A 132,965-nucleotide genomic window follows, 5' to 3' on the forward strand; every position below is an offset into this window, starting at 1 on the left:
TCACACACACACTTACACACTTACACACTCACACACACACTTACACACTCACACACACACTTACACATACACTCACTTACACACTTACACACTCACACACTTACACACTTACACACTCACACACACACACACTTAAAGACTCACACACTCACTCACACGTACACACTCACACACACACTTACACACTTACACACTCACACACACACTTACACACTCACACACACACTTACACACTCACACACACACACACTTACACACTTACACACACACACACTTACACACTTACACACTCACACACACACTTACACACTCACACACACTTACACATACACTCACTTACACACTTACACACTCACACACACACTTACACTCTTACACACTCACACACACACTTACACACTCACACACACACTTACACATACACTCACTTACACACTTACACACTCACACACTTACACACTTACACACTCACACACACACACACTTAAAGACTCACACACTCACTCACACGTACACACTCACACACTCACTTACACACTTACACACTCACACACTCATTTACACACTTAAAAACTCACACACTTACACACACACTCACTTACACACTTACACACTCACACACACACTTAAAGACTCACACACTCACACACTTACACACTTACACACTCACACACACACTTACACACTCACACACACACTTACACACTCACACACACCTAAAGACTCACACACTCACACACTTACACACTCACACACTCACACACTTACACACTCACACACTCATTTACACACTTAAAGACTCACACACTTACACACTTACACACACACTTACACATACACTCACTTACACACTTACACACTCACACACACACTTAAAGACTCACACACTCACACACTCACTTACACACTCACACACCTACACACTTACACACTCACTTACACTCTCACACACTCATTTACACACTTAAAGACTCACACTACTCACCCACTTACACACTCACACACTTACTTACACATTCACACATTAACACACACACTCACACACTTACACACTCATACACTCACACACTCACACACTTACTTACACACTCACTCAATTACACACTCACTCACTTACACACTCATACATTCACTCACTAATTTACCCTTACACACTCACTTAACAGACTCACTCACACACTCACACACATACTAGCTAACTTGCACACTCACTCACTTACACACGTATTCAATTACACACTCACACACATACTCACTCACACAATCAATCACTCACTCTTACACACTCGCACTCACTTGCACACACGCACAAAGACAAAGATCCCCCGTGTAGCCTGTAACAGCCTGCAGGGGCAAGTGCTGTCAGCGAGCAGAACATATGAAGGCCGGCACGGCACACGAGGGGGTGGGTGGCCAGCACCACACCCGGCCGCCTTTGTCTCCCCAGTGGCGATGTTTACTACACACCGCACCGGGTACCCATTTGAGGCTGAGTCGACCTAGGGGAGGCCCAGGACCGGAGCGGGAATCGAACTCGGGTGGCCGGGTTCGTGACGCAGCACAGCGCGCTAACCGCTGCGCCACCGCTCTCCAACTCGCCACGTGCGTTTACGACAACGACAACAACAACCACAACATGCTTAGCCCGTTCGGGCGCACGGACATTCGACGTTCCCATGGACGGGGCCGCGTCTGTCGTAGGGGTCTCGCGTGCGAGGAGGAGGAGGCTTCGATGACGGGGGGAGGGGGTGAGGAGGAGGCGGGGGGGGGCAGTGGCTTCTAGAGATGGAGGGAGATACAAAGACGGCGAGTAGGAGGAGGAGGAGGGCGGAGCGCTGCGTGGCCGTGACTGAGCAGGAAATACGCGGGGGAGAGAGAGAGAGGGTGAGAGAGAGGGTGTGTGAGTGTGAGTGAGTGTGAGTGAGTGTGAGTGAGTGTGAGAGAGTGTGAGAGTGAGTGTGAGAGAGTGAGTGTTAGAGTGAGTGTGTGTGAGTGTGAGAGAGGGTGAGTGGGTGAGTGAGTGTGAGAGAGTGTGAGAGTGAGTGTGAGAGAGAGTGTGAGAGAGAGGGTGAGTGTTAGAGTGAGTGTTTGAGAGAGAGGGTGTGAGAGAGGGTGTGTGAGTGTGAGTGAGTGTGAGAGAGTGTGAGAGTGAGTGTGAGAAAGAGTGTGAGAGAGAAGGTGAGTGTTAGAGTGAGTGTTTGAGAGAGAGGGTGAGTGGGTGAGTGAGTGTGAGAGAGTGTGAGAGTGAGTGTGAGAGAGTGAGTGTCAGAGTGAGTGTGTGTGAGTGTGAGAGAGAGGGTGAGTGAGTGTGAGAGAGAGGGTGAGTGGGTGAGTGAGTGAGTGTGAGAGAGTGTGAGAGTGAGTGTGAGAGAGAGGGTGAGTGGGTGTGTGAGTGTGAGTGAGTGGGTGAGTGAGTGTGAGTGAGTGTGAGAGTGAGTGTGAGAGAGTGAGTGTTAGAGTGAGTGTGTGTGAGTGTGAGAGAGAGGGTGAGTTGGTGAGTGAGTGTGAGAGAGTGTGAGAGTGAGTGTGAGAGAGAGGGTGAGTGGGTGAGTGAGTGTGAGAGAGTGTGAGAGTGAGTGTGTGAGTGTAAGAGAGGGTGAGTGAGTGTTAGAGTGAGTGTGAGAGAGAGGGTGACTGGGTGAGTGAGAGTGAGAGAGTGTGAGTGAGAGAGAGGGTGAGTGAGTGTGAGAGAAAGGGTGAGTGGGTGAGAGAGTGTGTATGAGTGTGAGTGAGTGTTTGAGAGAGAGTGTGAGTGAGTGTGAGTGAGTGTGAGAGAGAGGGTGAGTGGGTGTGAGTGAGTGTGAGTGAGTGTTTGAGAGAGAGGGTGAGTGGGTGTGAGTGAGTGTGAGAGAGAGGGTGAGTGGGTGTGAGTGAGTGTGAGTGAGTGTGAGTGAGTGTTTGAGAGAGAGGGTGAGTGAGTGTGAGTGAGTGTGAGAGAGAGGGTGAGTGGGTGTGAGTGAGTGTGAGTGAGTGTGAGTGAGTGTTTGAGAGAGAGTGTGAGTGAGTGTGAGTGAGTGTGAGAGAGAGGGTGAGTGGGTGTGAGTGAGTGTGAGTGAGTGTGAGTGAGTGTTTGAGAGAGAGTGTGAGTGAGTGTGAGTGAGTGTGAGAGAGAGGGTGAGTGAGTGTGAGTGAGTGTGAGTGAGTGTGAGTGAGTGTTTGAGAGTGTGAGTGAGTGTGAGTGAGTGTGAGAGAGAGGGTGAGTGGGTGTGAGTGAGTGTGAGTGAGTGTGAGAGAGAGGGTGAGTGGGTGTGAGTGAGTGTGAGTGATTGTGAGAGAGAGGGTGAGTGGGTGTGAGTGAGTGTGAGTGAGTGTGAGAGAGAGGGTGAGTGGGTGTGAGTGAGTGTGAGTGAGTGTGAGTGAGTGTTTGAGAGAGAGGGTGAGTGGGTGATTGAGTGTGAGTGAGTGTGGGAGAGAGGGTGAGTGAGTGTGTATGAGTGAGAGAGTGAGTGTGAGTGAGTCAGGGAGAGGGTGAGTGGGTGAGTGAGTGTGTATGTGTGTGAGTGAGTGTTTGAGAGACAGGGTGAGTGAGTGTGAGTGAGAGGGTGAGTGAGAGAGTGTGAGTGAGTGAGAGAGAGAGGGTAAGAGTGAGTGTGTGAGTGAGTGTGAGAGAGAGGGTGAGTGGGTGAGTGAGTGTGAGTGAGTGGGTGAGTGAGTGTGAGAGAGTGTGAGTGGGTGAGTGAGTGTGAGTGAGTGTGAGAGAGAGGGTGAGTGGGTGAGTGAGAGTGTGAGAGAGAGGGTGAGTGAGTGTGTGAGTGAGTGTGAGAGAGAGGGTGAGTGAGTGTGTGAGAGAGGGTGAGAGAGAGGGTGAGTGAGTGAGTGTGAATGAGTGTGAGACAGTGTGTGAGTGTGAGAGAGAGTTTGAGTGAGAGTGAGTGTAAGAGAGAGTGTATGAGTGTGATAGGGAGTGTGATTGAGTGTGTGATAGAGTGTGAGTGTTTTAGAGAGTGTGAGTGTGTCAAAGAGAGTGTGAGTGAGTGTGAGAGAGAGAGCGGTGTGTAGTAAACATCGCCACCGGGGAGACAAAGGCGGCCGGGCGTGGTGCTGGCCACCCACCCCCTCGTGTGCCGTGGCTGTCTTTATCGTCGTGATGGTGGTGGTGGTTGTGATGATGGTGGTGGTGATGATGGTGGTGGTGATGGTGGTGATGATGATTGTGGTGGTGATGGTGGTGATGATGGTGGTGGTGATAATGGTGGTGATGATGATGGTGATGATGATGGTGGTGGTGATGGTGGTGATGATGGTGGTGGTGATGATGGTGGTGGTGATGGTGGTGATGATGATTGTGGTGGTGATGGTGGTGATGATGGTGGTGGTGATAATGGTGGTGATGATGATGGTGATGATGATGGTGGTGGTGATGGTGGTGATGATGGTGGTGGTGATGATGGTGGTGGTGATGATGGTGGTGGTGATGGTGGTGATGATGGTGGTGATGATGGTGGTGGTGATGATGGTGGTGGTGATGATGGTGGTGGTGATGGTGGTGATGATGGTGGTGATGATGGTGGTGGTGATGATGGTGGTGGTGATGATGGTGGTGGTGATGGTGGTGATGATGATTGTGGTGGTGATGGTGGTGATGATGGTGGTGGTGATAATGGTGGTGATGATGATGGTGATGATGATGGTGGTGGTGGTTGTGATGATGGTGGTGGTGATGATGGTGGTGGTGATGGTGGTGATGATGATTGTGGTGGTGATGGTGGTGATGATGGTGGTGGTGATAATGGTGGTGATGATGATGGTGATGATGATGGTGGTGGTGATGGTGGTGATGATGGTGGTGGTGATGATGGTGGTGGTGATGATGGTGGTGGTGATGGTGGTGATGATGGTGGTGATGATGGTGGTGGTGATGATGGTGGTGGTGATGATGGTGGTGGTGATGGTGGTGATGATGGTGGTGATGATGGTGGTGGTGATGATGGTGGTGGTGATGATGGTGGTGGTGATGGTGGTGGTGATGGTGGTGGTGATGATGGTGGTGGTGATGGTGGTGGTGGTGGTGATAGTGGTGTGGGTGATGGTGGTGGTGATGGTGGTGGTGATGGTGGTGGTGGTGATGGTGGTGATGATGGTGGTGGTGATGATGGTGGTGGTGATGATGGTGGTGGTGATGGTGGTGGTGATGGTGGTGATGATGGTGGTGATGATGGTGGTGGTGATGATGGTGGTGGTGGTGATGATGGTGGTGGTGATGGTGGTGATGATGGTGGTGATGATGGTGGTGGTGATGATGGTGGTGGTGATGATGGTGGTGGTGATGGTGGTGGTGGTGATGGTGGTGGTGATGATGGTGGTGGTGATGGTGGTGGTGATGGTGGTGGTGATAGTGGTGGTGGTGATGGTGGTGTTGGTGATGGTGGTGGTGATGGTGGTGATGATGATGGTGGTGGTGGTGATGGTGGTGATGATGGTGGTGGTGATGATGGTGGTGGTGATGATGGTGGTGGTGATGGTGGTGATGATGGTGGTGGTGATGATGGTGGTGGTGATGATGGTGGTGGTGATGGTGGTGGTGATGATGGTGGTGGTGATGGTGGTGGTGATGGTGGTTGTGATGATGGTGGTGGTGATGGTGGTGGTGATGGTGGTGGTGATAGTGGTGGTGGTGATGGTGGTGTTGGTGATGGTGGTGGTGATGATGGTGATGGTGGTGGTGATGGTGGTGGTAGAGATGCTGGTGATGGTGGTGATGGTGGTGATGGTGGTTGTGATAATGGTGGTGATGATGGTGGTGATGATGGTGGTATGATGGGGGTGGTGATGGTGGTGATGATGGTGATGATGGTGATGGTGGTGATGGTGATGATGGTGATGATGGTGGTTGTGATGATGGTGGTGATGAGGGTGATGGTGCTGATGATGGTGATGATGGTGATGATGGTGGTTGTGATGATGATGGTGATGGTGGTGGTGATGATGGTGGTGATGATGGTTGTGATGATGGTTGTGATGATGGTGGTGATGGGAGGAAGGAATTCAATCTCGGAGCGGCAAGACGGAAGAAGCAGAGAGAGGAGTCGTGAGTGGGTTGGAGGGTGGGTGGGTGAGTGATAAAGATGGGTGAGTGGGTTTGTGAGTGGGTGAGTAGGTGGTTGAGCGAATGAGTGGGTGAATGACTGGTTCAGTGGGTGAGCGAGTGGGTGGGTGATTGGGTGGGTGAATGAGTGGGTGAATGAGTGAGTGATAAGAATGGGTGAGTTGGGGGGTGGGTGAGTGGGTGAGTGGGTAAGTGAGTTGGTGACTGAGTGATTTGGTGAATAAGTGAGTGGGTGGGTGAGTGGCTGAATGAGTGGTTGAGTGAGTGGCTGAGTGAGTGGCTGAGTGGGTGAGTGGCTGAGTGAGTGGCTGAATGGGTGAGTGGCTTAGGTAGTGTGTGGCTGAGTAAGTGAGTGGCTGAGTTAGTGAGTCGCTGATTGAATGAGTCACTGAGTGGCTGGTTGAGTGACTGAATGGGTGAGTTGTGGCGGTAGTGATTGTGGTGGTGGTTGTTGTGGTTGTGGTGGTTGCGGTGGTGGTGGCGGTGGTGGTGGTGGCAGTGGTGGTGTTTGTGGTGGTTGTGGTGGTGGTGGTTGTTGTGGTGGTGGTTGTGGTGGTTGTGGCGGTGGTGGTTGTGGTGGTGGTTGTGGTGGTCGTGGCAGTGGTGGTGATGGTGGTTGTGGTGGTGGCAGTGGTTGTGGTGGTTGTGGTGGTGGTGGCAGTGGTGGTGATGGTGGTTGTGGTGGTGGCAGTGGTTGTGGTGGTTGTGGTGGTGGTTGTGGTGGTGGTGGCAGTGGTTGTGGTGGTTGTGGTGGTGGTGGTTGTTGTGTTTGTGGTGGTAGTTGTGGTGGTGGTGGCAGTGGTGGTGATGGTGGTTGTGGTGGTGGTGGCAGTGGTTGTGGTGGTTGTGGTGGTGGTGGTTGTGGTGTTGGTGGTTGTGGTGGTGGCCTCCACCTGTCCCGTCTGCACGGTATCGCGCGTTTCCCCCTCGCTCGCGTGGAGCTTCTCCGCATCGTCCGGCGTCCTCCTCCCACGTGTCTGCACACTCGTGGACGACTTTCCGAGTCGTCCTCTCTCTCTGAGTCGCCCTCTATCTCTCTCTGAGTCGTCCTCTCTCTCTCTGAGTCGTCCTCTCTCTCTCTGAGTCGTCCTCTCTCTCTCTGAGTCGTCCTCTCTCTCTCTGAGTCGTCCTCTCTCTCTGAGTCGTCCTCTCTCTCTCTGAGTCGTCCTCTCTCTCTGAGTCGTCCTCCCTCTCTCTGAGTCGCCCTCTCTCTTTCTGAGTCGTCCTCTCTCTGAGTCGCCCTCTCTCTCTCTGAGTCGTCCTCTCTCTCTCTCTGAGTCGCCCTCTCTCTTTCTGAGTCGTCCTCTCTCTGAGTCGCCCTCTCTCTCTCTGAGTCGTCCTCTCTCTCTCTGAGTCGCCCTCTCTCTCTGAGTCGTCCTCTCTCTCTCTGAGTCATCCTCTCTCTCTCTGAGTCATCCTCTCTCTCTTTCTGAGTCGTTGTCTCTCTCTCTGAGTCGTCCTCTCTCTCTGAGTCGTCCTTTCTCTCGCTCTCTCTCTGAGTCGTCCTCTCTATCTCTGAGTCGCCCTCTCTCTCCCAGTCGTCCTCTCTCTCTCTGAGTCGTCCTTTCTCTCTCTCTGAGTCGTCCTTTCTCTCGCTCTCTCTCTCTGAGTCGTCCTTTCTCTCGCTCTCTCTCTGAGTCGTCCTTTCTCTCGCTCTCTCTCTGAGTCGTCCTTTCTCTCGCTCTCTCTCTGAGTCGTCCTTTCTCTCGCTCTCTCTCTGAGTCGTCCTTTCTCTCGCTCTCTCTCTCTCTCTGGATATGTGCGTGGTGGCGACTGCGCGTCACGATTTGGCATCCTGATTAAGATTCACTGCGTTGGACGCGCAGAGACTCGGTCTGTGTGCGAGAGTTCTGAACTGAACTCCATTAAGGTCTTGACATTGCGTGAGTGGGTGGGTGAGCGAGTGTTTGGCTGGGCGAGGGAGTGGCTGAGTGAGTGGCTGGGTGAGTGAGTGACTGAGTGAGTTGCTGAGGGAGTGAGTGGCTGAGTGAGTACGTTTCTGAGTGAGTGGCTGAGTGACTGGCTGAGTGAGTTGCTGAGGGAGTGAGTGGCTTAGTGAGTGGCTTAGTGAGTGGCTTAGTGAGTGGCTGAGTGAGTGGCTGAGTGAGTGGCTGAGTGAGTGAGTGTCTCAGTGAGTGAGTGGCTGAGTGAGTGGGTGGCTGAGTGAGTGAGTGGCTGAGTGAGTGGCTGAGTGAGTGAGTGACTGAGTGAGTTGCTGAGGGAGTGAGTGGCTGATTGAGTACGTTTCTGAGTGAGTGGCTGAGTGACTGGCTGAGTGAGTGAGTGGTTGAGTGAGTGGCTTAGTGAGTGGCTGAGTGAGTGGCTGAGTGAGTGTCTCAGTGAGTGAGTGGCTGAGTGAGTGGGTGGCTGAGTGAGTGAGTGGCTGAGTGAGTGAGTGTCTCAGTGAGTGAGTGGCTGAGTGAGTGATTGGGTCGGTGGGTGGGTGAGTGGTTTGGTGGGTGGGTGAGTGGTTGGGTGAATGGTTGGGTGAGTAAGTAGGTAGGTGGATGGGTTAGAGTATGAGTGAGTTACTGGGTGAGTCCATGAGTGGGTGAGTGAGTGATGGGGTAGGTGGGTGGGTGAGTGGTTGGGTGGGTGAGTGGTAGGGTGAGTGATTTGGTAGATGGGTGGTTTAGTGGGTGAGTGAGTGATTGGTTGGGTGGGTGAGTGGTTGGGTGAATAGTTGGTGAGTGAGTGGGTAGGTGGATGGGTTAGTGGATGAGTTATTGGGTGGGTGGTTGAGTGAGTGGGTGAGTGAGTGGGTGACTGAGTGATTGGGTAGGTAGGTGGGTGAGTGGTTAGGTGGGTGAATGGTTGGGTGAATGGCTGGGTGAGTGAATGGGTAGGTGTATGGGTTAGTGGATGAGTGAGTTATTGGGTGGTTGAGTGAGTGGGTGAGTGAGTGGGTGAGTGATTGGGTGACTGAGTTATTGGGTAGGTGGGTGGGTGAGTGGTTGGATGGGTGAGTGGTTGGGTGAGTGAGTTGGTCGATGGGTGGTTTAGTGGGTGAGTGAGTGATTGGGTGAGTCCATGAGTGGGTGAGTGAGTGATGGGGTAGGTGAGTGGGTGGTTGGGTGGGTGAGTGGTTGGGTGAATGGGTGGGTGAGTGAGTGGGTAGGTGGATGGGTTAGAGTATGTGTGAGTTATTGGGTGAGTGGGTGACTGAGTGATTGGGTGGGTGGGTGGGTGAGTGGTTGGGTGGGTGAGTGGTTGGGTGCATGGTTGGGTGAGTGAGTGGGTAGGTGGATCGGTTAGAGTATGAGTGAGTTATTGGATGGGTGGGTGACTGAGTGGGTGAGTGAGTGGGTGACTGAGTGATTGGATAGGTGGGTGGGTGTTTGATTGGGTGGGGGAGAGGTAGGGTGAGTGATTTGGTAGATGGGTCGTTTAGTGGGTTAGTGAGTGATTGGGTGAGTCCACGAGTGGGTGAGTGAGTGATTGGGTCGGTGGGTGGGTGAGTGGTTTGGTGGGTGGGTGAGTGGTTGGGTGAATGGTTGGGTGAGTAAGTAGGTAGGTGGAAGGGTTAGAGTATGAGTGAGTTACTGGGTGAGTCCATGAGTGGGTGAGTGAGTGATGGGGTAGGTGGGTGGGGGAGTGGTTGGGTGGGTGAGAGGTAGGGTGAGTGATTTGGTAGATGGGTGGTTTAGTGGGTGAGTGAGTGATTGGGTGAATCCACGAGTGGGTGAGTGAGTGATTGGGTTGGTGGGTGGGTGAGTGGTTTGGTGGGTGGGTGAGTGGTTGGGTGAATGGTTGGGTGAGTAAGTAGGTAGGTGGATGGGTTAGAGTATGAGTGAGTTACTGGGTGAGTCCACGAGTGGGTGAGTGAGTGATTGGGTCGGTGGGTGGGTGAGTGGTTTGGTGGGTGGGTGAGTGGTTGGGTGAATGGTTGGGTGAGTAAGTAGGTAGGTGGATGGGTTAGAGTATGAGTGAGTTACTGGGTGAGTCCATGAGTGGGTGAGTGAGTGACGGGGTAGGTGGGTGGGTGAGTGGTTGGGTGGGTGAGAGGTAGGGTGAGTGATTTGGTAGATGGGTGGTTTAGTGGGTGAGTGAGTGATTGGGTGAGTCCACGAGTGGGTGAGTGAGTGATTGGTTGGGTGGGTGAGTGGTTGGGTGAGTGGTTGGGTAAATAGCTGGTGAGTGAGTGGGTAGGTGGATGGGTTAGTGGATGAGTTATTGGATGGGTGGTTGAGTGAGTGGGTGAGTGAGTGGGTGACTGAGTGATTGGGTAGGTAGGTGGGTGAGTGGTTGGGTGGGTGAGTGAGTGATTGGGTGAATGGCTGGGTGAGTGAATGGGTAGGTGTATGGGTTAGTGGATGAGTGAGTTATTGAGTGGGTGTGTGAGTGAGTGGGTGGGTGAGTGGGTAGGTGAGTGGTCGGGTGAGTGGGTGGATAAGTCAGCGAGTCATTGAGTGAGCCGTGAGTGAGCCAGAGATATCCGGCGGGAGCCATCCCGGCTCTGCACGTGTAAGGATGACTGTGTGATAAATATTGTTATGATTATTAAATTATTAATAATAACACGTGTCCATGTGTCACGGTGAGTGTGGGTGTGTGTGTCACAGTGAGCGTGCCTTATTGTGAACCTGGGCAAGCAACAACAATCCCACCAGCAAAGACAAAGACCCCCCGTATATCCTCAATAGACTGTAGGGGCAAGTGCTGTTAGCGATTCGCAGCACCCATGGAAGTCGGCACGGCTCACGAGGGAGTGGGTGGACAGGACCACGCCCGGCCGTCTTTGTCTCCCCAGTGGAGATGTTTATTACACACCGCACCAGTTACTCATTTGAAGCTGAGTCGACCTAGGGGAGGCCCAGGACCGGTTCAGATAATTATCGCCACTGGTGTTGGCCGTGAGCGGGAATGGAACTCGGGTTGCCGGGTTCGCAGCGCTGCGCTACCACTAACATCACCACTACCACCATCACCATCACCACTATCATCACCACTATCACCACTACCACCATCACCATCACCACCATCACTATCACTACCACTATCACCACTATCATCACCACTACCACCATCACCACTATCACTACCACCATCACCACTATCATCACCACCACCACCACCACCATCACCACCACCATTATCACCACCACCATCACCACCACCATCACCACTATCACTACCACCATCACCACTATCATCACCACTATCATCACCACCACCACCACCATCACCACCACCATCATCACCACCACCATCACCACCACCATCACCACTATCACTATCACCATCACCACTATCATCACCACTATCATCACCACTATCATCACCACTATCACAATCACCATCACCACCATCATCACCACTATCATCACCACTATCATCACCACTATCATCACCACTATCACTATCACCATCACCACCATCATCACCACTATCATCACCACTATCATCACCACCATCACCACTATCATCGCCACTATCACTATCACCATCACCACTATCATCACCACTATCATCACCACCATCACCACTATCATCACCACTATCATCACCACTATCATCACCACCATCACCACCACCATCATCACCACCACTATCACCACCATCACCACCACCACCACCAATCACCACCACCATCACCACCATCACTACCACTATCACCACCATCACCCCCACCACTATCATCACCACCACTATCATCATCGTACTCTCACCACTATCACCACCGCACCACCACCACCACTATCACCACCATCATAACCACCATAATCACCACCACTATCATCACCGCACTATCACATCATTGATAATTGGTTCTTTACCCTTCTATCTTGCCAGATAGAAGGGTAAAGAACCAATTATCATATTTTTACTGGCAAATGAGGTTCCCATAGTATCACATCATTATTACCACCATCACCACCACCATCACCACCATCACCCCCACCACTATCATCACCACTATCACCATCATCACCACCATCACCACCACCACCATCACAATCACCATCACAATCACCATCACCATCACCACCATCACCCCCACCACTATCATCACCACTATCACCATCACCATCACCACCACCATCATCACCACCACCACCATCACCACCACCATCACAATCACCATCACAATCACCATCACCATCACCACCACCATCATCACCACCACCACCATCACCACCACCATCACAATCACCATCACCATCACCACCACCATCATCTAACAGGTACACCACAAACGTATCGCCAGCTGGTGTCTATCGATGCTGCTGGTGCCGCTCCCTTCGCAGCTTTCTTCTGTTCCTGTGTCGCGAGCAGAGGTCGCAAACGGGTTTTGATTCCTTACCCGTACCCGGCCGCATCAGGGTCGCAAACGGGTACCCGTACCCGGCCGTACCCGTACCCTTCCCGTACCCGGCCGGGTACGGGTAGGGTACGGGTATCGGGTACCCGATTGCGACCTCTGGGATGAAGCCATGTTGCAGGCGCGGGTGGGTTGATTCTAGGAACTTGAACTGTGAGAAGAGACAAGACGGTGGGAAATGAGTGACAAACGGTGACTCACCAGTGACTCACGGCCTACCCGTACCCGTACCCGGCCGCATCAGGGTCGCAAACGGGTACCCGTACCCGGCTGTGTACGGGTAGCCGGGTATCGGGTAGGGTACGGGTATCGGGTACCCGGTTGCGACCTCTGGTAGCGAGTGGTGGCTCAGTGGAGATTGGGCAAAACTCAGCCCCAACTTTTCACCCAGCCTTCTTGAGTCTCTCTGTGAGTCTCTCTGTGAGTCTCTCTGTGAGTGTCTATGTCTCTTTGTGAGTCTCTATGTATCTCTGTGGGTCTCTATGTGTCTCTATGAATCTCTATGAGTATCTATGCATCTATATGTGTCTCTATGTATCTCTATGAGTCTCCATGTATCTCTGTGAGTCTCTATGCATCTATATGCATATCTCTGTGAATCTCTGTGTATCTCTATGAGTCTCTATGTATCTCTATGGGTCTCCGTGTATCTCTGTGAGTCTCTCTGTGAGTCTTTATGTATCTCTATGGGTCTCTATGTATCTCTATGGGTCTCCGTGTATCTCTGTGAGTCTCTCTGTGAGTCTTTATGTATCTCTATGGGTCTCTATGTATCTCTATGGGTCTCCGTGTATCTCTATGAGTCTCTCTGTGAGTCTTTATGTATCTCTATGGGTCTCTATGTATCTCTATGGGTCTCCGTGTATCTCTGTGAGTCTCTCTGTGAGTCTTTATGTATCTCTATGGGTCTCTATGTATCTCTATGGGTCTCCGTGTATCTCTATGGGTCTCTCTGTGAGTCTTTATGTATCTCTATGGGTCTCTATGTATCTCTATGGGTCTCTATGTATCTATATGGGTCTCTATGTATCTCTATGGGTCTCTATGTATCTCTATGGGTCTCTATGTATCTCTGTGAGTCTCTATGTATCTCTATGGGTCTCTATTTATCTCTATGGGTCTCTATGTATCTCTATGGGTCTCTATGTATCTCTATGGGTCTCTATGTATCTCTGTGAGTCTCTATGTATCTCTATGGGTCTCTATGTATCTCTGTGAGTCTCTATGTATCTCTATGGGTCTCTATGTATCTATATGGGTCTCTATGTATCTCTATGGGTCTCTATTTATCTCTATGGGTCTCTATGTATCTCTATGGGTCTCTATGTATCTCTATGGGTCTCTATGTATCTCTGTGAGTCTCTATGTATCTCTATGGGTCTCTATGTATCTCTGTGAGTCTCTATGTATCTCTATGGGTCTCTATGTATCTCTGTGAGTCTCTATGTATCTCTATGGGTCTCTATGTATCTCTGTGAGTCTCTATGTATCTCTATGGGTCTCTATGTATCTCTGTGAGTCTCCATGTATCTCTGTGAGTCTCTATGTATCTCTATGGGTCTCTATGGGTCTCTATGTATCTCTATGTATATCGATGTATCTCTATGTATCTCGATGTATCTCTATGGCTCTCTATGTATCTCTATGGGTCTATGTGTATCTCTATGATTCTCTGTGTATCTCTATGAGTCTCTAAGTATCTCTAGGTGTCTAGAGTTGACCAAGCTGGCACCGGTGGTGAGAAGAAGCCACGAGAAATGCCTCCTCTCGTACAGCCCAATCAGTTTCAAAGACAACGTGTAGCAACATCATCACAGGGGTGTTGTTTGCACGCTATTATCACAAGTACGTGTGCTTAATGCAGACGCGATGCCTTGCAAAGAAAGGAATCTAATTGGTGTCTGTACAATTTAACACCTCCTAGATAATTGCCGCAAAGGGTGAAGCCTATTCTTATTGTGTCATCAGGTGGAGATGAGCCCACACACATTTTGCTGTAGCGACATCTCCTGGCAGAGCCGGGGGGCACGCCCCCCCCCCCCCCCTGGAGACCCACCCACGGGTAGAAGGGAGGGAGTGTGGAACAGATGGGGATTAGTCCACACGTGTAGAAGGGAGGGAATGTGGAACAGATGGGGATTAGTCCACACGGGTAGAAGGGATGGAGTGTGGAACAGATGGGGATTAGTCCACACGGGTAGAAGGGAGTCAGTGTGGAACAGATGGAGATTAGTCCACACGGGTAGAAGGGAGGGAGTGTGGAACAGATGGGGATTAGTCCACACGGGTAGAGGGGAGGGAGTGTGGAACAGATGGGGATTAGTCCACACGGGTAGAAGGGAGGGAGGGTGGAACAGATGGAGATTAGTCCACACGGGTAGAAGGGAGGGAGGGTGGAACAGATGGGGATTAGTCCACACGTGTAGAAGGGAGGAAGGGTGGAACAGATGGGGATTAGTCCACTTCGTGTAGAAGGGAGGGAGTGTGGAACAGATGGGGATTAGTCCACACGGGTAGAAGGGAGGGAAGGTGGAACAGATGGGGATTAGTCCACACGTGTAGAAGGGAGGGAGTGTGGAACAGATGGGGATTAGTCCACACGGGTAGAAGGGAGGGAATGTGGAACAGATGGAGATTAGTCCACACGGGTAGAAGGGAGGGAGGGTGGAACAGATGGAGATTAGTCCACTTCGTGTAGAAGGGAGGAAGGGTGGAACAGATGGAGATTAGTCCACACGGGTAGAAGGGAGGGAGTGTGGAACAGATGGGGATTAGTCCACACGTGTAGAGGGGAGGGAGGGTGGAACAGATGGGGATTAGTCCACACGGGTAGAGGGGAGGGAGGGTGGAACAGATGGAGATTAGTCCACTTCGTGTAGAAGGGAGGAAGGGTGGAACAGATGGAGATTAGTCCACTTCGTGTAGAAGGGAGGAAGGGTGGAACAGATGGAGATTAGTCCACACGGGTAGAAGGGAGGGAGGGTGGAACAGATGGAGATTAGTCCACACGGGTAGAAGGGAGGGAGGGTGGAACAGATGGAGATTAGTCCACACGGGTAGAAGGGAGGGAGGGTGGAACAGATGGAGATTAGTCCACACGGGTAGAAGGGAGGGAAGGTGGAACAGATGGAGATTAGTCCACACGGGTAGAAGGGAGGAAGGGTGGAACAGATGGGGATTAGTCCACACGGGTAGAAGGGAGGGAGTGTGGAACAGATGGGGATTAGTCCACACGGGTAGAAGGGAGGGAAGGTGGAACAGATGGGGATTAGTCCACACGGGTAGAAGGGAGGGAAGGTGGAACAGATGGAGATTAGTCCACACGTGTAGAAGGGAGGGAATGTGGAACAGATGGGGATTAGTCCACACGGGTAGAAGGGAGGGAATGTGGAACAGATGGAGATTAGTCCCCACGGGTAGAAGGGAGGGAAGGTGGAACAGATGGGGATTAGTCCACACGGGTAGAAGGGAGGGTGGAACAGATGGGGATTAGTCCACACGTGTAGAGGGGAGGGAATGTGGAACAGATGGGGATTAGTCCCCACGGGTAGAAGGGAGGGAAGGTGGAACAGATGGGGATTAGTCCACACGGGTAGAGGGGAGGGAGGGTGGAACAGATGGAGATTAGTCCACACGGGTAGAAGGGAGGGAATGTGGAACAGATGGGGATTAGTCCCCACGGGTAGAAGGGAGGGAAGGTGGAACAGATGGGGATTAGTCCACACGGGTAGAAGGGAGGGAGGGTGGAACAGATGGGGATTAGTCCCCACGGGTAGAAGGGATGGAGTGTGGAACAGATGGAGATTAGTCCACACGTGTAGAAGGGAGGGAATGTGGAACAGATGGAGATTAGTCCACACGGGTAGAAGGGAGGGAGGGTGGAACAGATGGGGATTAGTCCACACGTGTAGAGGGGAGGGAGGGTGGAACAGATGGGGATTAGTCCACACGGGTAGAAGGGAGGGAGGGTGGAACAGATGGGGATTAGTCCACACGGGTAGAAGGGAGGGAATGTGGAACAGATGGAGATTAGTCCACACGGGTAGAAGGGAGGGAGGGTGGAACAGATGGAGATTAGTCCACACGGGTAGAAGGGAGGGAGGGTGGAACAGATGGAGATTAGTCCACACGGGTAGAGGGGAGGGAGGGTGGAACAGATGGAGATTAGTCCACACGGGTAGAAGGGAGGGAGGGTGGAACAGATGGGGATTAGTCCACACGGGTAGAAGGGAGGGAGGGTGGAACAGATGGGGATTAGTCCACACGGGTAGAAGGGAGGGAGGGTGGAACAGATGGGGATCATCATGTGACCTCCTTTGACAGTACCAAAATATGAGAATAGGTTTTCCACTTTTTTCTGTGTTTTGAGTTGTGCGCCTTTTGGCGTCATCTGGTCCAACCCATATGAGACTATGCTCTAAGGAAAGCTGTCTCGGGTGTGGACCAATCAACTTCAAGGACAGTGCATACATTATCGGAGTTATGTTTTTTGTTTGCATTATGACTGCAGGTATTGTGGTCTATGCAAACATGACTCCTTGTAAAAAAGGTGTCAGTTTTGTTGCCAGATAGAAGGGTAAAAACCAATTATCATATTTTTTACTGGCAAATGAGGTTCCAATGGTGTAAATGCTTAACCCCGAGCTCTCATACTCTGATGGTGCATTGTCTTTGAGTTGTGCGCCTTTTGGCGTCATCTGGTCCAACCCATGTGAGACTAGGCTCTAAGAAAAGCTGTCTCGGGTGTGGACCAATCAACTTCAAGGACAGTGCATACATTATCAGAGTTATGCTTGCGTTGTGGCCGAAACGTTGTGAGAATTGTATTTTGTTATGTTTCATTTTCATTATTTTATTATTTCCCTTCTTCGTGACTTTACCGAAAGAACCAAGAAGAAGAGCAATGTTTGTTTTTACGTTGTGTGTGGTTACTGCAGTATTTGATTGCTTGCAAAGAGGCATCTCAGTAGCCTTTGAACATCTGAACACAACTCCTGTTTCATTTCCAGACACGGGTAAAACCTACGCTTAGTTTTCATAATTTTTGAAACTGGCAAAGGATGTTCCCCATAATGTCTATAAGTTGCTCACATGTTTGCATGTTTTCCCACGAGAAATCTGTTGTTAATGCAGACTTGACGCCTTGCAAAAAACAGGTATCTAATTGGTGTTTGAAAATCTTAACACCTCCTCTGTTATTGACACAAAGGGTGAAGCCGATTTGTGTTGTTTCATCGGACGGAGATGAGCCCACAAACTTTTGCTGTGTCGCCATCTCGTGGCAGAGCCGTGGGGTACGCACCTAGTTTACACAACAAAGGCTCATTCATCTTCTTGGTTCTTTCGGTATAGTCACGTAGAAGGGAAGTAAAAAAATAATAAAAATAAAACATAAAAAAACATAATAAAATAATAAAAATAAAACATAATAAAATAATAAAAAATAAACATAATAAAATAATAAAAATAAAACATAATAAAATTTGGATTTAAAGCTTCTTTCGTGACTGCAGGGATTCATCTTCTTGGTTCTTTCGGTAAAGTCACGTAGAAGGGAAGTAATAAAATAATAAAAATTTAACATAATAAAATAATTCTCACGACGTTTCGGCCACAACGCAAGCAGCCGTTCTCAGGTGAAAACCAGGTCTGTCTAGGCGACAGCGTCTGAATGAGGCTCATTCCCCACAAAAATTAACCCGTAAAAACAAAGTTTTTCACTATAAATCCTTTATATGCGTGTTCAATGGGCCACAACCCAGCACACATTGGTCTTTGAAACGGGCGGCTAGAGTCCTCTCGTCCTCTGGCTTGAGATGGCTGCCACCTATGGGTCAGATGATTGTCTGCCACCACTAAGCAATTGTACAATATTATATTTCCTAAAAAGTGGAACATTTTTGAAAACAGTTTTCACGAAAATACATTGTCACGCACAACGAGTCTGTGTGCACAATGTCAGCTCGATTGGATCACGGGAAGTGGGTTAAAAAACGACCGAACAATTTGCACGGTCCTAAGCAAGCAAGCAAGTGAACTTAATATAAAGGATTTAAAAATAAAAATAATATTCAGGGCCTACCTTGGCTCCTCCCACCCTAAACCAATACGGTTTTCTTCGAATGTGTCTCTCACTTGATACAGCTATCGTGCTGTGACTGTTCCACCTGCAGACGGAAGCTTGTGTTGCCTCCGAAACGTCGTGATTTTTATTTTCTTTTTCTTTTATTAATTTTAATTTTTTACCTACGTGACTTTACCGAAAAAAACCTGATGAATATGAGAACGGCTGCTCCTTCACACCCACCCACGGGTAGGAGGGAGATCGATATCATCCACAATGAAGGGTTTAGTTGTGTCGTTAAGCACGCCACCACCCGACACGGCCCATTAGTAAAATGGTTCGTCGCGTAAACAGAACGTGGCCAATTCGTCACTAGTACAACACTAGTGTGTAGTGTATAGTGTAGTGTGTAGTGTAGTGTGTAGTGTAGTGTATAGTGTAGTGTATAGTGTAGTGTATAGTGGTGTGTATAGTGGTGTGTATAGTAGTGTATAGTGTAGTGTATAGTGTAGTGTGTAGTGTATAGTGTTGTGTACAGTAATGTAGTGTATAGTGTAGTGTATAGTAGTGTATAGTGTAGTGTATAGTAGTGTAGTATATAGTAGTGTAGTGTATAGTAGTGTATAGTAGTGTGTAGTGTAGTGTATAGTGTAGTGTATAGTGGAGTGTATAGTGTAGTGTATAGTGTAGTGTATGGTAGTGTAGTGTATAGTAGTGTATAGTAGTGTAGTGTATAGTAGTGTATAGTAGTGTAGTGTATAGTGTTGTCTATAGTAGTGTAGTGTATAGTAGTGTAGTGTATAGTGTAGTGTATAGTAGTGTATAGTAGTGTATAGTGTAGTGTATAGTAGTGTATAGTGTAGTGTATAGTAGTGTATAGTATAGTGTATAGTAGTGTATAGTGCAGTGTAGAGTAGTGTATAGTACAAAACACACCGGCTGTGTGTTGGAGAGCCAAGCCACAACATTCACAATCTGAGTTACGACGTTTCGTCAGTAATTACAGCAGCCAGATTTGTGGAGAAATCCTCCTGTGTCATTCTTCCCTGAAATAGAGGGGTACATCGATTTTGCTTAACCCCGCATGACACCAACATGTTAAGCTAAATCGATATATTTACGTTACTTCAGTTGCACCCATAGTATTGGCCGTTCGAGGCAGACAACAGTCTCTATATCTAAGGGTAGGTATAAATCAGGGCCTGATTAAGATTCTGTAGGCTGCAGTAATACTTTAAAAAGGAAAAGAAAGTTAAAGAAAATTTTAAATTGTATTTTTACAAGGCTAACAACAAATAAAAATCGGCATTCACAAGCGAAATTACTTTTCACTTTTCGATTTAAAGCTTTCGTGACTGCAGGGATTCATCTTCTTGGTTCTTTCGGTAAAGTCACGTAGAAGGGAAATAATAAAATAACAAAATAAAACATAATGAAATAAATGCTCACGACGTTTCGGCCACAACGCAAGCAGCCGTCCTCAGGTGGAGAACAGGTCTGTCGAGAAGATGTATCATTCAGACGCTGTCTTCTCGACAGACCTGTTCTCCACCTGAGGACGGCTGCTTGCGTTGTGGCCGAAATGTCGTGAGAATTTATTTTATTATGTTTTATTTTTATTATTTTATTATTTCCCTTCTACGTGACTTTACCGAAAGAACCAAGAAGATGAATCCCTGCAGTCACGAAAGAAGCTTTAAATCGAAATTCTCACGACGTTTCGGCCACAACGCAAGCAGCAGCCGTCCCCGGGTCTGTCGGAAAGACCACGTCCGAACTTGTCCCGAATGAACTTCGCTTTCAGTAGTCCTTGCGCGCATACACGTTGTTGCTCTCTCTCTCTCGCAGGCGTGCGGATGAAGCGGTCAATTGATTCACCTTCCTCTTGCTTGCAGATGCTCAACATGAATCTTTAATGTATCACATTTTTCTTGCAGGCTTCCATGGTGGCTATCACGCCTCCTTGCCGTGAGGTTTAGATCGTCTGTGCACATCATTCCTGTCAACCCCTTACCAGTGCCTCCTACCTTATTACAGACCAATTCAGACCGTGTTGGTCACCCCGTGATCCTTATAAATCTCAACGCTCAATCCTACAAAGTTCTAGATGTGAAGCTTTCGTGACTGCAAGGATTCCTACTCTTAGGTTCTTTCGGTAAAGTCACGTATAGGTAAAAATAAAAGAAAAAAAGAAAATTTTTATTTTATTTTATTTCCATTATTACTTTTATTAACTTTTAATTTTATTTTTTACCTACGTGACTTTACCGAAAGAACCTAAGAGTAGGAATCCTACAAAGGTCCATCACATGGGAGAAACACAGCCATATTTTGTGTTGCCCGTATTGAAACGGATGTATGCCGTATGGACCTGAAAACTCAATATCCCTGTACAATCTTCCTGGTCTTCACCTGAGGACGGCTGCTTGCGTTGTGGGCGAAACGTCGTGAGAATTATTTTATGATGTTTTATTTTATCATTTTATTATTTCCATTCTACGTGACTTTACCCAAAAGAACCAAGAAGATGAATCCCTGCAGTCACGAAAGCTTTAAATCGAAATCCCTGTACAAGATTATGGGCTAAACCGTATGGGTTGATGGGTATGGTACACGTGGTTGCTTGAGCTCACTGCCCATCACTTTTCTCGGTGTGGATGCTTCGCACCTCTGCGGGATTCTCATTGAGGCCTGTTGCTACGGAGTAATATTCAAAACCAGCCCTGAAGGATTATCAATTGCTGCTCCAATTGCCGTACATCTTCATGCCTTCAGGAGATGGGCTTACATTGGCAGCCGCCATGATGCTGAAACACATTCCTGCGGAGGGAGCTGGTAGGAACGTTGGGTTGCTCGGTCAATGGCCTGCAGGGTCAACGGCGGCGTGGTGTATTCCGCAAATATGGCCGACTGTGAGGGCGGGCACAAGCCGGCGTGAGTAGGTTAAACGTTGAGTTTTATAAGGGCACCACGGGGTGACCAGCCCCTCCCAACCCAGCCCCACCCCTCCCACCCCCCACCTAGCCCCACCCTCTCCACCCAGCCCCTCCCTACCCAGCCCCTCCCCACCCAGCCCCTCCCTCCCCACCCAGCCCCTCCCTGCACGACGGACGGACACAATAATCCCCTGTGGGCTGGTGTAACCAGGAGGTTCCTACCAGTAACATGTATCTGCTTCTAACCCCCAAACCTTCACCAATCCCACATGTACACTCACAATTCTACAGCCAACTGTGCTCACGAATCTTCAACACGAGTAGCATTATCTTGGGTCTAACCGCTCCTGACACCGTGTTCTAGATTCAATGAATAACCACAGCAGACACGCGTCGGAGATCGGCAGCCACGTTCAAAAGCCAAATTCAACAAAAATCCTGCTCCAAAAGAGCAATGACATAATGCCATGACGTCATGACATAATGCCATGACGTCATGCCACAACGCAATGACGCAATCCCCACACGATGTGCATCTTCAACAATTACTTCGTCAGCACTAGGGGTCGGCACGGTTTGAACCGACTCAAACTGGTTTCAAATTGAGCAATCCAAACCAAACCAGCGACGACTGAACCAAACCAAACCAAAACCAAACCAAACTAAGCTAAACCAAACCTCTTAAGTTGGCTTGAACCAAACTAGTTTGAGCCGGTTCCACCCTGTCCGAGCCAAACCGAGTCGGTTTTCGTAGCCCCAAACCAAACCGAACCAGTTCAAACAGAGCCAAACCAAACCGATTTGGTTCGGTTCAAACCGCGGTTTGGTGGTTTGAGCCAAACCGTGCCGACCCCTAGTCAGCACACCGGTGTGTTGAAGAGTGAATCCACAAACATTTACAATCTGACGTACGACGTTTCGCTGGTGATTGCATCCAGCGTCATCGGGCGATTTGACAAATCCCTGACTGATTGGCCGTGTCGGGTGGTTGAGGGTTTTCGACGCATTTATACTGACGCGATCAAACCCAAAACACCTCGATTATGAATAATATTGGTCGCGAAAACCGACGTGTTAAACCTTCAACATTACTGGGCATTGTTTTTTTTTACCCTTCTATCTGGCAACAAAACTGACACCTTTTTTTACAAGGAGTCATGTTTACATAGACCACAATACCTGCAGCCATAATGCAAACAAAAAACATAACTCTGATAATGTATGCACTGTCCTTGAAGTTGATTGGTCCACACCCGAGACAGCTTTCCTTCGAGCCTAGTCTCACATGGTGTTGGACCAGATGACGCCAAAAGGCGCACAACTCAAAAACAATGCACCATCAGAGTATGAGAGCTCGGGTCAAGCATTTACACCATTGGTACCTCATTTGCCAGTAAAACATATGATAATTGTTTTTTTACCCTTCTATCTGGCAACAAAACTGACACCTTTTTTTACAAGGAGTCATGTTTACATGGACCACAATACCTGCAGCCATAATGCAAACAAAAAACACAACTCTGATAATGTGCACTGTCCTTGAAGTTGATTGGTCCACACCCGAGACAGCTTTCCTTAGAGCCTAGTCTCACATGGGTTGGACCAGATGACGCTAAAAAGGCGCATTCTGACTGCAGGTATTGTGGTCTATGTAAACATGTTAAAAAGGTGTCAATTTTGTTGCCAGATAGAAGGGTAAATAAAACAATTATCATATTTTTTACTGCCAAATGAGGTTCCAATGGAGTTACTGGGCAGTTGGAGGCAATCAACCCATGCCACCCACGTCTCTCCCGTGACCTCTCTTGCCAGAGGGCCTCCGACACTTCGCGTGCACCTAGCCTGGCACAAGCACCTTGGTGAATTGGCGGCTGTTGTTGTTTGCTGTTGGACTGTACCGCGTGTGTCCTCTAGAGCGCAATCGCGCAGCCACGGAGCGAGTCACTCGGAGGACTTGCACATCCTCACGTGGCGACAGCCTCTGCTAGATTGGAAGCTTTCGTGACTTGCAAGGATTCATACTCTTAGTTCGTTCGGTAAAGTCACCAAGTAGGTAAAAAAGATGAAATAAAAATTAATAAAAAATAAAACTATAAAAAATCACGACGTTTCGGAGACGGGAAACTTGTGTTGCCTCCGAAACGTCGTGATTTTTATTGTTTTATTTTTATAAGTTTTAATTTCATTTTTTACCTACATGGTGACTTTACCGAAAGAACTAAGAGAATATCAGCCCCTGCGTTGCACAGAAACCGTCGGCGTCCACTAGAGGGCAGCATCCACCACGGGGAGAGTGACGTGGGGGGTCTGGGGGAGATCTGGAAGGGGGTCGGCGTGTAAGCTGTAGTACTGGCACATGCCCACCAGAGGGCATCACGTAACCACGTAGTAAGTAACGTAGTGAGGGTCACTGAGGGGGCATAGGGGAAATGGGGTCATAAAATGGCACCATTGGCACCATGGGTGGTGTCGATATCTGGTCTGGCCCAAGGACTAATGGGGGGTTTGGAGGGGTGGTCCTTGGTGAAAGGTGCTTCGTAGCCGCTAGACTCATCGCGGTGGCTAGGAGATTTTAGCTACCTCGACTGGTCTACAGGAAGTCGTGGGTTCGATCCCGACCCTGACGCCTACTGCTCTCTCATCATCATCACGGTGGCTAGGAGATGTTAACTACCTCACCTGGTATGTAGGAGGTCGTAGGTTCGATCCCGACGCTGACGCCTGCTGTGTATTTGGAGTTTGCGTGTCTGTATCTCTCATCATCATCACGGTGGCTATGATTTGTTAACTACCTCGCCTGGTATACAGGAGGTCGTGGGTTCGATCCCGACCCTGACGCCTGCTGTATATTTGGAGTTTGCGTGTCTCTCTCTCATCATCATCACGGTGGCTAGGAGATGTTAACTACCTCACCTGGTATTCAGGAGGTCGTGGGTTCGATCCCGACTGACGCCTGCTGTGTATTTTGAGTTTGCGTGTCTCTCTCTCATCATCATCACGGTGGCTAGGAGATGTTAACTACCTCACCTGGTATGCAGGAGGTCGTGGGTTCGATCCCGACTGACGCCTGCTGCTGTATATTTGGAGTTTGCGTGTCTCTCTCCCGGTGTCCACGTGGATTATATTATGAATCCGGGTCTCCCGGTTTATCCCTCGGCGTTTAGAATCAACGTCACGTGTTCAGAGTATTTGGCTGCGATGATGATGGCGATGCGCCACTTTGTTGAGCTACCATTCGCGATGGCCAGCTGGCTTCTGAGAACGAGCTATAAATAGCATCTCAGTGGGCCTTACCTGGTAAAATAAAACAACAAAAAATAGTTCAAATAGTTTCGTTAGTAGTCCACCGGCGGCTTACTGCTGGTACCCGTGGCTCAGAACTCGGGTATGGGGTGGTGGAGCTGTTTGGGGTTGACCAGTGCCGGATTAAGCTAGTGCAGAGCCCGTAGCATATGTTACAAAGGGGCCCTAAATAAAATATATATACTAATAGGGTTTTCTCCTTTTTTCTGGCAACAAAAACTGACACCTTTTGCAAGGAATCATGCTTACATTAACCACAATACTTGCAGTCAAATGCAAACAAAAAACAATACTCTGATAATTTATGCATTGTCCTTGAAACTGATTGGTCCACACCAGAGACAGCTTTCTTTAGAGCCTAGTCTCATATGGTGTTCGACCAGATGACGCCAAAAGGCGCACAGTTCAAAGACAACGCACTACCAGAGTAATGCGAGCTCGGGGTGAGCAGCTACAAAAAAAAAACATTAATATTAAAACACGACATTTTTACATGCGTAGTAAAGTAATTGTATGTTTTCATTCGATATACAGCCAGATAATACGACAAATCGCTAACCTTAAACACGCAGTCGTTCATAAAAGTTGAAGGCGGTCTAAGTAGTGTAGTAATAGAGCGAGTGCAAGAATCACTGAACCGGAATTGATAGCTTGAAAGCATTTCGCGTGGGGCCCTTGAAAGTGCGGGGCCCGCGGCTACAACATTTGTAGCTACTTTTGCTGCGACGATAATCCGGCACTGGGGTTGACGCGTTAATGGGCAGAGAGAGACAGAGAGAGAGAGAGGGCTCTTGCCATTGAGCCAGAGGTCGCAAACGGGTTTTGATTCCTTACCCGTACCCGGCCGCACCAGGGTCGCAAACGGGTACCCGTACCCTACCCGTACCCGGCCGGGTATCGGGTAGTGTACGGGTGTCGGGTACCCGATTGCGACCTCTGGGATGAAGCCATGTTGCAGGCGCGGGTGGGTTGATTCTAGGAACTTGAATTGTGAGAAGAGACAAGACGTTGGGAAATGAGTGACAAACGGTGACTCACCAGTGACTCACGGCATACCCGAACCCGTACCCGGCCGCATCAGGGTCGCAAACGGGTACCCGTACCCTACCCGATACCCGGCCACCCGTACCCGGCCGGGTATCGGGTAGGGTAAGGGGTATCGGGTACCCGATTGCGACCTCTGGGATGAAGCCATGTTGCAGGCGCGGGTGGGTTGATTCTAGGAACTTGAATTGTGAGAAGAGACAAGACGTTGGGAAATGAGTGACAAACGGTGACTCACCAGTGACTCACGGCCCACCCGTACCCGTACCCGGCCGCACCAGGGTCGCAAACGGGTACGCGTACCCGTACCCGGCCAGTGTCTTGAATCGATGGCACCGACTTGATTCACTCGCAGGAGACCGTGCGGGCCGATGGAGTTGCGTCAGCAATAATTGTTTCGCGTGGAGAAAAGGGAGAAGGATCGTCCTCTCGATCGATCAAGTCCCGTCTTTGGTGGCGGTGAGCCAAGTTCGATTCCCGCTCACGGACCAGCACCGGCCACGATCGTTTGAAATAAATTCTGGGCCTCCCCTAGGTCGACTCAGCCTCAAAGGAGTACCTGATGCGGTGTGTAAGCATCGCATTGTTGTGTTGGCCACCCACTCCCTCGTGTGCCGTGCCGGCCTTCGTAGGGGCTCGCGAACAACACTTGCCCCGACAAGTCCGTTAAGGCTACACGAGGGATCTTTGTCTTTGTGTGCGGATAAAACGTGACGAGTTGGCAGAGCGGGGAGCACAGGTGGTGCATCTGCCAGTCATCTCAGTCAGTCAACCCCATGGCACCTGGGTCTGTCCCGTGATCTCCTGCACCTAGCCTGGCACAGCGGGGAGCACAGGTGGTGCATCTGCCAGTCATCTCAGTCAGTCAACCCCATGGCACCTGGGTCTGTCCCGTGACCTCCTGCACCTAGCCTGGCACAGCGGGGGGCACAGGTGGTGCATCTGCCAGTCATCTCAGTCAGTCAACCCCATGGCACCTGAGTCTGTCACCGTGACCTCCTGCACCTAGCCTGGCACAGCGGGGGCACAGGTGGTGCATCTGCCAGTCATCTCAGTCAGTCAACCCCATGGCACCTGGGTCTGTCCCGTGACCTCCTGCACCTAGCCTGGCACAGCGGGGGGCACAGGTGGTGCATCTGCCAGTCATCTCAGTCAGTCAACCCCATGGCACCTGGGTCTGTCCCGTGACCTCCTGCACCTAGCCTGGCACAGTAGGGGGCACAGGTGGTGCATCTGCCAGTCATCTCAGTCAGTCAACCCCATGTCACCTGCTGGGTCTGTCCTGTGACCTCCTCCTGCACCTAGCCTGGCACAGCGGGGAGCACAGGTGAGGCATCTGCCAGTCATCTTAGTCGGTCAACCCCATGACACCTGGGTCTGTCCCTTGACCTCCTCCTGCACCTAGCCTGGCACAGCGGGGAGCACAGGTGGTGCATCTGCCAGTCATCTTAGTCGGTCAACCCCATGTCACCTGCTGGGTCTGTCCCGTGACCTCCTCCTGCACCTAGCCTGGTACAGCGGGGAGCACAGGTGAGGCATCTGCCAGTCATCTTAGTCGGTCAACCCCATGACACCTGGGTCTGTCCCTTGACCTCCTCCTGCACCTAGCCTGGCACAGCGGGGAGCACAGGTGAGGCATCTGCCAGTCATCTTAGTCGGTCAACCCCATGACACCTGGGTCTGTGCCGTGACCTCCTCCTGCACCTAGCCTGGCACAGCGGGGAGCACAGGTGAGGCATCTGCCAGTCATCTTAGTCGGTCAACCCCATGACACCTGGGTCTGTCCCTTGACCTCCTCCTGCACCTAGCCTGGCACAGCGGGGAGCACAGGTGAGGCATCTGCCAGTCATCTTAGTCGGTCAACCCCATGACACCTGGGTCTGTGCCGTGACCTCCTCCTGCACCTAGCCTGGCACAGCGGGGAGCACAGGTGAGGCATCTGCCAGTCATCTTAGTCGGTCAACCCCATGACACCTGGGTCTGTGCCGTGACCTCCTCCTGCACCTAGCCTGGCACAGCGGGGGGCACAGCTGGTAGCATCCGACGACATGGATGTGAGGGGGTTCTCAAAGTTCTGACCTCTGACGCTTGCGCCAGAGGTCACTTGTGGGAGGGGGAGGGGGGGGAGGGGGAAGCGGGGGAGGGGGGAGGGGGGAGGGGGGGAGGAGGGGAGGGGGAAGCGGGGGAGGGGGGAGGGGAAGGGGGGAGGGGGGAGGGGGGGTTCCCCTTCTGTCACGCGTAGTATTAGGAGGAGGATTGTAGCCGAGCGAGGCAACTTCATCCGGATGGATTCCTCGCCGTCAGCATCGGAAGAATCAGACTCGAGCCGCTACGCCCTGTGCGCAACAAGGCGGCTCGATCGTGAACACAATTGTCGGCACGGCGCTGTGTGTGTGTGTGGGGGGGAGTGGTGGGGGGGGGAGATAACAAAGAAAAATTAGAACAATAGGGCAGATCGATCAGGTGATATCTTGTTCCGGAGGGTGAAAGAGCTGCAGAGCTCATCGGATTTCTGCGGTCGAAATGAAGGTCGCGATTGGCTCCGTGTGTGTCGGGAGCGGTGGTGGTGTGGGGGGGGGGACCGGAGATTCCGGAGCAAAATCCAGCCACCGTGACCCATCATCATCATCAGCAGCAGCAGCAGCAGCAGCCAAGGTCAATCGACTGCTAGATGAATTCTAGATTTGAAGCTTTCGTGACTGCAAGGATTCATACTCTTAGTTTTTTTCGGTAAAGTCACGTAGGTAAAAAAATAACATTAAAAGTTAATAAAAGTAATAATGGAAATAAAATAATAAATCACGACGTTTCGGAGGCAACACAAGTCTCCGTCATCAGGTGGGACCGTCACAGGTAAAATTACTGCATCAAGTGAGTTTAACTGCATCACTTGATGCAGTAAAGTCACGTAGAAGGGAAATAATAAAATAATATAATTTTTACATAATAAAATACAATTCTCACGACGTTTCGGCCACAACGCAAGCAGCCGTCCTCAGGTGAAAAAACAGGTCTGTCGTGAGAATTGTATTCTATTATGTTTTATTTTTTGTATTATTTTATTATGTTTTTTTATGTTTTTTTTTTATTATTTTATTATTTCCCTTCTACGTGACTTTACCGAAAGAACCAAGAAGATGAATCCCTGCAGTCACGAAAGCTTTAAATCGAAATTTGATGCAGTGATTTTAGCTGTGACGGTCCCACCTGATGACGGAGACTTGTGTTGCCTCGAAACGTCGTGATTTTTTATTTTATTCCCATTATTACTTTAATAAACTTTTAATTTTATTTTTTACCTACGTGACTTTACCGAAAAAAACCTAAGAGTTGGAAGAAGCAGTTTCTAAAGAAGTGAGTTTGTCAATCTCGACGACGACGGTGGTGATTTTAAGAGTTTGCAGTTTTTTCCTGGATTTTGCTGTTTGCACAGCCACTTGTTTTTGTTTGTTGCGGTTGCACCCGATTCAAGAGCCCAATGGCTCACAGGGCTTTACCAAATAAACTGAAACTAAAAGTGGCATCACATCTCCCAGTGGCTTTCTCACATCGGAAGGGAAGAGATGGTTCATGCGCCTCGTGTCGAACAACCCGTTGACATGTTGTTTGTATGTTGAACTTCTTTCGCACCGTCCGTAGAGAAACGTTGTTCATAGGAGGTGACGGGGGAGGGTTGAAGGCAACTAACGGAGCTCAACAACAACAACAACCAGGGTTGGCTTCCTAATATCGGACGGAAGAGCGTTCCAGACGGCTGCCGGAGGGCAAACTGGAAGCGCCCCCCTCCCCTCCCTCCCTCGCTCCCTCGCTCCCTCCCCTCCCTCCGCCCCTCCGTCCCTCCATCCCCCCCTCACTCCCTCTCCTCCCTCCTCTCCCTTCCTCCATCCTCTCCCTCCCTCCCTCACTCCCTCCCTCCCTCACTCCCTCCCTCCCTCCCTCCCTCCCTCCCTCCCTCCCCTCCCCTCCCTCCCTCCCTCCTCCCCCGGCTGGCCGCTGCCTCTCGACTGATGATCCGAGACGGTGGCCGCTGCCCGTGTCACGTGAGGATGCGAGTCCCTTTGAAGGGTAAAGGCCACGGGGGGGGGGTGGGAAGGGGGGGGGGTGAAGGGGGGGGTGAAGGGGGGGGGTGAGGGGTGGGGAAGGGGGGGGGTGAAGGGGGGGGGTGAAGGGGGGGGGGGGGAAGGGGGGGTGAAGGGGGGGGTGAGGGGGGGGGGAGGAGGGGGGATGAAGGGGTGGGCGTGAAAGGGGGGGGGGGGGGGGAAGGGGGGGTGATGGGGGGGGGTGAGGGAGGGGGAAGGGGGGGGGGGGGGGGGAAGGGAGGGGGTGGTGTGAAGGGGGGGGTGAGAGGGTGAAGGGGTGGGGGTGAGCGGGGGGGGAAAGGGGGGGTGATGGGGTGAAGGGGGTGGGGGTGAAGGGGGGGGGGGTGAGGGGGAGGTGAGATGGGGGGTGGTGAGCGGGGGGGGGGGAAAGGGGGGGTGATGGGGGTGAAGGGGTGGGGGGGGCGAAGGGGGACAGGGCGGGGGGGGGGGGGGGGGGGGTGTGGGGTGAAGGGGGGGGGGTGGGTGGTCGTGACCAAGAGATTCTACAAAGGTGGACGGGCTGAGTTTAAGGTTCAGTGTTGGCTCCCAGTGTCTCACTCGGGACTCACGGCGCGAGAGAGTGGGACAGGGTGAGACAGCTCCTCAGATGCACTTCGTGTTGTTGTTACGCGTTGTGTCTCCACGTCTTTGTCTCTGTCTCTCTCTGTCTCTCTCTGTCCCCGTGTCTCTGTCTCTCTGTCTGTCTTTTTCTGTCTCTCTCTGTCTCTCTCTGTCTCTAAGTCTCTGTCTCTCTGCCTCAGTCCCTCTGTCTCTCTCTCTCTGTCTCTCTGTCTCAGTGTCTCTCTGTCTCTCTATGTCCCCGTGTCTCTCTCCGTGTCTCTCTCTGTCTCTGAGTCTCTGTCTCTCTGTCTCAGTGTCTCTCTCTCTCTCTGTTTCTCTCTGTATCTGTCTCTCTCTGTCCCCGTGTCTCTCTCCGTGTCTCTGTCTCTCTCCGTGTCTCTCTCTGTCTCTGAGTCTCTGTCTCTCTGTCTCAGTGTCTCACTCTGTCTCTCTCTGTCCCCGTGTCTCTCTCCGTGTCTCTGTCTCTCTCCGTGTCTCTCTCTGTCTCTGAGTCTCTGTCTCTCTGTCTCAGTGTCTCTGTCTCTGTCTCTCTCTGTCTCTCTGTCTCAGTGTCTCTCTCTGTCTCTGTTTCTCTCTGTCTCTAAGTCTATGTCTCTCTGCCTCAGTCTCTGTCTCACTCTGTCTCTGAGTCTCTGTCTCTCTGTCTCAGTCTCTCTCTCTGTCTCTCTCTCTCTGTCTCTGCCCCTCTCTGTCTCAGTGTCTCTTTCTGTCTCAGTGTCTCTCTCTGTCTCTGTTTCTCTCTGTTTCTCTCTGTCTCTAAGTCTATGTCTCTCTGCCTCAGTCTCTGTCTCACTCTGTCTCTATCTGTCTCTCTGTCTCAGTGTCTATCTCTGTCTCTGTCTCTCTCTGTCTCACTCTGTCTCTATCTGTCTCTCTGTCTCAGTGTCTATCTTTGTCTCTGTCTCTCTCTGTCTCTCTCTGTCTCTATCTGTCTCTCTGTCTCAGTGTCTATCTCTGTCTCTGTCTCTCTCTGTCTCTCTCTCTGTCTCTGAGTCTCTGTCTCTCTGTCTCAGTCTCTCTCTCTGTCTCTGCCCCTCTCTGTCTCAGTGTCTCTTTCTGTCTCAGTCTCTCTCTCTGTCTCTGCCCCTCTCTGTCTCAGTGTCTCTTTCTGTCTCAGTGTCTCTCTCTGTCTCTGCCCCTCTCTGTCTCAGTGTCTCTTTCTGTCTCAGTGTCTCTCTCTGTCTCTGCCCCTCTCTGTCTCAGTGTCTCTTTCTGTCTCAGTGTCTCACTCTGTCTCTGTTTCTCTCTGTTTCTCTCTGTATCTGTCTCTCTGTCTCTCTCCGTGTCTCTGTCTCTCTCTCTCTCTGTCTCTCCAGATCACATTGGTGCGTCTCTAGTGTGTGTGTGTGTGCGTTAGACACAGGCGGCCGGGCGTGGTGTTGGACACCCACCGCCTCGTGTGCCGCGTTGCCGGCATTCGTCGCTCCTGCTACTCGCCAAAAACTCAGTTCAGGCGAGACGGGGGACCTTTGTCTGAGTGTGTGTCTGAGTGTGTGTCTGAGTATGTGTCTGAGTGTGTGTCTGAGTGTGTGTCTGAGTGTGTGTCTGAGTGTGTGTTTGAGCGTCTGTGTTCATTTTAGCGTCTTTAGCTCTCTCTGTGTATATCTCTGTGTATCTTTCTGTGTATCTCTGTGTCTTTCTCTCTCTGTGTATCTCTGTGTATCTCTCTGTGTATCTCTCTGTGTATCTCTCTCTGTGTCTCTCTCTCTGTGTATCTCTGTGTATCTCTGTGTATCTCTCTGTGTATCTCTCTGTGTATCTCTCTGTGTATCTCTCTGTGTCTCTCTCTCTGTGTATCTCTCTGTGTATCTCTCTGTGTATCTCTCTGTGTATCTCTGTGTATCTCTCTGTGTATCTCTGTGTATCTCTGTGTATCTCTGTGCATCTCTCTCTGTGTATCTCTCTGTGTATCTCTGTGTATCTCTGTGTATCTCTGTGCATCTCTCTGTGTATCTCTCTGTGTATCTCTGTGTATCTCTGTGTATCTCTGTGCATCTCTCTGTGTATCTCTCTGTGTATCTCTGTGTATCTCTGTGTATCTCTGTGCATCTCTCTGTGTATCTCTGTGCATCTCTCTGTGTATCTCTGTGCATCTCTCTGTGTATCTCTGTGCATCTCTCTGTGTATCTCTGTGTATCTCTCTGTGTATCTCTGTGTATCTCTCTGTGTATCTCTGTGCATCTCTCTGTGTATCTCTGTGCATCTCTCTGTGTATCTCTGTGCATCTCTCTGTGTATCTCTGTGCATCTCTCTGTGTATCTCTGTGTATCTCTCTGTGTATCTCTGTGTATCTCTCTGTGTATCTCTGTGTATCTCTCTGTGTATCTCTGTGCATCTCTCTGTGTATCTCTGTGTATCTCTGTGTATCTCTCTGTGTATCTCTCTGTGTATCTCTCTGTGTATCTCTCTGTGTATCTCTGTGTATCTCTCTGTGTATCTCTGTGTCTCTCTCTGTGCATCTCTCTGTGCATCTCTCTCTGTGCATCTCTCTGTGTATCTCTGTGTCTCTCTCTGTGTCTCTCTCTGTGTATCTCTCTGTGTATCTCTGTGTATCTCTGTGTATCTCTCTGTGTATCTCTGTGTCTCTCTCTCTGTGTCTCTCTCTGTGTATCTCTGTGCATCTCTCTGTGTCTCTCTCTGTGTCTCTCTCTGTGTATCTCTGTGTATCTCTCTGTGTCTCTCTCTGTGTATCTCTCTGTGTATCTCTCTGTGTATCTCTGTGTATCTCTCTGTGTATCTCTGTGTCTCTCTCTCTGCGTATCTCTGTGTCTCTCTGTGTATCTCTCTGTGTCTCTCTCTGTGTCTCTCTGTGTATCTCTGTGTCTCTCTCTGTGTATCTCTCTGTGTATCTCTCTGTGTATCTCTGTCTCTCTCTGTGTCTCTCTGTGTATCTCTCTGTGTCTCTCTCTGTGTCTCTCTGTGTATCTCTGTCTCTCTCTGTGTATCTCTGTGTATCTCTCTGTGTATCTCTCTGTGTATCTCTGTGTATCTCTGTGTCTCTCTGTGTATCTCTCTGTGTATCTCTCTGTGTATCTCTCTGTGTATCTCTCTGTGTATCTCTCTGTGCATCTCTGTGTATCTCTCTGTGTATCTCTGTGTCTCTCTCTCTGTGTATCTCTCTGTGTCTCTCTCTGTGTATCTCTCTGTGCATCTCTCTGTGTATCTCTGTGTCTCTCTCTGTGTATCTCTCTGTGTATCTCTGTGTATCTCTCTGTGTATCTCTGTGTCTCTCTCTCTGTGTCTCTCTCTGTGTATCTCTGTGTATCTCTCTGTGTATCTCTCTGTGCATCTCTGTGTATCTCTCTGTGTATCTCTGTGTCTCTCTCTCTGTGTATCTCTCTGTGTCTCTCTCTGTGTATCTCTCTGTGCATCTCTCTGTGTATCTCTGTGTATCTCTCTGTGTATCTCTCTGTGCATCTCTGTGTATCTCTCTGTGTATCTCTGTGTCTCTCTCTCTGTGTATCTCTCTGTGTATCTCTCTGTGCATCTCTCTGTGTATCTCTGTGTCTCTCTCTGTGTATCTCTCTGTGTATCTCTGTGTATCTCTCTCTGTGTATCTCTCTGTGTATCTCTCTGTGTATCTCTGTGTCTCTCTCTGTGTATCTCTCTGTGTATCTCTGTGTATCTCTCTCTGTGTATCTCTCTGTGTATCTCTGTGTATCTCTCTCTGTGTCTCTCTCTGTGTATCTCTCTGTGTATCTCTGTGTCTCTCTCTGTGTATCTCTCTGTGTATCTCTGTGTATCTCTCTCTGTGTCTCTCTCTGTGTATCTCTCTGTGTATCTCTGTGCATCTCTCTCTGTGTATCTCTCTGTGTATCTCTGTGTATCTCTCTGTGTATCTCTGTGTCTCTCTCTCTGCGTATCTCTGTGTCTCTCTGTGTATCTCTGTCTCTCTCTGTGTATCTCTGTGTCTCTCTCTGTGCATCTCTGTGTCTCTCTCTGTGTATCTCTCTGTGTCTCTCTCTGTGTATCTCTGTGTCTCTCTCTCTGTGTGTATCTCTGTGTATCTCTGTGTATCTCTGTGTCTCTCTCTCTGTGTATCTCTCTGTGTATCTCTGTGTCTCTCTCTGTGTATCTCTCTGTGTATCTCTGTGTATCTCTCTGCGTATCTCTCTGTGTATCTCTGTGTCTCTCTCTGCGTATCTCTCTGTGTATCTCTGTGTCTCTCTCTCTGTGTCTCTCTCTCTGTGTCTCTCTGTGTCTCTCTCTGTGTCTCTCTCTGTGCATCTCTCTGTGTCTCTCTCTCTGTGTATCTCTGTGTATCTCTGTGTCTCTCTCTGTGTATCTCTGTGTCTCTCTCTCTGTGTATCTCTGTGTATCTCTCTCTGTGTATCTCTCTGTGTATCTCTGTGTCTCTCTCTCTGTGTATCTCTGTGTCTCTCTCTCTGTGTATCTCTCTGTGTATCTCTGTGTCTCTCTCTGTGTATCTCTGTGTCTCTCTCTCTGTGTATCTCTCTGTGTATCTCTGTGTCTCTCTCTGTGTATCTCTGTGTCTCTCTCTCTGTGTATCTCTGTGTCTCTCTCTGTGTATCTCTGTGTATCTCTCTGTGTATCTCTGTGTATCTCTCTGTGTATCTCTGTGTATCTCTCTGTGTATCTCTGTGTATCTCTCTGCGTATCTCTCTGTGTATCTCTGTGTCTCTCTCTCTGTGTGTATCTCTGTGTATCTCTCTCTGTGTATCTCTCTGTGTATCTCTGTGTATCTCTCTCTGTGTATCTCTCTGTGTATCTCTGTGTATCTCTGTGTATCTCTCTGTGTATCTCTGTGTATCTCTCTGTGTATCTCTGTGTATCTCTCTGTGTATCTCTGTGTCTCTCTCTCTGTGTCTCTCTCTGTGTATCTCTGTGTCTCTCTGTGTATCTCTGTGTATCTCTGTGTCTCTCTCTCTGTGTATCTCTCTGTGTATCTCTGTGTCTCTCTGTGTATCTCTGTGTCTCTCTCTCTGTGTATCTCTGTGTCTCTCTGTGTATCTCTGTGTCTCTCTGTGTATCTCTGTGTATCTCTGTGTATCTCTGTGTATCTCTCTCTGTGTATCTCTCTCTGTGTATCTCTGTGTATCTCTCTGTGTATCTCTGTGTCTCTCTCTCTGCGTATCTCTGTGTCTCTCTGTGTATCTCTGTGTATCTCTCTCTGTGTATCTCTCTGTGTATCTCTGTGTATCTCTGTGTATCTCTGTGTATCTCTCTCTGTGTATCTCTCTGTGTATCTCTGTGTATCTCTCTGTGTATCTCTGTGTCTCTCTCTCTGTGTATCTCTGTGCATCTCTCTGTGTATCTCTGTGTATCTCTGTGTATCTCTGTGTATCTCTGTGTCTCTCTCTCTGTGTATCTCTGTGTATCTCTGTGTATCTCTGTGTATCTCTGTGTATCTCTGTGTCTCTCTCTCTGTGTATCTCTGTGTATCTCTCTGTGTATCTCTGTGCATCTCTCTCTGCGTATCTCTCTGTGTATCTCTGCCTATCTCTCACACACAGGAAGCTCACGTATCACCTCTGCTGCTGCTGCTGTTGCTGCTTCTCTGGGGAGCGCAGCTACCCCTGCCGCCCTCACCGCCCAGGGTAAGGGCTCACCCAGCAGGGTAAGGGCTCACCCAGCAGGGTAAGGGCTCACCCAGCAGGGTACGGGCTCACCCAGCAGGGTACGGGCTCACCCAGCAGGGTAAGGGCTCACCCAGCAGGGTAAGGGCTCACCCAGCAGGGTACGGGCTCACCCAGCAGGGTAAGGGCTCAGTGTACAGGGTAAGTGCTCACCCAGCAGGGTAAGGGCTCACCCAGCAGGGTAAGGGCTCACTGTACAGGGTAAGGGCTCACTGTACAGGGTAAGGGTTCACCCAGCAGGGTAAAGGCTCACCCAGCAGGGTAAGGGCTCACCCAGCAGGGTAAGGGCTCACCCAGCAGGGTAAGGGCTCACCCAGCAGGGTAAGGGCTCACCCAGCAGAGTAAGGGCTCACCCAGCAGGGTGCTCACCCAGCAGGGTAAGGGCTCACTCAGCAGGGTAAGGGCTCACCCAGCAGGGTAAGGGCTCACCCAGCAGGGTAAAGGCTCACCCAGCAGGGTAAGGGCTCACCCAGCAGGGTAAGGGCTCACCCAGCAGGGTAAGGGCTCACCCAGCAGGGTACGGGCTCACCCAGCAGGGTAAGGGCTCACTCAGCAGGGTAAGGGCTCACCCAGCAGGGTAAGGGCTCACCCAGCAGGGTAAGGGCTCACCCAGCAGGGTACGGGCTCACCCAGCAGGGTAAGGGCTCACCCAGCAGGGTAAGGGCTCACTCAGCAGGGTAAGGGCTCACCCAGCAGGGTAAGGGCTCACCCAGCAGGGTACGGGCTCACCCAGCAGGGTAAGGGCTCACCCAGCAGGGTAAGGGCTCACCCAGCAGGGTAAGGGCTCACCCAGCAGGGTAAGGGCTCACCCAGCAGGGTAAGGGCTCACCCAGCAGGGTAAGGGCTCACCCAGCAGGGTAAGGGCTCACCCAGCAGGGTACGGGCTCACCCAGCAGGGTAAGGGCTCACCCAGCAGGGTAAGGGCTCACCCAGCAGGGTAAGGGCTCAGTGTACAGGGTAAGGGCTCACCCAGCAGGGTAAGGGCTAACTCAGCAGAGTACTGGCTCACCCAGCAGGGTAAGGGCTCACTCAGCAGGGTAAGGGCTCACCCAGCAGGGTACGGGCTCACCCAGCAGGGTAAGGGCTCACCCAGCAGGGTAAGGGCTCACCCAGCAGGGTAAGGGCTCAGTGTACAGGGTAAGGGCTCACCCAGCAGGGTAAGGGCTCACCCAGCAGGGTAAGGGCTCACCCAGCAGGGTAAGGGCTCAGTGTACAGGGTAAAGGCTCACCCAGCAGGGTAAGGGCTAACTCAGCAGAGTACTGGCTCACCCAGCAGGGTAAGGGCTCACCCAGCAGGGTAAAGGCTCACCCAGCAGGGTAAGGGCTCACCCAGCAGGGTAAGGGCTCACCCAGCAGGGTAAGGGCTCACCCAGCAGGGTAAGGGCTCACTCAGCAGGGTAAGTGCTCACCCAGCAGGGTAAGGGCTCACCCAGCAGGGTACGGGCTCACTCAGCAGGGTACGGGCTCACCCAGCAGGGTAAGGGCTCACCCAGCAGGGTAAGGGCTCACCCAGCAGGGTACGGGCTCACTCAGCAGGGTAAGGGCTCACCCAGCAGGGTAAGGGCTCACCCAGCAGGGTAAGGGCTCACTCAGCAGGGTAAGAGCTCACCCAGCAGGGTAAGCACTCACCCAGCAGGGTAAGGGCTCACCCAGCAGGGTAAGAGCTCACCCAGCAGGGTAAGGGCTCATCCAGCAGGGTAAGGACTCACTCAGCAGGGTAAGGGCTCACCCAGCAGGGCAAGGGCTCACCCACAAGGTAAGAGCTCACCCAGCAGGGTAAGGGCTCACCCAGCAGGGTAAGGGCTCAGTGTACAGGGTAAGGGCTCACCCAGCAGGGTAAGTGCTCACCCAGCAGGGTACGGGCTCACCCAGCAGGGTAAGGGCTCACCCAGCAGGGTAAGGGCTCACCCAGCAGGGTACGGGCTCACCCAGCAGGGTAAGTGCTCACCCAGCAGGGTACGGGCTCACCCAGCAGGGTAAGGGCTCACCCAGCAGGGTAAGGGCTCACCCAGTAGGGTAAGGGCTCACCCAGCAGGGTAAGAACTCACCCAGCAGGGTAAGTGTTCACCCAGCAGGGTAAGGGCTCACTCAGCAGGGTAAAGGCTCACCCAGCAGGGTAAGAGCTCACCCAGCAGGGTAAGGGCTCACTCAGCAGGGTAAGGGCTCACTGTACAGGGTAAGGGCTCACTGTACAGGGTAAGGGCTCACCGATCTGCCCACGAGGAGGAGAAAGAACACAGTCATCATCATCAGCAGCAGCAGCATTGACAACATGACCAGTAGCATCATCATCACTAGAATCTCAATCAGCAGCATCATCATCATCACTAGAAGCAACATCAGCAGCAGCAACATCATCATCAGCAACAACATCAGCAGCAGCATCATCATCATCAGCAACATCATCATCAGCAACATCATCATCATCAGCAACATCATCATCAGCAACATCAGCAGCATCATCATCAGCAACATCATCATCATCAGCAACATCATCATCATCAGCAACATCATCATCAGCAACATCATCAGCAGCAGCATCACTATAATCTCCATCAGCAACATCATCATCACTCATCATCACATCATCAGCAACATCATCATCACTATAATCTCCATAAGCAACATCATCATCATCAGCAGCAGCAGCAACATCAGCAACATCATCATCAGCAACATCACCATCAGCAACAACATCAGCAGCATCATCATCAGCAACAGCATCAGCAACATCATTATCAGCAGCATCATCAGCAGCAACACCATTATCAGCAGCATAATCAGCAGCAGCAACATCATCATCATCATCAGCAGCAGCAGCAGCAACCACATCAGTAGCATCATCACGATAATTTTCATCAGCAACATCATCATCAGCAGCAACATCATCATCAGCAGCAACATCATCATCAGCATCATCATCAGCATCAGCAACATCATCAGCAGCATCATCATCATCATCAGCAACATCATCAGCATCATCAGTAACATCATCATCAGCAGCAGCAACATCATCATCAGCAGCAGCATCAGCAGCATCACTATAATCTCCATCAGCAACATCATCATCATCACTTATCATCAGCAACATCATCATCATCATCATCAGCAGCAGCAACATCATCAGCAACATCATCATCAGCAACATCATCATCAGCAGCATCATCAGCAGCAGCAGCAACATCATCATCAGCAGCAGCAGCAACATCATCATCATCACCAGCAGCAACAACATCATCAGCAACATCATCATCATCAGCAACATCATCATCATCATCAGCAGCAGCAGCAACATCATCATCAGCAGCATCATCATCAGCAGCAGCAACATCATCATCAGCAGCAGCAACATCATCATCATCACCAGCAACAACAACATCATCAGCAACATCATCATCATCAGCAACATCATCATCATCATCAGCAGCAGCAACATCATCATCAGCAGCATCATCATCAGCAGCAGCAACATCATCATCAGCAGCAGCAACATCATCATCATCACCAGCAACAACAACATCATCAGCAACATCATCATCATCAGCAACATCATCATCATCATCAGCAGCAGCAACATCATCATCAGCAACATCATCATCAGCAGCAACATCAACATCATCATCATCAGCAACATCATCATCAGCAGCATCATCATCAGCAGCAGCAACATCATCATCAGCAGCAGCAACATCATCATCACCAGCAGCAACAACATCATCAGCAACATCATCATCATCAGCAACATCATCATCATCAGCAGCAGCAGCAACATCATCAGCAGCAACATCATCATCATCAGCAACATCATCATCATCAGCAACATCATCATCAGCAGCAGCAGCAGCAACATCATCATCAGCAACATCATCATCAGCAGCAACATCAACATCATCATCATCAGCAGCGGCATCATCATCATCAGCAGCATCATCATCATCAGCAACATCATCATCATCATCAGCAACATCATCAGCAACATCATCATCAGCACGAGCCCACGTCGTGCACCCCGGTCTCCAGAGAGCGCTGTCTCACCGCGCGAGCAACAGGCGGGCAGACACCACGTGGTCTGGGTCTCGTCGTTTTGTCGTCGCGAACGGCACTTGCCCCAACATTGAGTGGAGGCTATACGGGGGTGGGGGGGGGGGGTATCTTTGCCTTTGTGCGTGTCCGTGTGTGGGGAGCGGTAGTGTGGCGGTCAGCGCTCTGCGCCACGAAATCGATTGACCCAAGTTCTATTATCCGCTCACGATCAACACCGCTGCCCCATGCACACGGTGACGATGACCTATTTCGTGCCGATTTCGACGTGTTAAAAAAAAATATATAAACATTTTATTGGTTCTTTCGGTAAAGTCACGTAGAATGGAAATAATAAAATAATAAAAATAAAACATAATAAAATAATTCTCACGACGTTTCGGCCACAACGCAAGCAGCCGTCCTCAGGTGAAGAACAGGTCTGTCGAGAATTATTTTATTACGTTTTATTTTTATTATTTTATTATTTCCATTCTACGTGACTTTACCGAAAGAACCAAGAAGATGAATCCCTGCGGTCACGAAAGCTTTAAATCGAAATTCTTTCGGTAAAGTCACGTAGAAGGGACATAATCAAATAATAAAAATAAAACATAATATAATAAAATTCTCACGACGTTTCGGCCACAATGCCAACGGGGAGACAAAGGCGGCCGGGCGTGGTGTTTGTCCACGCAACCCCCTAACGCGCCGTGCCGGCCTTCGTAGGCGCTGCTACTCGCGATCAACACTTGCACCTCAGCGTGATGCCAATGCTGCTGAGTACACGTGGGTCATCTCTGCCTTTGTGTGTGCCTGTGGTCCTGTTGCTGTGCGTGTCGTCTGTGCGCGTATGTCGGGGTGTGTGTGTGTGTGTGTCTGTGTGTGTGTGTAGTGTAGCTGTGTGTGTGTATCTGTCTGTGTGTGTGTGTGTTTGTGTCTGTGTGTGTGTGTCTGGGTGTGTGTGTGTCTGTGTGTGTGTAGTGTAGCTGTGTGTGTGTATCTGTCTCTGTGTGTGTGTGTTTGTGTGTGTCAGTGTGTGTGTCTGTGTGAGTGTCTGTGTGTGCCTGTGTGTGTGTGTGTGTCTGTGTGTATGTGTGTGTAGTGTAGCTGTGTGTGTGTATCTGTCTGTTTGTGTGTGTCAGTGTGTGTGTCAGTGTGTGTGTCTGTGTGTGTGTCTGTGTGTGTGTCTGTGTGTGTGTGTCTGTGTGTGTGAGTCTGTGTGTCTGTGTGTGTGTGTGTAGTGTAGCTGTGTGTGTGTATCTGTCTCTGTGTGTGTGTGTTTGTGTGTGTCAGTGTGTGTGTCTGTGTGAGTTTCTGTGTGTGTCTGTGTGTGTGTGTCTGTGTGTGTGAGTCTGTGTGTGTGTATGTGTGTGTGTAGTGTAGCTGTGTGTGTGTATCTGTCTGTTTGTGTGTGTCAGTGTGTGTGTCAGTGTGTGTGTCTGTGTGTGTGTCTGTGTGTGTGTCTGTGTGTGTGTGTCTGTGTGTGTGAGTCTGTGTGTCTGTGTGTGTGTGTGTAGTGTAGCTGTGTGTGTGTATCTGTCTCTGTGTGTGTGTGTTTGTGTGTGTCAGTGTGTGTGTCTGTGTGAGTGTCTGTGTGTGTCTGTGTGTGTGTGTCTGTGTGTGTGTGTATGTCTGTGTGTGTGTATGTGTGTGTAGTGTAGCTGTGTGTGTATCTGTCTGTTTGTGTGTGTCAGGGTGTGTGTCAGTGTGTGTGTCTGTGTGTGTGTCTGTGTGTGTGTATGTGTGTGTGTAGTGTAGCTGTGTGTGTATCTGTCTCTGTGTGTGTGTGTTTGTGTGTCAGTGTGTGTGTCTGTGTGTGTGTCTATGTATGTATGTCTGTGTGTGTGTCTGTGTGTGTGTGTCTGTGTGTTTCTGTGTGTGTGTCTGTGTGTGTCTGTGTGTGTCTGTGTGTGTGTGTCTGTGTGTGTCGTGTAGCTGTGTGTGTGTCTGTGTGTGTGTCTGTGTGTGTGTCTGTGTGTGTGTCTGTGTGTGTAGTGCAGCTGTGTGTGTGTGTGTGTGTAGTGTAGCTGTGTGTGTCTGTGTGTGTGTGTCTGTGTGTGTGTCTGTGTGTGTAGTGTAGCTGTGTGTTTGTCTGTCTGTGTGTATGTGTCTGTGTGTGTCTGTATATGTGTCTGTCTGTGTGTGTGTCTGTGTGTGTAGTGTAGCTGTGTCTGTGTGTGTCAGTGTGTGTGTCTGTATGTGTGTGTATGTGTCTGTGTTTGTCTGTATGTGTGTAAGTGTGTGTGTCTGTGTGTGTAGTGTAGCTGTGTGTGTGTCTGTGTGTGTGTGTCGTGTAGCTGTGTGTGTGTCTGTGTTTGTGTGTCTGTGTGTGTCGTGTAGCTGTGTGTGTATCTGTCTGTGTTTGTGTGTCAGTGTGTGTGTGTTTGTGTGTGTGTGTCTGTGTGTGTGCCAGTGTGTGTGTGTCAGTGTATGTGTGTCAGTGTGTGTGTGTCTGTGTGTGTGTGTGTCTGTGTGTGTGTCAGTGTGTGTAATGTAGCTGTGTGTGTGTCTGTGTGTGTCGTGTAGCTGTGTGTGTCTGTGTCTGTGTGTCTGCGTGCCTGTGTGTCAGTGTGTGTGTGTGTCTATGTGTGTGTCTGTGTGTGTGTCTGTCTGTGTGTGTAATCACACAGTGGGGAGCGGTGGTGCAGCGGTTAGCGCGCTGCACTACGAACCTGGCGACCCGGGTTCAATTCCCGCTCACGGCCTAACACCCAGTGACGATTATCTGAACCGGTCTTGGGCTTCCCCTAGGTCGACTCAGCCTCAAATGACTACCTTGTACGATGTGTAAACATCGCCACTGGGGAGACAAAGGCGGCCGGGCGTGGTGTTAGCCACCCACCCCCTCGTGTGCCGTGCCGGCCTTCATAGGTGCTACTCGCTAACAGCACTTTCCCCTACAGTCTGTTAAGGCTACACGGGGGATCTTTGTCATCACACGCGAGGAGCGGTGGCGCAGCGGTTAGCGCACTTCTCCGCCAAACTCGCTCGCGATCAATCACCGCGGCGGTGATTTTTATTTTTTGAGCGCGGTGCTGGGCGTCCCCTGGGTCGACTCAGCCTTAAAAAAAATAATGACAAGCTGGCACGGTGCGTTAACATCGGCAACTGGGGATACAAAGGCGGACGGGCGGACGGGCGTTTATGGGTGCTGCTACTCGCGAACGGCACTTGCCCCGACAGTTTGGTGAGAGGCTACACGGGGGATCTTTGTCTTTGTTTGCGTGTCGTCTGTCCGCTCCGGTTGCACGAGTTTCACCACTCTTTTCCCTCTCCCTCTTTGTCTTAGTCCACCTCGTGGCGTCCACCACTCTCCCTCTTTGTCTTAGTCCACCACGTGGCGTCCACCGCTTCTCCATCTTTGTCTTAGTCCACCACGTGACGTCCACCACTCTCCCTCTTTGTCTTAGTCCACCACGTCACATCCACCACTCTCCCTCTTTGTCTTAGTCCACCTCGTGACGTCCACCACTCTCTCTCGACAATCTCTCCACTTTCCTCGACCCTCCCTCTCTCTCCCCTCCCGCTGTCTCCCCCTTTCTAACTTCGTCCACCTTGGTCCAGCCACAACTCTGCCTCTGTCGCTCTCTGTCCACCTTTCCCCTCCCCCCTCTCTCCACCTACCTCCACCTCCCCCCTCTCGCTCTCTGTCCACCTATACCCCCCCTCTCTCTGTCCACCTCCCCCCCCTCTCTCTCTCCCCCTCTCCTCACTCTCTGTCCACCTCTCCCCCTCTCTCTCCACTTCCCTTCACCTCTCTCCACCTCCCCGCTCTCGCTCTCTGTCCACCTTTCCACCCCCTCTCTCTGTCCACCTCCCCCCCCTCTCTCTCTCCCCCTCTCCTCACTCTCTGTCCACCTCTCACCCCCTCTCTCACCCTCTCTCTCCACCTCCCTCCACCACCCCTCTCCCCTCCCTCCGCCTCCCACCGGCACCACCACCACCGTCACCACCGTCACCGCGCCCCACCAGATGGATCGCCTCGGACCTGCCGTGCGCCGCCGCCTCTACAGCCTCCCGCAGCAGCTGTCGCGCAAAGGAAGCAGCATCATGGACGAGGACGAGGAGGACGAGGAGGTGGACGAGGAGGTGGAGGTGGAGGAGGTGGAGGTGGAGCAGGTGGAGGATCAAGTAGCAGCAGGAGGAACTGTTCCAGCAGGCAGCGGGCAGCAGCAGCATCAGGAGGAGGAAGAGCTGATGAGGGTAGTGGGTGGTGGTGGTGGAGGTGGTGGTGGTGGAGGTGGTGTAGGTGGAGGTGGTGCTGGAGGAGGGATGGACATTGCAGAGTCTCGTCCTGGGGGGATGGAGCTAAGCGGAGCGATCCAGCTCCGGCGTTTCCGCTCATCTCGTGGCGGCGGCGGCGGCGTCGTCGGAGGAGGAGGAGGAGGCGGTTCTTTCTCTCCCTCCTCCTCCTCTTCATCTCACCCCGCCAGCGCCGCGCTGTTGCTCAACGGCGCGTGCCGAGAGCAGTCGAGGCGGGTTCACGGCACCACCACCAACACCACCACTAACAACACCACCACCACCACCAACAACACCAGCAGCATCTCGGAACCCCGAGGCGACGTGTCCATGGCAACAGCTGATCATCATCCTGCTGCTCCTGCTGCTGCTGCTGCTGCTGATCGGCCCCCATCGCCTCGGAGGAGAGAACGCACGAGACGAAGCCGCGATCGAGACGACCCCGACGCGGCTCGGGTGCTCGACTCGACGGGTGGAGGAGGTGGAGGAGGTGGTGGAGGGGGTGGTGGAGGGGGTGGTGGAGGGGGTGGTGGAGGGGCTGGTGGTGAACTCCTCGGGGAAGAGGAGGAGGAGGAGGAGGGAGGAGAGGGGCAGGAGAAGAGGCAAGCTGCTCCGGGCTTCGCGCGGAGGCAACTCGGGGCCATGCTGCAGCCGGGAGTGAACAAGTTCTCGCTGCGGATGTTCGGCAGCGAGAAGGCGGTGGCCAGGGAACAAGAGCGCGTCAAGTCGGCCGGACTGTGGATCATCCACCCATACAGCGACTTCAGGTGAGAGACGCGGCGCCGCGTGGGCGAAGCGCGCTGGGTGTGCGCGCAGGTGCAACATAAACAAGTTCGACTCAGCAGTGCACGTAGAGTCAACACTGCACCATAGACTCAACACTGCCCGTAGACTCAACACTGCCCATAGACTCAACACTGCCCATAGACTCAACACTGCCCATAGACTCAACACTGCCCATAGACTCAACACTGCCCGTAGACTCAACACTGCCCATAGACTCAACACTGCCCATAGACTCAACACTGCCCATAGACTCAGCACTGCCCGTAGACTCAACACTACCCATAGACTCAACACTGCCCATAGACTCAACACTGCCCATAGACTCAACACTGCCCATAGACTCAACACTGCCCATAGACTCAACACTGCCCATAGACTCAACACTGCCCGTAGACTCAACACTGCCCATAGACTCAACACTGCCCATAGACTCAACACTGCCCGTAGACTCAACACTGCCCATAGACTCAGCACTGCCCGTAGACTCATCACTGCCCGTAGACTCAACACTGCCCATAGACTCAACACTGCCCGTAGACTCAACACTGCCCATAGACTCAACACTACCCATAGACTCAACACGACTCACAGACTCAGCACTGCCCATAGACTCAACACTACCCATAGACTCAACACTGCCCATAGACTCAACACTGCCCATAGACTCAACACTACCCATAGACTCAACACTGCCCATAGACTCAACACTACCCATAGACTCAACACTGCCCATAGACTCAACACTACCCATAGACTCAACACTGCCCATAGACTCAACACTACCCATAGACTCAACACTGTCCATATACTCAACACTGCCCATAGACTCAACACTGCCCATAGACTCAACACTACCCATAGACTCAACACTGCCCATAGACTCAACACTACCCATAGACTCAACACTGCCCATAGACTCAACACTGCCCACAGACTCAACACTACCCATAGACTCAACACTGCCCATAGACTCAACACTGCCCATAGACTCAACACTGCCCACAGACTCAACACTACCCATAGACTCAACACTGCCCATAGACTCAGCACTGCCCATAGACTAACACTGCCCATAGACTCAACACTGCCCATAGACTCAACACTACCCATAGACTCAACACTGCCCATAGACTAACACTGCCCATAGACTCAACACTACCCATAGACTAACACTGCCCATAGACTAACACTTCCCATAGACTCAACACTACCCATAGACTAACACTGCCCATAGACTCAACACTACCCATAGACTAACACTACCCATAGACTAACACTGCCCATAGACTAACACTACCCATAGACTCAACACTGCCCATAGACTCAACACTACCCATAGACTCAACACTGCCCATAGACTCAACACTGCCCATAGACTCAACACTGCCCATAGACTAACACTGCCCATAGACTAACACTACCCATAGACTCAACACTGCCCATAGACTCAACACTACCCATAGACTCAACACTGCCCATAGACTCAACACTGCCCATAGACTCAACACTGCCCATACACTCAACACTTCACCTCCGATTAACACGGTTGGCTACGTACTGTGCGAAAGAAGTTCATAACACACGCATAGGAAGAGGAGAGTGGGGGGTGAGGAGATGGTGGCGGCGTTATGCAAACCTGTCAACCCCTTACCAGTGCCCCTACCTTATTGCAGCCCAACTCAGACCTTTTTGGTCACCCCGTGCCTCTTATAAATCACAACGTCCATCCTACAAAGTCACCATCAGAAGGGAGAAACACAAACAAATACACACGCACATTTCTTGTCGCCCCTATTGAAACGGCCGTAAGCCGTATGGACCTGCAAACTCCAATTTCCCTGCACAGGGACACGGGGTAAACGGTGCGGGTTGACACGGTTTGTGGTTGTTGCGACGCAGACCAAACTTTGAGTGAATCTGACAGACCCTGGCAGCAGCAGTAGCAGCAGCAGCAGCCCGGCATGAGTGAGAACGCGGACACACTGTCGCTTTCTCTATCCTGGCTCTGACCGCCTCCCCCCCCCCGCATCCCTGTGACGCCGAATGGGTTCATCCAGCAGTGTATAGATCATGATCGACGGCTCTTTTTTTATTTTTTATTTTTTTCATAAACGACCTGGCCAACAAACGCTAGCTCTGCGTGGTGGCTGATCACCAAGTGCTCTAAAACCGCCGTGACGTCGATTCTAAATGTGGAATTATTCACGCGATCACCCACGGGGAGAGAAAAAGAGGGACGCACATTTCAAATATACAGCAGGCGTCAGGGTGGAGATGTAGCAGACGACCTCCTGTACTGATGGACTTAATCTAAGTTGTCTTGTGGTTGTTGTTGTTGTTGTTTGACTTGCATCCCACCGGGATATTTGCACACAGCGTGGGTGTACGGTGATTTTTTCTGCAAAATTTTGCTGTCTTTTCTTGGATTTTCTGTTTGCACTCAGTCACTTTAAGATGTTTTCTTGTTCATGTTTTAGTTTTTTGTTTGTTGCGGTTGCACCCGATTCAAGAGCCGAATGGCTCACAGGGCTATACCAAATAAATGAACTTTGAACTTTGTATACCTGGCGAGGTAGTTTACACGGTTGGCTGGAGCTGGCATCAGGGTCGAGAATGAACAGACGACCTCCTGTATACCTGGCGAGGGAGTCAACACGGTTGGGTAGAGTTGGCATCAGGCTCGAGATGGAACAGACGACCTCCTGTATACCTGGCGAGGGAGTCAACACGGTTGGCTGGAGCAGACGTCAGGGTCGAGATGGAACAGACGACCTCCTGTACACCTGGCGAGGGAGTGAACACGGTTGGTTTGAGCTGGCATCAGGATCGAGATGGAGCAGACGACCTCCTGTATACCTGGCGAGGGAGTGAACACGGTTGGTTTGAGCTGGCATCAGGATCGAGATGGAACAGACGACCTCCTGTACACCTGGCGAGGTAGTTAACATCTCACCACCGTGGCACGATGCTGCCAACGTAGCGCTGGAGGGAGTCCGTGACGACGCGCGCTCCACTCGGGTTCGCTGACAAAGCACGAGAGGTCCTCCTCTGCCACTCGTGGAGCGTCCAGGTCTTGGTGCTCACCTTCCCGTTGGTGGCAATTCCACATTCCCATGGCAGAGTGCAGTACGTTGCGGTAGATGGGGTGCGGGCGAGGCTATCCATAGAACGACCAACAGTTAAATTCCTCCCCCACATTTACGTGTTGTGTGTGTGTACGTACGGTGCGAAAGAAGTCCGATATACATGCGTGTTGAAATCATTTAGTACCGTACGTAGCAAACCGTGCTCACACACAAAGCAGTTGTAAGGGAATTCGCTTTTAGTCTCGATCATGTAAAAGTGCATCACGGCTCACAGCGGTTTCCTCATATCGGAAGGCAGAGCGTTCCTCACGGCCGCAGCGGTACCCATTGTATCCACCCCAGAGGGACGGATGATGGTGATGATGGGCTGAGTACTCCTCGTGTCGACGTGAGAGACATTCACTTGGCGATGCTGCTGCGTTGGCAGTGGTGGTGCACAAACAACAACAACAACTGGTGCGCAAACAACAACAACAACAACAACTTCACACGGTCCGTGTCAATAACAACACCGCGTGTGGGGGCCTTACAAGGAAAACATCGAATTGGCGACGTTTCGGGAATTGGCCCTTCCTCATAGCTCGGAACAGAGAGATGTTGACAACTGGGTGAGGCGAGGCTCAGCGCCCGCTTCTGTGGAGGCCTCGAGTAGAGTTCTACGCATTCCGTTCAGGGTTTTTTTCGACACGTGTTTTGGTTAACACGTGCTGTGTACCACGTGTTCTTAGACACGTGTTGTGTAACACGTGATGTTCGACACGTGCTTTGTACCACGTGTTGGTCGACACGTGCTGTGTACCACGTGATGTTCGACACGTGCTGTGTACCACGTGTTGCACGACACGTGTTGTGTACTACGTGTTGAGTACCACGTGATGTTCGACACGTGCTGTGTACCACGTGTTGTTCGACACGTGCTGTGTACCACGTGATGTTCGACACGTGCTGTGTACCACGTGTTGCACGACACGTGTTGTGTACCACGTGTTGCACGACACGTGTTGTGTACCACGTGATGTTCGACACGTGCTGTGTACCACGTGTTGTTCGACACGTGTTGTGTACCACGTGTTGCACGACACGTGTTGTGTACTACGTGTTGTGTACCACGTGATGTTCGACACGTGCTGTGTACCACGTGTTGTTCGACACGTGCTGTGTACCACGTGTTGCACGACACGTGTTGTGTACCACGTGATGTTCGACACGTGCTGTGTACCACGTGTTGCACGACACGTGTTGTGTACCACGTGATGTTCGACACGTGCTGTGTACCACGTGTTGCACGACACGTGTTGTGTACCACGTGATGTTCGACACGTGTTGTGTACCACGTGTTGCACGACACGTGTTGTGTACTACGTGTTGTGTACCACGTGATGTTCGACACGTGCTGTGTACCACGTGTTGTTCGACACGTGCTGTGTACCACGTGTTGCACGACACGTGTTGTGTACCACGTGATGTTCGACACGTGCTGTGTACCACGTGTTGCACGACACGTGTTGTGTACCACGTGATGTTCGACACGTGCTGTGTACCACGTGTTGCACGACACGTGTTGTGTACCACGTGATGTTCGACACGTGCTGTGTACCACGTGTTGTTCGACACGTGCTTTGTACCACGTGTTGTTCGACACGTGCTTTGTACCACGTGTTGGTCGACACGTGCTTTGTACCACGTGTTGGTCGACACGTGCTTTGTACCACGTGTTGTTCGACACGTACTGTGTACCACGTGTTGTTCGACACGTGCTTTGTACCACGTGTTGTTCGACACGTGCTTTGTACCACGTGTTGTTCGACACGTGCTTTGTACCACGTGTTGGTCGACACGTGCTTTGTACCACGTGTTGTTCGACACGTACTGTGTACCACGTGTTGGTCGACACGTGCTTTGTACCACGTGTTGTTCGACACGTGCTGTGTACCACGTGTTGTTCGACACGTACTGTGTACCACGTGTTCTTAGACACGTGTTGTGTCACACGTGTTGTTTGACACGTGATGTGTACCACGTGTTGTTCGACACGTACTGTGTACCACGTGTTGTTCGACACGTGCTGTGTACCACGTGATGTTCGACACGTGCTTTGTACCACGTGTTGGTCGACACGTGTTGAGTACCACGTGTTGTTTGACACGTGATGTGTACCACGTGTTGTTCGACACGTGGTATGTACCACGTGCTGTTCGACAAATGATGTGTACACGTGTTGTTCGACACGTGCTGTGTACCACGTGTTCTTAGACACGTGTTGTGTCACACGTGTTGTTTGACACGTGATGTGTACCACGTGTTGTTCGACACGTGCTGTGTACCACGTGTTGTTCGACACGTGCTTTGTACCACGTGTTGTTCGACACGTGCTTTGTACCACGTGTTGGTCGACACGTGCTTTGTACCACGTGTTGGTCGACACGTGTTGAGTACTACGTGTTGAGTACCACGTGTTGTGTACCACGTGTTGTTTGACACGTGTTATGTACCACGTGTTGTTCGACAAATGATGTGTACACGTGTTGTTCGACACGTGCTGTGTACCACATGTTTTTAGACACGTGTTGTGTAACACGTGTTGCTTGACACGTGTTGTTCGACACGTGCTGTGTACCACGTGTTCTTAGACACGTGTTGTGTAACACGTGTTGTTCGACACGTGCTGTGTACCACGTGTTCTTAGACACGTGTTGTGTCACACGTGTTGTTTGACACGTGATGTGTACCACGTGTTGTTTGACACGTGCTTTGTACCACGTGATGTTTGACACGTGATGTGTACCACGTGTTGTTCGACACGTGCTGTGCACCACGTGTTGTTTGACACGTGCTTTGTACCACGTGATGTTCGACACGTGCTTTGTACCACGTGATGTTCGACACGTGCTGTGTACCACGTGATGTTCGACACGTGCTGTGTACCACGTGTTCTTAGACACGTGCTGTGTACCACGTGTTGCACGACACGTGTCGTATCCCTCCAGCCCACAGAGGTTGTGTGTTCACCGCCCTGGAGTCGATGGAGTGGAATCATTTTGGGGTTCCTGGCGGGCAGTGGTTTTTGGTGGCTGGTGGTGGTTGTTGATGGTTGGTGGTGGTGGTGTTTGTGGGTGGTGGTTGGTGGGTGATGTGTGGTGGTGACGTTGTGTGGTGGTATTTTTCGTTGGTGCTTGTTGGTGATGGTTGGTGGTGGACGTGATGTTTGGTGGTGGTGTTTGTGGGTGATGTTTTGGTGGGTGAAAAGCCTCGGTGCGGTTACGCGAAAAATAATATGTATGTAAAAAAAACAGATAAAATATTTCCCGAAATAAATAAAAACAAACTAAAGAAAAGAGACAAAAATTTTACCTATTTTTTCTTTTTTACAAAAACAATGTCACTCGGCATCAGAATCAACGGGAGAGGCTGCTCAGCGGACGACGCGTGGCAGACGCAGCGCAGTGTTTAATGTTGAACATTCAAGGGTGCAAGTTCAAGTGACTGAAGTGACAGAGCCGAGTTAACGTGACCGGCCGGACCTTTCGTGTGTGGTCACTGGTGACCGGGCTGAGTCCATCGACTCGCATCGCCCACGACGCCGGCTTAATCTCAACTCTATGGGTCTCTACATGAGTATGTGGGTCTCTGTGTGAGTCTATGGATCTCTGTGTGAGTCTGTGGGTCTCTATGTGAGTATATGGGTCTCTACGTGAATCTGTGGGTCTCTACATGAGTATGTGGGTTTCTAAGTGAGTCTATGGGTCTCTGTGTGAGTTTATAGGTTTCTACATGAGTCTATGGGTCTCTGCTTGAGTCTGTGGGTCTCTACGTGAGTCTATGGGTCTCTACGTGAGTCTATGGGCCTCTACGTGAGTCTGTGGGTCTCTACATGAGTCTGTGGGTTTCTAAGTGAGTCTATGGGTCTCTGTGTGAGTTTATGGGTTTCTACATGAGTCTATTGGTCTCTATGTGAGTCTGTGGGTCTCTATGTGAGTCTATAGGTCTCTACATGAGTCTATGGGTCTCTGTGTGAGTCTATCGGTCTCTACGTGAGTCTATGGGTCTCTACGTGAGTCTGTGGGTCTCTACGTGAGTCTATGGGTCTCTACATGAGTCTGTGGGCCTCTGTATGAGTCTATGGGTCTTTACATGAGTCTATGAGTGTCTATGTGAGTCTATGGGTCTCTACGTGAGTCTATGGGTCTCGGTGTGAGTCTATGGGTCTCTGTGTGAGTCTATGTGTCTTTACGTGAGTCTATGGGTCTCTGCTTCAGTCTGTGGGTCTCTACGTGAGTCTGTGGGTCTCTACGCGAGTCTGTGGGTCTCTACGTGAGTCTATGGGTCTCTGTATAAGTCTACGGGTCTCTACGTGAGTCTATGGGTCTCTACGTGAGTTTGTGCGTCTCTACGTGAGTCTATGGGTCTCTATGTGAGTCTGTGAGTCTCAACGTGAGTTTATGGGTCTCTATGTGAGTGTATTGGTCTCTATGTAAGTCTATGTGTCTCTACGTGAGTCTATGGGTCTCTACGTGAGTCTATGGGTCTCTTACTGAGTCTGTGGGTCTTTACGTGAGTCTATAGGTCTCTATGTGGGTCTTTGGGTCTCTGCATGAGTCTATGGGTCTCTACGTGAGTCTATGAGTCTCTGTGTGAGTCTGTGGGTCTCTACATGAGTTTATGGGTCTTTGCGTGAGTCTATGGGTCTCTACGTGAGTCTGTGGGTCTCTACGTGAGTCTATAGGTCTCTACATGAGTCTATGGGTCTCTGCATGAGTCTATGGGTCTTTACGTGAGTCTGTGGGTCTCTACATGAGTCTATATGTCTCTACATGAGTCTATGGGTCTCTGCATGGGTCTATGGGTCTCTATGTGAGTCTGTGGGTCTCTAGGTTAGTCTATGGGTCTCTACGTGAGTCTATGGGTCTCTAGGTGAGTCTATGGGTCTCTATGTGGTCTATTGGTCTCTATGTGAGTCCATGGGTCTCTAAATGAGTCTGTGGGTCTCTATGTGAGTCTGTGGGTCTCAACGTGAGTTCATGGGTCTCTATATGAGTGTATGAGTCTCCATGTGAGTAAATGGGCCTCTATATGAGTGTATGAGTCTCCATGTGAGTAAATGGGCCTCTATATGTGTTTATGGGTCTCGATGTGAGTCTATGGGTCTCTATGTGAGTCTATGGGTCTCTATGTGAGTCTGTGTGTCTCTACGTGAGTCTATGGGTCTCTATGTGAGTCTGTGTGTCTCTACGTGAGTCTGTTGTTCTCTGTGCAAGTGTCTGAGACCACGGTGTAATCGCTATTGTCGGGGTCGAAATCCGGATTGGCACCCGAGGGGGATTAGTCCCGGCGGGTTTGTCGGGGAGACTGAGCCGTGGGAGAAAAGGTCGCCTGCATGCCCGGCAGGACAAGCGGCTCACACGGCGAGATGAGCCGGTCGATTGGCAGTCAGCCGCGAGATGACACGGCAACCCTCGTACCCATCCCCACTCACCCCTTCAACAACTGGGACTGTTCACGTGGCATGGACTCTCCCTCTATCTCCATATCTTTGTCTCTCGCTCCATCCCCCCGGCCCTCCACTCCCTCCCTTTCTCGAGAGCTCTTACGTTTCTTCTTGGTTCTTTCGGTAAAGTCACGTTAGAAGGGAAATAATAAAGAAACAAAAATAAAACGTGGTAAAATAATTCTCACGACGTTTCGGCCACAACGCAAGCAGCCGTCCTCAGGTGAAGAACAGGTCTGTCGGAAAGACTTTCCTCCCCTAACCCAGCTTAAATATACGCTGCCAAGCATGGTGGTGCTCATTCAGATGCTGTCTTTCCGACAGACCTGTTCTTCACCTGAGGACGGCTGCTTGCGTTGTGGCCGAAACGTCGTGAGAATTGTATTTTATTATGTTTTATTTTTGTTATTTTTTTATTATTTTTCTTCTACGTGACTTTACCGAAAGAACCAAGAAGATGAATCCCTGCGGTCACAAAAGCTTTAAATCGAAAGAAAAAAAAAGCTCTTACCTTCTCTAACTCCATATCTCCATCCCTCCCTCTCTCTCTTTACCTCTCTTCCTATCTTTCTCTTCCTCTCTCCCCCATACTCTTAATTTTTTTTCGGTAAAGTCACGTAGGTAAAATAAATAAGTAATAAAAGATAAAAATGTTTTTATAAAAACCTGAAGACGGAAGCTTGTGTTGCCTCCGAAACGTCGTGATTTATTATTTTACTTCTAAAATTTATCCTATTATTTTTATAATTTATCTTTTAATATTTCTTTATTTTTACCTACGTGACTTCACCGAAAAAACCTAAGAGTATGAATCCTTGCAGTCACGAAAGCTTCACATCTAAAATATCTCCCCCATCTCTCTCCTTAGCTTTTCCCTCCCTCTATGCCTTCCCTTCCCTATCTCACTGCCTCCCTCTCCCTGCCACCTCTCTCTCCCTATCTTTCTCTCCCTCTCCCTGCCCCCCCTCTCTCTCCCTATCTTTCTCTCCCTCCCTGCCTGCCCCTCTCTCTCCCTATCTCACCCTCCCTCCCCCTCTCTCTCCCTATCTCTCTCTCCCTCTCCCTCCCCCTCTCTCTCCCTATCTTTCTCTCTTCCTCCCTGCCCCTCTCTCTCCCTATCTCACTGCCTCACTCTCCCTGCCCCTCTCTCTCCCTATCTTTCTCTCCCTCTCCCTCCCCCTCTCTCTCCCTATCTTTCTCTCCCTCCCTGCCTCTCTCTCTCCCTATCTTTCTCTCTCCCTCCCTCCCCCCCTCTCTCCCTATCTCTCTCCCTCTCTTTTTTTTTACGATCAGTGGAAACAAGAAGATGCTCGGTGTATTCGGCACTTTGTTTCGTTCATCATTTCGTAAATTCTGCCCCTCTCTCTCCCTATCTCTCCCTCCCTCCCTCTCTCTGTGTGGCTCTCGCTGCCGAAAGCCGACAAAGCGACGCGGAACAAAAGCTGCGGGTCGCGCACGGACCAGCGCGGCGAACTTTCAGCCCGCGGGGCCGAGAGAGGTGGGGGGGGGGGGGAGAGGAAGGGGGATGGGGAGAGGAAGGGGGGGGGAGACGAAGGGGGGGGGAGAGGAAGGGGGATGGGGAGAGGAAGGGGGGGGGGAGACGAAGGGGGAGGGGGGGAGAGGAAGGGGGGGGGAGACGAAGGGGGGGGGGGGGGGGGCTCTCGCCCGGGCTGCATGCGCCGAGATGGTGAGGGTGGTGCACGCCCTGGACACGGGTTCTTTATTTTTTATTTATTTTTACGATCAGTGGAAACAAGAAGATGCTCGGTGTATTCGGCACTTTGCTTCGTTCATTTCGTATTTTTAATAATAACTTTGCTTTATGTAAAACCCCCGTCACTCTCACTCTCTCGCTCACTCTCCCGCTCACTCTCCCGCTCACTCTCCCGCTCACTCTCCCGTTCACTCTCTCGCTCACTCTCCCGCTCACTCTCCCGCTCACTCTCCCGCTCACTCTCTCGCTCACTCTCTCTCGCTCTCTCTCGTTCTGCACGCCCTGGACACGGGTTCAATCCCAGGCCGTGAGGGTCCGTGGCGATGCCAACGTCCAGGCCTCCTCCTGTGGGTCTCTATGAGTGTTGGTCTCTATGAGTCTCGATGTATCTGTGGGTCTCTATGAGTCTCTATGTATCTCTGTGAGTCTCTATGAGTCTCTATGTATCTGTGGGTCTCTATGAGTTTCTATGTATCTCTGTGGGTCTCTATGAGTCTCTATACATGTTTGTGGGTCTCTATGAGTCTCTATGTATCTCTGTGGGTCTTTATGAGTCTAAATGTATGTCTGTGGTTCTCTATGAGTCGCTATGTATCTTTGTGGGTCTCTATGAGTCTCTATGTATCTCTGGGTCTCTACGAGTCTCTATGTATCTCTGTGGGTCTCTACGAGTCTCTATGTATCTTTGCCGATCTCTATAAGCCCACTGATATGGTCCATAGGGCCGGGCACCGGCACCGTGGAGACGGAGCGTTCATGGGAATCAGCTCGCCTTGTGCAGGTGCTGAGCACATCGCGTGGAAACACCCCATGATCGTGAGATGATTGGCGTTCGGCCTACGGAGTCCTTCATCCAGCAGTGGATGAGAAAAGTGGCTGTGCGTTGTATTCAGACCCCCAGTAATGAGATATTCGATTCACCGTAAAACTTACGTATCTGTGTGTGTGTGTGTGACGCTTCGTAGTTGTGTCTATGCGTGCCTGTGTACGCAGGTCTTTGATTGTGCTTAGGGTATCCGTGCGCTTGTGTGGATGTGCGAGCGTGGTGCTGGCCACCCACCCCCTCGTGTGCCGTGCCGGCATTCAAAGGTACTCGCGAACAGCACTTGCCCCAGCAGTCTGGTAAGGCTATACGGGGGATCTTTGTCTTTTGTGTTTGTCCCTGTGTCTGTAGGTGTGTCTGTGTGCTGGGGCAATTGTGCGGTGAGTGGATGAGTTCCCATATCTGCGCAGTGTGCTCATGACCAACTCTGGTTTGGCAGAAGAGGTCTACGGATCAGTTGAGCGGCATTTTCTTTTCGTCAGCTGCATAACGCTGTGTGGAAGCTACCTGGTCTCTCGCTCCATACAATGCACCGGGTCTTCTCAGCCACATTCATGCCCTCACTTCCCTATGCTTTTGAAACGTGGACCCCTCTAATGGAACATCTGCACCGGTTAGAAACATTCAGGGTGGCGTGCCTAAGATCCATCCTGGATTTAACCAGGCAGCATTGTGTGAAGAGCTCACATATCCCTTAAAAGATCTGGATACATTCCCATCAGCGAGCTCCTCTGGCAGGCAAGGCTGCATTGGCTGGGTCATGTAGCCCGCATGCCCAGCCACCGCATGCCTAAGCAGCTTCTGTTTCACCGGATAGAAGTGGCTAAACGGGCACGACACGGGCTGGAAAAGATATGGACTGATGCGGTACAGAAGGATGTGGAGTTGATTGAACATGCTGAAGACTGGCACCAGCGGTGCCAAGATTAGCCTCTGTTGAGGAGCCGCGTGAAGGACACCACTGGGTAGTTGGAGGCAGTCGCCCTCCAACATCAGCAGAGGGCAAAGGAGTGAGCCGTCACGGTGCCGAGATGTTAACTACCTCGCCTAGTGGAAAGGAGGTCGTGGGGTCTGACCCAAGCCCCACGCCTGTATGATTGGAGTTTGCATGTTATCCCCGTGGTCGCGTAGATTTTTCTTCATTTTTCTCCCCTATCACATTGTTTAGTTCATTTGCTTTGCTACACATTTCCACCCGATGAGCCAATTCGATGAGCAATCAATTTGTGACCAGACCGCTTCCGAAATAGAGCCATGTAGCTCAGTGAGCCTTACCTGGTAAAATAAAAAAACATATAAAAATAAACTACTTTGAGTGATGCTCACAATAACGAGCGGAGAGCCGGGCGGTTAAAGGGCAGCGAAATGTGCACAATGTGGAGCTCACTGGATCTGTGCGGTGACCTCCTGCCGGCAGGGAACCCGTCAATGCTTTCAGCGGTCTCAAATTGCACCCCTCGCTTGGCACGAGGGCAGCGGTGACTTCAGCGCACGTGACACCCACCATCAAAGAGGAGCTGTTTTTTTTTAAATCCTTTATATTAAGTTCACTTGCTTGCGCGCTTACGACCGTGCACATCTTTCGGTCCGTTTTTTAACCCACTTCCCGTGATCCAATCGAGCTGACATTTTGCACACAGACTCGTTGTGCGTGACAATTTATTTTCGTGAAAATTTTTTTTTCAAAAATGTTCCACTTTTTAGGAAACAAAAAATGTCATTTTTAATTTAAAATACCAATGTGATAAAAATGAAACTCTTACTCAAGAAAAACAGAAATGAATAATAAAATAAAACCGATGCCACGCATATAAAGGATTTATAGTGAAAAACTTTGTTTTTGCGGGTTAATTTTTCACCGCTCCCTTCTCCACGCACACGGCCAACATCTGAACCCGCCTTTGGCTGCCACGATTGCATTCGTTTCGACCATCGGCGAGTGTCTGTCCAGCAGTGCACGGGTCATGGTTGAATTTGATTTGTGTGCATGCGCGCACGTGTGTGTGTGTGTGCGTGTATCTATGGGGTTGGGGAGCGGTAGTGTAGCGGTTTGCGCGCTGCGCTATGAACACAGCGACCCGAGTTCGATTCCCACGGCCAACACCAGTGACGATTATCTCAACCGGTCCCGGGCCTCCACTAGGTCGACTCAGCCTCAAATGAGTACCTGGTGCGGTGTGTAAACATCACCACTAGGGAGACAAAGGCGGTCGGGCGTGGTGCTGGCCACCCACCCCCTCATGTACCGTTGCGGCTTTCATAGGTGCTCGCTAACAGCACTTGCCCCTACAGTCTGTTAAGGCTATACGGGGGATCTTTGTCTTTGTATCTCTGTGCATTTTCTATGCGTGTGTGGTGTAATGTATCCGTGTCTGTGTGTTTATTTGCGTCAGTGTGTGGTGGTGTATTGTGGTCACGAATTGCTGTGTGGGTGCGTGGGTGCGTGGGTGCGTGGGTGCGTGGGTGCGTGGGTGCGTGGGTGCGTGGGTGCGTGGGTGCGTGGGTGCGTGGGTGCGTGGGTGCGTGGGTGCGTGGGTGCGTGGGTGCGTGGGTGCGTGGGTGCGTGGGTGCGTGGGTGCGTGGGTGCGTGGGTGCGTGGGTGCGTGGGTGCGTGGGTGCGTGGGTGCGTGGGTGCGTGGGTGCGTGGGTGCGTGGGTGCGTGGGTGCGTGGGTGCGTGGGTGCGTGGGTGCGTGGGTGCGTGGGTGCGTGGGTGCGTGGGTGCGTGGGTGCGTGGGTGCGTGGGTGCGTGGGTGCGTGGGTGCGTGGGTGCGTGGGTGCGTGGGTGCGTGGGTGCGTGGGTGCGTGGGTGCGTGGGTGCGTGGGTGCGTGGGTGCGTGGGTGCGTGGGTGCGTGGGTGCGTGGGTGCGTGGGTGCGTGGGTGCGTGGGTGCGTGGGTGCGTGGGTGCGTGGGTGCGTGGGTGCGTGGGTGCGTGGGTGCGTGGGTGCGTGGGTGCGTGGGTGCGTGGGTGCGTGGGTGCGTGGGTGCGTGGGTGCGTGGGTGCGTGGGTGCGTGGGTGCGTGGGTGCGTGGGTGCGTGGGTGCGTGGGTGCGTGGGTGCGTGGGTGCGTGGGTGCGTGGGTGCGTGGGTGCGTGGGTGCGTGGGTGCGTGGGTGCGTGGGTGCGTGGGTGCGTGGGTGCGTGGGTGCGTGGGTGCGTGGGTGCGTGGGTGCGTGGGTGCGTGGGTGCGTGGGTGCGTGGGTGCGTGGGTGCGTGGGTGCGTGGGTGCGTGGGTGCGTGGGTGCGTGGGTGCGTGGGTGCGTGGGTGCGTGGGTGCGTGGGTGCGTGGGTGCGTGGGTGCGTGGGTGCGTGGGTGCGTGGGTGCGTGGGTGCGTGGGTGCGTGGGTGCGTGGGTGCGTGGGTGCGTGGGTGCGTGGGTGCGTGGGTGCGTGGGTGCGTGGGTGCGTGGGTGCGTGGGTGCGTGGGTGCGTGGGTGCGTGGGTGCGTGGGTGCGTGGGTGCGTGGGTGCGTGGGTGCGTGGGTGCGTGGGTGCGTGGGTGCGTGGGTGCGTGGGTGCGTGGGTGCGTGGGTGCGTGGGTGCGTGGGTGCGTGGGTGCGTGGGTGCGTGGGTGCGTGGGTGCGTGGGTGCGTGGGTGCGTGGGTGCGTGGGTGCGTGGGTGCGTGGGTGCGTGGGTGCGTGGGTGCGTGGGTGCGTGGGTGCGTGGGTGCGTGGGTGCGTGGGTGCGTGGGTGCGTGGGTGCGTGGGTGCGTGGGTGCGTGGGTGCGTGGGTGCGTGGGTGCGTGGGTGCGTGGGTGCGTGGGTGCGTGGGTGCGTGGGTGCGTGGGTGCGTGGGTGCGTGGGTGCGTGGGTGCGTGGGTGCGTGGGTGCGTGGGTGCGTGGGTGCGTGGGTGCGTGGGTGCGTGGGTGCGTGGGTGCGTGGGTGCGTGGGTGCGTGGGTGCGTGGGTGCGTGGGTGCGTGGGTGCGTGGGTGCGTGGGTGCGTGGGTGCGTGGGTGCGTGGGTGCGTGGGTGCGTGGGTGCGTGGGTGCGTGGGTGCGTGGGTGCGTGGGTGCGTGGGTGCGTGGGTGCGTGGGTGCGTGGGTGCGTGGGTGCGTGGGTGCGTGGGTGCGTGGGTGCGTGGGTGCGTGGGTGCGTGGGTGCGTGGGTGCGTGGGTGCGTGGGTGCGTGGGTGCGTGGGTGCGTGGGTGCGTGGGTGCGTGGGTGCGTGGGTGCGTGGGTGCGTGGGTGCGTGGGTGCGTGGGTGCGTGGGTGCGTGGGTGCGTGGGTGCGTGGGTGCGTGGGTGCGTGGGTGCGTGGGTGCGTGGGTGCGTGGGTGCGTGGGTGCGTGGGTGCGTGGGTGCGTGGGTGCGTGGGTGCGTAATCACATGCGAGGAACGGAGTCACAGTGCTTAGTGCACTGGGCTTCAGACCCCGTAAAAACCGCGGTTCTAATCCGTCTGACGAATATCTGAATCTGTCCCATATCTCCCCTAGGTCGACTAAGTCTAAAATCAGTACCTGGTGCAGCGTGTAAAAACACTGGGAAGACAAAGGCGGACGGGCATTGTGTTGGTCACCCACCCCCGCTAGTGCCGTGCCGGCCTTCTCGCTAACAGCACTTGCCCCAAAAGCATGTTCAGGCTATACAGGGGATCTGTGCCTTTGTGTTGCGTGTGAGTGCGATTACCGGACGCGGCTTATATCCGAACGGGCTCTGGACTTCTCCCAGCGTTAAGTGAGGGCGCGTGGCCGAATGTTGCGCGTGTGCGCGTGTGTGCGTGTGTGCGCGCATGTGCGTGTGTGCGCGTGTGCGCGTGTGTGTGCGTGTGTGTGCGTGGCCGAATGTTGCGTGTGTGTGCGTGTGTGCGTGAGTGCGCGCATGTGCGTGTGTGCGCGTGTGCGCGTGTGTGTGCGTGTGTGTGCGTGGCCGAATGTTGCGTGTGTGTGCGTGTGTGCGTGTGTGCGCGCATGTGCATGTGTGCGCGTGTGCGCGTGTGCGTGTGTGCGCGTGTGTGCGTGTGTGCGCGCATGTGCGTGTGTGCGTGTGTGCGTGTGTGCGCGTGTGCGCGTGTGTGTGCGTGTGTGTGCGTGGCCGAATGTTGCGCGTGTGCGCGTGTGTGCGTGTGTGCGCGCATGTGCGTGTGTGCGCGTGTGCGCGTGTGTGTGCGCGTGTGCGTGTGTGCGCGTGTGTGCGCGCATGTGCGTGTGTGCGCGTGTGCGCGTGTGCGTGTGTGCGCGTGTGCGCGTGTGCGCGTGTGTGCGTGTGCGCTGGTGCGTGTGTGTGTGTGCGTGTGTGTGCGTGGCCGAATGTTGCGTGTGTGCGTGCGTGTGTGTGCGCGTGTGTGTGCGTGGCCGAATGTTGCGTGTGTGCGTGTGTGCGTGTGTGCGTGTGTGCACGTGGCCGAATGTTGCGCGTGTGCGTGTGTGTGTGCGCGCGTGTGCGTGTGTGCGCGTGCGCGCTCAATAAAACCCATTGCCCCAACAGGCAGGGTGGCCTACACACACGGGGGATGTTTGCTTTTGTTACGTCGTGAAACTCGAGATTGGCGTGACGCGCAACATAAATTCGTCGTTGCACAATTATCAGGGACTGGGATGAGTGGATGGGGGGGGTGGGGGGTAGTTTATGACCAAAGATCAAGAAGGGTGGTCTGGATGAGTACAGCTTCACTCTCCCGATCAGTGTTAACTGCTCTCCATGCTACTGATCAGTGTTAACTGCTGTCCATGGTACTGATCAGTGTTAACTGCTGTCCATGGTACTGATCAGTGGTTAACTGCTGTCCATGGTACTGATCAGTGTTAACTGCTGTCCATGGTACTGATCAGTGGTTAACTGCTGTCCATGGCACTGATCAGTGTTAACTGCTGTCCATGGTACTGATCAGTGTTAACTGCTGTCCATGGTACTGATCAGTGTTAACTGCTGTCCATGGTACTGATCAGTGTTAACTGCTGTCCATGGTACTGATCAGTGTTAACTGCTGTCCATGGAACTGATCAGTGTTAACTGCTGTCCATGGTACTGATCAGTGTTAACTGCTGTCCATGGTACTGATCAGTGTTAACTGCTGTCCATGGTACTGATCAGTGTTAACTGCTGTCCATGGTACTGATCAGTGGTTAACTGCTGTCCATGGTACTGATCAGTGTTAACTGCTGTCCATGGTACTGATCAGTGTTAACTGCTGTCCATGGTACTGATCAGTGTTAACTGCTGTCCATGGTACTGATCAGTGTTAACTGCTCTCCATGGCACTGATCAGTGTTAACTGCTGTCCATGCTACTGATCAGTGTTAACTGCTGTCCATGGTACTGATCAGTGTTAACTGCTGTCCATGGCACTGATCAGTGTTAACTGCTGTCCATGGAACTGATCAGTGGTAACTGCTCTCCATGGTACTGATCAGTGGTTAACTGCTGTCCATGGTACTGATCAGTGTTAACTGCTGTCCATGGTACTGATCAGTGTTAACTGCTGTCCATGGTACTGATCAGTGTTAACTGCTGTCCATGGTACTGATCAGTGTTAACTGCTGTCCATGGTACTGATCAGTGTTAACTGCTCTCCATGGCACTGATCAGTGTTAACTGCTGTCCATGCTACTGATCAGTGTTAACTGCTGTCCATGGTACTGATCAGTGTTAACTGCTGTCCATGGCACTGATCAGTGTTAACTGCTGTCCATGGAACTGATCAGTGGTAACTGCTCTCCATGGTACTGATCAGTGGTTAACTGCTGTCCATGGTACTGATCAGTGTTAACTGCTGTCCATGGTACTGATCAGTGTTAACTGCTGTCCATGGTACTGATCAGTGTTAACTGCTGTCCATGGTACTGATCAGTGTTAACTGCTGTCCATGGTACTGATCAGTGTTAACTGCTGTCCATGGTACTGATCAGTGTTAACTGCTGTCCATGGTACTGATCAGTGTTAACTGCTGTCCATGGTACTGATCAGTGTTAACTGCTGTCCATGGTACTGATCAGTGTTAACTGCTGTCCATGGTACTGATCAGTGTTAACTGATATCCATGGTACTGATCAGTGTTAACTGCTGTCCATGGTACTGATCAGTGTTAACTGATCTCCATGGTACTGATCAGTGTTAACTGCTGTCCATGGTACTGATCAGTGTTAACTGCTGTCCATGGTACTGATCAGTGGTAACTGCTCTCCATGGTACTGATCAGTGTTAACTGCTGTCCATGGTACTGATCAGTGTTAACTGCTGTCCATGGTACTGATCAGTGTTAACTGATGTCCATGGTACTGATCAATGTTAACTGCTGTCCATGGTACTGATCAGTGTTAACTGCTGTCCATGGTACTGATCAGTGTTAACTGCTGTCCATGGTACTGATCAGTGTTAACTGCTGTCCATGGTACTGATCAGTGTTAACTGCTGTCCATGGTACTGATCAGTGTTAACTGCTGTCCATGGTACTGATCAGAGGCGGCTGCCGTGAAATGCGAGCCACGCAAACGGACACCTCGCCACACACCCGGGCAAAACATGCGCGCCACATCTCCACCCTAAAAATATCCGTACGATCCGTGCATAATTCATCGCGTGTTTTGTGATATCGCGGGGGTGTTAGCGCGTTTGTAACCTCGCACGCCGCTCCAGCCACCTCCGCTGTGCGTGACCGGAGAATTATTTTCAGTTGAGGCGGTTGTGGGGGGGGGGGGGGAGGGGGCGGTAGTGTGAGTCGGCGAGGGATGGGAGGGAAGAACGTTTATTGCGGATGTGTTTATTTATTTGAATATTTCACCTGGAAAAAAAATATCCCTGGGGGGTGTAACGTCTCGTTTGCGAGGGTGTCCAAGGGGTGTCGATTAACTACACGCGCAGCGAACACGTTGTGGCACGTGCACACACGCGCGCACTCACACACACAAAGACAACGATCTCCCCTTGTAGCCTTAACAGACTGTTGGGGCAAGTGCTGTTAGCGAGTAGCACCTATAAAGGCCGGCACGGCACACGAGGGGGTGGGTGGCCAGCACTACTCCCGGCCGCCTTTGTCTCCCCAGTGGCGATGTTCACACACCGCACCAGGTACTCATTTTGAGACTGAGCAGACCTAGGCGAGTCCCAGGACAGGTTCAGATAATCGCCACCGGTTTTTGCCCAGCGCAGTGTGCTAACCGTTGCACCTCCGCTCCCCCTCCCTCACACACACGCACACGCATGCGTAACAATGACGACATGACACGCACACACACACACACAGGTTAATCGTATACCTTTCACAGGACCGGTTAATGCAGTGAATATCACACTCGGCGAAATATAAAACTCTACTCTGTACCGTTCACATCACCGCCAGGTCATGTAGACTGACCTCTGCGGCTCATTCGTAATTCGCTTCTCGTTGGATTAGATCGCCGCGCGGGGGAGTTTGATGCCAATGGTTTCGTTTTTACCGTTACCCTCAGCCACCCAGTGGCAGGGTCGATCAAATCAAGTCGTCAACGTCGCGTGAGCAAACGCGCCAATCGATTTGGTGAAATCGGCAAGAAATTGCCGGAGAGAATGCGACGGAGGAGGAATTGTCAAGAGCACAAAGCGACGTTTGCCAACGTCTGTGCGACGTTTCGCTGGAGGTTATGCCCAGCGTCATCGGGAGTTGAATAATATATTTCTAGATTTGAAGCTTTCGTGACTGCAAGGATTCATATTCTTAGGTTTTTTCGGTAAAGTCACGTAGGTAAAACATTGAAATTAATAAAAGTAAAATAAAATAAAAATCACGACGTTTCGGAGGCGGTTCCACCTGAAGACGGAAGCTTGTGTTGCCTCCGAAACGTCGTGATTTTTATTTTATTTAACTTTTATTAATTTAAATGCTTTACCTACGTGACTTTACCGAAAAAACCTAAGAATTTGAATAATATATATTTATTTTACCAGGTGAGGGTTACTCAGCTACGTAGTTCTATTTCGGAAGCGAGCTGGCCACAAATGATAGCTCGAGGAAGTGGCTTTTGGTCGAGTGGAAACTTATCGCAGCCAAATACTTTAAACGAGTGACATTGATTAAACTGTATTCTTATGTTTTTTCGGTAAAGTCACGTAGGTACAAAATTAAAATTAATAAAAGTAAAAAAAAAAATCAAGACGTTTCGGAGGCAACACAAGCTTCCGTATTTTTATTTTACTTTCATTAATTTTAATTTTTTACCTACGTGACTTTACAAAAAAACATAAGAATATGAATCCTTGCAGTCACGAAAGCTTCAAATCTAGAATTGATTACACTGGTCAACACACTTTTTCTGGCATAAGATATTCCAACAGTTGAAAGGTAATTTTGAGGTGCTGATTCCAAATCTGGCATCGGTTTTTGTCTATCACATCAAGTTTTTGAGATATCAAATATTGCATTTTCAATAAAAAAAACTGCGGAAGAAAAATATTAAATAAATGTGGATATCTTCATAAAATTATATTATAAACACACTATCCTAAAAATACAGCACCATATTTAAACACTAAAGCAGTCACTGACTCGCAACAACTTGCAATCATAAGTGACAGAGTTAATTTCGGGTAAAATCAATGAAAATGGGGTATGCCGATAGCATAAAAATGAGATGTGATAGAGCAAATCTGAGATAAGATTTGGAATCAGCACCCTGAAATTAGCCTAAAACAGTTGCAAAAGTCCAGGCCAGAAAAATAAATAGTTTTTTGTTGACCAGTTTTGTTAATGTGAAGGGGGAGAAAAATGCAGACTCCAAATATAAATAATTAACCCGTAAAAACAAAGTTTTTCACTATAAATCCTTTATATGCGTGGCGGCTAGAGTCCTCTCGTCCTCTGGCTTGAGATGGCTGCCACCTATGGGTCAGATGATTGCCTGCCACCATTAAGCAATTGGTAATTAAATATAATTTATTTTTTCCTATAAAGTGTAAAATTTTAGAAAAAAAATTTCACGAAAATAAATTGTCACGCACAACGAGTCTGTGTGCAAAATGTCAGCTCGATTGGATCACGGGAAGTGGGTTAAAAAACGACCGAAAGATTTGCACGGTCGTAAGCGCGCAAGCAAGCAAGCAAGTGAACTTAATATAAAGGATTTAAAAACAGGCGTCAGGGTTGGAATCGAACCCACGACCTCCTGTATCCCAGGCGAGGTAATTAAACAACTCGCCACCAAGGCAAAGCAACCAGGCACTCAGCGATATCCCTCACGCGAGGCCTTATGAAATAGGTGCCTTGACATCATCATCATCATCAGCAGCAGCAGCAACAGCAGCAGCAGCAGCAACAGCAGCAGCAGCAACAGCAGCAGCAGCAGCAACAGCAGCAGCTGCAGCAGCAGCAACAGCAGCAGCAGCAGCAGCAGCAACAGCAGCAGCAGCAACAGCAACAGAAACATCAGCAGCAGCAACAACAGCAGAGCCATGCACGTGATCCGGTTGGATATAATCAGAGTTGATGGCCGGTTGAGTGGTTTGCGATTTGGCAGGTTAGATTCGTGTGAAAAGGTGAATCTATTTAGCGCTTTTTGGGTGAACATAGGCTTGCATTAATTACATAAAAGTGCCCAGCGCCGGTTACGAAACTGGAGTTGGAGTGCTATTGTGATTCTATTGAAGCGTTCATTGGCTTAACAGGATTCGCTACCTTCACATCGTGGGGATGAGAGGCACTGCGAGGAATTGGTGACAATTGTTGACTCACGGGACCGGTACCAGGGTGCTCTGAACCCTGGAGCAGCTATCGATGAGCGGGACGAGGTCGACGGGGAGCGGTGGCGCAGTGGTTAGCGCACCGTGCTATGAAACTTGGCTAGCACGTTGCATTTGGAGCGGTGGTGCAGTGGTTAGCGCACCGAGCAATGAAACTTGGCTAGCACGTAGCATTTCGATTTAAAGCTTTCGTGACTGCAGGGATTAATATTATTGGTTCTTTTTGTAAAGTCACGTAGAAGGGAAATAATAAAATAATAAAAATAAAACAATCAAATTCTCACGACGTTTCGATTGCAACACAAGCAATCATCATCATCAGGTGTGAAAACCATCTAAAATAATAAAAATAAAGCAATACAATTCTCACGACGTTTCGATTGCAACACAAGCAATCATCATCATCAGGTGTGAAAACCATCTAAAATAATAAAAATAAAGCAATACAATTCTCACGACGTTTCGATTGCAACACAAGCAATCATCATCATCAGGTGTGAAAACCATCTAAAATAATAAAAATAAAGCAATACAATTCTCACGACGTTTCGATTGCAACACAAGCAATCATCATCATCAGGTGTGAAAACCATCTAAAATAATAAAAATAAAGCAATACAATTCTCACGACGTTTCGATTGCAACACAAGCAATCATCATCAGCTGTGAAAACCATCTAAAATAATAAAAATAAAACAATAAAATTCTCACGAAGCTTCGAGTGCAACACAAGCAATCATCATCAGCTGTGAAAACCATCTAAAATAATAAAAATAAAACAATAAAATTCTCACGACGTTTCGATTGCAACACAAGCAATCATCATCAGCTGTGGTTTTAACACCTGATGATGATTGCTTGTGTTGCGATCGAAACGTCGTCAGAATTTTATTGTTTTATTTTTATTATTTTATTGTTTTATTTGTATTATTTTATTACTTCCCTCCTACATGACTTCACCGAAAGAAGCAACACGTACCAGTTTCGTTCCAGGCAACTAACCAACATCAGTGGCGGGTTCACTCTGCTCATTATCGCTGGACGCCTTCACCAACCCGCGCTGAGCAGCGTGGCGAAGTATGGTCAATGTCTCATCAACACTTTGTTTTGAAACAACGCCGGCCAATTCCTCGGTGTTTATATGCAAGGACCGGTTTGACATTGAACACCCCCCCGATTTCACAGCTTCCCCCATCTCTGTTGACCACCTCTCCCTTCGTTCAAACCTTCTCTTTCTCCTCCTCCTCACCCTGACCATCACCGTCACCTCCCGCCTCTACCCCCACCCCCCCACACGCTGCCCCCTCTTCTGCCGTAATCTCCTCTTATCCTCGATCCTCTCCCTCCACACCCTTGCCGCTGACGACGCCGATTCTTCTCTTACATTGGCTCCCTCTTCCTCTCTCGACGCCTTTGCTGATCTGCGTCTCCCCACCCCCCCCCCCGCATCTTCTCAGCCCCCCCTCCCTCCCTCCTCTTTTTTTAAAACGATCAGACGAGACAGATGCTCACTCAGTCATTCGGCACTTTACTTCGTTCATCATGTCGTTTGTTTGTATTTTTATTCATTTATATATATATATTTTACTTATGTGCTCCCTTTTTTTTATTAAAGATATAACGCGGGTTTCCCGTGTAACATTAGTCCCATTGTGTGTCACTGTGTTCATAGACACCAACAAGAAACACAAATCACCCCCAAAAACCCCATCACCAGATCCCCTGCTGCTGCGCTACCAGCACCATAGCGGCGAAGGCACCTCCCTCCCCTCCCTCCCCTCCCTTCTCCCCCCTCCCTCCCCTCCCTCCCTCCCTCCCCTCTCCCCCTCCCTCCCTCCCTCCCCTCTCCCCTCCCTCCCTCCCCTCTCCCCCTCCCTCCCTACCCCTCCCTCCCCTCCCTCCCTCCCTCCTCCCTCCCCTCTCTCCCTCCCTCCCTCCCCTCCCTCCCTCCCTCCCTCCCTCCCCTCCCTCCCTCCCTCCCTCCCCTCTCCCCCTCCCTCCCCTCCCTCTCTCCCTCCCTCCCTCCCTCCCTCCCCCTCCCCTCCCTCCCCCTCCCTCCCTCCCTCCCTCCCCTCTCCCCCTCCCTACCCCTCCCTCCATCCCTCCCCTCTCTCCCTCCCTCCCTCCCCTCCCTCCCTCCCTCCCTCCCCTCCCTCCCTCCCTCCCTCCCTCTCCTCTCCCTCCCTCCCTCCCTCCCCCTCTCCCCCTCCCTCCCCTCCCTCTCTCCCTCCCTCCCTCCCCTCTCTCCCTCCCTCCCTCTCCCCCTCCCCTCCCTCCCTCCCTCCCTCCCTCCCTTCCCTCCCCTACCCACCATGGCTTTCTGCCTCCCTTCGGACTCGACCGACACTCGCGTTCACAAAGGCGCGTAATGCTGTAACGTCTCTCCACCCCCCAACTCTTACGGCCCAGACCCAGGCACGCCTCACCATTCTCTTATTTTTTCACATTTCTTGTAGGTCACGAAATCTGTAAAAGTCTCCGCTTCCTCGCCCTCTCCTCTCTCCTCCCAGTGCCCTCTCTGCCCTCTGACCTTCTCCCAACCATTTCTCCTCCGAGGTTGAAATCATTCGCCCATCACCACCCCTCCCCCCTCCCCCCAATCTACACTGTTCCATCTCCTCGTATTTTTTTCTCCCCTCCGTGCCACTGGTTCTCCTCTCTTCGCCGTCACCCCAACGTCTTCATTTGATTGTAAAAGTTGTGGATTTGCTCTCCGACACACAACCGGCGTTGCTGTACTAGTTACGAATTGGCCACGTTCTGTTTACGCGACAAACTTCCTTCTAAATTTCGATTTAAAGCTTTCGTGACTGCAGGGATTCATCTTATTGGTTCTTTCGGTAAAGTCACGTGGAAGGGAAATAATAAAATAATAAAAATAAAACATAATAAAATAATTCTCACGACGTTTCGGCCACAACGCAAGCAGCCGTCCTCAGGTGAAGAACAGTTCTGTCGGAAAGACAGCGTCTCATTCAGACGTGACTTTACCATAAAAACCAAGAAGAAACTTCTTACTAATTGGCTGTGTCGGGTGGTGGCGGATTTAACGACACATTTATATTTTCACGATCGAACCCAAAGAAACCCCCACTATATTATGGATCTTCATTTGAGCTATCCGTGGTCGTTTCCATGATTCACCACTACCACCCCCCCAACCCTGGAGTCTATTTCTGCCTTCCATCTACCTCACCTTCTTCCCCCGTATCATCCTCTTCCTTGTGTCCCCTTTAAACTCATCCCTTTCCAAGGGCGTCTTCCCGTCTACCTTCAAATATTGCCCTAATTTTTTTTTCCACGAAACGAAACTTTTTGGTTGAAAATTAATTATCTACTCGATGTTGGTGACCCCATATCACAAGTGACTCCAGAGCTGTTGCTGCTGGCAGCAAAACAAGTTGTTTAAACAGTCAAAAGTCTCTCTCGCTCTTTCACTCTCTTGCTGTCTCTCTCGCTCTCTCTCTCGCGCTCTCTCTCGCTCTCTCTCTCGCTCTTTTTTTACGATCAGTGGAAACAAGAAGATGCTCGGTGTATTCGGCACTTTGCTTCGTTCATCATTTCGTAAATTTTTTATTTAATTTTTTTTAATTAAAATTTTAAAACTTGGCTTTATGTAAACCCCCCACTCTCGCTCTCTCGCTCGCTCTCTCGATATTTTGCCTCTCGAATCGCCCAGCTCGTCTTGCCGCGTTCCTCGCCATTTCCCCGGAGGTCGCGACCCGCGTCTTCATCCCTGTGCTTCGCGCGGCACTCGATGGACCGATGGCTGATTGACGACGAACGTCGAACGGACGACCTTCACCACACGGGTGTCTTCCCCCTCCACCCCCAGGTTCTACTGGGACCTCATCATGTTGATGCTCATGGTAGGCAACCTCATCATCATCCCCGTGGGAATCACCTTCTTCAAGAACGAGAACACGGTGCCCTGGATCGTCTTCAACGTCCTCTCCGACACGTTCTTCCTCGTCGACCTGGTGCTCAACTTCCGCACGGGAATCGTCTCCGAGGACAAGTCCGAGATCGTCCTCGAGCCGCGCTGCATCAAGATGAGGTACCTCAAGGGCTGGTTCTTCGTCGACTTCGTCTCGTCCATCCCGGTCGACTACATCTTCCTCATCGTCGAGTCGCGCATCGACTCCGAGGTGTACAAGACGGCGCGTGCCCTGCGCATCGTCCGCTTCACCAAGATCCTCAGCCTCCTGCGGCTGCTACGCCTCTCGCGGCTCATCAGATACATCCACCAGTGGGAGGAGGTGAGGCCGTTGTGCAGGTGGTGGTGGGGGCTGGGAGGGTGAGGGATGCGTAGAGGAGGTGAGACGTCCAGGTAGTGGGGGGAGGGGGCTGGGGGGGGGGGGGGGGGGCTGGGGGGGGTGAGAGATGAAAGAGAAAGTGAGAGGTACAGGGAGGAGGCGAGGGGCTCTTTTGTTCTGACGTTATCACCTCACTCCCTTCCTCCCTCACTCACTCCCTTCCTCACTCCCTCCCTCCCTCCCTCACTCACTCACTCCCTCCCTCTACCTCTCCCCATCACCCTGTCTCCATCTCTCCCCCACTCTCCCCACTCTCTCTCTCTCTCGCCAGATCTTCCACATGACGTACGACCTCGCGAGCGCTGTGGTTCGCATCGTGAACGTCATCGCGATGATCCTCCTGCTGTGCCACTGGGACGGCTGCCTCCAGTTCCTCGTCCCTCTGCTGCAGGATTTCCCCGGGGACTGCTGGGTGGCGCTCAATGGCATGCAGGTGCGTGTGTGTGTGTGCGTGTGTTTGTGTGTGCGCGTGTGTGCGTGTGTGCGCGTGTGTGCGTGTGTGTGTGTGTGCGTGTGTGCGTGTCTTTGTCCGTTTGTGGGAGCGGTGGTGCAGCGGTTAGCGCGCTGCGCTATGGAACTGGCGACCCGGGTTCGATTCCCGCTCACGGCCAACACCGCCAGTGACGATTATCTGAACCGGTCCTGGGCCTCTCCTAGGTCGACTCAGCCTCAAATGAGTACCTGGTGCGGTGTGTAAATATCGCCCCTAGGGAGACAAAGGCGGTCGGGCGTGGTGCTGGCCACCCACCCCCTCGTGTACCGTTCCGGCCTTCATAGGTGCTCGCTAACAGCACTTGCCCCTACAGTCTGTTAAGGCTATACGGGGGATCTTTATCTTTGTCTTTGTCCGTCAAAACAACCCCCTACCTCCTCGTGACGCCGGACAGGCAACGTGGTCGTGGGTATTGCTGTGGGGGAGGGGAGGGCCAATTCCGATTGGCCTTTCCCCTCACGGCATTTTTAACCACCACAGTGGCCAAATGGGGGCTCTGGACGGGTGCGAGGGGCCGGTAACCCCTCCAACTTTCAATTAATTACCACTAAACCACGACGACAAAATTGTATAGGTAAGCTTGTGCCAGAGGCCCCGGGGGGACAGGCGTCTATGACGTCTCCTGGCCAAACCCCATTTGGCGGAGCCAGGAGACTGAATCCTTACCCTCGGGGCTCCTCCAGAAACAACAAAAAACCACTACGTGTGGCCACGTGGAATGTTCGAACACTCACTGCGGAGGAGAGGCTGCCACTCCTCTGTCGGGAGCTGGACCGGTACCGCCTGGATCTATCTGGTATTCAGGAGGTCCGGTGGACCAGCTCTGGCTCCTGTAACAATGAGGGGTGGACAGTTTTATTCTGGGGGCAGGAGACTGCCAATAACAGGGAGTGGCTCTTCTTATAAACAAAATAATGAGGGGGCATGGGAGCGTGGCGGCGAGGTGTGGGAAGCTGCAAGCCCCAGGCTACTTGGGGCTCGCCTTCCCATCAACCGGAGGCGAGGAGTGGTGGTCGTGGTTACTTATGCCCCCACTGAAGACGAACATCCGTGGAGGGATGCAGGCAAGGCCGATGAGTCAGATGCCTTCTATGGCCTCCTGTCACAGGTGCTGGCTAAAGTGGCCCCTCGGGATAGAGTCATCTTGTTGGGTGACTTCAATGCCCGAGTTGGTCATGATGCTGGCCCCTGGTCTGGAGTAATTGGAAGACATGGGCCAGATCAGCTCAATAATAACGGAAGGAGGCTGCTAGATTTTTGTAACGCATTCACCTACCCACCCACATACCACCATAACCAATTCACCTACCCACCCACCTATCCCCGTAACCCATTCACCTTCCCAACCACATGAACAATGAAGAATGTTTTTGTTTAGTTTGCCAGGCAAGGCCTCACTGAGCTGTACAGCTCAGTAGGGCCTTGCCTGAGTCATCACAAATGACAGCTCGACGAAGTGGGCTTAGCAGCATCATCGTCATCACCACCACCACCACGTGCAAATGCATAGCAGCTCAAATAACTCCCAACGAGTGATGTTGATTCTAAATGTGGAGGGGAAATCCAGAGAACCACACGACCATAGGGAGAAAGAGAGACACGCAAACTCCAAATATACAGCAGCAGGCGTCAGCGTCGGGATTGAACCCACGACCTCCTGTACACCAGGAGAGGTAGTTAACATCTCCTAGCCACCGTGATGATGAGAGAGAGACACGCAAACCTCAAATGCAACAACAATCGTCAGCGTTGGAATCGAACCCACGACCTCCTGCGTACCAGGCGAGGTAGTCAACATCTCACCACTGGCACCTGCCCCCCTCACCTTCCCTGCCTCCCCCACCGCAGAACGACACGTGGGGTCGTCAGTACTCGTACGCGCTCTTCAAGGCCATGAGCCACATGCTGTTAACATCCCCTAGCCACCGCGATGATGAGAGAGAGAGACACACAAACTCCAAATACAACAACAGTCGTCAGCGTTGGGATCGAACCCACGACCTCCTGCGTACCAGGCGAGCTAGTCAACATCTCACCACTCTGTCACCTGCCCCCCCCCCCTCACCTCCCCTCCCTCCCTCCCCCACCGCAGAACGACACGTGGGGTCGTCAGTACTCGTACGCGCTCTTCAAGGCCATGAGCCACATGCTGTTAACATCTCATAGCCACCGCGATGATGAGAGAGTGAGAGAGAGACACACAAACTCCAAATACAACAACAGTCGTCAGCGTTGGGATCGAACCCACGATCTCCTGCGTACCAGGCGAGCTAGTCAACATCTCACCACTCTGTCACCTGCCCCCCCCCCCTCACCTCCCCCCACCGCAGAACGACACGTGGGGTCGTCAGTACTCGTACGCGCTCTTCAAGGCCATGAGCCACATGCTGTGCATCGGCTACGGGCAGCGCGCCCCGCTGGGCCAGGCGGACGTGTGGCTCACCATGCTGAGCATGATCGTGGGCGCCACGTGCTACGCCATGTTCATCGGGCACGCCACGGCGCTCATCCAGTCGCTCGACTCCTCGCGTCGACAATACCAGGAGAAGGTGACGCGCGCGCGTGTGTGTGGGTGTGTGTGTGTGCGTGTGTGTGTGTATGTGTGCGTGTGTGTGTGTGTACGTGTGTGTGTGTGTGTGCGCGTGTGTGTGCGTGTGTGTGTGCGTGTGTGTGTGTGCGTGTGTACGTGTGTGTGTGTGCGCGTGTGTGTGCGTGCGTGTGTGTGTGCGTGTGTGTGTGCGTGTGTGTGTGTGTGTGCGTGTGTGTGTGTGCGCGTGTGTGTGCGTGTGTGCGTGCGTGTGTGTGTGCGTGTGTGTGTGTGTGTGCGTGTGTGTGTGTGTGCGTGTGTGTGTGTATGTGCGCGTGTGTGTGTGCGCGTGTGTGTGTGTGTGCGTGTGTGCGTGTGTGTGTGTGCGTGTGTGTGTGTGTGCGCGTGTGTGTGCGTGTGTGCGTGCGTGTGTGTGTGTGCGTGTGTGTGTGTGTGCGCGTGTGTGTGCGTGTGTGCGTGCGTGTGTGTGTGTGCGTGTGTGTGTGTATGTGCGCGTGTGTGTGTGCGCGTGTGTGTGTGCGTGTGTGCGTGTGTGTGTGTGTGCGTGTACGTGTGTGTGCGTGTGTGTGCGTGTGCGTGTACGTGTGTGTGTGTGTGTGTGTGCGTGTGCGTGTACGTGTGTGTGCGTGTGTGTGCGTGTGTGGGTGCGTGTGTGTGTGCGTCTGTGTGTGTGCGTGTGTGTGTGCGTGTGTGCGTGTGTGTGTGCGTCTGTGCGTGTGTGTGTGTGTGCGTGTGTGTGCGTGTGTGTGTGTGTGTGCGTGTGTGTGTGTGTGTGTGTGTGCGTGTGTGTGCGTGCGCGTGTGTGTGCGTGTGTGTGTGCGTGTGTGTGTGCGTGTGTGTGTGCGTGCGTGCGCGTGTGTGCGTGTGTGTGTCTGTGTGTGTGCGTGTGTGTGTGTGTGCGTGCGTGTGTGTGTGTGTGGGTGTGTGTGTGTGTGTGCGTGCGTGCGTGCGTGTGTGTGTGTGGGTGTGTGTGTGTGTGCGTGTGTGTGTGTGTGCGTGTGTGTGTCTGTGTGTGTGTGCGTGTGTGTGTGCGTCTGTGTGTGTGTGCGTGTGTGTGTGGGTGCGTGTGCGTGTACGTGTACGTGTGTGTGCGTGTGTGTGCGTGTGTGCGTGTGTGTGTTGCCTCTGTGTAGTGTAGCGGCTAGCGCTACGCTGCGCTATGAACCCGGCGATCTGGTTTCAATTCCCCGCTCACGGCCAACACCGGTGGCGATTATCTGAACCGGTCATGGGCCTCCCCTAAGTCGACTCGGCCTCAAATAAGTGCCTTGTGCGGCGTGTAAAACATCGCCACTGGGGAGACAAAGGCGGTCGGGCGTGGTGTTGGCCACCCCACCCCCTCGTGTGCCGTTCCGGCCTTCATAGGTGCTACTCGCTAACAGCACTTGCCCCCACAGTCTGTCACAGGCTACACGGGCGAACTTTGTCTTGTGTGTGAGAGAGATAATGTTTATCTGTTGAACGTCTTTCGCACCGTACGTAGTCAACCCTGCTGATCAGTATGGTGAACTAATTTGTCTTTTGTCAACGTGACACTTTTTTTACTGATTGGCCGTGTCGGGTGGTGGAGGGTTACGACGCATTGATAAATAACGCGATCTAAACCCAAACACGTTGATCATGAATAATATTGGTCGCGAAAGCCTGCCAAGTGTTAAACCCCATGCTGATCAATTGCGCAAAACGGAATCTGCCTGGCTGGTCCGCGATCACGAATCATTCTTTGATTCCATGAAAAAGAAAAAAAAAAAATTTGCGGCACCGCACTCATCGCGATCTTTCAAGGGAGAGAAAAGTTTTCGGATCTGCGACCGCCCATGAAAGAGGTTTGCGGGTTTGCTGAGCATTTCTGTGAGGTCTTGGATGGATTCGAATTCCCTCCGCCCATACAACAAGGTTGGGGGACAAACCCTACTGGGGCTGCCGTGCCTCAAACATCGGCAGAAGTCGCCAACCCCTAAGGGGCCCGTCCATAAATGACGTCACGTACTTAGGGGGGGGGGGGGTGGTGGGTTCAGAGATTTGTGACGATGTGTGACGAGGGGGGAGGGGTGGGGGTTTGAGAAATGTGACGTCACATCAAAAGTGCTCAACTTTAAATAAATATAGGCAACACGTTCTAATTAACTAAATATACTTTTTAATAAATGTTTTCTCCTACAGCATCAGAGTGCAGCGCCACATTAAATACGCACTACAATGACAAAAGTTTAAAGCGATTTGAAGCATGCTTTTATTTTTTTTGGGGGGGAGGGGGGGCGGAGCTTTGTGACGTCATATTCGAGGGGGGGGGGGGTCTGACTTTTTGTGACGCCGTGTGACGATGGAGGGGGGGGGGTCAAAAATCGTCCAAAATCGCGTGACGTCATTTATGGTCGGCCCCTAATGAGTGGCTGGCTGGCTGGCTGGCCGAGGTGTCACCCGCTAAGCAAGTAGCGGTGGCAGAGATGATATCCCGAGCAGCGAACTACTGAATGAAGGCTTGGCGCCTGTGCGCAGACTGCCCTACGTGACATCAATACAGTTGTCTGGGCAACAGCATGGCTTTCCGTAGAATTGGAAGGATGCCCTGGTGCCCCCCCCCCCCTCCCACACACCCCCAACCTTTTTAAGAAGGGCGATCATACAGATTGTACCAACTCCAGGGGCATCTCCCTCCTCGGTGTGCCAAGAAAGGTTCTGCCAAGGATTATTCAACATCGCCTTTGCCTGGCAGCAAGCCCAAGAGAGGCTTGCGGAGCCCCAATGGGGTTCCAGGCACTGGGCGGTCCTGCACGGATGCCATATAATTCTCTGACCATCTGCTACAGCAGAGGTGTGAGCAAATCCCAACAAGTTCAAGTTCATTGATTAGGTATAGCCCTGTGAGCCATTCGGCTCTTGAATCGGGTGCAACCGCAACAAACAAAACACATGAACAAAAAAACATCTTAAAGTGAATATGTGACTAAGTGCAAACAGAAAATCCAAGAAAAGACAGCAAAATATTGCAGAAAAAGCACCGTACACCAACGCTGTGTGCAAAAATCCCAGTGGGATGCAAGTCAAACAACAACAACAACAACCACAAGACAACTTAGATTAAGGCCATCAGTCTAACTCCGTACTACAACAAACAAACATGGCCAAACAAAAACACTTTTCGAAAATTACCAAAGTAAAGCCATAAAAGCAATGTAACAGTGAGCATAGGAACTGTGACCGAATTTTCACAATAAACGACAAACAACATGTACTACAAAACTCTATCACCTCTGCTTTAAATTTCGATTTAAAGCTCTCGTGACTGCAGGGATTCATCTGCTTGCCTCTTTCGGTAAAGTCACGTAGAAGGGAAATAATGAAATAATAAAAATAAAACATAATAAAATCATTCTCACGACGTTTCGTCCACAACGCAAGCAGCCGTCATCAGGTGAAGAAACAGACGCTGTCTTCTCGACAGACCTGTTTCTTCACCTGAGGACGGCTGCTTGCGTTGTGGCCGAAACGTCGTGAGAATTATTTTATTATGTTTTATTTTTATTATTTTATTATTATTTCCCTTCTACGTGACTTTACCGAAAGAACCAAGAAGATGAATCCCTGCAGTCACGAAAGAAGCTTTAAATCGAAATTTTATTACGTTTTATTTTTTATTATTTTATTATTATTTCCCTTCTACGTGACTTTACCGAAAGAACCAAGAAGATGAATCCCTGCAGTCACGAAAGAAGCTTTAAATCGAAATTTTATTACGTTTTATTTTTATTATTTTATTATTATTTCCCTTCTACGTGACTTTACCGAAAGAACCAAGAAGATGAATCCCTGCAGTCACGAAAGAAGCTTTAAATCGAAATTTTATTACGTTTTATTTTTATTATTTTATTATTATTTCCCTTCTACGTGACTTTACCGAAAGAACCAAGAAGATGAATCCCTGCAGTCACGAAAGAAGCTTTAAATCGAAATTTTATTACGTTTTATTTTTATTATTTTATTATTTCCCTTCTACGTGACTTTACCATAAGAACCAAGAAGACACCTCTGCCTTGTTGACCTGGTCGAGGGACTCTGGTAACGTCAGTAGGCCAGGGCAACAGGGTTGTTCTGCGTGTTGCTGGAGCCCCTGAGGCCCTCGTGATGGTGGGCAGGCCTGGTCAAGGCTCCGTGGCCAGGAGGCAGAGCCATTCCCTGTTCACATTTGGGGTGAGGCTTGTGGTGAGCGGGTGGTGAGCGGGTGGTGAGTTTCGTGGTGAGCTGGTGGTGAGCGGGGGTGACACTTGCGGTGAGCGGGGGTGGTGAGAAAGTTGTGCATCTCGCGGTGAGAGGGTTGCGATCGGGCGGTTAGAGGGTGGTGAGCAGGTGGTGAGAGGGTGGTGAGAGGGTGGTGAGAGGGTAGTCAGCTGGTGGTGAGAGGGTGGTGAGAGGGTGGTGAGAGGGTGGTGAGAGGGTGGTGAGAGGGTGGTGAGAGGGTGGTGAGAGGGTGGTGAGAGGGTGGTGAGAGGGTGGTGAGAGGGTGGTGAGAGGGTGGTGAGAGGGTGGTGAGAGGGTGGTGAGAGGGTGGTGAGAGGGTGGTGAGAGGGTGGTGAGAGGGTGGTGAGCAGGTGGTGAGAGGGTGGTGAGAGGGTGGTGAGAGGGTGGTGAGCAGGTGGTGAGCGGGTGGTGAGAGGGTGGTGAGAGGGTGGTGAGAGGGTGGTGAGAGGGTGGTGAGCAGGTGGTGAGCAGGTGGTGAGAGGGTGGTGAGAGGGTGGTGAGAGGGTGGTGAGAGGGTGGCGAGCAGGTGGTGAGCGGGTGGTGAGAGGGTGGTGAGAGGGTGGTGAGAGGGTGGTGAGCAGGTGGTGAGAGGGTGGTGAGAGGGTGGTGAGAGGGGGTTAGAGGGTGGTGAGCAGGTGGTGAGAGGGTGGTGAGATAGTGGTGAGAGGGTGGTGAGCAGGTGGTGAGCGGGTGGTGAGAGGGTGGTGAGAGGGTGGTGAGAGGGTGGTGAGCAGGTGGTGAGCAGGTGGTGAGAGGGTGGCGAGAAGGTGGTGAGCAGGTGGTGAGAGGGTGGTGAGAGGGTGGTGAGAGGGTGGTGAGCAGGTGGTGAGAGGGTGGTGAGAGGGTGGTGAGAGGGTGGTGAGCAGGTGGTGAGTGGGTGGTGAGAGGGTGGTGAGAGGGTGGTGAGAGGGTGGTGAGAGGGTGGTGAGCAGGTGGTGAGCAGGTGGTGAGAGGGTGGTGAGAGGGTGGTGAGAGGGTGGTGAGAGGGTGGTGAGCAGGTGGTGAGCGGGTGGTGAGAGGGTGGTGAGAGGGTGGTGAGAGGGTGGTGAGCAGGTGGTGAGAGGGTGGTGAGAGGGTGGTGAGAGGGGGTTAGAGGGTGGTGAGCAGGTGGTGAGAGGGTAGTGAGAGGGTGGTGAGAGGGTGGTGAGCAGGTGGTGAGCGGGGTGGTGAGAGGGTGGTGAGAGGGTGGTGAGAGGGTGGTGAGCAGGTGGTGAGCAGGTGGTGAGAGGGTGGCGAGAGGGTGGTGAGAGGGTGGTGAGCAGGTGGTGAGAGGGTGGTGAGCAGGTGGTGAGCAGGTGGTGAGCAGGTGGTGAGCAGGTGGTGAGAGGGTGGTGAGAGGGTGGTGAGAGGGTGGTGAGCAGGTGGTGAGAGGGTGGTGAGCAGGTGGTGAGCGGGTGGTGAGAGGGTGGTGAGAGGGTGGTGAGCAGGTGGTGAGAGGGTGGTGAGCAGGTGGTGAGAGGGTGGTGAGCAGGTGGTGAGAGGGTGGTGAGAGGGTGGTGAGAGGGTGGTGAGAGAGTGGTGAGAGGGTGGTGAGCAGGTGGTGAGAGGGTGGTGAGCAGGTGGTGAGCGGGTGGTGAGAGGGTGGTGAGAGGGTGGTGAGAGGGTGGTGAGAGGGTGGTGAGCGGTGGTGAGAGGGTGGTGAGAGGGTGGTGAGAGGGTAGTGAGAGGGTGGTGAGCAGGTGGTGAGCAGGTGGTGAGAGGGTGGTGAGAGGGTGGTGAGAGGGTGGTGAGCAGGTGGTGAGAGGGTGGTGAGCAGGTGGTGAGCGGGTGGTGAGCAGGTGGTGAGCGGGTGGTGAGCAGGTGGTGAGCAGGTGGTGAGAGGGTGGTGAGCAGGTGGTGAGCGGGTGGTGAGCAGGTGGTGAGCAGGTGGTGAGAGGGTGGTGAGAGGGTGGTGAGCAGGTGGTGAGAGGGTGGTGAGAGGGTGGTGAGAGGGTGGTGAGCAGGTGGTGAGAGGGTGGTGAGAGGGTGGTGAGCAGGTGGTGAGAGGGTGGTGAGCAGGTGGTGAGCAGGTGGTGAGCAGGTGGTGAGAGGGTGGTGAGCAGGTGGTGAGAGGGTGGTGAGCAGGTGGTGAGAGGGTGGTGAGCAGGTGGTGAGAGGGTGGTGAGCAGGTGGTGAGCAGGTGGTGAGAGGGTGGTGAGCAGGTGGTGAGCAGGTGGTGAGAGGGTGGTGAGAGGGTGGTGAGCAGGTGGTGAGAGGGTGGTGAGCAGGTGGTGAGCAGGTGGTGAGCAGGTGGTGAGAGGGTGGTGAGCAGGTGGTAAGAGGGTGGTGAGCAGGTGGTGAGAGGGTGGTGAGCAGGTGGTGAGAGGGTGGTGAGCAGGTGGTGAGAGGGTGGTGAGCAGGTGGTGAGCAGGTGGTGAGCAGGTGGTGAGAGGGTGGTGAGCAGGTGGTAAGAGGGTCGTGAGCAGGTGGTGAGAGGGTGGTGAGAGGGTGGTGAGAGGGTGGTGAGAGGGTGGTGAGCAGGTGGTGAGAGGGTGGTGAGCAGGTGGTGAGAGGGTGGTGAGAGGGTGGTGAGAGGGTGGTGAGAGGGTGGTGAGCAGGTGGTGAGAGGGTGGTGAGCAGGTGGTGAGCAGGTGGTGAGAGGGTGGTGAGCGGGTGGTGAGCAGGTGGTGAGAGGGTGGTGAGCGGGTGGTGAGAGGGTGGTGAGCAGGTGGTGATCAGGTGGTGAGAGGGTGGTGAGCGGGTGGTGAGAGGGTGGTGAGCAGGTGGTGAGCAGGTGGTGAGCAGGTGGTGAGCAGGTGGTGAACAGGTGGTGAGCAGGTGGTGAGAGGGTGGTGAGCAGGTGGTGAGAGGGTGGTGAGCAGGTGGTAAGAGGGTGGTGAGCAGGTGGTGAGAGGGTGGTGAGCAGGTGGTGAGCAGGTGGTGAGCAGGTGGTGAGAGGGTGGTGAGAGGGTGGTGAGAAGGTGGTGAGCAGGTGGTGAGCGGGTGGTGAGCAGGTGGTGAGCAGGTGGTGAGCGGGTGGTGAGCAGGTGGTGAGCAGGTGGTGAGCAGGTGGTGAGCGGGTGGTGAGCAGGTGGTGAGCGGGTGGTGAGCAGGTGGCGAGCAGGTGGTGAGCAGGTGGTGAGAGGGTGGTGAGCAGGTGGTGAGAGGGTGGTGAGCAGGTGGTAAGAGGGTGGTGAGCAGGTGGTGAGAGGGTGGTGAGAGGGTGGTGAGCAGGTGGTGAGCAGGTGGTGAGCGGGTGGTGAGCAGGTGGTGAGCAGGTGGTGAGCAGGTGGTGAGAGGGTGGTGAGCAGGTGGTGAGAGGGTGGTGAGCAGGTGGTAAGAGGGTGGTGAGCAGGTGGTGAGAGGGTGGTGAGAGGGTGGTGAGCAGGTGGTGAGCAGGTGGTGAGCAGGTGGTGAGAGGGTGGTGAGAGGGTGGTGAGCAGGTGGTGAGCAGGTGGTGAGCGGGTGGTGAGCAGGTGGTGAGCAGGTGGTGAGCAGGTGGTGAGCGGGTGGTGAGCAGGTGGTGAGCAGGTGGTGAGCGGGTGGTGAGCAGGTGGTGAGCGGGTGGTGAGCAGGTGGTGAGAGGGTGGTGAGAGGGTGGTGAGCAGGTGGTGAGTAGGTGGTGAGCGGGTGGTGAGCAGGTGGTGAGCAGGTGGTGAGCAGGTGGTGAGAGGGTGGTGAGCAGGTGGTGAGAGGGTGGTGAGCAGGTGGTAAGAGGGTGGTGAGCAGGTGGTGAGAGGGTGGTGAGAGGGTGGTGAGCAGGTGGTGAGCAGGTGGTGAGCAGGTGGTGAGCAGGTGGTGAGAGGGTGGTGAGAGGGTGGTGAGCAGGTGGTGAGCAGGTGGTGAGCGGGTGGTGAGCAGGTGGTGAGCAGGTGGTGAGCAGGTGGTGAGCGGGTGGTGAGCAGGTGGTGAGCAGGTGGTGAGCGGGTGGTGAGCAGGTGGTGAGCGGGTGGTGAGCAGGTGGTGAGAGGGTGGTGAGAGGGTGGTGAGCAGGTGGTGAGCAGGTGGTGAGCGGGTGGTGAGCAGGTGGTGAGCAGGTGGTGAGCGGGTGGTGAGTAGGTGGTGAGCAGGTGGTGAGCAGGTGGTGAGCGGGTGGTGAGCAGGTGGTGAGAGGGTGGTGAGCAGGTGGTGAGAGGGTGGTGAGCAGGTGGTGAGAGGGTGGTGAGCAGGTGGTGAGAGGGTGGTGAGAGGGTGGTGAGCAGGTGGTGAGCAGGTGGTGAGAGGGTGGTGAGAGGGTGGTGAGCAGGTGGTGAGCAGGTGGTGAGAGGGTGGTGAGAGGGTGGTGAGAGGGTGGTGAGAGGGTGGTGAGCAGGTGGTGAGAGGGTGGTGAGCAGGTGGTGAGAGGGTGGTGAGCAGGTGGTGAGAGGGTGGTGAGAGGGTGGTGAGCAGGTGGTGAGAGGGTGGTGAGCAGGTGGTGAGAGGGTGGTGAGCAGGTGGTGAGAGGGTGGTGAGAGGGTGGTGAGCAGGTGGTGAGAGGGTGGTGAGCAGGTGGTGAGAGGGTGGTGAGCAGGTGGTGAGAGGGTGGTGAGAGGGTGGTGAGCAGGTGGTGAGAGGGTGGTGAGCAGGTGGTGAGAGGGTGGTGAGCAGGTGGTGAGAGGGTGGTGAGCAGGTGGTGAGCAGGTGGTGAGAGGGTGGTGAGCGGGTGGTGAGCGGGTGGTGAGAGGGTGGTGAGCGGGTGGTGAGCGGGTGGTGAGAGGGTGGTGAGCAGGTGGTGAGAGGGTGGTGAGAGGGTGGTGAGCAGGTGGTGAGCGGGTGGTGAGCGGGTGGTGAGAGGGTGGTGAGCAGGTGGTGAGCGGGTGGTGAGAGGGTGGTGAGAGGGTGGTGAGCGGGTGGTGAGCGGGTGGTGAGAGGGTGGTGAGCGGGTGGTGAGAGGGTGGTGAGCGGGTGGTGAGCGGGTGGTGAGAGGGTGGTGAGCGGGTGGTGAGCGGGTGGTGAGCGGGTGGTGAGAGGGTGGTGAGAGGGTGATGAGCGGGTGGTGAGCGGGTGGTGAGAGGGTGGTGAGCGGGTGGTGAGTGGGTGGTGAGCGGGTGGTGAGCGGGTGGTGAGCAGGTGGTGAGAGGGCGGTGAGCAGGTGGTGAGAGGGTGGTGAGCGGGTGGTGAGCAGGTGGTAAGCGGGTGGTGAGCAGGTGGTGAGAGGGTGGTGAGCAGGTGGTGAGCAGGTGGTGAGAGGGTGGTGAGCGGGTGGTGAGAGGGTGGTGAGCGGGTGGTGAGCGGGTGGTGAGCGGGTGGTGAGCGGGTGGTGAGCGGGTGGTGAGACGGTGGTGAGAGGGTGGTGAGCGGGTGGTGAGCGGGTGGTGAGAGGGTGGTGAGCGGGTGGTGAGCGGGTGGTGAGAGGGTGGTGAGAGGGTGGTGAGCGGGTGGTGAGCGGGTGGTGAGACGGTGGTGAGAGGGTGGTGAGCGGGTGGTGAGCGGGTGGTGAGAGGGTGGTGAGCGGGTGGTGAGAGGGTGGTGAGCGGGTGGTGAGCGGGTGGTGAGAGGGTGGTGAGCGGGTGGTGAGCGGGTGGTGAGCAGGTGGTGAGAGGGTGGTGAGCAGGTGGTGAGAGGGTGGTGAGCAGGTGGTGAGAGGGTGGTGAGCAGGTGGTGAGAGGGTGGTGAGAGGGTGGTGAGCAGGTGGTGAGAGGGTGGTGAGCGGGTGGTGAGCGGGTGGTGAGACGGTGGTGAGAGGGTGGTGAGCGGGTGGTGAGCGGGTGGTGAGAGGGTGGTGAGCGGGTGGTGAGCGGGTGGTGAGCGGGTGGTGAGCGGGTGGTGAGAGGGTGGTGAGCAGGTGGTGAGTGGGTGGTGAGAGGGTGGTGAGCGGGTGGTGAGAGGGTGGTGAGAGGGTGGTGAGCGGGTGGTGAGAGGGTGGTGAGCGGGTGGTGAGCGGGTGGTGAGAGGGTGGTGAGCGGGTGGTGAGCGGGTGGTGAGCGGGTGGTGAGAGGGTGGTGAGCGGGTGGTGAGCGGGTGGTGAGAGGGCGGTGAGAGGGTGGTGAGCGGGTGGTGAGCAGGTGGTGAGAGGGTGGTGATTACGCTTCTGTCCCGGAGACTTAGTGGCTTAATCCGACTGGCAGCATTAGTGCCTCTCGTGTGTGAGTGTGTGTATGGGTGTGTATGTGTATAGGTGTCTGTGTGTGCGGGGAGCGGTGGCGCAGCGGTTAGCGCTACGCTGCGCTACGAACCCGGCGACCCGGGTTCGATTCCCGCTCACGGCCAACACGAGCAGTGACGATTATCTGAACCGGTCCTGGGCCTCCCCTAGGTCGACTCAGCCTCAAATGAGTACCCGGTGCGACGTGTAAACATCGCCACTGGGGAGACAAAGGCGGCCGGGCGTGGTGCTGGCCACCCACCCCCTCGTGTGCCGTGCCGGCCTTCAAAGGTGCTCGCTAACAGCACTTGCCCCCACAGTCTGCTAAGGCTATACGGGGGATATTTGTCTTTGTGTGTGTACGCGTGTATGTACGTCTGGATTGTGTGACGAGCTCACAAATCCTTGACAGATCTGGACCCATTCCCATCAGTGAGCTCCTCCGGCAGGCAAGGCTGCGTTGGCTGGGTCATGTAGCCCGCATGCCCAGCCACCGCATGCACAAGCAGCTTCTGTTCGGCCGGATCGAGGGGGCTAAACGGGCGCGGCACGGGCTAGAGAAGAGATGGAGTGATGCGGTACAGGAGGACGTGGAGCTGAGTGGACTTGCCGATGACTGGTACCAGCGGTGTCAAGATCGGCCTCAGTGGAGGAGGCTCGTGAAGGACGCTACTGGGTAGTTGGAGGCAGTCGCCCTCCAGCAACAATGGAGGGCGGAGGAGCGACGCTCACAACAACGAGCGGAGCGCCGGGCGATAAAATATAACAAGTTGGCACAGTAGGGGGCACAGGCGGTGCATCTACCAGTCATCTCAGTCGGTCAACCCAATGGCACCTACTGGGTCTGTCCCGTGACCCCCTCCTGCCAGCAGCGAGCCTTCCTCACTGCACGCGGTGGCCTCAAAGTGCACCCAGCCTGGCATTGTCGTTCGCCACTTAGCGACGAACGACGGCTGCTGCTGTTGTCGTTGTTGTGGGGAGCGGTGGCGCAGCGGTTAGCGCTCCGATCCAGGCCACCCAAGTTGAGAATCTCTGGGGCCAAACCACCACCAACACCACCAACAACACAACCACCACCACCAAGACCACCACCACCAAGACCACCACCAACACCACCACCACCAACACCACCACCAACACCAACACCACCACCACCAAGACCACCACCACCAACACCACCACCAACACCACCACCACCACCACCAACACCACCACCAACACCACCACCAACACCACCACCAACACCAACACCACCACCACCAACACCAACACCACCACCACCACCACCAACACCAACACCACCACCACCACCAACACCAACACCACCACCAACACCACCACCACCAACACCACCAACACCAACACCACCACCAACATCACCACCAACACCACCACCACCACCAACACCAACACAACCACCAACACCACCACCACCAACACCACCAACACCAACACCACCACCAACACCACCACCAACACCAACACCACCACCAACACCACCACCAACACCACCACCAACACCACCACCACCAACACCATCAACACCACCACCAACACCAACACCACCAACACCACCAACACCACACCACCACCAACACCACCACCACCAACACAAACACCACCAACACCACCACCACCACCAACACCACCAACACCACCACCACCAACACCACCACCACCAACACCAACACCACCAACACCACCACCACCAACACCACCAACACCACCACCACCAACACCACCACCAACAACACCACCACCACCAACACCACCACGACCAACACCACCAACAACACCACCACCACCACCAACACCACCAACACCACCAACAACACCACCACCACCAACACCACCACCAAGACCACCAACACCAACACCACCACCAACACCACCAACACCACCACCAACACCACCAACACCACCACCACCACCAACACCACCACCACCACCAACACCAACACCACCAACACCACCACCACCACCAACACCACCAACACCACCAACACCACCACCACCAACACCAACACCACCAACACCACCACCACCAACAACACCACCAACACCACCACCACCAACAACACCAACACCACCAACACCACCACCACCAAAACCACCAACAACACCACCAACACCACCAACACCACCACCACCACCAACACCACCACCAACACCACCACCAACAGCAACACCACCACCAACACCACCACCACCAACACCACCAACACCAACACCACCACCACCAACACCACCACCACCAACACCACCACCAACACCACCACCACCAACACCACCACCACCACCAACACCACCACCAACACCACTACCACCAACACCACCACCAACAGCAACACCACCACCAACACCACCACAAACACCACCACCACCAACACCACCACCACCAACACATTCCTCGTGACTGCAGGAATTATTATTTATTTCTTTCGGTGAAGTCACGTCTAAAGATAAAATAATAAATTAAATTAAATAATAGAATGCGACGTTTCGATTGCAACACAAGCAATCATCATCAGGTATAATGAAATAGCGACATAAAATCTAACCAGAAAACTATAGACAGACATATTAGCAGACAGATATCACCAAGATACATAGCGAGAGCAACACAGGTAACAGAGAGGGGTGATCATCTCTGTGAGGTGTCCTTAAATAGACAGATGGGAGGGCGGACGCAGAGAGAGGGAGGGGGGTCGGTACAACCGCACACGCGCACTCGATATCCAATCCCAGTGCTACTCGCGGTCCTGTCGGTCAAATGTAATTGGAGCCAAGGGTGTTCCTCCATCTCTCTCCATCTCCCCCGATAGAGAGAGAGGGAGAGAAACTATTACACAATTAACTTGTTTTGTGTTATCAGGTGTAAGGGCCTCCCACTGAGAAGTGACCCCCGGCCATCGCGAATGGCGATCCCGACGACGAAAAGTGGCGTGTCGCTTTGCTCTGAACGGTGTCGATGTCGACCCACGAGGGGAGGAGGGAAATAACCGGAGGAGCCCGCGAGAGGAATCCACGCCACTAACGGGGGAGAGAGAGAGAGACACCGCAAACTCGTGATGATGATGAGAGAGACACGCAAACTTCAAATATACAGCAGCAGGCGTCAGGGTCAGGATCGAACCCACGACCTCCTGTGTACCAGGCGAGGTAGTTAACATTTCATAGCCACCGTGATGATGATGATGAGAGAGAGACACGCAAACTCCAAATATACAGCAGCAGGCGTCAGGGTCGGGGTCGAACCCACGACCTCCTGTGTACCAGGCGAGGTAGTTAACATTTCATAGCCACCTTGATGATGATGAGAGAGAGACACGCAAACTTCAAATATACAGCAGCAGGCGTCAAGGTCAGGATCGAACCCACGATCTTCTGCATACCAGGCGAGGTAGTTAACATCTCACAGCCACCGTGATGATGATGAGAGAGAGACACGCAAACTCCAAATATACAGCAGCAGCAGGCGTCAGGGTCGGGATCGAACCCACGACCTCCTGTAGACCAGGCGAGGTAGTTAACATCTCCCAGGGTCGGGATCGAACCCACGACCTCCTGTAGACCAGGCGAGGTAGTTAACATCTCCCAGGGTCGGGATCGAACCCACGACCTCCTGTAGACCAGGCGAGGTAGTTAACATCTCCCAGGGTCGGGATCGAACCCACCACCTCCTGTAGACCAGGCGAGGAAGTTAACATCTCCCAGGGTCGGGATCGAACCCACGACCTCCTGTAGACCAGGCGAGGTAGTTAACATCTCCTAGCCACCATGATGATGATGAGAGAGACACGCAAACTTCAAATATACAGCAGCAGGCGTCAAGGTCAGGATCGAACCCACGATCTTCTGCATACCAGGCGAGGTAGTTAACATCTCCTAGCCACCATGATGATGATGAGAGAGAGAGAGACACGCAAACTCCAAATACACAGCAGGCGTCAGGGACGGGATCGAACCCACGACCTCCTGTAGACCAGGCGAGGTAGTTAACATCTCCTAGCCACCATGATGATGATGATGAGAGAGACACGCAAACTCCAAATATACAGCAGCAGGCGTCAGGGACAGGATCGAACCCACGATCTTCTGCATATCAGGCGAGGTAGTTAACATCTCCTAGCCACCGTGATGATGATGAGAGAGAAAGAGACACGCAAACTCCAAATATACAGCAGCAGGCGTCAGGGACAGGATCGAACCCACGACCTCCTGTGTACCAGGCGAGGTAGTTAACATCTCCTAGCCACCGTGGCATCTTCAACAAAACATTTCCTTGATCCTACAATTCTTTCCCATGGATTTTTAAAAAATATTTATATTGAGTTGAGGCTTTCGTGACTGCAGGAATCCATACTGTTTGTTTTTTTCGGTAAGTCCAGACACGTCGTGATTTATTTTATTTTATATCTACGTGACTTTACCGAAAGAACCAAAGAGTTATTCTTTTAATTTTCTATTTTATTATTTTCATTTTTACTAACATCATTATTATTTTCCTATCTACGTGACTTTACCGAAAGAACCAAAGAGTATATATTGATATTATTCTTTTAATTTTGCATTTTATTATTTAAATTTTTACTAACTTTATTATTATTTTCCTATCTACGTAAAAGGTGGGGGGGGGGGGTCGAGATCTGGGTGGGCGGTGGAGGGCTCTGGACCCCGCGAGTTTGGCCGGACCGTCACGTGACCTGCCGTGGTTGAATGTCAATAATCGTTTTTGTTGTTGTTGTGTTTGTTGTTGTGTATTTCCCCCCCACCCTCCTCCTTCCCCCCCACCCTCCCCCCTTCTCCATCCTCCCCCGCACAAGTTTGGCCGAACCGTCACGTGACCTGCCGTGGTTGAATGTCAATAATCGTTGTTGTTGTTGTTGTTGTTTTTGTTGTTGTTGTGTTTGTTGTTGTGTATCTCCCCCCTCCTTCCCCCCACTCTCCCCCCTTCTCCATCCTCCCCCGCACAAATTTGGCCGGATCGCCACGTGGCCTGACATCGCTATGAGTCAATAATCATCGCCGCCGTTGTTGTTGTTTATCTACCCCCTGCCCCCCCCCCCGCCCCCTCCCACTGGTGCAGTACAAGCAAGTGGAGCAGTACATGTCGTTCCACAAGCTGCCCACGGACATGCGCCAGCGCATCCACGAGTACTACGAGCACCGCTACCAGGGCAAGATGTTCGACGAGGACAACATCTTGGGAGAGCTCAGCGAGCCGCTCAAACAGGTGGGGGGGGGGGGGGGCAGCAGCGACGATGACGACAACAACAATGACAACAACGACAGTCACAACAACAGTGACGACAACAATGACGACAACATCTTGGGGAGTTCAGCGAGCCGCTCAAACAGGTGGGGGGGGGGGGGGCGGGGTCAACAGCGACGATGACGACAACAATGACGACAACAACAGTCACAACAACAGTGACGACAACAATGACGACAACAACAGTCACAACAACAATGACGACAACGACAGTCACAACAACAGTGACGACAACAATGACGACAACAACAGTCACAACAACAATGACGACAACAACAGTCACAACAACAGTGACGACAACGACGACAACAACAACAATGACGACAACAACAGTCACAACAACAATGACGACAACAACAGTCACAACAATAATGACGACAACAACAGTCACAACAACAATGACGACAACAACAGTCACAACAACAATGACGACAACAACAATGACGACAATGACAACCACGACAACAACAATGACAACAACAGTCACAACAACGACAACAACAATGACAACAACAGTGACAACAACGACGACAATAACAACAATTACAACCACGACAACAACAATGTAGTGTATAGTGTAGTGTATAGTAGTGTAGTGTATAGTGTAGTGTATAGTGTAGTGTATAGTGTAGTGTATAGTAGTGTAGTGTATAGTGTAGTGTGTAGTGTAGTGTATAGTTTAGTGTATAGTAGTGTAGTGTTTAGTGTAGTGTATAGTAGTGTAGTGTACAGTGCAGTGTATAGTAGTGTAGTGTATAGTGTAGTGTATAGTAGTGTAGTGTATAGTGTGGTGTATAGTAGTGTAGTGTATAGTGTAGTGTATAGTGTAGTGTATAGTAGTGTAGTGTGTAGTGTATAGTAGTGTAGTGTATAGTGTAGTGTATAATAGTGGAGTGTATAATGGGGTGTATAGTGTAGTGTATAGTGTAGTGTATAGTGTAGTGTATAGTAGTGTAGTGTATAGTGTAGTGTATAGTGTAGTGTATATTAGTGTAGTGTATAGTAGTGTATTGTATAGTATAGTAGTGTATAGTAGTGTAGTGTATAGTGTAGTGTATAGTAGGGTAGTGTATAGTGTAGTGTATAGTGTAGTGTATAGTAGTGTAGTGTATAGTGTAGTGTATAGTAGTGTAGTGTATAGTAGTGTAGTGTATAGTGTAGTGTATAGTAGTGTAGTGTATAGTGGAGTGTATAGTAGTGTAGTGGATAGTGTAGTGTATAGTGTAGTGTATAGTAGTGTAATGTATAGTGTAGTGTATAGTGTAGTGTATAGTAGTGTAGTGTATAGTGTATAGTAGTGTAGTGTATAGTGTAGTGTATAGTAGTGTAGTGTATAGTAGTGTATAGTGTAGTGTATAGTAGTGTAGTGTATAGTGTAGTGTGTAGTGTAGTGTATAGTGTATTGTATAGTGTATAGTAGTGTAGTGTAGTGTATAGTGTAGTGTATAGTGTATTGTATAGTGTATAGTAGTGTAGTGTATAGTGTAGTGTATAGTAGTGTAGTGTATAGTGGAGTGTATAGTAGTGTAGTGGATAGTGTAGTGTATAGTGTAGTGTATAGTAGTGTAATGTATAGTGTAGTGTATAGTGTAGTGTATAGTAGTGTAGTGTATAGTGTATAGTAGTGTAGTGTATAGTGTAGTGTATAGTAGTGTAGTGTATAGTAGTGTATAGTGTAGTGTATAGTAGTGTAGTGTATAGTGTAGTGTGTAGTGTAGTGTATAGTGTATTGTATAGTGTATAGTAGTGTAGTGTAGTGTATAGTGTAGTGTATAGTGTATTGTATAGTGTATAGTAGTGTAGTGTATAGTGTAGTGTATAGTAGTGTAGTGTATAGTGGAGTGTATAGTAGTGTAGTGTATAGTAGTGTAGTGTATAGTAGTGTATAGTGGAGTGTATAGTAGTGTAGTGTATAGTAGTGTAGTGTATAGTGGAGTGTATAGTAGTGTAGTGTATAGTAGTGTAGTGTATAGTGTAGTGTATAGTAGTGTAGTGTATAGTAGTGTAGTGTATAGTGGAGTGTATAGTAGTGTAGTGTATAGTAGTGTAGTGTATAGTGGAGTGTATAGTAGTGTAGTGTATAGTAGTGTAGTGTATAATGGAGTGTATAGTAGTGTAGTGGGTGCCGCTAACCGCTGCACCACCACTCCACCCGTGTCTCGGTTCTCGCTCTGGCCTCTACATTCGACCACGTCTCCCACGATGGCCTGACCGCTCTCCGACCCGCTCAGCCGTTTGACAGAAACGCCGCTCGCTGCGTGACGCTCAGACGGATGATTTCATTGTCAGAGTTGAGATCGAGGGCAAATTTAAGTGCAGGGCCAAATTTACCGTGATGCGGTTTTTGTTGTTGTTGTTGTTGTTATTTAGTCCGTAAATGGGGACTGGGCTGATACCATTAACTCACCACACTTGGGAACCCAGTTTAATCACAACAACTCAGTCTACGCGAGTCTATGGGTCTCTGTATGATTGTATGGGTATGCATGTGCATCTATCGGTCTCGATGTGAGTCTGTGGGTCTCTATGTGAGTCTCTGGTTCTCTATGTGAGTCTATGGGTATCTATGTGAGTTTGTGGGTATCTGTCAGTCAATTAGTTTTTGTATGAGTCTATGGGTCTGAATTTGAGTCTGTGGGTCTCTATGTGAGTCTCTGGTTCTCTATGTGAGTCTATGGGTATCTATGTGAGTTTGTGGGTATCTGTCAGTCAATTTGTTTTTGTATGAGTCTATAGGTCGTAATTTGAGTTTGTGGGTCTCTAAGTGAGTCGCTGGTTCTCTATGTGAGTCTATGGGTCTCTACGTGAGTCTATGCGAGTCTATGGGTCTCTACGTGAGTCTATGTGAGTCTGTGGGTCTCTATTTGAGTCTGTGGGTCTCTATGTGCCTCTATGTGAATCTATGTGTCTCTATTTGAGTATGTGGGGTCTCTACGGGTCTCTATGTGAGCCTATGAGTCCCCCGGTGTAATCGCTGTTGTTGGGGCTAAAACCGTGACCTCTGACCCCTCATGCCCACGTGGTGCTCTTGGCCCAGGCCTCATCCCGCGAGATTATGGCCTCATTTGCCAGGGGTTGTGCGTTGCAGAGCAGCAAATTGCCTCGGGAAATGAGATGCGATAGATTTGCTTCGTTAATCTACCGTACACGGCAAAGCCGCGCGACCAGATGGACTCTTTCTCTCTCTAATGAAGCCATCTTGACGTGGCCGGCAACAGCAGCAGCAGACGCAGACCTCGACACAGCTCCCGAACCACGTGGCAATATTCTTTGGGTCTTTCGGTAAAGTTACGTAGATGGGTTCAAAGAAAATAACAAAAAACAAGAACAAACTGTGACGTTGCTTGCCTTTGCTGAAGACGACCGCTTGTGTTGCGATCGAAACGTCGTATTTTTGTTGTTATTTTTTGTAATTTTCTTTGAACCTATCTACGTGACTTTCCCGAAAGACCCAAGAAAATGAATTCCTGCAGTCAGGAAAGCTTTAAGTCAAGATTCACATTGCAATACTCTAGAATGAGAAGAGCGCATTTGCAAATGTTAGCCTATGGCAAACGTCAGTCTATGGGTAAAGTTTAGATCTTAGTTTTCGTGACTGCAATGTTGCATACTCTTTTGTTCTTTCGGTAAAGTTACATAGGTATAAAATAAAAGAAAAACTTTTTTATAAAAAAAATAAAAATAAAAAAAATGAAAAATAATTTAAAAAAAAAAGATTAAATCACGACGTTTCGGAAAGCAACACAAGCTTCCGTCAGGTGGGAAAACCACATCAAGAAATAAAAATGTATATTGTCCACTACTACACACTTCACGGGACATGGGTTAAAAAACGACGGAAAGATTTGCACGGTCCTAAGCGAGCAAGCAAGCAAGCAAGCGCGCAAGTGAACTTAATATAAAGGATTTAAAAAGGGGAAACACCCATGATCAACACCTGTGAAAGCCTCCCACTTGTTACGATGATTACGATGATTATATTGCGATGTTATTGAACGAGTTGTGCAAGGGGCTAAGGCGACGTTGGGAGCTGTAGCCGATGGGGATGGCTTCATCAGCCAAAGGTTCAATTCTCCGTGTCGTACACGGCTGCCGTTGTAGATGCAGAGGCCACGACCACAATCTCACATTCAGGTGGTCAAGCCCCAATCCCGTTGGTGTTTGTGGATCGGTGGGGGGGGCATTGCGTGGTGATGCGTTACACTACTCTGCTGCGGTTTTTGTAATCGAATCGGCAATCCACTCACTCACCCAGCGAGCCACTCACCCGCCCGTTTCACCAACTCACTCATCCCCTCACTCATCCCCCTCCTCCTCCACCACCTCCACCACCACCAGCCAGGAACGACGCGTTTCTGTAAAGCGCTTTTTGAAGGTGCGACCACTTGACCACCACCCCACTCAACCCCCCCCCCATTCCACCCTTTCCATCGACACCCCCCCACTCCACCCCCCCCCCCCATTCCACCCCCCCCATTCCAACCCCACACTCCCACCCCCCCCGCTACACCCCCCCCACTCAACCCCTCCCCACTCCACCCCCTCCGCTAAACCCCCCCACTCAACCCCTCCCCATTCCACCCCCCCACTCCCACTCCACCCCCCGCTAACCCCCCCCCCCCCACTCCACCCCCCCACTCAACCCCTCCCCACTCCAAACCCTCCTACACCCCCCCACTCAACCCTGCCCCATTCTACCCTCCCCCCTACACCCGCCCCCCCCACTTAACCCCCCCAATCCACCCACCCCCCTACACCCCCTTGCTCAACCCCCCCACTCAACCCCTCCCACTCTACACCCCCCCACTCCACCCCGCACTCCCATTCCACCCCCCCCCCGCCCGCCACACCCCCCCCACTCAACCCCCCCCCCCCACTCCACCCCTCCCCACTCTCATTCCACCCCCACTCCCCCCGCTACACCCCCCTCCACTCCACCCTCCCCACTCCCATTCCACCCCCCCACCACACCCCCCCACTCAACCCCCCCACTCAACCCCCCCCCACTCCATCCCCCACTCCCATTCCACCCCCCCCCCCCCGCTACACCCCCCCCCCCACTCCACCCCTCCCCACTCCAACCCCCCCTACACCCCCCTGCTCAACCACCCCACTCAACCCCTCCCCACACCCCCCCCCCTTTACACCCCCCACCCCCCCCCCCCAACAGGAGATCGTCAACTACAACTGCCGCCAGCTGGTGGCCACGATGCCGCTGTTCGCCACGGCCGACCCGGCCTTCGTCACGTGCGTGCTCACCAAGCTGCGCTTCGAGGTCTTCCAGCCGGGCGACCTGGTGGTGCGCGAAGGCACCGTGGGCACGCGCATGTTCTTCGTGCAGCACGGCCTGCTCACCGTGCTGTCGCGAGGCGGTGGTGGCGGTGGTGGTGGTGGTGGTGGCGGCGGTGGCGGCGGTGGTGGTGTGGACACCAAGCTGTCCGACGGATGCTACTTCGGAGGTGAGTGAGGTACGGAGGAGGCGGGGTGGGGGGGTAGGGAGGGATGGAGGGAGGGAGTAGGGAGGGGGGAGGCAGGGAGGGGGGAGTAAGCAGGGGGGGGAGTAGGGAGGGGGTAGGGAGGGAGTAGGGAGAGGGATGCAGGGAGGGAGTAGGGAGGGAGGGGGTAGGGAGGGAGTAGGGAGAGGGATGCAGGGAGGGAGTAGGGAGGGAGGGGGTAGGGAGGGAGTAGGGAGGGAGGGAGGGGGTAGTGAGGGAGGGAGGGGGTAGGGAGGGAGGGAGGGAGGGGGTAGTGAGGGAGGGAGGGAGGGGGTAGGGAGGGAGGGAGGGAGGGGGTAGTGAGGGAGGGAGGGAGGGGGTAGGGAGGGGGGAGCAGGTAGGGGGCAGTAAGGAAGAGAGGGGGGGGAGTAGGGAGGGAGGGGGGTAGGGAGGGAGTAGGGAGGAAGGGAGGAGGGAGGGGGTAGGGAGGGGACCGAGTCAGTGTTAGGAGCTGTGGGCAGCATTGAGGCTTAGTTGTCAACGTGCTTCGTGGGCGGGTGGGGGGCACATTGACTCATCGCCTCTCAACTCACAACTCGCCACCGCCATCACTCACTCACTCACCCCGCCCCCCCCCCCCCCAATTTAGTCGTCCCACGTGTAACCTTCTCCTCCCTCCCCCAACCACCCCCGCCCCCCCCCCTCCACCACCACCACCACCCCCCCCCCGCTCCACCACCACCGCCACCACCACCACCACCACCGCCGCCACCACCACCGCCACCACCACCACCACCACCGCCACCACCGCCGCCACCACCCCCCCCCGCTCCACCACCACCACCGCCACCACCGCTACTACCGCCGCTACCACCACCACCACCACCGCCACCACCACGCCACCGCCGCCACCACCCCCCCCCCCGCTCCACCACCACCACCGCCACCACCGCCACCACCACCACCGCCACCACCACCACCACCGCCGCCACCACGCCACCACCGCCGCCACCACCCCCCCCCCCCCGCTCCACCACCACCACCACCACCGCCACCACCGCCACCACCACCACCACCACCGCCACCACCACCACCACCACCGCCACCACCACCACCACCACCGCCACCACCACCACCACCGCCACCACCACCACCGCCGCCACTACCCCCCCCCGCTCCACCACCACCACGCCACCACCGCCGCCACCACCACCCCCCCCCCCCGCTCCACCACCACCACCACCACCACCGCCACCACCGCTGCCACCACCCCCCCCCCCCCCGCTCCACCACCACCACCGCCACCACCGCCGCAGAGATCTGCCTGCTGACGCGCGGGCGGCGCACGGCGAGCGTGCGCGCGGACACCTACTGCCGCCTCTTCTCGCTCTCCAGCGAACACTTCGCCGCCGTGCTCGAGGAACATCCCGTGATGCGCCGCGCGCTCGAGAGCGTCGCCATCGACCGACTCAACCGCATCGGTGCGGCGGCCGCAAACCGCGGCAACGCACCCACCCCCAACCCCCAACCCCCCAACCCCGACTCCTCCACCACTTGTTCGATGAATTAGCCGCACACTGATCCACCTATCCACTCACCCACTGACCCACTCACTGACCTACCCACTCATCCACTTACGCACTCACTGACCCACACACTGACCTAACCACTCACCCACTTACGCACTCACTGACCCACTCACTGAACTACCCACTCACTCACTTACGCACTCACTGAACTACCCACTGACCCACCTGCCCACTCACCTAACCACTCATCCACTTACCCACTCACTGACCCACTCACTGAACTACACACTCACTCACTTACGCACTCACTGAACTACCCACTGACCCACCTGCCCACTCACCTAACCTCTCATCCACTTACCCACTCACTGACCCACTCACTGAACTACCCACTCACTCACTTACGCACTCACTGAACTACCCACTGACCCACCTGCCCACTCACCTAACCACTCACCCACTTACCCACTAACTGACCCACTCACTTACCTAATCACTCACCCACTTACCCACTCACTGAACTACCCACTGACCCACCTGCCCACTCACCTAACCACTCACCCACTTACCCACTCACTGACCCACTCACTGACCTACCCACTCACCCACTTACCCATTCACTGACCCACTCACTGACCTAACCACTCACTCACCGATTCACTGACCCATCTACCCACTCACCTTTCAACTTACCCACTAACTGACCTACCCACTTAACCAATCACTGACCCATCTGCCCACTCACCTAACCACTCACCCACTTACCCACTCACTGACCCACTCACTGACCTACCCACTCACCCACTTACCCACTCACTGACCCACTCACTTACCTACCCACTCACTGACCCATCTACCCACTCACCTTTCAACTTGCCCACTAACTGACCTACCCACTTAACCAATCACTGACCCACCTACCCACTCACCCACTCACTGATCTACCCACTTAACCAATCACTGACCCACCTACCCACTCACTCACTCAGGCACTCACCCAACCACTCATATACTCTCCAATTCACTTACCTACCCACTCACTCAGCTACCCGCTGAATCACCAACCTACTCACTCACCTACCCACTCACTCACCCACTGCCTCACCTACCTGGTAGCCAGATGGCTTCCAGAGAACCTCTGTCTTGGAGAAGTCAATGTCATGTGAGCCCACTGGATTATAACAGTGATCTACCACGGCCGAGGTCTTCGTCCTACCGTGTTTTAGGTCTGCTTTGTGCTCACAGATGCGGTCCGAGACATGTCGTTTCGTTTCTCCAATGTAACTCCTCCCACAGAGGCAACTCAGTTTGTAGACGCCAGGGTACTGTATGTCCGGAATCACATCTTTTACAGACGGAACCAGATCACGGATTTTATGTAACGTGTTGAATCGGACCTGGATCTTGTGTCTATTCAAGATTTTGGAGATATTTTTTGTGATCCCCGCAATGTAGGGTAAAGTGATGGTTTTGAATGGCTCCTCAAGAGGGTCCTTCTTCATGGTTGGAGTGATGGCTTTGCGGATTGTGTAGTCGGAGTAACCATTAGCCTTAAGAGCTTGGCGTACTTGCTTGAGTTCACTGGCAATGTGTTCCTGGTCGGAGATGCATTGGGCTCTATGGTGCAGAGTCTTGATGAGGGAATTCTTCTGTGATGGATGGTGGTGGGAATCCTGTTTCAGGTAAGCATCCGTATGGGTGGCTTTCCTGTAGACAGAGTGGCTCGTTGAACCATCAGGTCTCTTTTTTATTAGGACATCCAAAAAAGGTAGCTTGCCATCTTTTTCGACTTCCATGGTAATTCTGATGGCTGGGTGTATGGAGCATTAATTCTAGATTTGAAGCTTTCGTGACTGCAAGGAATCATATTCGTAGGTTTTTTCGGTAAAGTCACGTAGGTAAAACATCAAAGTTCCTGTACCTGACACCATCGCAATCATGATTTTTGTTTTTATTTTATTTTATTTTCATTAATTTTGATGTTTTACCTACGTGACTTTACCGAAAAAACCTAAGAATATGGGTGTATGGAATTGATGTGGTCGAGGAATTGGTCTAGAGCAGGCCGGCCATGTGGCCAGATGACAAAAGTGTCATCCACGTACCTCTTCCATAAGGTCGGGCGTAGAGTGGCAGTCTGGATGGCGTCAGTCTCAAATTTCTCCATGAAGACGTTGGCTACAACCGGAGATAGGGGGGGGGGGGTGCCCATTGGGGTGCCCTCAGTTAGTTTGTAGAAAGTTCCATTCCAGGTGAAGTATGTATTGGTTAAGCAGTGTCTCACCAGGGGGGGTACCTCAATATTCAGTCCTTGATGAACCAAGTCTTCAATGATTGCGATGGTGTCAGGTACAGGAACTTTGGTGAATAAGGAAACTACATCAAAACTGACAAGCAGGTCGTCTGGGGACAGGGAAATACCCTTGATAGTCGATACCAGGTGAGTAGAGTTTAGTACCGCAGAGGTGTTTTTTTCCAGTGAAAGGCCGCAGGATTTCAGACGTTGTTGTTGATGTTGTTGTTTATGTCGTTGTTGATGCCGTTATTTGTTGATGTCGTCATCGTTGATATTGTTATTGTTGATAATGTCGTTATTGTTGATAATGTCGTTATTGTTGATAATGTTGTTATTGTTGATAATGTTGTTATTGATGTCGTTGTTGACGTCGTTATTTGTTGATGTCGTTATTTGTTGATGTCGTTATTTGTTGATGATGTTGTTGTTGTTAATATCGTCATCGTTGATATTGTCATTGTTGATAATGTCGTTATTGTTGATAATGTCGTTATTGTTGATAATGTCGTTATTGATGTCGTCATTGATGTCGTTATTTGTTGATGTCGTTATTTGTTGATGTTATTGTTGTTGTTAATATCGTCATCGTTGATATTGTCATTGTTGATAATGTCGTTATTGTTGATGATGTCGTTGTTGATGTCGTCATCGTTGATGTTGTTATTGTTGAAAATGTCGTTATTGTTGATGATGTCGTTGTTGATGTCGTTATTTGTTGATGTCGTTATTTGTTGATGTTGTTATTGTTGTTGTTAATGTCGTCATCGTTGATATTGTCATTGTTGATAATGTCGTTATTGTTGATAATGTCGTTATTGATGTCATTGTTTGTTGATGTCGTTATTTGTTGATGTTGTTGTTGATGTTGTTGTTGATGTCGTTGTTGATGTCGTCATCGTCGTCGCCGCACCGCAGGCAAGAAGAACTCGATCCTGCTGCACAAGGTGGAGCATGACATGAGCACCGGGCTGTGCGGCGCCCACGAGCGCGAGATGATCCGCACCATGGTGCGACGCGACCGCGAGATGATGCTGGGCGCCAACGTCGCCAACGCCTCGTTCACCTCCTCCTCCTCCTCGCCCCCCTCCTCCTCGTCTCCTCCTCGCCACGGACGCTCGCTCGCCGAGCTCGCCCCTTCGCTCGCCCCTTCGCTCGCCCCTTCGCTCGCCCCTTCGCTCGCCGGTCCGCGGCCGTCTCCGTCGCCTCGCGGAGGCGGCGGCGCTCGCACCTCCTCCATCCACATCGCCGTGACCCGCTGCTCGTCTCGCCACGACCCGGCGTCGTCGTCGTCGCCGCCGCCGCCGCTGCCGCCCCCGCCGCTGAGCCGCCACGCCAGCCTCGGCCGCCGCTCCGGTGCCTCCGGGCGACGCAAGTCCAGCCCGGGCTACGCCACCATGGCGCCCGGGGGAACCGCCGCCGGGGGTCACGTGACGGTCCCCGCGGGTGTGGCGCGGTGCGGTCCCGCGCCGTCGCCGCACGCTCTGCTGCTGCGGCCGCCCTGGGCTCGCGACGCCGCCGGTGGCAGCGGCGTCGCCGTCGGGTACTCGCCGCTCGCGCGCGCCGCCTCGGAGCGCACCGCCGGTTCTGGCGACTCGCTCCTCTGCCGCCCCTTTCCGTCGTCCGGCGGCGGCGGTGGCAGCCGGGCGAGCGTTGCCGACGTCGGCGCTCGCTCCTTCTCTGCGTTTCCCTCCTTCCGTGCCAGTGCCGGTGCCGGTGCCGGTGCCGCCGCGGCGGCCGGCGTGGCCACGGGGGCGACGGGGGGCGCCGGGGCGTCTTCGTCGCCCGGGGCTCTGAGCCGCGCCGCGCGGCTCCTCTCGGCGTCGCAGCCGGCGCTGCCGCACGGCGGGGCGGGCGGCGGGGCGGGCGCCTTTCCCCGTGCGCCGGCGATGGGCGCGACGATGACGACGACGACGACGACGGCGGCGGTGGAGCGGCCGGGACATCGGCCGCGGAGTGGCGAGCAGAAGGAGGATGCGGAGGAGGTTGACCGCCACGGGCGACCTCCTCTGCCGATGTTCACCGAGCTGGGCCGGAAGACGCTGCAGCGCAGGATGACGCTGCCTCGGCAAATCCCGCTGCTGCTGCTGCCGCCACCCGCCGCCGGCGCAGCAGCCGCTGGACCGCACGCCCAGAGGCTCCCTGCCGCTGTGGCCAATCGTGATTGGTGGTGGCGGCGTTGCCGGCGGTGGCGGCGGTGCTGGTAGCGGTGGCGGCGGCGGCGGTGGCGTTTCACCGCTGAGCTCGTCCACCGACGCGGACATCAGGAGGCCCGTGCAGCTCCCGTCAAACCTCTGAAATAACCGCTGCGATCTCCACCCACTCCGGCTGGGGGAGAGAGCGGATGCCCTCGGCGTTCGCGGTAAATTGCGTCGGCAAATGCGGCGAAAACCGTCGGGCGTCTTGAGAAGGCGTTTTGAAACGTGAGCGGTGAACGCCACGCCGCCGCGCACGGTGACGAAACGTCTCGGCGAGGGAGCGAGGAGGCCAGGCAGGCGCGCGAACGTCCCACCGATGTTTACGGTGCGAGGCGCGTCCCGTAAGAAACGCTGGATGCTCGGCTGGTTTTTGGTCGCCAGCTCGTCGAGAGAAGCGAGAGAGAGGCCGGTGCCACCGGATGTCACGGAATCTCCACACCGGACAGCGCCGCACTGAACCCGGCAACGAGGTCACTCCTGCCGGCAGCTGTTGACTCGGCAGCCCTTGCAGGGGCTGCTCCTCTATCCACCCCACCCAACTCAGAGGTGGAGCGAGCGGCTCGCAAGGTCGCGAGGTCAACCCCCCCCCTACCCTCCCGTGGGAAAGAAGGTAGGGGGGGAGGTTGACTCAGCACATTCATCATCGTCGATCCCTCCGGCGGGGTGGGGGTCGATAAAATTGAGTTTCGCTTTGTGCCGATGATCAGCGGTGGTTGCCCACGCGGCAGGCCAATGGTGCCTCGGTCGTGTCCGGCGCAACGTGCACCGCCCTCGCCCGCACCGTGGCGGTCCCCCGCACGGACGACGCATCCGACGATCCGTTCTCTCGGCCCACCGCCCAGCCCCGGGCAAAACCTCGGCGTGCTCGCGACTTGGCCGTCGATCATCAGTCGATGGGCCAATTCGTGAATTCACCGGTAACTATCTCGAATCCAGCGGTGGGCCATCTCTCTGCCGGCAACAGGGGGGGGTGGGGGGTGGGTGGTGGTGAGCGAAGAGTTGCGGGGATGCGTCTCTACTCGTCGGCTCAAGAGTAAAAGCCGGGCGTCTAGAGAAGCCGCGGCCGTTTCCGTGAGCCGGAGACAACGGCAGGCGTGCACACGCGCCCTCCATTAGCACGGTCGGCACTACGTACGGTGTGATAGGACTTCAACATGCAGGACGTACACAGTGCACCATAGTCTCAACACTGCCCATAGACTCAGCACTGCCCATAGACTCAACACTGCCCATAGACTAAACACTGCCCATAGACTCAACACTGCCCATAGACTCAACACTACCCATAGACTCAACACTACCCATAGACTCAACACTGCCCATAGACTCAACACTGCCCATAGACTCAACACTACCCATAGACTCACACTGCCCATAGACTCAACAGTACCCATAAACTCAACACTGCCCATAGACTAAACACTGCCCATAGACTCAACACTACTCATAGACTCAACACTACCCATAGATTCAACACTACCCATAGATTCAACACTACCCATAGACTCAACACTACCCATAGACTCAACACTGACCATAGACTCAACACTACCCATAGACTAAACACTGCCCATAGACTCAACACTGCCCATAGACTCAACACTACCCATAGACTCAACACTACCCATAGACTCAACACTGCCCATAGACTTAACACTGCCCATAGACTCAACACTACCCATAGACTCACACTGCCCATAGACTCACGTACGGTGCAAAATAAGTTCAACATACACACATCCCTGAGGACGCAGAGGTGAAACTCTGCTAGGGACCCATTGGACTGGCAACACCACCCGCCATGTTGGTGGTCAGCACTGGGCCACCAAGATGGCGGAACAGGAACCAAGATGGCGAAACTAGAACCAAGATGACGATACTGGAACCAAGATGGCCAGACAGGAAACAAGATGGCAGCACAGCAAACAAAGATGGTGAAATTAGAACCAAGATGGCGAGACTGAAACCAAGATGGCGAGACTGGAACCAAGATGGCGAGACTGGAACCAAGATGGCGAGACTGGAACCAAGATGGTGGAACAGGAACCAAGATGGCGAGTCTAAAACAAAGATGGTGGCGGACACCAGTACCAGGGTTACTCATCACAATCATCGCCATCATCATCATCATCGGTTGAAACGTATTCCTGCCACCCGAACACAGATGGCAATGCCCCAGACAGGTGGCAAACCTAGGGTGGTTGAGTGTGGGTGGGTGAGTGAGTGGGTAGGTGAGTGAGTTAGTGGGTAGGTGAGTGGGTGAGTGGGTGGGCGAGTGGTTAGGGTAGTGGGTGGGTGAGTGGATAGGTGAGTGACTGAGTGGGTAGGTGAGTGGGTGAGTGAGTGAGTGGGTGGGTGAGTGGGTAGGTGAGTAAGTGAGTGGGTAGGTGAGTGGGTGAGTGAGTGGGTGGGTGAGTGGTTAGGGTAGTGGGTGGGTGAGTGGATAGGTGAGTGACTGAGTGGGTAGGTGAGTGGGTGAGTGAGTGAGTGGGTGGGTGAGTGGGTAGGGTGAGTGGTTGGCTCAGTGGGCGAGTGGGTGGTTGGTTTGGCAATTGCAACGTTGACTGAATGTGTTGATACATGATGTAGGTGAGTTAATCACTGAGCAAAATGAATACGTATGGGAGAGGGTAGATGAATGAATGAGTTGGCAGGTGAGCGGGTGGGTGGTGAGTGGGTGGGTGAGTGGGTAGTTGAGTGGGTGGGTGATTGGGTGGGTGAGTGAGTGGGTAGGTGAGTAGGTGGGTGAGTGGGTAGGTGAGTGGGTAGGTGAGTGGGTGGGTGATTGGGTGGGTGAGTGAGTGGGTAGGTGAGGTGGTGAGTGAGTGGCTAGGTGAGTGAGTGGGTTAGTGACTGGGTAGGTGAGTGGGTAGGTGAGTGGTTAGGTGAGTGGGTGAGTGGGTGGGTGATTGGGTGGGTGGGTGAGTGAATGAGTGGGTAGGTGAGGTGGTGAGTGAGTGGCTAGGTGAGTGAGTGGGTTAGTGACTGGGTAGGTGAGTGAGTAGGTGAGTGGGTAGGTGAGTGGGTGGGTGAGTGGGTAGGTGAGTGGCTGGGTGATTGGGTGGGTGGGTGAGTGAATGAGTGGGTAGGTGAGGTGGTGAGTGAGTGGCTAGGTGAGTGAATGGGTTAGTGACTGGGTAGGTGAGTGGGTAGGTGAGTGGGTAGGTGAGTGGGTGGGTGATTGGGTGGGTGAGTGAGTGGGTAGATGAGGTGGTGAGTGAGTGGCTAGGTGAGTGAGTGGGTTAGTGACTGGATAGGTGAGTGGGTAGGTGAGTGGATAGGTGAGCAGACACCAATTCGCAGGGGTGTCCGAGCCGAACCCAGACAGGCTGCCATCCTAACGGACTTCCTAGAACGCGTGGTCAGACATTTGATAAGGTCAGAGTGTGGATGGATGTTGTGGGTTGCTGCTGCTGCTGCAGCTGCGTTTGTAACTGATGTCGCCGCTTGCGTCTGCGATCGATGCCGCTGCTAATGATGTAAAATCTCGCTTCACATGCGCGCGCCTCCGACCAGACGTGCACCACTGGACGGAAGTCGTGACCCGATCAGTCATCGCCGGCTTGCTAGCGACGGCGCCCGCTGATGAATTGAGTCCTGCGGTCCTCCCGGGTTTATTTTGCGTTTGTCCACCTCCGCGTTTTAGAAATCCGCGTGCGTTTCAGATCGTTTCGATCGCTTGCCCTGCAAGAAATAGCCACGTGGTGATGATGATGGTGGTGATGGTGGTGGTAATGATGATGGTGGTGGTAATGATGATGATGGTGGTAATGATGATGAAGCCACTTCGTTGAGCTGTCGTTTGTGGCCAGGGTCGCTTCTGAAAAACGAGGGAATGGGCATTTGAACCCGGTCAAAAATAAATGTGAAAACATTGCGACGTTTTTTATTTGTGGACGTTTGTGTTACCGCCAATTGTTCGCCCTGCCGTGTTGTTTTCGTCTCGCGTTTGTCGTCGCAACGCTCTGATCCCCCCCCCCCCGTAACCCACCGTGACCCAATTGGACATCTGTGTTTGTTGAAAAAGAGCTTGATAGCTTTTCGGATTCCTCTTGAGCGGGGCCACCCAAATCATCCCGTGCCCTGCATTTTCGGCTCGCTCGCTCGCTCGATGGATGGCGTCGTCCGGGGTCGATCATCACACATGCTCAGACAATCGTCTTGGTTCTTTCGGTAAAGTCACGTAGAATGAAAATAATAAAATAATAAAAATAAAACATAATAAAATACAATTCTCACGACGTTTCGGCCACAACGCAAGCAGCCGTCCTCAGGTGAAGAACGGGTCTGTCAGAAAGACAGCGTCTGAATGCTCAGACAATCTTAACCTTTGTGGATTAGTGGGGTGTGGGTGGGTGGGTGGGTGCGTTAGAGTGGGGGGATGGAGGGGGTGGCAATCGGAATCTTTATTTAGATCGCTAGAGGAGGAATCCCTTGAGCTCTCTCCCCACAGATGTCCAGCGAAGTTGCGACCAGCGACGCAACAACAGCAGCAGAGACGACGCGATAACAGTGCAGGAGAAAGAGGGAGAGAATGGTAAATGAATGACGGAATATGAACAATGTGACGAAATTAACGGGACGAGACCCATTCGTCAATCTCGGGCAATGCAACAAAAACAACAACAGACCCGTGTTTCATCTTCTTGGTTCTTTCAGTAAAGTCACGTAGAAGGGAAACAATGAAATAATAAAAATCTAAAACAATAAAATTCTTATTCTTAGGTTTTTTCGTTAAAGTCACGTAGGTAAAAAAAATGTAATTAAAATTAATAAAAGTAAAATAAAAAATAAAATAAAAATCACGACGTTTCGGAGGCAACGCAAGCCTCCGTCTTCAGGTGGAACCGTCACAGCTACGCTCGCTGTATCAATAAAATTCTCACGACGGTTCGATTGCACCACGAGCAATCATCAATCTGAACGTCGTGAGAATTGTATTGTTAAATATATTTTCATTATTTTATTATTTCCCTTCTACGTGACTTTACCGAAAGAACCAAGAAGATGAATCCCTTGCAGTCACGAAAGCTTTCAATCAAAAGAACCAAGAAGATGAATCCCTTGCAGTCACGAAAGCTTTCAATCAAAAGAACCAAGAAGATGAATCCCTTGCAGTCACGAAAGCTTTCAATCAAAAGAACCAAGAAGATGAATCCCTTGCAGTCACGAAAGCTTTCAATCAAAAGAACCAAGAAGATGAATCCCTGCAGTCACGAAAGCTTTCAATCAAAAGAACCAAGAAGATGAATCCCTGCAGTCACGAAAGCTTTCAATCAAAAGAACCAAGAAGATGAATCCCTGCAGTCACGAAAGCTTTCAATCAAAAGAACCAAGAAGATGAATCCCTTGCAGTCACGAAAGCTTTCAATCAAAAGAACCAAGAAGATGAATCCCTTGCAGTCACGAAAGCTTTCAATCAAAAGAACCAAGAAGATGAATCCCTGCAGTCACGAAAGCTTTCAATCAAAAGACCCGTGTTTGGTTGTTTTTTTCCACTGCCGTGCTTGCCTCCCGTGCCACCCACGGTGACGTCACGGCCTCACGCGGACGAACGGAGCGGGCACCTCGCGTGGGTAACTTTCCTCATTTGACCTCTCCTCTAATGGTCGTCGCGAAAAGAAAGTGAAACGACACGCAACTCGACTGTGTCGTTGATTTTATCAGCTTGCAAGGGCCCGTCACTGGGTCACGTGGCTCGGTTTTTGGTGTTTTGTTTTCAGAAGCGACTTGGCTATCACAAATGACAGCTCAACGAAGTGAGCTCATCACCATCATCACGTGGACACCCATAGCAGGCAAATACTCTAAATGCATGTTCCTAAATGATCACTCAACGAAGTGAACTTATCACCTTCATCACGTGGACACCCATAGCAGGCAAATACTATAAATGCATGTTTCTAAATGATCACTCAACGAAGTGGGCTCATCACCATCATCATCATTACGTGGACATTCATAGCAGTCAAACACTCTAAATGCACGTTTTTAAATGAGGCTGTGGGTGAGTGAGTTAATGGGTGGGTGGACGGGTGAGTGAGTGGATGGGTGAGTGGATGAGAGTGGGTGGGTGAGTGGGTGGGTGAGTGGGTGGGTGGGGTGAGTGAGGCGGTGGGTGAGTGAGTTAATGGGTGGGTGGATGGGTGAGTGAGTGGATGGGTGAGTGGATGAGAGTGGGTGGGTGAGTGGGTGGGTGAGTGGGTGGGTGGGGTGAGTGAGGCGGTGGGTGAGTGAGTTAATGGGTGGGTGGATGGGTGAGTGAGTGGATGGGTGAGTGGATGAGAGTAGGTGGGTGAGTGAGTGGACGGGTGAGTGAGTGGATGGGTGAGTGGATGAGAGTGGGTGGGTGGGCGGGTGAGGCGGTTGGTGAGTGAGTTAATGGGTGGGTGGATGGGTGAGTGAGTGGATGGGTAAGTGTATTATTGATTGGGTGGGTGAGTGAATTGGTGGATGGGTGAGTGCATTAGTGAGGATGGGTGAGTGGCTGGCTGGGTGAGTGGTTGGGTGAGTGAGTGGGTGGCTGGGTGAGTGGCTGGGTGAGTGAGTGGCTGGGTGAGTGGCTGGCTGGGTGAGTGAGTGGTTGGGTGAGTGGCTGTCTGGGTGATTGAGTGGCTGGCTGGGTGAGTGACTGGCTGGGTGAGTGAGTGGTTGGGTGAGTGAGTGGCTGGCTGGGTGAGTGAGGGGCTGAGTGAGTAAGTGGCTGGCTGGCTGGGTGAGTGAGTGAGTGGCTGGCTGGCTGGGTGAGTGGCTGGCTGGCTGGATGAGTGAGTGGCTGGGTGAGTGAGTGAGTGAGTGGGTGGCTGGCTGGGTGAGTGAGTGGTTGAGTGAGTGGCTGGGTCAGTGAGTGGCTGGCTGGGTGAGTGAGTGGGTGGCTGGCTGGGTGAGTGAGTGGTTGAGTGAGTGGCTGGGTGAGTGAGTGGCTGGCTGGGTTAGTGGCTGGCTGGATGAGTGGCTGGCTGGCTGGATGAGTGAGTGAGTGGCTAGGCGAGTGCGGGAGTGAGTGGTTGGCAGGGTTAGTGGCTGGCTGGGTGAGTGAGTGGTTGAGTGAGTGGCTGGGTCAGTGAGTGGCTGGCTGGGTGAGTGAGTGGGTGGCTGGCTGGGTGAGTGAGTGGTTGAGTGAGTGGCTGGGTGAGTGAGTGGCTGGCTGGGTTAGTGGCTGGCTGGATGAGTGGCTGGCTGGCTGGATGAGTGAGTGAGTGAGTGGCTGGCTGGCTGGATGAGTGAGTGGCTAGGCGAGTGCGGGAGTGAGTGGTTGGCAGGGTTAGTGGCTGGCTGGGTGAGTGAGTGGTTGAGTGAGTTGCTGGGTGAGTGAGTGGCTGGCTGGGTTAGTGGCTGGCTGGATGAGTGAGTGGCTGGGTGAGTGAGTGAGTGAGTGGGTGGCTGGCTGGGTGAGTGAGTGGTTGAGTGAGTGGCTGGGTCAGTGAGTGGTTGAGTGAGTGGCTGGGTGAGTGAGTGGCTGGCTGGGTTAGTGGCTGGCTGGATGAGTGGCTGGCTGGCTGGATGAGTGAGTGAGTGAGTGGCTGGCTGGCTGGATGAGTGAGTGGCTAGGCGAGTGCGGGAGTGAGTGGTTGGCAGGGTTAGTGGCTGGCTGGGTGAGTGAGTGGTTGAGTGAGTGGCTGGGTCAGTGAGTGGCTGGCTGGGTGAGTGAGTGGGTGGCTGGCTGGGTGAGTGAGTGGTTGAGTGAGTGGCTGGGTGAGTGAGTGGCTGGCTGGGTTAGTGGCTGGCTGGATGAGTGGCTGGCTGGCTGGATGAGTGAGTGAGTGAGTGGTTGGCTGGCTGGATGAGTGAGTGGCTAGGCGAGTGCGTGAGTGAGTGGTTGGCAGGGTTAGTGGCTGGCTGGGTGAGTGAGTGGTTGAGTGAGTGGCTGGGTCAGTGAGTGGCTGGCTGGGTGAGTGAATGGGTGGCTGGCTGGGTGAGTGAGTGGTTGAGTGAGTGGCTGGGTGAGTGAGTGGCTGGCTGGGTTAGTGGCTGGCTGGATGAGTGGCTGGCTGGCTGGATGAGTGAGTGAGTGGCTGGCTGGCTGGATGAGTGAGTGGCTAGGCGAGTGCGTGAGTGAGTGGTTGGCAGGGTTAGTGGCTGGCTGGGTGAGTGAGTGGTTGAGTGAGTGGCTGGGTTAGTGAGTGGCTGGCTGGGTGAGTGAGTGGGTGGCTGGCTGGGTGAGTGAGTGGTTGAGTGAGTGGCTGGGTGAGTGAGTGGCTGGCTGGGTTAGTGGCTGGCTGGATGAGTGGCTGGCTGGCTGGATGAGTGAGTGAGTGAGTGGCTGGCTGGCTGGATGAGTGAGTGGCTAGGCGAGTGCGGGAGTGAGTGGTTGGCAGGGTTAGTGGCTGGCTGGGTGAGTGAGTGGTTGAGTGAGTGGCTGGGTGAGTGAGTGGCTGGCTGGGTGAGTGAGTGGGTGGCTGGCTGGGTGAGTGAGTGGTTGAGTGAGTGGCTGGGTGAGTGAGCGGCTGGCTGGGTTAGTGGCTGGCTGGATGAGTGGCTGGCTGGCTGAATGAGTGAGTGAGTGGCTGGCTGGCTGGATGAGTGAGTGGCTAGGCGAGTGCGTGAGTGAGTGGTTGGCAGGGTTAGTGGCTGGCTGGGTGCGTGAGTGGGTGGCTGGCTGGGTGAGTGAGTGGCTAGGCGAGTGCGTGAGTGAGTGGTTGGCAGGGTTAGTGGCTGGCTGGGTGCGTGAGTAATCGTCGCGAGTGAACCCCGTTGGCACCGCGGGGAGGATGCGATAAGAAGCGGCTCGAGCGGGTGTCGGTTGCCTTTAATTCATTATATTTTATCCTTGGCCTAATTAGCGGACGGCAGCTATTTAAATCGGAGGGAGGCCGCCTGGGACACGGCCGAGACGGCGTTCAGATCCCTGGCGCGCACGAAACGGGGCCTCGCCTCCCCTCCACGGGTGGGGGGGGGGGGGTGCGAGCGGGGGGGGACCGGGGGGGGGGGGGCGGGGGGGGGGCATCGCGACATCTGTGACCCCGAGAGAATGCCTCGTATCTGGGCCACTTACCATCGACGTTGAAGTCCCCCTCTCCCCCCCCTCCCCCCTTCTCCTCCCCCCCCTCCCTCCTCCCCGCTGCCGTGGGAGACAATTCGCGAAAGAGGGTCGCCGTTCATGGAATGAATGTACGGCTATGAGTGGTGTTGAGTTCGTTTTAAGTTTGGTAACCAGCCAACGATCCCATTGGACAGCCACTCACCCAGCCACTCGCCCAGCCAATCACCACTCACGACCCCACTCGCGCACACCACTCACCCAGACACTCACCACTCACGCACACCACTCAACCACTCAAGTGCACTCGCCGCAACCATCTCTCCGCATGCCCTGCCACTCACCCAGCCACTCACACAGTCACACACTCACCCAGCCACTCACACAGTCACACACTCACCCAGCCACTCACACAGCCACTCACACAGCCACTCACACAGCCACTCACTCAGCCAGCCACTCACACAGCCACTCACTCAGTCACTCACTCAGCCACTCACTCAGCAACTCACCCAGCCACTCACCCAGCCACTCACACAGTCACTCACCCAGCCACTCACAGTCACTCACTCAGCCACTCACCCAGCCACTCACACAGCCACTCACTCAGTCACTCACTCAGCAACTCACGCAGCCACTCACACAACCACTCACCCAGCCACTCACTCAGCCACTCACTCAGCCACTCACACAACCACTCACCCAGCCACTCACACAGCCACTCACACAGCCACTCACACAGCCACTCACACAGCCACTCAAACAGTCACTCAGCCACTCACTCAGCCACTCACACAGTCACTCACTCAGCAACTCACGCAGCCACTCACACAACCACTCACCCAGCCACTCACACAGCCACTCACTCACCCAGCCACTCACACAGCCACTCACTCAGTCACTCACTCAGCCACTCACTCAGCAACTCACCCAGTCACTCACCCAGACACTCACACAGTCACTCACCCAGCCACTCACACAGCCACTCACTCAGCCACTCACACAGCCACTCACACGGCCACTCACACGGCCACTCACACAGTCACTCACACAGCGACTCACACAGCCACTCACTCAGTCACTCACTCAGCCACTCACTCAGCAACTCACCCAGCCACTCACACAGCCACTCACACAGCCACTCACACAGCCACTCACACAGCCACTCACTCAGCCACTCACACAGCCACTCACACAGCCACTCACCCAGCCACTCACACAGCCACTCACACAGTCACTCACTCAGCCACTCACTCACCCAGCCACTCACACAGCCACTCACACAGTCACTCACACATCCACTCACACAGTCACTCACACATCCACTCATTCAGCCACTCACTCAGCCAATCACACAGTCACTCACACAGCCACTCACCCAGCCACTCACACAGCCACTCACACAGCCACTCACACAGTCACTCACACAGCCACTCACCCAGCCACTCACCCAGCCACTCACACAGTCACTCACTCAGCCACTCACACAGCCACTCACACAGCCACTCACCCAGCCACTCACCCAGCCACTCACCCAGTCACTCACACAGCCACTCACACATCCACTCACCCAGCCACTCACTCAGCCACTCACACAGCCACTCACACAGCCACTCACTCAGCCACTCACGCAGCCACTCACACAGTCACTCACATAGCCACTCACTCAGCCACTCACACAGTCACTCACTCAGCCACTCTCTTAGCAACTCACGCAGCCACTCACACAGCCACTCACACAGCCACTCACACAGTCACTCACACAGCCACTCACCCAGCCACTCACCCAGCCACTCACACAGCCACTCACCCAGCCACTCACACAGCCACTCACCCAGCTACTCACACAGCCACTCACTCAGCCACTCACCCAGCCACTCACACATCCACTCACCCAGCCACTCACAAAGCCACTCACACAGCCACTCAAACAGTCACTTACACAGCCACTCACCCAGCCACTCACACAACCACTCACCCGGCCACTCACTCAGCAACTCACCCAGCCACTCACCCAGCCACTCACACAGCCACTCACTCAGCCACTCACACAGCCACTCACACAGTCACTCACTCAGCCACTCACACAGGCACTCACCCAGCCACTCACTCAGCCACTCACACAGCCACTCACACAGCCACTCACTCAGCCACTCACACAGTCACTCACCCAGCCACTCCCACAGCCACTCACACAGCCACTCAAACAGTCACTCACTCAGTCACTCACTCAGTCACTCACCCAGTCACTCACCCAGTCACTCACCCAGTCATTCACTCAGTCACTCACTCAGCAACACACACAGCCACTCACCCAGCCACTCACCCAGTCACTCACCCAGTCACTCACCCAGCCACTCACCCAGTCACTCACTCAGTAACTCACACAGCCACTCACACAACCACTCACACAGCCACTCACTCAGCCACTCACCCAGCCACTCACTCAGTCACTCACTCAGTCACTCACTCAGCCACTCACCTAGCCACTCACACAGCCACTCACTCAGCCACTCACACAGTCATTCACTCCGCCACTCACTCAGTCATTCACACAGCCACTCACTCAGCCACTCACACAGTCACTCACCCAGCCACTCACTCAGTCACTCAGCCAGCTACTTACACAGCCACTCACCCAGCCACTCATTCAGCCACTCACACAGTCACTCACACAGTCACTCACTCAGTCACTCACTCAGCCACTCAGCCAGCCACTCACTCAGCCACTCACGCAGCCACTCACACAGTCACTCACATAGCCACTCACTCAGCCACTCACACAGTCACTCACTCAGTCACTCACACAGTCACTCACCCAGCCACTCACTCAGCCACTCACAGTCACTCACTCAGTCACTCACACAACCAGTCACCCGGCCACTCACTCAGCAACTCACCCAGCCACTCACACAGTCACTCACTCAGTCACTCACTCAGCCACACACACAGCCACTCACCCAGCCACTCACCCAGTCACTCACCCAGTCACTCACCCAGCCACTCACCCAGTCACTCACTCAGTCACTCACACAGCCACTCACACAACGACTTACACAGCCACTCACTCAGCCACTCACCCAGCCACTCACTCAGTCACTCACTCACTCAGTCACTCACTCAGCCACTCACCTAGCCACTCACACAGCCACTCACTCAGCCACTCACACAGTCATTCACTCCGCCACTCACTCAGTCACTCACACAGCCACTCACTCAGCCACTCACACAGTCACTCACCCAGCCACTCACTCAGTCACTCAGCCAGCCACTTACACAGCCACTCACCCAGCCACTCATTCAGCCACTCACACAGTCACTCACACAGTCACTCACTCAGTCACTCACTCAGCCACTCAGCCAGCCACTCACTCAGCCACTCACGCAGCCACTCACACAGTCACTCACACAGACACTCACTCAGACACTCACACAGTCACTCACTCAGTCACTCACACAGTCACTCACCCAGCCACTCACTCAGCCACTCACACAGTCACTCACTCAGTCACTCACTCAGCCACTCAGCCAGCCACTCACTCAGCCACTCACGCAGCCACTCACACAGTCACTCACACAGCCACTCACTCAGCCAGCCACTCACCCAGCCACTCACACAGCCACTCACACAGTCACTCACCCAGCCACTCACCCAGCCACTCACACAGACACTCACACAGCCACTCACATAGCCACTCACTCAGCCACTCACACAGCCACTCACCCAGCCACTCACACAGCCACTCACACAGCCACTCACTCAGTCACTCACTCAGCAACTCACGCAGCCACTCACACAGCCACTCACCCAGCCACTCACCCAGTCACTCACCCAGCCACTCACTCAGCCACTCACCCAGCCACTCTCCCAGTCACTCACCCAGCCACTCACTCAGCCACTCACCCAGCCACTCTCCCAGTCACTCACACAGCCACTCACTCAGCCACTCACACAGTCACTCACCCAGCCACTCACTCACCCACTCATACAGTCACTCACTCAGTCACTCACTCAGCCACTCAGCCAGCCACTCACTCAGCCACTCACGCAGCCACTCACACAGTCACTCACACAGCCACTCACTCAGCCAGCCACTCACCCAGCCACTCACACAGCCACTCACACAGTCACTCACCCAGCCACTCACCCAGCCACTCACACAGCCACTCACACAGCCACTCACACAGCCACTCACTCAGCCACTCACACAGCCACTCACCCAACCACTCACACAGTCACTCACACAGCCACTCACTCAGCCACTCACCCAGCCATTCTCCCAGTCACTCACCCAGCCACTCACTCAGCCACTCACCCAGCCACTCTCCCAGTCACTCACACAGCCACTCACTCAGCCACTCACACAGTCACTCACCCAGCCACTCACTCACCCACTCATACAGTCACTCACATTGACAAAATACAAAATTGTAAATGTTGTGGTTTCACTCTTCAACACACCGGTGGGGCTAAAGCAGTGAACTATTTGTCTTTTGTCAACGTGACACTTTTTTGCTGATTGGCCGTGTCGGGTGGTGGAGGGTTACGACACATTTATAAATAACGCGATCTAAACCCAAAAACGTTGATTATGAGCAGTGGATAGAACATCGTGGACGATGATGGAAGATGGGCCATGGAGATGGAAAGACGCGCGTTTGGAATAATTTAAACTAAATCTATTTAATATTTTTTCTAAGACAATGCATATATTATCAGAGTAGGGTTTTTTTTTTGCATTCCGACCACAAGCATTGTGGTTAATGCGGACGTGATTCCTTGTAAAGGGTTTCAATTTGGTGTTTTAACAACTTAACACAGCTGTTATGTTTCCAGATTCAAGCGGAAAAACCTATTCTCATTTTTTGGTACTGGCAAAGGAGGTCCCATGATGTAGCTGCTCTACCCCGAGCTCTCATTACTCTGATGGTGGCATTGTCTCTGGGCTGTGAACGCCTTTTGGCGTCATCTGGTCTAACACCGTTTGAGACGAGGCTCAAAAGAAAGCTGTCTCTGGTGTGTGGACCAATCAGTTTCAAGGACAATGCATTTATTATCAGAGTACTTTTTTTGTTTGCATTTTGACCGCAATTATTGTGGTTAATGTAGACATCATTCCTTGCTAAAGGTTTCAGTTGGGTGTATTAACATCTTCACACAGCTGTTTTGTTGCCAGAAAAAAGGGATAAACCTATTATATGATTTTGGTACTGGCAAAGGAGGTCTCATGATGTAGATGATCTACCCCGAGCTCGCATTACTCTGATGGTGGCATTTTCTTTGTGCTGTCCGCCTTTTGGCGTCCTCTGGTCTAACACCGTTTGAGACGAGGCTCAAAAGAAAGCCGTCTCTGGTGCGTGGACCAATCAGTTTCAAAGACAATGCAAATATTTTCTTGGTTCTTTCGGTAAAGTCACGTAGAAGGGAAATAATTAAAGAATAAAAATAAAACATAATAAAATAAATATTATGTTTTATAAAACATAATAAAATAATAATAATAAAATAATAAACATAAAACACAATGCATTTATTATCAGAGTACTTTTTTTTGTTTGCATTTTCACCGCGATTATTGTGGTTAATGCAGACATCATTCCTTGCGAAAGGTTTCAGTTTGGTGTTTTAACATCTTCACAAAGTCTTCTTGGTTTTTTTCGGTAAAGTCACGTAGAAGGGAAGTAATAAAATAATAAAAATAAAACATCATAAAATGAAACAATTCTCACGACGTTTCGGCCACAACGCAAGCAGCCGTCCTCAGGTGAAGAATGAGACACTTCAAGCTAGGAACTTACATATAAGCTGGGTTGGGGGTGGGAGAAGAGCGCCTTAACAAAACAAAAAAAATCTTCACATAGCTGTTTTGTTGCCAGAAAATAGGGGAAAACCTATTCTCATATTTTATTTTACTTGACCAGGTTAGGCCCCACTGAGCTGCCAATCTGGCTCTTTCACAGAAGCCACTTGGCGATCGCAAATGACGGCTCAACGATGTTGTGGGTTTATCACGTGCAGATGTATCGCAGCCGAATGCCGCTCAACGCGTGTTCATAAATGCCGAGGGAAAAAACCGGAGGACCCGGAGAAAAATCCACGCGACCACGGGGAGAGAGAGTGAGAGACACGCAGACTCCAAATATACAGCAGCAGGCGTCGTCAGGGTCGGGATCGAACCCACGACCTCCTGTACACCAGGCGAGGTAGTTAACATCTCCTAGCCACCGTGATGATGATGATGAGAGAGAGACACGCAAACTCCAAATACACAGCAGCAGGCTTCGTCAGGGTCGGGATCGAACCCACGACCTCCTGTAGCCCAGGCGAGGTAGTTAACATCCCCTAGCCACCGTGATGATGATGATGATGATGAGAGAGACACGAAATCTCCAAATACACAGCAGCAGGCATCGTCAAGATCGGGATCGAACCCACGACCTCGTGTTTCTGGGTTCAACACGAGGCGGCGGTGTGCTCAACTCGGCGCGCTAACCGTAGCGCCACCGCTCCCCGTCGCCGATTCAATCATTGAACGCAGTTCGGGTAATCGCGTACGCTCACAGATTAACGCTCTGCGATTAGCCCCCGTGCGACGCGCCATCGATTACCATACTGGTGGGTAAAATCGATTGCCGGTTTGCAGAGCGATACGCGTATCGATCCGTGCGTCGCGTGAGACTTTGGTTTGCCGAGTTGCCCGGGGATTGTAAGATGCAAACCCTCTCCCCCCCTCTCCCCCGTGCCGGCCTGTCATTCAGGTTATACATGTGCCGGGTGCAATCTTGACTTGAAGCTTTCGTGTCTGCCGAAATCCATAACGCTTTGGTTCTTTCGGGAAAGTCACGTGGGTGGGCAATTAAAAATAAATCACGACGTTTCGGGCGCAACGCAAGCGTCCGTCGTCAGGTGGGACAGCGTGGTTTTATTTTTTTTCGAGTTGACTCAAGCATCTTTTCCCCACCTGGTGACGTACGCTTGTGTTGCGCCCGAAACGTCGTGATTCAAAGAACCAAACAGTTTGTACGGGGTTATTAGACTCATCCCAGTATTTGTCAAAAAACAAAATGTGCGTGTGTATATAAATATACAAACTGCAGGCGGGGGAAAGAGTGCGTCTCGTATTTCTGGAGACTTTTGGTGTTTGCTAATTACACAAATGACATGCAAATTGTACGCTAACAATGTTACGTTGATGCTAATGAGCAGTACATCTGCAGGAAACGTGACAGAACAATCGCTGGTTCGGTGGGGGTAGAGGGGGAGCGGTGGCGCAGTGGTTAGCGCACCGCACTGTAAACCCGACGAATCGGAAATCCAATATCCGATCACGGCGAACACCAGCGTGTCACGTGGAGGCGCACAGGTCCCAAGCTTGCTTCGATCGTACTCCCCTCGCCACTTTTAAACGTAACAGCCACTCGCTCAGACACTCACTCACCTAGCCACTCACTCAGCCAGTCTCTCACCCAGCCACTCACTCACCCAGCCACTCACTCACCCAGCCACTCACTCAGCCACCCATCCAGCCACTCACTCACCCAGCCACTCACTCAGCCACTCACTCACCCAGCCACTCACTCAGCCACTCACTCACTCAGCCACTCACTCAATCAGCCACCCATCCAGCCACTCACTCACCCAGCCACTCACTCATCCAGCCACTCAATCAGCCACTCACTCACTCAGCCACTCACTCAGCCACTCACTCACTCAGCCACTCACTCACTCAGCCATTCACTCAATCAGCCAACCATCCAGCCACTCACTCACTCAGCCACTCACTCACCCAGCCACTCACTCAGCCACTCACTCACTCAGCCACTCACTCAATCAGCCACCCATCCAGCCACTCACTCACACAGCCACTCACTCAGCCACTCACTCAATCAGCCACCCATCCAGCCACTCACTCACCCAGCCACTCACTCAGCCACTCACCCAGCCACACACTCAGCCACTCACTCACTCAGCCACTCACTCAATCAGCCACCCATCCAGCCACTCACTCACCCAGCCACTCACTCATCCAGCCACTCACTCAACCAGCCACTAACTAACCCAGCCACTCACCCAGCCACTCACTCACCCAGCCACTCACTCACTCACTCAACCATCCACTCACTCACCCAGCCACTCACTCACTCAACAATCCACTCACTCACCCAGCCACTCACTCAACCAGCCACTCACTCACCCAACCACTCACTCACCCAGCCACTCACTCACCCAGCCACTCACTCACCCAGCCACTCACTCAGCCACTCACTGACCCAGCCACTCACTCACCCATCCACTCGCTCACCCAGCCAGCCACTCACTCATCCAGCCACTCACTGACCCAGCCACTCACTCACCCAGCCACTCGTTCGACCAGCCATTCCACTCACTCACCGACTCACCCACCCACTGAACCACACACTCACTCACTTACTCACCCACCCACTGACCCACACACTCACTCACCTACTCACCCACCCACTGACCCACAAACTCACTCACCTACTCACCCATTCACTGACCCATACACTCACTCACATACTCACCCTCTGACCCACACACTCACTCACCTACTCACCCACCCACTGACCCACACACTCACTCATCTACTCACCCACCCACTGACCCACACACTCACTCACCTACTCACCCACCCACTGACCCACACACTCACTCACCTACTCACCCACCCACTGACCCACACACTCACTCACCTACTCACCCACCCACTGAGCCACACACTCACTCACCTACTCACCCACCCACTGACCCACACACTCACTCACCTACTCACCCACACACTCACTCACCTACTCACTCACCTACTCACGCACCCACTGACCCACACACTCACTCACCTACTCACCCACCAACTGACCCACACACTCACTCACTTACTCACCCACCCACTGATCCACACACTCACTCACCTACTCACACACCCACTGACCCACACATTCACTCACCTACTCACCCACCCACTGACCCACACACTCACTCACCTACTCACCCACCCACTGACCCACACACTCACTCACCTACTCATCCACCCACTGACCTACACACTCACTCACCTACTCACCCACCTACTGACACGCAAACTCACCCACCTACTCACCCACCCACTGACCCACACACTCACTCACCTACTCACCCACCCACTGACCCACACACTCACTCACCTACTCACCCACCCACTGACCTACACACTCACTCACCTACTCACCCACCCACTGACCCACACACTCACTCACCTACTCACCCACCCACTGACCTACACACTCACTCACCTACTCACCCACCCACTGACCCACACACTCACTCACCTAGTCACACACCCACTGACCCACACACTCACTCACCTATTCACCCACCCACTGACCCACACACTCACTCACCTACTCACCCACCCAGTGACCCACACACTCACTCACCTACTCACCCACCCACTGACCCACACACTCACTCACCTACTCACCCACCCACTGACCCACACACTCACTCACCTACTCACCCACCCACTGACCCACACACTCACTCACCTACTCACACACCCACTGACCCACACACTCACTCACCTACTCACCCACCCACTGACCCACACACTCACTCACCTACTCACCCACCCACTGACCCACACACTCACTCACCTACTGACCCACCCACTGACCCGCACACTCACTCACCTACTCACCCACCCACTGACCCACACACTCACTCACCTACTCACCCACCCACTGACCCGCACACTCACTCACCTACTCACCCACCCACTGACCCACACACTCACTCACCTACTCACCAACCCACTGACCCACACACTCACTCACCTACTCACCAACCCACTGACCCACACACTCACTCACCTACTCACCCACCCACTGACCCACACACTCACTCACCTACTCACCCACCCACTGACCCACACACTCACTCACCTACTCACCCACCCACTGACCCACACACTCACTCACCTACTCACCCACACACTCACTCACCTACTCACTCACCTACTCACGCACCCACTGACCCACACACTCACTCACCTACTCACCCACCCACTGACCCACAAACTCACTCACCTACTCACCCACCCACTGACCCACACATTCACTCACCTACTCACCCACCCACTGACCCACACACTCACTCACCTACTCACCCACCCACTGACCCACACACTCACTCACCTACTCACCCACCCACTGACCCACACACTCACTCACCTACTCACGCACCCACTGACCCATACACTCACTCACCTACTCACCCACCCACTGACCCACACACTCACTCACCTACTCACCCACCCACTGACCCACACACTCACTCACCTACTCACCCACCCACTGACCCACACACTCACTCACCTACTCACCCACACACTCACTCACCTACTCATTCACCTACTCCCACACCCACTGACCCACACACTCACTCACCTACTCACCGACCCACTGACCCACACACTAACTCACTTACTCACCCCCCCACTGACCCACACACTCACTCACCTACTCACACACCCACTGACCCACACATTCACTCACCTACTCATCCACCCACTGACCCACACACTCACTCACCTACTCACCCACCCACTTACCCACACACTCACTCACCTACTCACCCACCCACTGACCCACACACTCACTCACCTACTCACCCACCCACTGACCCACACACTCACTCACCTACTCACCCACTCACTGACCCACACACTCACTCACCTACTCACCCACCCACTGACCCACACACTCACTCACCTACTCACCCACCCACTGACCCACACACTCACTCACCTACTCAGCCACCCACTGACCTACACACTCACTCACCTACTCACCCACCCACTGACCCACACATTCACTCACCTACTCACCCACCCACTGACCCACACACTCACTCACCTACTCACCCACCCACTGACCCACACACTCACTCACCTACTCACCCACCCACTGACCCACACACTCACTCACCTAGTCACCTACTCACCCACCCACTGACCCACACATTCACTCACCTACTCACCCACCCACTGACCCACACACTCACTCACCTACTCACCCACCCACTGACCCGCACACTCACTCACCTACTCACCCACCCACTGACCCACACACTCACTCACCTACTCACCCACCCACTGACCCACACACTCACTCAGCTACTCACCCACCCACTGACCCACACACTAAATCACCTACTCACGCACCCACTGACCCATACACTCACTCACCCACCCACTGACCCGCACACTCACTCACCTACTCACCCACCCACTGACCCACACACTCACTCACCTACTCACCCACCCACTGACCCGCACACTCACTCACCTACCCATCCACCCACTGACCCACACACTCACTCACCTACTCACCCACACACTCACTCACCTACTCACTCACCTACTCAGGCACCCACTGACCCACACAATCACTCACCTACTCACCCACCAACTGACCCACACATTCACTCACCTACTCACCCACCCACTGACCCACACACTCACTCACCTACTCACCCACCCACTGACCCACACATTCACTCACCTACTCACCCACCCACTGACCCACACACTCACTCACCTACTCACCCACCCACTGACCCACACACTCACTCACCTACTCACCCACACACTCACTCACCTACTCACTCACCTACTCACGCACCCACTGACCCACACACTCACTCACCTACTCACCCACCCACTGACCCACACACTCACTCACTTACTCACCCACCCACTGACCCACACACTCACTCACCTACTCACACACCCACTGACCCACACATTCACTCACCTACTCACCCACCCACTGACCCACACACTCACTCACCTACTCACCCACCCACTGACCCACACATTCACTCACCTACTCACCCACCCACTGACCGAAACACACTCACTCACTTACTCACCCACCCACTGACCCACACACTCACTCACCTACTCACCCACCCACTGACCCACACACTCACTCACCTACTCACCCACCCACTGACCCACACGCTCACTCACCTACTCACCTACCCACTGACCCACACACTCACTCACCTACTCACCCACCCACTGACCCACACACTCACTCACCTACTCAGCCACCCACTGACCCACACACTCACTCACCTACTCACCCACCCACTGACCCACACACTCACTCACCTACTCACCCACCCACTGACCAACACATTCACTCACCTACTCACCCACCCACTGACCCACACACTCACTCACCTACTCACCCACCCACTGACCCACACACTCACTCACCTACTCACCCACCCACTGACCCACACACTGACTCACCTACTCACCTACTCACCCACCCACTGACCCACACACTCACTCACCTACTCACCCACCCACTGACCCACACACTCACTCACCTGCTCACTTACCCACTGACTCACACACTCACTCACCTACTCATCCACCCACTGACCCACACACTCACTCACCTACTCACCCACCCACTGACCCACACACTCACTCACCTACTCACCCACCCACTGACCCACACACTCACTCACCTACTCACCCACCCACTGACCCACACACTCACTCACCTACTCACCCACCCACTGAACCACACACTCACTCACCTACTCACGCACCCACTGACCCATACACTCACTCACCTACTCACCCACCCACTGACCCGCACACTCACTCACCTACTCACCCACCCACTGACCCACACATTCACTCACCTACTCACCCACCCACTGACCCACACACTCACTCACCTACTCACCCACCCACTGACCCACACATTCACTCACCTACTCACCCACCCACTGACCCACACACTCACTCACCTACTCACCCACCCACTGACCCACACACTCACTCACCTGCTCACCTTTCCACTGACTCACACATTCACTCACCTACTCATCCACGCACTGACCCACACACTCACTCACCTACTCACCCACCCACTGACCCACACACTCACTCACCTACTCACCCACCCACTGACCCACACACTCACTCACCTACTCACCCACCCACTGACCCACACATTCACTCACCTACTCACCCACCCACTGACCCACACACTCACTCACCTACTCACCCACCCACTGACCCACACACTCACTCACCTACTCACCCACCCACTGACCCACAAACTCACCCACCCACTGACCCACACACTCACTCACCTACTCACGCACCCACTGACCCACACACTCACTCACCTACTCACCCACCCACTGACCCACACATTCACTCACCTACTCACCCACCCACTGACCCACACACTCACTCACCTACTCACCCACCCACTTACCCACACACTCACTCACCTACTCATCCACCCACTGACCCACACACTCACTCACCTACTCACCCACCCACTGACCCACAAACTCACCCACCCACTGACCCACACACTCACTCACCTACTCACCCACCCACTGACCCACACACTCACTCACCTACTCACCCACCCACTGACCCACACACTCACTCACCTACTCACCCACCCACTGACCCACACACTCACTCACCTACTCACCCACCCACTGACCCACACACTCACTCACCTACTCACCCACCCACTGACCCACACACTCACTCACTTACTCACCCACCCACTGACCCACACACTCACTCACCTACTCACGCACCCACTGACCCACACACTCACTCACCTACTCACCCACCCACTGACCCACACATTCACTCACCTACTCACCCACCCACTGACCCACACACTCACTCACCTACTCACCCACCCACTTACCCACACACTCACTCACCTACTCATCCACCCACTGACCCACACACTCACTCACCTACTCACCCACCCACTGACCCACAAACTCACCCACCCACTGACCCACACACTCACTCACCTACTCACCCACCCACTGACCCACACACTCACTCACCTACTCACCCACCCACTGACCCACACACTCACTCACCTACTCACCCACCCACTGACCCACACACTCACTCACCTACTCACCCACCCACTGACCCACACACTCACTCACCTACTCACCCACCCACTGACCCACACACTCACTCACCTACTCACCCACCCACTGATCCACACACTCACTCACCTACTCACCCACCCACTGACCCACACACTCACTCACCTACTCACCCACCCACTGACCCACACACTCACTCACCTACTCACCCACCCACTGACCCACACATTCACTCACCTACTCACCCACCCACTTACCCACACACTCACTCACCTACTCATCCACCCACTGACCCACACACTCACTCACCTACTCACCCACCCACTGACCCACAAACTCACCCACCCACTGACCCACACACTCACTCACCTACTCACCCACCCACTGACCCACACACTCACTCACCTACTCACCCACCCACTGACCCACACACTCACTCACCTACTCACCCACCCACTGACCCACACACTCACTCACCTACTCACCCACCCACTGACCCACACACTCACTCACCTACTCACCCACCCACTGACCCACACACTCACTCACCTACTCACCCACCCACTGACCCACACACTCACTCACCTACTCACGCACCCACTGACCCACACACTCACTCACCTACTCACCCACCCACTGACCCACACATTCACTCACCTACTCACCCACCCACTGACCCACACACTCACTCACCTACTCACCCACCCACTTACCCACACACTCACTCACCTACTCATCCACCCACTGACCCACACACTCACTCACCTACTCACCCACCCACTGACCCACAAACTCACCCACCCACTGACCCACACACTCACTCACCTACTCACCCACCCACTGACCCACACACTCACTCACCTACTCACCCACCCACTGACCCACACACTCACTCACCTACTCACCCACCCACTGACCCACACACTCACTCACCTACTCACCCACCCACTGACCCACACACTCACTCACCTACTCACCCACCCACTGACCCACACACTCACTCACCTACTCACCCACCCACTGACCCACACACTCACTCACCTACTCACCCACCCACTGATCCACACACTCACTCACCTACTCACCCACCCACTGACCCACACACTCACTCACCTACTCACCCACCCACTGACCCACACACTCACTCACCTACTCACCCACCCACTGACCCACACATTCACTCACCTACTCACCCACCCACTGACCCACACACTCACTCACCTACTCACCCACCCACTTACCCACACACTCACTCACCTACTCATCCACCCACTGACCCACACACTCACTCACCTACTCACCCACCCACTGACCCACAAACTCACCCACCCACTGACCCACACACTCACTCACCTACTCACCCACCCACTGACCCACACACTGACCCACCTACTCATCCACCCACTGACCCACACACTCACTCACCTACTCACCCACCCACTGACCCACACACTCACTCACCTACTCACCCACCCACTGATCCACACATTCCGGTAAAAAGGGTAAATTACCTTACCTTGCCGAGGCCCACTAGCAGTGCACAACACTTGTGGTGGCAGCCGTGGTGGTTGCGGCAGTGGTTGTGGTGGTTGTGGTGGGGGTGGTTGCGGTGATTGTGGTAGTGGTGGTTTCTGTGGGGGTGGTTAGTGGCAGTGGAGGTTGTGGTGGTGGTTGTTGTGGTAGAGGTGGTGGTGATAGTGGTGGTTGCGGTGGTGTTTCTCGGGAGTGGTTGTGGTCGTGGTGGTTGTGGTGGTGGTTGTGGTGGTTGCGGTGATTGTGGTAGAGGTGGTTGCGGTGGGGGTGGTTGGTGGCAGTGGAGGTTGTGGTGGTGGTGGTGGTTGTGGTAGAGGTGGTGGTGGTAGTGGAGGTTGTGGTGGTAGTTGTGGTAGTTGTGGTAGAGGTGGTGGTTGTGGTAGAGGTGGTTATGGTCGAGGTGGTGGTAGTAGTGTTGGTTGTGGTGGTGATTGTGGTGTTAGTTGTGGTGGTTGTGGTAGAGGTGGTGGTGGTGGTGGTTGTGGTGGTTGTGGTAGAGGTGGTGGTAGTGGTGGTTGTTGTGGTGTTTGTAATAGAGGTGGTGGTTGTGGTGGTGGTTGGGGTGGTTGTGGTAGTGGTGGTGTTAGTGGTGGTGGTAGTGGTGGTTGTGATAGAGGTGGTTGTGATAGAGGTGGTGGTGGTGGTGGTAGTGGTGGTTGTAGTGGTTGTGGTGGTTGTAACTTAATTAATTTTTGCAAATGGATTTGTTTGTAAACTGCGGCGCTTTGATGTTTAAAAAAAGAGTGACGTGTCGTAATATATATTTAAATATGCATGTAAACATACAGTCTATATTTACGAACCAAGGTCGTTGGGTGAATTTTTACAAAGCTAATATATTCACTCATTCATGTGTTCGCCACTCATTCATGTATCTATGCACTATATCATTCATTCACTCGTTCATTTATACACTCACTCGTGTGTTCACTCTCTCATTCATGCATTCGTTCACGTATCAATTTCTTCACTCACTCATTCATTTATTATCTTTCATTCATTGATTCACTCGCTCATTCATTTGTCCCCTCATTCATCTATTCACTCATTCCTATATTCACTCACCCGCTCACGTATTCACTCACTCGTGTGTTTACTCTCTCATTCATGTATTCGTTCACGTATCAATTTCTTTAACTCATTCATTGAGCATCTCTCATTCATCGATTCACTCGCTCATTCATTTGTCCCCACATTCATCTATTCACTCATTCCTATATTCACTCACCCGCTCACGTATTCACTCACTCGTGTGTTCACTCTCTCATTCATGCATTCGTTCACGTATCAATTTATTTAACTCATTCATTGAGCATCTCTCATTCATCGATTCACTCATTCCTATATCCACTCACCCCGTCCACGTATCCACTCGCACATTAACGCGTGCACCAATTCATTCGCTCGCTCATTCACTCATGCGCTTTGCAGAGTGTGCTTCCAAAATGGGGATCTTTTATTTCGTCATTCCCCGAAAGTTTTCTATATTAAGTTCGCTTGCTTGCTTAGGACCGTGCAAATCTTTCGGTCGTTTTTTAACCCACTTCCCGTGATCCAATCGAGCTGACATTTTCCACACAGACTCGTTGTGCGTGACAATTAATGTTCGTGAAAATTTTTTTCCAAGATTTTACACTTTTTAGGACAAAAATATTATATTTAATTACCAATTGCTTAATGGTGGCAGGCAATCATCTGACCCATAGGTGGCAGCCATCTCAAGCCAGAGGACGAGAGGACTCTAGCCGCCACGCATATAAAGGATTTATAGTGACAAACTTTGTTTTTACGGGTTATACTTATCTTTCAGTGTGGTTCCATCTGCGCTCAGCAGAGGTGAGGTCGCCTCGTGGTTAGTGGGCCACAGACGGATTTGAGAGCATACTCTTAGGTTTGTTTCGGTAAAGTCACGTAGGTAAAAAATAAAATTAAAAGTTAATAATGGAAATAAAATAAAATAATAAAAATCACGACGTTTCGGAGGCAACGCAAGTCTCCGCCATCAGGTTGGGACCGTCACAGCTAAAATTACTGCATCAAGTGTGGAAAATTCCAAAAGACCAGCCCTTAAATACAAGTCAAGGGGGGAGGGGCTTATCTGAATGTGGTAACCAGGGAATGTCACGTGTTGGGGTGGTGGGCGGGGCTACAAGAGAAATTGGTCAACGTCGTCATGTGCAAGACAACAACAATCGGTGTACCTCGACCTAAAGCGATGTTGGTTGAGAATCCAAATACAAAAAAAGGCAGTAGGTGTTAAACGCTGGGGATGTCAACACTCGGTAAAGTAGAAAAGTACCTGTCAAATAAGATGGTACAAATATGTGTAGTTAAATCTTTTTAAACATGGTTAATAACATCTTTCCGATGATTACACAGTTTGTACCCATCATCATGGGTTGAAGTTATGTCTGTGTTTGTATATCTGAATGGCTTCGTGTACAAACCTTTGATGGTAGCCAGAGGGTTTGCAGAGCACCTTTGTCTCGGAAAAAAACAATCTCATGAGAAAAAATTACTTGACTGCAGGGATTCATCTTCTTGGTTCTTTCGGTAAAGTCAAGTAGAAGGGAAATAATAAAATAATAAAAATTACAATCAATAATTCTCACGACGTTTCGGCCACAACGCAAGCAGCCGTCCTCAGGTGAGAATTATTTTATTGTTCTATTTTTATTATTTTATTATTTCCCTTCTACGTGACTTTACCGAAAGAAGCAAGAAGATGAATTTTATTTCATTGTTTTATTTTTGTTATTTTATTATTTCCCTTCTACGTGACTTTACCGAAAGAACCAAGAAGATGAATTTTATTTCATTATGTTTTATTTTTATTATTTTATTATTTCCCTTCTACGTGACTTTACCGAAAGAACCAAGAAGATGAATTGTATTTCATTATGTGTTATTTGTATTATTTTATTATTTCCCTTCTACGTGACTTTACCGAAAGAACCAAGAAGAACTATTACAACTCTTAAACGATTTTTATTTGATTTTTACCAGGCAAGGCCCAATGAGTGATGCGGTGATTTTTTTTCAGAAGCGAACTGGCTGTCACTAATGACTGTTCCACGAAGTGGCTTATTATCATGCGGAAGTTTATAGCAGCCAAACACTCTGAAAGCGTGTTTCTGAAGGTGGAGGGGTTAAACCGGAGGAACCAGATAAATATCCACCCTACCACGGAGAGAGAGACACACACGTAAACTCCAAATATACAGCAGCAGGCGTCAGGGTCGGGATCGAACCCACGACCTCCTGTACACCCAACGAGGTAGTCAACATCTCCTAGCCACCGTGATGATGGTGATGGAGACATAGACACGCAAACTCCAAATATACAGCAGCAGGCGTCAGGGTCGTGAACGAACCCACGACCTCCTGTACACCCAACGAGGTAGTCAACATCTCCTAGCCACCGTGATGATGGTGATGGAGACATAGACACGCAAACTCCAAATATACAGCAGCAGGCGTCAGAGTCGGGATCGAACCCACGACCTCCTGTACACCCAACGAGGTAGTCAACATCTCCTAGCCACCGTGATGATGGTGATGGAGACATAGACACGCAAACTCCAAATATACAGCAGCAGGCGTCAGGGTCGTGAACGAACCCACGACCTCCTGTACACCCAACGAGGTAGTCAACATCTCCTAGCCACCGTGATGATGGTGATGGAGACATAGACACGCAAACTCCAAATATACAGCAGCAGGCGTCAGGGTCGTGAACGAACCCACGACCTCCTGTACACCCAACGAGGTAGTCAACATCTCCTAGCCACCGTGATGATGGTGATGGAGACATAGACACGCAAACTCCAAATATACAGCAGCAGCAGGCGTCAGGGTCGTGAACGAACCCACGGCCTCCTGTATACCAGGCGAGGTAGTCAACATCTCCTAGCCACCGTGATGATGGTGATGGAGACATAGACACGCAAACTCCAAATATACAGCAGCAGGCGTCAGGGTCGGGATCGAACCCACGACCTCCTGTACACCCAACGAGGTAGTCAACATCTCCTAGCCACCGTGATGATGGTGATGGAGACATAGACACGCAAACTCCAAATATACAGCAGCAGGCGTCAGGGTCGTGAACGAACCCACGGCCTCCTGTATACCAGGCGAGGTAGTTAACATCTCCCAGCCACCGTGATGATGATGATGAGAGAGAGAACAATACGCAAACTCAAAATATACAGCAGCAGGCGTCGGCATCGAAATCGAACCCACGACCTCCTGTATACCCGGCGAGGCAGTTACCAGCTCCTAGCCACCGTGATGCCCGTAACACATAATAACAAACAATGCACGCGACGACGCGGCATACCGATGTTGTATCTGGTTGACAGTCTGTATCCTGACAGCGACTCACTGATGAGTGCGCATAACCGCGAGTCTCATGGGCATTGTTCAGTGTGGCGATTTCTCCGTCTCGCCGGTGAGCACTGGAACAAAGGTGAGGGCGTTGCTTGAGCAGCAATGAACGTCGTAGTCGGCGTTCATTACACAACGGTGTGGGAGGAAACCGGAGCACGCCGCAGGCAACCCACACGGGCGAGGGGGAAACGCTCTATCCCATACAGACGGAGCAGATGGAGATCGGTCCGCACTTTGCTGTACTGCCTGCTCCTGGCAGAGGCACAAGTAAGGGCTCTTTCCTCGGCGTTCATGGGCAGGGAGTTTCCCGACATCTGTGCGTGACCCACCAACCCCTCGCTGCTGCTGCTGCTGCTTCTGCTGCAGCAAGGCACGGCGCTGGTATTGAGTGTTTTGAGCGAGGCGTCTGTAACGAATTGATTCGCGGAGCTGAGAAATCGCTCCACGCAGCAGCAGGAGCAGCGTCGTCGTCGTTTGTAAAAAAAAAATGTACCGGTGCAGACAACGAGGGCGAGATGGCGAGACGGTGATATTGAGATGAATGTAGTGACAGAGTGTGTGTGTGTGAGTGTGTGTGAGAGTGTGTGTGTGAGTGTGTGTGTGTGGGAGTGTGTGTGAGAGTGTGTGAGTGTGTGTGAGAGTGTGTGTGTGAGTGTGTGTGTGTGGGAGTGTGTGTGAGAGTGTGTGAGTGTGAGAGTGTGTGTGAGTGTGTGTGAGTGTGTGTGAGAGTGTGTGTGTGAGTGTGTGTGTGTGGGAGTGTGTGTGAGAGTGTGTGAGTGTGAGAGTGTGTGTGAGTGTGTGTGAGAGAGTGTGTGAGAGGGTGTGTGAGAGTGTGTGAGTGTGTGTGAGTGTGTGTGAGTGTGTGAGTGTGTGTGAGAGTGTGTATGAGAGTGTGTGTGAGAGTGTGTGAGTGTGTGTGAGTGTGTGTGAGTGTGTGTGTGTGAGTGACTGTGTGTGAGAGTGTGTGTGAGAGTGTGTGAGAGAGTGTGTGTAAGAGTGTGTGCGAGTGTGTGCGCGTGTGTGAGTGTGTGTGAGAGTGTGTGTGAGAGTGTGTGTGAGAGTGAGAGAGAGAGTGTGTGCGAGTGTGTGAGTGTGTGTGAGTGTGTGTGTGAGAGTGTGTGTGAGAGTGTGTGTGAGTGTGTGTGAGTGAGTGTGTGTGAGAGTGTGTGTGAGTGTGTGTGAGTGTGTGAGTGTGTGAGTGTGTGTGAGAGTGTGTGTGAGAGTGTATGAGTGTGTGTGAGTGTGTGTGAGTGTGTGAGTGTGTGTGAGAGTGTGTGTGTGAGTGACTGTGTGTGTGTGTGAGTGAGTGTGTGTGTGAGAGAGTGTGGGTGCGAGTGTGTGCGAGTATGTGCGCGTGTGTGAGTGTGTGTGAGAGTGTGTGTGAGAGTGTGTGTGAGAGTGTGTGAGTGTGTGTGAGTGTGTGTGAGTGTGAGAGTGTGTATTAGTGTGTGAGAGAGAGTGTGTGTGAGTGAGTGTGTGTGTGAGAGTGTGTGTGAGTGAGTGTGTGTGTGAGATAGAGTGTGTGAGAGTGTGTGTGAGTGACTGTGTGTGTGTGAGAGGGAGTGTGTGTGAGTGTGTGCGAGTATGTGAGTGTGTGTGAGAGTGTGTGAGAGTGTGTGTGAGAGTGTGTGTGAGAGTGTGTGTGAGAGTGTGTGTGAGAGTGTGTGAGTGTGTGTGAGTGTGTGTGAGTGTGAGAGTGTGTATGAGTGTGTGAGAGAGAGTGTGTGTGAGTGAGTGTGTGTGTGAGAGTGTGTGTGAGTGAGTGTGTGAGTGTGTGTGGAAGAGAGAGTGTGTGTGAGAGTGTGTGTGAGTGACTGTGTGTGTGTGAGAGTGTGTGTGAGTGAGTGTGTGTGTGAGATAGAGTGTGTGAGAGTGTGTGTGAGTGACTGTGTGTGTGTGTGAGAGGGAGTGTGTGTGTGTGTGAGAGTGTGTGTGTGAGAGAGAGTGTGTGAGTGTGTGAGAGTGTGTGAGTGAGTGTGTGTGAGTGTGTGTAAGAGAGAGAGAGTGTGAGATTGTTTGTGTGTGAGAGAGTGTGTGTGAGAGAGATAGTGTGTGTGAGAGTGTGTGTGAGTGACTGTGTGAGTGTGTGTGAGAGAGTGTGTGTGTGAGAGTGTGTGTGAGAGTGTGTGTGAGTAACTGTGTGAGTGTGTGTGAGAGGGAGTGTGTGTGTGTGAGAGTGTGTGTGTGTGTGAGAGTGTGTGTGTGAGAGTGTGTGTGAGAGTGTGTGTGAGTAACTGTGTGAGTGTGTGTGAGACAGAGTGTGTTTGTGTGTGAGAGTGTGTGTGAGTGAGTGTGTGTAAGTGTGTGTGAGTGTGTGTGAGAGAGAGTGTGAGATTGTGTGTGTGTGTGAGTGAGTGTGTGTGGGAGTGTGTGTGTGTGAGTGAGTGTGTGTGGGAGTGTGTGTGTGAGTGAGTGTGAGAGTGTGTGATAGACAGTGTGTGTGTGTGAGTGTGTGAGAGAGTGTGTGGAGTGTGTGTGTGTGAGTGTGTGTGAGAGAGTGTGTGGGAGTGTGTGTGTGTGAGAGAGAGAGTGTGTGTGTGTGAGTGTGTGTGAGAGAGTGTGTGGGAGTGTGTGTGTGTGTGAGTGTGTGAAAGAGAGAGTGTGTGTGTGAGTGAGTGTGTGTGAGAGAGTTTGTGGGAGTGTGAGTGTCTGTGTGAGAGTGTGTGTGCGAGTGGTGAGAGAGAGTGTGTGAGAGTGAGTGTGTGTGTGGGGAGCGGTGGTGCAGCGGTTAGCGCTACGCTGCGCTACGAACCCAGCCACCAGAGTTCGATTCCCGCTCACGGCCAACACCAGTGACGATGCTCAGTGTGTGTCTGTGGGGGGGGGGGGACAATGGGGAGACAAAGGCGGCCGGGCGTGGTGATCGCCCTCGTTGTACCACGCCGCCAACAGCACTTGCCCCCGCAACTCGGCACGCCTACTCGGGTGGCCTTTGTCTTTGTTGTCGGGTCACGGCGCTGTTGGCGCGCGCCCACGCTGTGACGACGCCGGCCTGGTCAGTGTCCGTGACACCTCC

General features: G+C 52.7%; 1 protein-coding gene across 1 annotated transcript; it reads left to right on the forward strand.

The window, feature by feature from the left end:
- Positions 1 to 37,937: 37,937 nt before the first annotated feature.
- On the forward strand, positions 37,938 to 103,740 carry LOC144950886 (uncharacterized). Its single transcript, XM_078881055.1, has 9 exons — positions 37,938 to 37,949; positions 43,969 to 45,005; positions 70,614 to 71,037; positions 71,366 to 71,527; positions 73,918 to 74,136; positions 89,447 to 89,593; positions 94,803 to 95,091; positions 96,384 to 96,548; positions 99,808 to 103,740. Exons 2-9 carry the CDS (start codon positions 43,969 to 43,971, stop codon positions 101,094 to 101,096), a joined length of 3,732 nt encoding a protein of 1,243 aa, XP_078737181.1. The 5' UTR covers positions 37,938 to 37,949; the 3' UTR covers positions 101,097 to 103,740.
- The last annotated feature ends 29,225 nt before the right edge of the window (positions 103,741 to 132,965 follow it).

Source organism: Lampetra fluviatilis, chromosome 59, assembly GCF_964198595.1.
Source record: "Lampetra fluviatilis chromosome 59, kcLamFluv1.1, whole genome shotgun sequence".
NCBI lineage: Eukaryota > Metazoa > Chordata > Hyperoartia > Petromyzontiformes > Petromyzontidae > Lampetra > Lampetra fluviatilis.

Coding starts and splice junctions, on each gene's coding strand:
- LOC144950886 (XM_078881055.1), top strand. CDS start 43,969: ATGGATCGCCTCGGACCTGCCGTGCGCCGCCGCCTCTACAGCCTCCCG. Junction 45,006..70,613: donor CACCCATACAGCGACTTCAG/GTGAGAGACGCG, acceptor CTCCACCCCCAG/GTTCTACTGGGACCTCATCA. Junction 96,549..99,807: donor CGACCGACTCAACCGCATCG/GTGCGGCGGCCG, acceptor GCCGCACCGCAG/GCAAGAAGAACTCGATCCTG.